The 103,024-nt window shown below is 49.6% G+C and overlaps 3 protein-coding genes and 2 long non-coding RNA genes across 9 annotated transcripts; 1 reads left to right on the forward strand and 4 right to left on the reverse strand.

Moving 5' to 3' along the window:
- The first annotated feature begins 6,943 nt into the window (after positions 1-6,943).
- LOC147099728 (charged multivesicular body protein 2a) lies at positions 6,944-17,672 on the forward strand. Its single transcript, XM_085969107.1, has 4 exons — positions 6,944-7,146; positions 8,688-8,818; positions 11,477-11,538; positions 14,718-17,672. The coding sequence occupies exons 1-4, from the start codon at positions 6,982-6,984 to the stop codon at positions 14,834-14,836; spliced, it is 477 nt and encodes a 158-aa protein (XP_085825233.1). The 5' UTR covers positions 6,944-6,981; the 3' UTR covers positions 14,837-17,672.
- A 3,324-nt stretch (positions 17,673-20,996) lies between these two features.
- On the reverse strand, positions 20,997-32,956 carry LOC147099729 (uncharacterized). The gene is made up of 3 exons (XR_015073904.1): positions 32,709-32,956; positions 24,312-24,409; positions 20,997-21,124 (listed from the first exon to the last, which is right to left on the reverse strand). It is a non-coding gene; the product is annotated as an uncharacterized LOC147099729 (long non-coding RNA).
- A 2,420-nt stretch (positions 32,957-35,376) lies between these two features.
- Positions 35,377-38,131, reverse strand: LOC147099730 (ferritin heavy chain B-like). The gene is made up of 4 exons (XM_085969355.1): positions 37,945-38,131; positions 36,900-37,046; positions 36,052-36,177; positions 35,377-35,757 (listed from the first exon to the last, which is right to left on the reverse strand). Exons 1-4 carry the CDS (start codon positions 38,044-38,046, stop codon positions 35,605-35,607), a joined length of 528 nt encoding a protein of 175 aa, XP_085825481.1. The 5' UTR covers positions 38,047-38,131; the 3' UTR covers positions 35,377-35,604.
- A 7,982-nt stretch (positions 38,132-46,113) lies between these two features.
- LOC147099731 (ferritin, higher subunit-like) lies at positions 46,114-92,650 on the reverse strand. 5 transcript variants are annotated; one of them, XM_085969112.1, is made up of 4 exons: positions 85,867-86,051; positions 48,175-48,321; positions 47,087-47,212; positions 46,114-46,760 (listed from the first exon to the last, which is right to left on the reverse strand). In XM_085969112.1, exons 1-4 carry the CDS (start codon positions 85,966-85,968, stop codon positions 46,608-46,610), a joined length of 528 nt encoding a protein of 175 aa, XP_085825238.1. In that variant the 5' UTR covers positions 85,969-86,051; the 3' UTR covers positions 46,114-46,607. The 5 variants fall into 5 exon arrangements, with proteins under 5 accessions (XP_085825238.1, XP_085825239.1, XP_085825240.1 ...); XM_085969113.1 differs by lacking the exon at positions 85,867-86,051 and adding an exon at positions 72,716-72,874; XM_085969114.1 differs by lacking the exon at positions 85,867-86,051 and adding an exon at positions 49,049-49,177.
- LOC147099732 (uncharacterized) lies at positions 75,410-79,470 on the reverse strand. The gene is made up of 3 exons (XR_015073918.1): positions 77,390-79,470; positions 76,454-76,579; positions 75,410-75,643 (listed from the first exon to the last, which is right to left on the reverse strand). It is a non-coding gene; the product is annotated as an uncharacterized LOC147099732 (long non-coding RNA).
- Positions 92,651-103,024: the final 10,374 nt, after the last annotated feature.

Raw genomic sequence — 103,024 nt, forward strand, 5'->3', positions numbered from 1 at the left:
GAAGGAGTGATTCGTTTCCCGAGGGAGGGGGGGGGAGGGAGTGACTCGTTTCCCGAGGGGGGGGAGGGAGTGACTCGCTTCCCGAGGGGGGGAGGGAGTGACTCGTTTCCCGAGGGGGGGAGGGAGTGACTCGCTTCCCGAGGGGGGGAGGGAGTGACTCGTTTCCCGAGGGAGGGGGGGGAGTGACTCGTTTCCCGAGGGGGGGAGGGAGTGACTCGTTTCCCGAGGGAGGGGGGGGAGGGAGTGACTCGTTTCCCGAGGGAGGGGGGGAGGGAGTGACTCGTTTCCCGAGGGAGGGGGGGGAGGGAGTGACTCGTTTCCCGAGGGGGGGGGGAGTGACTCGTTTCCCGAGGGAGGGAGGGAGTGACTCGTTTCCCGAGGGAGGGGGGGAGGGAGTGACTCGTTTCCCGAGGGAGGGGGGGGAGGGAGTGACTTGTTTCCCGAGGGGGGGGGGGAGGAGGAGTGACTCGTTTCCCGAGGGGGGGTGGGGGGGGAGTGACTCGTTTCCCGAGGGGGGGGGAGTGATTCGTTTCCCGAGGGAGGGAGGGAGTGACTCGTTTCCCGAGGGAGTGACTCGTTTCCCAAGGGAGGGAGGGAGCGATTTCGTTTCCCGAGGGAGGGAGGGAGTGACTCGTTTCCCGAGGGAGGGAGGGAGTGACTCGTTTCCCGAGGGAGTGACTCGTTTCCCGAGGGAGGGAGGGAGCGATTTCGTTTCCCGAGGGAGTGACTCGTTTCCCGAGGGGGGGAGGGAGTGACTCGCTTCCCGAGGGGGGGAAGGAGTGATTCGTTTCCCGAGGGAGGGGGGGGGAGGGAGTGATTCGTTTCCCGAGGGAGGGGGGGGGAGGGAGTGACTCGTTTCCCGAGGGGGGGAGGGAGTGACTCGCTTCCCGAGGGGGGAGGGAGTGACTCGCTTCCCGAGGGAGGGGGGGGGAGGGAGTGACTCGTTTCCCGAGTGGGGGGGGAGTGACTCGTTTCCCGAGGGAGGGAGGGAGTGACTCGTTTCCCGAGGGAGTGACTCGTTTCCCGAGGGAGGGAGGGAGCGATTTCGTTTCCCGAGGGAGTGACTCGTTTCCCGAGGGGGGGAGGGAGTGACTCGCTTCCCGAGGGGGGGGAAGGAGTGATTCGTTTCCCGAGGGAGGGGGGGGAGGGAGTGACTCGTTTCCCGAGGGGGGGAGGGAGTGACTCGCTTCCCGAGGGGGGAGGGAGTGTCTCGTTTCCCGAGGGGGGGAGGGAGTGACTCGCTTCCCGAGGGGGGGGAGGGAGTGACTCGTTTCCCGAGGGAGGGGGGGAGTGACTCGTTTCCCGAGGGGGGGAGGGAGTGACTCGTTTCCCGAGGGAGGGGGGGGGAGGGAGTGACTCGTTTCCCGAGGGGGGGAGGGAGTGACTCGTTTCCCGAGGGAGGGGGGGAGGGAGTGACTCGTTTCCCGAGGGAGGGGGGGAGGGAGTGACTCGTTTCCCGAGGGGGGGGGGAGTGACTCGTTTCCCGAGGGAGGGAGGGAGTGACTCGTTTCCCGAGGGAGGGGGGGAGGGAGTGACTCGTTTCCCGAGGGAGGGGGGGGAGGGAGTGACTTGTTTCCCGAGGGGGGGGGAGGAGGGAGTGACTCGTTTCCCGAGGGGGGGGTGGGGGGGGAGTGACTCGTTTCCCGAGGGGGGGGGGAGTGACTCGTTTCCCGAGGGAGGGAGGGAGTGACTCGTTTCCCGAGGGAGGGAGGGAGCGATTTCGTTTCCCGAGGGAGGGAGGGAGTGACTCGTTTCCCGAGGGAGGGAGGGAGGGAGTGACTCGTTTCCCGAGGGAGGGAGGGAGGGAGTGACTCGTTTCCCGAGGGAGGGAGGGAGGGAGTGACTCGTTTCCCGAGGGAGGGAGGGAGGGAGTGACTCGTTTCCCGAGGGAGGGAGGGAGTGACTCGTTTCCCGAGGGAGGGAGGGAGGGAGTGACTCGTTTCCCGAGGGAGGGAGGGAGGGAGTGACTCGTTTCCCGAGGGAGGGAGGGAGGGAGTGACTCGTTTCCCGAGGGAGGGAGTGACTCGTTTCCCGAGGGAGGGAGTGACTCGTTTCCCGAGGGAGGGAGGGAGTGACTCGTTTCCCGAGGGAGGGAGTGACTCGTTTCCCGAGGGAGGGAGTGACTCGTTTCCCGAGGGAGGGAGTGACTCGTTTCCCGAGGGAGGGAGGGAGGGAGTGACTCGTTTCCCGAGGGAGGGATGGAGGGAGTGACTCGTTTCCCGAGGGAGGGATGGAGGGAGTGACTCGTTTCCCGAGGGAGGGAGGGAGTGACTCGTTTCCCGAGGGAGGGAGGGAGTGACTCGTTTCCCGAGGGAGGGAGGGAGTGACTCGTTTCCCGAGGGAGGGAGGGAGTGACTCGTTTCCCGAGGGAGGGAGGGAGTGACTCGTTTCCCGAGGGAGGGAGGGAGTGACTCGTTTCCCGAGGGAGGGAGGGAGTGACTCGTTTCCCGAGGGAGGGAGGGAGTGACTCGTTTCCCGAGGGAGGGAGGGAGTGACTCGTTTCCCGAGGGAGGGAGGGAGTGACTCGTTTCCCGAGGGAGGGAGGGAGTGACTCGTTTCCCGAGGGAGGGAGGGAGTGACTCGTTTCCCGAGGGAGGGAGGGAGTGACTCGTTTCCCGAGGGAGGGAGGGAGTGACTCGTTTCCCGAGGGAGGGAGGGAGTGACTCGTTTCCCGAGGGAGGGAGGGAGTGACTCGTTTCCCGAGGGAGGGAGGGAGTGACTCGTTTCCCGAGGGAGGGAGGGAGTGACTCGTTTCCCGAGGGAGGGAGGGAGTGACTCGTTTCCCGAGGGAGGGAGGGAGTGACTCGTTTCCCGAGGGAGGGAGGGAGTGACTCGTTTCCCGAGGGAGGGAGGGAGTGACTCGTTTCCCGAGGGAGGGAGGGAGTGACTCGTTTCCCGAGGGAGGGAGGGAGTGACTCGTTTCCCGAGGGAGGGAGGGAGTGACTCGTTTCCCGAGGGAGGGAGGGAGTGACTCGTTTCCCGAGGGAGGGAGGGAGTGACTCGTTTCCCGAGGGAGGGAGGGAGTGACTCGTTTCCCGAGGGAGGGAGGGAGTGACTCGTTTCCCGAGGGAGGGAGGGAGTGACTCGTTTCCCGAGGGAGGGAGGGAGTGACTCGTTTCCCGAGGGAGGGAGGGAGTGACTCGTTTCCCGAGGGAGGGAGGGAGTGACTCGTTTCCCGAGGGAGGGAGGGAGTGACTCGTTTCCCGAGGGAGGGAGGGAGTGACTCGTTTCCCGAGGGAGGGAGGGAGTGACTCGTTTCCCGAGGGAGGGAGTGACTCGTTTCCCGAGGGAGGGGTGCGTGACTCGTTTCCCGAGGGGGGGGGGAGTGACTCGTTTCCCGAGGGAGGGAGGGAGTGACTCGTTTCCCGAGGGAGGGGGGGAGGGAGTGACTCGTTTCCCGAGGGGGGGGGGGAGGAGGAGTGACTCGTTTCCCGAGGGGGGGTGGGGGGGGGAGTGACTCGTTTCCCGAGGGGGGGGGGGAGTGACTCGTTTCCCGAGGGAGGGAGGGAGTGACTCGTTTCCCGAGGGAGTGACTCGTTTCCCGAGGGAGGGAGGGAGCGATTTCGTTTCCCGAGGGAGGGAGGGAGTGACTCGTTTCCCGAGGGAGGGAGGGAGTGACTCGTTTCCCGAGGGAGTGACTCGTTTCCCGAGGGAGGGAGGGAGCGATTTCGTTTCCCGAGGGAGTGACTCGTTTCCCGAGGGGGGGAGGGAGTGACTCGCTTCCCGAGGGGGGGGAAGGAGTGATTCGTTTCCCGAGGGAGGGGGGGGGAGGGAGTGACTCGTTTCCCGAGGGGGGGAGGGAGTGACTCGCTTCCCGAGGGGGGAGGGAGTGACTCGCTTCCCGAGGGGGGGAGGGAGTGACTCGTTTCCCGAGGGGGGGGGGAGTGACTCGTTTCCCGAGGGAGGGAGGGAGTGACTCGTTTCCCGAGGGAGTGACTCGTTTCCCGAGGGAGGGAGGGAGCGATTTCGTTTCCCGAGGGAGTGACTCGTTTCCCGAGGGGGGGAGGGAGTGACTCGCTTCCCGAGGGGGGGAAGGAGTGATTCGTTTCCCGAGGGAGGGGGGGGAGGGAGTGACTCGTTTCCCGAGGGGGGGAGGGAGTGACTCGCTTCCCGAGGGGGGAGGGAGTGACTCGTTTCCCGAGGGGGGGAGGGAGTGACTCGCTTCCCGAGGGGGGGAGGGAGTGACTCGTTTCCCGAGGGAGGGGGGGAGTGACTCGTTTCCCGAGGGGGGGAGGGAGTGACTCGTTTCCCGAGGGAGGGGGGGGGAGGGAGTGACTCGTTTCCCGAGGGGGGGAGGGAGTGACTCGTTTCCCGAGGGAGGGGGGGAGGGAGTGACTCGTTTCCCGAGGGAGGGGGGGGAGGGAGTGACTCGTTTCCTGAGGGGGGGGGGAGTGACTCGTTTCCCGAGGGAGGGAGGGAGTGACTCGTTTCCCGAGGGAGGGGGGAGGGAGTGACTCGTTTCCCGAGGGAGGGGGGGAGGGAGTGACTTGTTTCCCGAGGGGGGGGGGGGAGGAGGAGTGACTCGTTTCCCGAGGGGGGGTGGGGGGGGGGAGTGACTCGTTTCCCGAGGGGGGGGGGAGTGACTCGTTTCCCGAGGGAGGGAGGGAGTGACTCGTTTCCCGAGGGAGTGACTCGTTTCCCGAGGGAGGGAGGGAGCGATTTCGTTTCCCGAGGGAGGGAGGGAGTGACTCGTTTCCCGAGGGAGGGAGGGAGTGACTCGTTTCCCGAGGGAGGGAGGGAGGGAGTGACTCGTTTCCCGAGGGAGGGAGGGAGGGTGTGACTCGTTTCCCGAGGGAGGGAGGGAGGGAGTGACTCGTTTCCCGAGGGAGGGAGTGACTCGTTTCCCGAGGGAGGGAGTGACTCGTTTCCCGAGGGAGGGAGGGAGGGAGTGACTCGTTTCCCGAGGGAGGGAGTGACTCGTTTCCCGAGGGAGGGAGTGACTCGTTTCCCGAGGGAGGGAGTGACTCGTTTCCCGAGGGAGGGAGGGAGGGAGTGACTCGTTTCCCGAGGGAGGGATGGAGGGAGTGACTCGTTTCCCGAGGGAGGGAGGGAGTGACTCGTTTCCCGAGGGAGGGAGGGAGTGACTCGTTTCCCGAGGGAGGGAGGGAGTGACTCGTTTCCCGAGGGAGGGAGGGAGTGACTCGTTTCCCGAGGGAGGGAGGGAGTGACTCGTTTCCCGAGGGAGGGAGGGAGTGACTCGTTTCCCGAGGGAGGGAGGGAGTGACTCGTTTCCCGAGGGAGGGAGGGAGTGACTCGTTTCCCGAGGGAGGGAGGGAGTGACTCGTTTCCCGAGGGAGGGAGGGAGTGACTCGTTTCCCGAGGGAGGGAGGGAGTGACTCGTTTCCCGAGGGAGGGAGGGAGTGACTCGTTTCCCGAGGGAGGGAGGGAGTGACTCGTTTCCCGAGGGAGGGAGGGAGTGACTCGTTTCCCGAGGGAGGGAGGGAGTGACTCGTTTCCCGAGGGAGGGAGGGAGTGACTCGTTTCCCGAGGGAGGGAGGGAGTGACTCGTTTCCCGAGGGAGGGAGGGAGTGACTCGTTTCCCGAGGGAGGGAGGGAGTGACTCGTTTCCCGAGGGAGGGAGGGAGTGACTCGTTTCCCGAGGGAGGGAGGGAGTGACTCGTTTCCCGAGGGAGGGAGGGAGTGACTCGTTTCCCGAGGGAGTGACTCGTTTCCCGAGGGAGTGACTCGTTTCCCGAGGGAGTGACTCGTTTCCCGAGGGAGGGAGGGAGTGACTCGTTTCCCGAGGGAGGGAGGGAGTGACTCGTTTCCCGAGGGAGGGAGGGAGTGACTCGTTTCCCGAGGGAGGGAGGGAGTGACTCGTTTCCCGAGGGAGGGAGGGAGTGACTCGTTTCCCGAGGGAGGGAGGGAGTGACTCGTTTCCCGAGGGAGGGAGGGAGTGACTCGTTTCCCGAGGGAGGGAGGGAGTGACTCGTTTCCCGAGGGAGGGAGGGAGTGACTCGTTTCCCGAGGGAGGGAGGGAGTGACTCGTTTCCCGAGGGAGGGAGGGAGTGACTCGTTTCCCGAGGGAGGGAGGGAGTGACTCGTTTCCCGAGGGAGGGAGGGAGTGACTCGTTTCCCGAGGGAGGGAGGGAGTGACTCGTTTCCCGAGGGAGGGAGGGAGTGACTCGTTTCCCGAGGGAGGGAGGGAGTGACTCGTTTCCCGAGGGAGGGAAGGAGTGACTCGTTTCCCGAGGGAGGGAGTGACTCGTTTCCCGAGGGAGGGAGGGAGTGACTCGTTTCCCGAGGGAGGGAGGGAGTGACTCGTTTCCCGAGGGAGGGAGGGAGTGACTCGTTTCCCGAGGGAGGGAGGGAGTGACTCGTTTCCCGAGGGAGGGAGGGAGTGACTCGTTTCCCGAGGGAGGGAGGGAGTGACTCGTTTCCCGAGGGAGGGAGGGAGTGACTCGTTTCCCGAGGGAGGGAGGGAGTGACTCGTTTCCCGAGGGAGGGAGGCAGTGACTCGTTTCCCGAGGGAGGGAGGGAGTGACTCGTTTCCCGAGGGAGGGAGGGAGTGACTCGTTTCCCGAGGGAGGGAGGCAGTGACTCGTTTCCCGAGGGAGGGAGGGAGTGACTCGTTTCCCGAGGGAGGGGGGGAGTGACTCGTTTCCCGAGGGGGGGAGGGAGTGACTCGTTTCCCGAGGGAGGGAGGGAGTGACTCGTTTCCCGAGGGAGGGAGTGACTCGTTTCCCGAGGGAGGGGTGCGTGACTCGTTTCCGGAGGGAGGGAGTGACTCGTTTCCCGAGGGGGGGAGGGAGTGACTCGTTTCCCGATGGGGGGAGGGAGTGACTCGTTTCCCGATGGAGGGAGGGAGTGACTCGTTTCCCGATGGAGGGAGGGAGTGACTCGTTTCCCGATGGAGGGAGGGAGTGACTCGTTTCCCGATGGAGGGAGGGAGTGACTCGTTTCCCGATGGAGGGAGGGAGTGACTATCTCGACTCTGCTGAATGGGTCTCTTTTGCCAAACCTTAGGACGCGGTTAAAATAATGGCGAAAGACTTGGTGCGGACACGGCGCTACGTGAAGAAGTTCATCATGATGAAGGCCAACATCCAGGCCGTGTCTCTGAAGATCCAGACACTGAAGTCCAACAACACCATGGCTCAGGCCATGAAGGGAGTCACCAAAGCCATGGCCACCATGAACCAGCAGGTGAGGTGGCTACCTGTACCTGTACCTGTGCCTTGTGCTGCTGGAGTGCGCAGTGTCGGGTGTTTGTTTAGTACAGTACCGTCGTGGCAAGTCCGAGTGCAAGATCAGTGAAAGCGGACGCACCGTTTTCTCTGTTGAATGTTTTGCTATTTTGAAATTATTTGTTCCCTAGAGTTTAGAAGAATGAGAGGTGATCTTATTGATGCATATAAAATTCTTCCAGGGCTTGACAGGGTAGCTGCAGGGAGGATGTTTCCCCTGGCTGGGGAGTCTCGAACCAGGGGTCACAGTCTCAGGATAAGGGGTTGGCTGTTGAGGACTGAGATGAGGAGGAATTTCTTCACTCAGAGGGTGGTGAATCTTTGGAATTCTCTACCCCAGAGGGCTGTGGAGGCTCAGTCATTTCTTAACTTGTCCCACTACCTCTCTTTGCCTCGCACCATCATCCTCTTTTGTCGTTTAATCTCTCCTGCCTTCCATCCTGTCACAGACCTTCCCTTTGTTCTTTCCTCCCCTCCTCCCTGCCCCTGCTTAAAAAACCTTTCCTCTCTAACCTTTTCTAGTCCCGACGAAGGGTCCTCGACTCGAAACGTTGACTGTTTCTCTCTCCTCGACGCTGCATGGCCTGCTGAGTGTTTCCAGCATTTTCTGTTGCTATTTCAGATTTCCAGCATCTGCAGTATTTTGCTATTGTAAAAACGTATAGGCGGGTTGTAAGGAGCGTCTTAAAATGGAGAGAGGGAGCTAGAATGATTTAGGGAAAGAGTCCAGAGAGCGGGACCTAGGTGGCTGTAAGGTTGGCCAGCAGTGATGGGGCAAAAATAGGAGGGGCAATGCACAACGAGTTACTGTATAGCAGCGGAAAGTTCGGAGATGGAGCTGTAGGACTGGAGGAGGTTACACAGATCCGGAGAGATTTTAAATACCTGTCTGGAATGAGTCCTGGTTACAGGGATGGAGACGGACAATGCTGGAGATACTCATTCACCAGCATCTGTGATGGGGAAAGATGGGTAACTAGTTGAATGTGGACTCTACATCGGAACTGACAGATCCCACCCAAATTATTCTCTCTACAGATGCCGAAGGCCCTGATGTGAATTTGCAGCATTTTTAATTGTGTTTAGCCCAGTAACCAGGATTTATTCCGGGCGCAAGTCCTTCCATTTCAGTATCCAGCAGTTTTTCCTTTTTATATTTAATGGCTATGGGATCAGTGTCTGGAATCCTTTTTGCTAGCGGTGGCATTGTGAGATGGGGCGATATGCAGTGTGGGCAGCAATGTATCCGAGAGCGATCAGGCTACTTTGTGCTTAAGATGCGCTTGTGGTGACCTGAGCTCAAGGTCACTTTTTTGGGGGGGGGGGGGGGGGAGGGGAGGGCTTGTAGGGATAGCGTGAGGTTTCAACCACGCAGAGAAATATTGGTGAAAGTTTAGATGCGGCATGTGATCGGTACGTTGCGATACCCGGGCGTTCTGTCATACGGAGACCCTCCTGATCCCTTCCCCCAAGCCCCTGACTCTCTGTCCTGCATTGCAGCTTAAGCTGCCTCAGATTCAGAAGATCATGATGGAGTTTGAGAAGCAGTCGGAGATTATGGACATGAAGGAGGAGATGATGAACGACGCCATCGATGATGCCATGGGCGATGAAGATGACGAGGAAGAGAGGTCAGCGAAGAGCGGGGTGGCGGGGAACGGGATCCGCAACAATACAATCCCCTTTTTTGACCGTGAAGAACACAGGAGCAGGCCGTTCAGCCCCTCGAGCCTATTCCGCCATTCAATTGGATCGTGGCTGATCACCGGTGTTCCCTGTAAGGTGCGCGGCCCCAGGGAACTCCGCGCAGCTGGCTGGCCGGCACTTCAATGTAAAAAAAACCGCACATGCGCGGCATTTTGATTGGCGCCCTTAAAGGGACTGCGCAGGGCCAAAAAAAAAATTACAGGGAACATAGCTGATCACATCTTTATCCTGCGTCCTGGCACGCTCAAGTCTCGGGCCCCAGGTTGTGCCAGACTCACATTGGAGGCAGTTCAGAGACGATTCACTCGGTTAATTCCAGAGATGAGGGGGTTGACTTATGAGGAAAGGTTGAGCAGGCTGGGCCTATACTCATTGGAGTTTAGAAGAATAAGAGGTGATCTTATTGAAACATATAAGATACTGAGGGGGCTCGACAGGGTAGATGCAGAGAGGATGTTTCCCCTCGTGGGGAGATCTAGAACTCGGGGGCACAGCCTCAGAATAAAGGGTCGCCCTTTTAGAACTGAGATGAGGAAGAATTTCGTCTCTGAGGGTCATAAATCTGTGGAATTCTCTGCCCCAGAGAGCCGTGGAGGCTGGGTCATTAAGTACATTTAAGGTGGAGATAGACAGATTTTTGCAAGATAAGGGAGTGAAGGGTTATGGGGAGCGGGCAGGGAAGTGGCTTTGAGCCCAAGATCAGCCGTGATCTTATTGAATGGCGGAGCAGGCTCGAGGGGCCAAGTGGCCTATTCCTGCTCCTGTTTCTTATGCAGACTCCTGGGTCTGCTCCGACCAGCTCCCAGGTGTGAGGGTCAATGTTCCGGCTAAGGTGCGCGGCCGTGCAGTCCTCCGCAAGGTCCTGCGCAGGCCACTTGCCAGATTTTACATTGTAAATAACGTTCATTAATGTTCCCGCGCTCTCTTTTGGTGGGGGGGTGGGTGGTGGTGGGGGGTGCGCGCTCCATTCAAATTACCGCGCCTGCGCGATTTTTGCCACGAGCCCGCCATCGAGCCGACTGCCCGGGACCTGCAGTTCGCCGCGTGGCCGCACAGCTTGAAGGGAACACGGCTGCCCGTGCGCAGAAATTTAAAGCGACCGCGCATTACAAGAAGCGGGCCGCGCCGAGCACCGCGCAGCTCACCGGGAACGTCGGTGAGAGCGAGTCACTCTCCGGGTTGCCTGGGATCAGGGAGCTTACGGTGTCGCGCATTGCTGGTGCCAGGCACGCCACTCCACTCCCGCAGAGCAGCACCTTGGGCCACAGTGTGCTCTGCCACCTGCTGCTTGCTTGTAGCTTCTAAAGATTGTAGAATAGAAATTTTCCACAGCGCAAAAAACAGGCCATTCGGCCCATCACGCCTGTATTGGTGCTGTGAGAGAGTCAGCCAGTTACATTCCTTTTTCCCCATACCCTTTTAAAATGTTTCTTTTTTTCAAATATCTATCCACTTTCCTTTTAAAAGCTATTATAGATGCTTCCACCCCTTTCTGGTCGAGCATTCTATGTCCGAACAAACATCTGCATAATAATGAGAGGAAATACGGTAGCATAGTGGTTATGTTACTGGGCTCATGATCCGGAGACATGAGTTCCAAATCCCACCACGGCAGCCGGGGAATTTAAATTTAGTTAATTAAATAAATCTGGAATAAAAATCTAATGTTAGTAATGGTGAGCATGAAACTACCGGATTGACTTCCCATCTGGTTCACTGATGTCCCTTAGGGAAGGAAATCTGCCGCCCTTACCCGGTCTGGCCGATATGTGACTCCAGACCCACAGCAATGTGATTGGCTCTTAACTGCCCTCTGAAATGGCCTAGCGAGCCATTCAGTTGTACCAAACCACACCGGGCTGCAGCGGTTCAAGAAGGCGGCTCACCACCACCTTCTGAAGTCCAATTAGGGACGGGCAATAAACGCCGGCCTTGCCAGCGACGCCCACATCCCAGGAACGAATATAAAAAATAAATATATTCCCATAGTCCCTCCCTTTTGCTTTTTTGGATGTTTTCGATCTTCAACTTGTGTCCTCGAGTTACCGATTCGCCGTCCAGTGAGATGATTGTTTCCCCAATTTAAGAACTGTGGGCACTGATGGAAGATGATGCATGTGGAAGGTGGGCTCTGCTGTAGGGACTCTGGTGCATGCACCTGAAATTGGGCGAGGTACGTGAGGGGCCGTGGGTGGCCATGAGACCAAACCCCCGAGAGTCTGTGTTTCAGGAGAGATGGAGGTCGAACATCAGGAGTGGGGGGGAAGGCAGATGACTGAGCGACTGTGGCTGAACTGGAAGTTCATGAGTCTTGTGGGGAGGCGGGAGATTGTAAATTTGTTTCAGGACATTCATGGTTGCACGTGGTCTACACATCGCAGGTGAACACCCCTGGGTTAGGGCTTCTGATGGTTTTTTTTTTTCCATCCTCTGTCCTCAAGTCCCCCAGAAAGGGATATCCCGACCCCGGCCTCGTCGCCTTCAGGGCCCCTGACCCACTGGCCTCTCCGCGGTTAATATGAAGAGAATTAAGCAGCTCCTGTTGGACGCGGTGCTGACCCTTTGTCTTTTTGTCTTTGCAGCGATGCTATCGTGTCTCAGGTACTGGATGAACTTGGTCTGAACCTGACTGACGAGCTGTCCAGTAAGTATCTCGGCCGATCGGCAGCACCCCGTGTACCTGTACGACATGTAATTTTAAGTCTTTCGCAGGTCTCTAGGTAACCTGCTGGTGTAGTGTTGTCCGTGGCGGATATTCCGATTTCCTACGGGCGAGTATGCGCTGTGCACCCACCCGTAGGGACATCGAAAATGCCGGTTTCAGGTGTGCACTGCGCATGCGCTGGAAACTGGCATTTCCGATCTGTCAAGAATGGTCTTGACAGATCCTCCGGCTATCCTGGAGAAGGGCGTCTGCGGGGGGATAGTTCCGCTTTCTGGAGACCCTCCGCCCGCAGAAAACCCTTACAATTCTTGCGCCTGGTAAAAGCAGGCATAAGGCCTGCATTTACCAGGATAAGAGTTGGAAAAAGTAAAAAAAAAAAAAAAATTCCCACTGATTTATCATTTAAAAATACTTTTAAAAAAGGTAAGTTTATTTTTAGCCCTGTAAAAAAAACTTCAATTATTTTTTTCAAAAATTTAAAGTTTTGTTTGAAATAGTTAATTTATTTGTACTTTCAAGTCATTTTAAAGATGTGATTTAAAAAAAAATGTATTTAAAGTTTTACTATGTTTTTGGGGGTGATCTCCATTCATATATTTGACAGGTCTTCCTGTCAAGTGTATGAAGGGAGATTCCCTTCTTTGATTGGCTCCCCATGGCCCACGTGACCTCAGGGACGCTGCGAACTACTGGCGCCTCTGGGATACGTGGGCCCTGCGCACCGGCAGTTTGGAGAGGCCCAGCAGCGGAACTCTGCGCCTCCCGGGAGCCCTCGGGCGCAGATTTTTCCAGATCGCAGTCCCCTGCTCGCGGGAGGCCTGCGATCGGAATATCTGGGCCATTGTGTCTAACTACAGGAAACACTTTTTTTTATCCGGCACCGACGGGACCAGCGTGGTGCCGGTTTATCAAAAAGTCCGGATTACAGAGAGGTATAGTAAAAGGTACGAGAGCCCCGCACACGGCCACAGATCCAGGCGTCCCTGTTGCATAGCAACAGGTGCAGGAACCCTGGTTACACGGCCACAGATCCAGGAATGGCCACTAATTAATATGAAGTAAAACTTCCCTGAACCTACTCCTGAATTTTGCCGGTTAACAGAGATTTCCGGTTATTTAGGTGCCGGTAAATCGAGAGTTTCCTGTAGTTTCGATTCGGCACTTTACAACCTTCTGGACTCAACATTGAGTTCAACAATTTCAGACTATAGCCCCTGCCCCCATATTTCAGGCTGTTGATGATTTTGCCATCCCCATTTGCAACATTTTATCTCTCAGACCTCCTACCCTAGCAGAGAATGTCCCTTCAGATCCTCCCCGCCCCGCCTCCCCCTCCCTCTGCGCCTGCTTAATATCTGTTACATCTCTAGCCTTCTCCAGTTCTGATGAAGGGTCCCAGACCTGAAACGTTAACTCTTGTTTCTCTCTCCGCCGATGCTGCCTGGCCTGCTGAGTGTTTCCAGCATTTTCTGTTATTTCAGATTTCCAGCATCCGCAGTATTTTGCTATTGTCTAACTAGCGAGCTATTTCCGGCAGACTGGCTGTGTTTGCCTGTCTTCGTGTGTTCATGGTTCCCGCAGTAGCCTTCTTTTGAGACCCTGCTAAATACTGCCTGTTGGTGTCTTAACAGTAGCACTGAATTCGATGAAGCACTGATTCATAGTCACCAGGGGCATCTAATGCATAAGTGGGACCTCAACAGAAGGAAAGACTTTCATTGATACAGCGCCTTTCACAACCTCCGGACCTCCCAAAGCCCTTTACAGCCGATTAAGTATTATTGAACTGTAGTACTGTAGGAAACGCGGCAGCCAGTGTGCGCACAGCAAGCTCCCACAAACAGTGGAAGGATGTTCTTGCCATGGAGGGAGTGCAGCGAAAATTCACCAGACTGATACCTGGGATGGCAGGAATGATGTTTGAGGAGCGATTGGGTCGATTGGGCTTGTACTCGCTGGAGTTTAGAAGAATGAGAGGGGATCTCATTGAAACTTATAAAATTCTAACAGGACTAGACAGACTAGATGCAGGAAGGATGTTCCCGATGGCGGGGGAGTCCAGAACCAGGGGTCACAGTCTAAGGATAAAGGGTAGGCCATTTAGGACAGAAATGAGGAGGAATTTCTTCACCCAGAGAGTGGTGAACCTGTGGAATTCTCTACCACAGAAGGCAGTGGAGGCCAATTCATTAAATATATTCAAGAAGGAGTTAGATATATTTCTTAAGGCTAAAGGGATCAAGGGATATGGGGAGAAAGCAGGGACAGAGTACTGAATTTGGATGATCAGCCATGATCTCATTGAATGGTGGAGCAGGCTCGAGGGGCCGAATGGCCTACTCCTGCTCCTATCTTCTATGTTTCTAGTACTGTGATAATGACCAGATAATCTGTTTTCTTTTTCATGATGTTGGGTGAGGGATAAACATTGGGCCCGGGACACCGGGGATAACTCCCCTGCTCTTCTTCGAAATAGTGGCCGCGGGATCTTTTACGTCCACCTGAGAGAGCAGACGGGGGCCTGGGTTTAACGTCCCATCCGAAGGACGGCACCTCTGACAGCGCAGCGCTCCCTCAGCACTGCACCGCACCGGGAATATCGGCCTGGATTATGTGCTCGAGTCCCTTGGGCGTGGGGACTCGCACCCCGCGACCTCCTGACCTCTGAAGCGAGAGTGCTGCCCACTGAGCCACGGCCGGGTCCAGGCATTGCAAGGTTGCTCTGCAGTCAGTGCCGCCGGCGGTCTCGAGCAGATTCAGATACAGGAAACTTTGGTTTATCCGGAGGTTAACTGTCCAGAATGCTCGAGCCACCGGCAAAAATCAGGAGTCGTTTCGTTAGTTTTTTTTTTCTTTTCGTTGCTTTTTTTTCACCAGTCAGGCTCTGCCAGGTCTTGCTGAAGCTGTTGCTAAGCTACAGAGACGTTTGCAAGGTACGGCTGACTGTTTAGAAGCTGTTGCTAAGCAACAGGGTTTGTTGCCAGATACGGAGCTCAAAATCTCCGTATGTTTCAACATTAGCGCTGGTTTGTCCGGCAGTTTTGATGGGACGGCAACAGCTCGGTCCCGTCGGTGCCGGATAGCACAAAGTTTCCTGTAATGTGAACAGTCCCCCCTGGTCCCAGGCAGATTTCTCACCGCTCCTTCTTTATTCACAGACCTCCCAAGCACCGGGGCGTCGCTCAGCGTTGCTGCCGGGAAAAAGGCGGAGCCGGTGGTCCTGGAAGACGCAGATGCCGACTTGGAAAAACGGCTGAAAAATCTTCGTAAAGACTGAGGGAGTCGATTTTTCTTCTCTTTTTTTTGTTGAAATTTTAAATTAAGTGGGAATAATACAGACTGTACGGAGAGATAGTGATTTAGTTATTTTTTTTTTCTTCTATTGTTTCATGGAATGATTGCCGAACTATCCGGCTGGCACAGGAGCGAGACTCCGCAGGACCTGCTCTGTGCCTGACACCGCGCACCACTTTAAAAAAACAAAAAAAAAAACGGGCAAAACCGAGAGTGGCTCCTTTTGCCGGGAGCCAGGCAGCCTGCGGGCAAAGAGAGTTAGAATCTTGTTTGCGGGCAGGTTTTGTCCTCCATCGTTACTTTCCCTACCCACCCTTTACCACCAGTGTATTAATACCTACCAAAGTGAGAGAGCACAAAGTACCGGACACCAAATCCGCACAAACCCTCGCTGTAAGGAAGGTATTAAAAGCGATGCTGGATGAATCGGGAGGCAGGGATATTTTTTAAGACTGTTTAAAGCATGGTGTGTGTGCAAGTTGCGGTGAAGTTGTTCTACTGCAGGGCACCAGTTGACTGCCAGAAGGGGAAACGCGGCTCCTGTGATGCCCTTTGGAGATACTGCCCTTGCAGAAATGTTCAAGCTACTGCACCTGGGGCTGCATTAAAACCCGCCCAGACTGACGTGTGCGACTTTACATCGCGCTGACGAACCTTTGCAGTCGCTGGTATAGGATTGGGAGGTGTGTCGTGTGTGTCGCCCTGTGCAGCAGCTGTCGCCCGACACACGAGGGCGCCTCCCCTCCTGAAGGTGGCGATACCTGTCGGCATATACAGCAGAGGGTGAGCCCGGGAATTGAGCCTCTGCCAGCTAGTCAACTCGGGCGGGTATGGCAGCCCACCCTGATCCTGTGCGCACGCCCCATCGAGTCACTGAATAGCGGTCAGGAGCCGGAGCTTTGATTTCTCTCCCTCCCTCCCGCCGAGGCCGGCTGTCGTGTCCCCCCTGCCAATTTTACAGATCCATTTATTTCTCAATAGATCTGTATCTAAGGGAGGGAGCACTAAGCCCAAAATGAGGCATGATTCCAGTCTGGTGCTGGTCCTTCCATTGCTGTGCAACAAACTTGTTACTGTGGGCTGACTGAAATTGACATTCTATATATAATTAAAAATCTTACCTTGGTGCCATGTGCACTTCCTGTCAGCTTATTCCATTATAATGGAACTTCCTGTGTAAATTTGTCACGGCATAATCACACCCTCCCACCACAGCAGCACCATTGGTGGGATGGTGTAATTACAGCGTGACAAGTTTACATGGATTTCCATTATAAAAGTGGATATAGGAATTATTAATGACTATATAAGGATAGAATATATAACTTTAAATGTGGCCTGAATTAGGTCTCTGTATCCTGCTGTAATTATTCCCCCACCCTCTAACCCCACTTCACCCACTTGGTCGTGACTCCCCCGTGTGTTAAGTAGAAGAATGACTGACACGTCACACAAAAGGAAGAGGAAGAATGAATCCTGGGCTGTACGGTTAGGTCTGAGCGTCAGTGTTGCCTCTTCATGAAATGCCAAGTTGTCATTTGTGGCCAGGCATGGCCCCCCCCATTGTTTTTAAGACTTGCTTCAGACACGACACCATCTCGAGGGTGCTCGCTGTAAACCCGGGCTCCCCGATGCTCAGCAGCCCAAAGGACTCTGACCCGGGATCAGGGGCTGCAGCAGCGCCTTTAGTATTAACAGAAGGTGCGATGGCAAGGTGCGCAGGAGGAGCAGTGGGGCCCGCACCAGCTCTGCAGGCTTGAAGGCCGCTTTTGCCAGCTGCTCCTCTGATCTCCCAGACACGCCTCCTGCGAGTCACCCGGCGACACCGTGGGGGGCGTTCAATTTGTTCCCGGGGCTCCGGCTAGCTCCCTGATACCCAAAATCACCGTCAAAGCAGACGGCACGAATAGGGGGTTTTCAGAGTTGGGGCGCACGACTGTGTCGACGGACCGCTTACCCCTGGGTGTGAAATGTACGATTTATCTTTCGCTTTACTCTCACGATCATGACATTAACATGAACAGATTTGGGGACAGTTGCTTATTGTATCCCAGATGCCAGGCTCGTAAAGCAATGGAACCCAACCTGCCCGCAGAACGAATAATAATTGTGTTTTAAGAGCTTGTAAAGTATTAATGGCCGATTGAGGGGCAGCGGTACGGTGCCGCGCTCTCCTGTGAGATCTGTACAGCAGAGTGTTTCACCTCGCCAGCCTCGGCGATAACCCAGACAGGTGGCGCTGTGCCCGTCGCGAGCAGGTGGCGCCATGCCTGTCGCGAGCAGGTGGCGCCGTGCCTGTCGCGAGCAGGTGGCGCCGTGCCTGTCGCGAGCAGGTGGCGCCGTGCCTGTCGCGAGCAGGTGGTGCTGTGCCTGTCGCGAGCAGGTGGCGAGTGTGAAATCTATTGCCGGTCCCTTGCCGCGAGGTCTCGGCTACACGCGAAGAGGACGCTTGCGAACGTGCCGACGTGCATTTACAGAGCTCACCGCAATGCATGCAAACACAACAGCCCCCAGCATAACCCTGCATTTCTTTGTGTAAACTAAAAATGAAACTTTGCAAAATGCCTTCTGCGCAAGCCGCTGTCGTGCTGCACGTTTTGTGAAACTCTCCGTCTCCTATTGCAGAGAGGGCCGACAAGCCTGTGTGTTGTGTTTAATCAGCTGTCCTCAGGAGCTGGGATTTGGGGCAGCCTGCACTACATTATTTTTTTTGCAGATGCTTTTATATTGGGGAAGGCTGTTTTTTTTGTCTGTCTGTGCATGATCATACTTTTCTGTCACAATAAATTATATACCGTTTGGTTATTTTTGAAATTTTACTGGAGTCCCGAGTCTCACTTTGGATGTTACCTGTTCCTTTCGGTCTCTGTTACAGGAAGTGGAGTTTTTTAAAATTCGTTTATGGGATGTGGGCCGTGCTAGCAAGGCTGGCATTTATTGCCCATCCCTAGTTGCCCCTTGAGAAGGTGGTGGTGAGCCGCCGCCTTGAACCGCTGCAGTCCGTGTGGTGAAGGTGCTCCCACAGTGCTGTTAGGGAGGGAGTTCCAGGATTTTGACCCAGCGACGATGAAGGATTGGCCGATATATTTCCAAGTCGGGATGGTGTGTGACTTGGAGGGGAACTTGGAGGTGGTGGTGTTCCCATGTGTCTGCTGCCCCTTGTCCTTCTAGGCGGCAGAGGTCGCGGGTTTGGGAGGTGCTGCCGGAGAAGCCTTGGTGAGTTGCTGCAGTGCAGTCGGCCGAGGGAGGAAATGCTGCTATTCTCCCTCCTCCCCCCTGCTGCCCCTCTTTCTCCCCCCGCCGCCCCCTCCCTCCTCCCCCCTGCCGCCCCTCTCTCTCCCCCCTCTTCCACCCCGCCGCCTCTCTTCCCCCTTCCACTCCAAAGATAGTGATATGGTGCGAAGGTGGGTAATAGGTTTGAGTGATAGTGAAAAGGTGGGTAACGGGTTGGGGGATGTGGCGAGAAGCCTGGTCGGTGGGGGTGAGGGAGGTGGTGAGTCGGTGGAGTCAATCTGGAAAAGTGGGCAAGCTTTCTTGGCCCTTCCCTGGCCCTAATAATACTTGTTTTGTTCTATCTGAGAAATCCTTGATGTAACGGGGCCCATTCCAGAATTAAACAGTACTTGAATTGTCACAGCATTTTAATATTTTTATTATATTAAAAAATATTTATCCAAGCAACGTTGGTTCAAAACAAAACTGGAGATTGGCACCAGGTCGTTCAACCCCGGGCCAGAGCTGATACTGATTGGCTGTGACTTCATCAGAGGTTCACCGAAGACGGGCGATTGGTCAGTCCCCTCAGTAGATCTCCCCGTTGCAGATTGGCCGAACCTTCAGTGGCGATGGTCGGCCCACTTGTGCGTACTGGCAAGGAGGCGGGAGGTCAAGGAGCAGGAGGAGATCCGAAACATTGATGCGTGGCAAATGTCAGCGGGGGTCAGATGCCCGGTGGCTGGGCTGGTGGGCATGGATGGCTGCTCTCCTGATTCAGGTGTTTACTGTCCTCTGTTGTTGCTGTGATGTCTGGCCTGTTTTAGGGGGGGGAGGGAACATTGGTGGGCAAACATTTTCATATTCTGATTTCATTTTCTTAAAACCTTTTTCTCCTTTCTATATCCCCCTCCACTGCTTCCCCCATTAGGGATGCAGTGTTGGGCATAGCGATCTCGATGGAGGTCTGATACCCAAGGTGACCGTGACCTGGTGAAACTTGCTCACCCAGGGCACAGCAATGCTTCATGTTAAAGAGTCAGTTCCACCACACGGTGACATTTTATCTTCAATGGTTTATAGAATTCGTAGCCTGCTCAATACCGCACTTGGTGACCCGACGTGGAAAGGTTCTTTCAAGAGCAACAGAGAGCTGCGTGGATCAGGGCGGGGGCCTGTTACGTCCCACCTTGTGTAGAGCAACGTGCAGGCGAGCCGCAACTGCTGCTCATGAGCTCCCGACTCCTGCTTCGAAACGAAAATCGCATCGCAAGTGTGAATGTTGCGGTGTCCTATTTCTTTAAAAGTGAATCGAATTTTATCACAAGTGAGTCTTCAGTGAACAGCGACCATGACTGAAATTTTGAGTTGGGACTGGGACAAAGAAACTCTTGCCTTTACGTAGAGTTGTATTGCCTCTCGGAGCACAACACCTGAAGGAGGTATGGTAACTTGGATTTATGTAGCGCCTTTAATGTAGTAAAATTTACCAAGCTTCTTTGAGGTAAGAATGGACAACAAACGATAGAAGAGGCAGTGCAACGAAAGTTCACTAGATTGATTCCTGGGATGAGAGGGTTGTCCTATGAGGAGAGATTGAGTACATTGGGCCGATACTCTCTGGAGTTTAGAAGAATGAGAGGTGATCGCATTGAAACACACAAGATTCTGAGGGGGATTGACAGGGTAGATGCTGAGAGGTTGTTTCCCCTGGCTGGAGAGTCTAGAACTAGGGGGCATAGTCTCAGGATAAGGGGTCGGCCATTTAGGACTGAGATGAGGAATTTCTTCACTCAGAGGGTTGTGAATCTTTGGAATTCTCTGCTACAGAGGGCTGTGGAGGCTCAGTCGTTGAGTATATTCAAGGCTGAGATCGATAGATTTTTGGACTCTAGGGGAATCAAGGGATATGGAGATCGGGCGGGAAAGTGGAGTTGAGGTCGATGATCAGCCATGATCTTATTGAATGGCGGAGCAGGCTCGAGGGACCGAATGGCCGACTCCTGCTCCTAATTCGTATGTAAGAGGAGGAGGGGGTGACCAAAAGTGTGGTTGAAGAAGTAGGAGGCCTTTGGAGGGAAGATAAATGTTCCAGCGTGTGGGGTTGAGATACCTCAAGGCTCTGCCACTAAAAGTGGAGTGGGAAATACCTAGGGAGGTGGGGTCGGAAGAGTGGAGGGCAGTAAGCATTGGGTTGGAGGTGGGGATATAATGGAGGTTGATGCAGATGAGGGTGCTACAGTCACTGCACCTAAAAGTAATTCATTCTGAACATTTTAGAAATTGCCAAAAATAGGCTTCTCGCAGAACAGGAATTGGCTTCATCTCCCGCAGCGAAGAACTGTGGAGGGAAATTTCCAATAAATAGCGGTGAGAATTGTCACTGCCTGGGTGTGAGCTTGGCGGAGGCGGTAGCCCTCTCGGCTCTGACTCGAGTACACAAACTGAGCAAACATGCCACTGAGGGAGGAGACCCCAAACCAAGTTTAGGTGGATGTAAAAATCCCGTGGCACTAATGGAAGACGACCAGGTTACTCGACCAGTATTTCCAACTAACACAACCACAAACAGATTAACTGGTTGATTATTTCAGTGCTTAACTGTTTGCCTAAATAACTACTGTAAAGTAATTAATGGGAACATTTAAGAGATGTGACATGGCTCTATATAAATCTATCACTAACCGTGGTGAAAGTTTTTAAAACTCTGCTTGCGCTATTGTCAAGGGTCAACATCATGTGCCTTGTTTTGGAAGTGCATCATATAATGGAACATTGCATGCCTGGTCCTAGTGTCCCTCCGATGAAAGGCTGCTGTAAGTCACAAGTGTGAGATGGGATCGATCCTTCACGGGCGTGAGATAAGCTGGATATCCCACGGTCCTTTATACAACACGTGCCGCCACAAAAAAATCAGAACGAGACATCTCGATGCGACTATTCCGCTGCGGTTTATTCACCGGGCAGAAGGTTTGTTAGGGAGGGGGAGGTATGGAAAGGAAATGAGGAGTTCTGGAAGAAGGAGCGGTGAGGAAATGGGCATCCCAGAGATGGTTACCTGCAAAAAGAGAGAGACGTGTTACATAGCAACATAGAAACATAGAAAAATAGGAGCAGGAGTCGGCCCTTCGAACCTGCTCTGCCATTCAATATGATCATGGCTGATCCTCTATCTCAATACCATATTCCCGCTCTCTCCCCATACCCCTTGATGCCTTTTGTGTCTAGAAATCTATCTATCTCCTTTTTAAATATATTCAATGACTTGGCCTCCACAGCCTTCTGTGGTAGAGAATTCCACAGGTTCACCACCCTCTGGGCGAAGAAATTTCTCCTCATCTCAGTCCTAAATGTCCTACCCCGTATCCTGAGACTGTGACCCCTTGTTCTAGACCCCCCCCCCAGCCAGGGGAAACATCCTCCCTGCATCCAGTCTGTCTAGCCCTGTCAGGATTTTATACGTTTCAATGAGATCCCCTCTCATTCTTCTAAACTCTAGTGAATACAGACCTAGTCAACCCAATTTCTCCTCATACGACAGTCCTGCCATCCCAGGCTAATTGAACAGTGCGTATCCGACTTAGACATAAGAGGAGGGAAACTGGTTGAGGCAATGGGACAGATACTAGCCGTCCAGCTCGAGTACCCAAGTTCAAATCCAGTCAAAGGGGTGAAAGTTTTCTCTGTTGGCTCTAAGGGGCCGATGTGAACTGAGTTTGAACAGTCACGATCCATTATTTTTTTGGTGGGCATGGCCTACAGAACAAAATTGCTCTCAATGTGGCATAAACTGAGTGTGCGGTGGAAGCAGATTCAGTATTAACTTTCAAAAGGGAATTGAATATAGACCTGAAGGTGGGTGGGGGGGGGGGGGGAATTGCAGGGTTATGGGGGGCAAAGATAAATTCAATTCAATTCAATTCAATTTTTATTTGTCATATATGCAGCAGACATGTGTACTGCACAATGAAATGTTGATTTTTACGAGTCCTCCCAACATTGGAATAAATATGGCATAGCAATGATAAATACTAATAGAAATACAGTAATAATAAATAAGACAACAGTAATAAATAATAATCAATTATTCATTCATGAGTTTTATGGCCTGGGGGCAGAAGCTGTTTCAAAACCTGCTGGTACGAGACCGTATACTTCGGCATCTCTTACCGGACGGGAGCAGGGTGAAGAGGTTGTGGCTGGGGTGGCTCACATCTTTGATGATTCTCAGGGCCTTCCCCCGGCACCTCTCGGGGTAGATATCCTGCACAGCAGGTAGTTTAATTCCTATAGTATGTTGTGCAGCTTTCACCACCATCTGTAGAGCCTTGCGGTCTGTGGCGGTGCAGTTGCCATACCAGGTAGTGATGCAGCCAGACAGGATCAGGGAGAGTGGGATGAATTGGATAGCTCTTTTTCAAAAAGCCGGCACAGGCACGATGGGCCGAATGGCCTCCCTCTGTGCGGCGTCATTCTGTGATAATTGACAATGTCACTCGGACAGATCTGGGAAGGGTTGGTGTCGGAAATGGAAAAATGCCGCTCTGATACACTAGAGGGTGCACTTTTCAGGTTGGGGTGGGAAAGGGAAATGCACAGAAGCATTGGTCAGAATAGTACAGGTTATATAAGAGAGAGAGACAAAAAAATTAATGGGAAAGTGAGAGAGTTTGGAGGCTAGAGGTGGGAGAAGGAATACTTATTAGTTTTTTTTGTTCATTCCTAGAATGTGGGTGTCGCTGGCAAGGCCGGCATTTATTGCCCATCCCTAGTCGCCCCTTGAGAAGGTGGTGGTGAGCCGCCTTCTTGAACCGCTGCAGTCCGTGTGGTGAAGGTACTCCCACAGTGCTGTTAGGGAGGGAGTTCCAGGATTTTGACCCAGCGACGATGAAGGAACGGCCGATATATTTCCAAGTCAGGATGGTGTGTGTGACTTGGAGGGGAACTTGGAGGTGGTGGTGTTCCCATGCGCCTGCTGCCCCTTGTCCTTCTAGGTGGAAGAGGTGGCGGGTTTGGGAGGTGCTGCCGAAGGAGCCTGGTCAAGCTTTCTCCTGTATCCTGGCCCAGTGAGAGAGAGGGGTAGGAAGATTGGCTACAAAGCATTTCTTGCTGTGGCGACCAGGAGTCAATTGCCCCAGTGATAACGTGGAGGAGGGGAGAAGGGGCAATCAGTGACTCAAAGCACTACCGTCAGCAATAATGTGGCAGCAAAATTGGATTAAACCACAGTCAGAGTGTTCTGGGTAATCAGCGTGATGCAGACCAGCAAACTCAGCACCGATCAAGAATTCAGGTTGCTAACAATGTTCCCTTTAATTCTTTTTTTGGGTGCGCGGTCCTTTTAAGGGGCTGCATGTATAGTTTTTCCTATTTAATAGTCGGTGAGCTGGCTGCGCGGGAGGTGCCGAGCGCTGCGCAGTTGCACAGCTTAAAGGGAGCATTGGTTGCCCCGGCGTGGCCAGGAATTGAAGATTAATCTCACGGACACGGCAACCCAGGAGAAAAATCATAGAGGCATTAATTATTTTTTTCAATTCCTTTGAACACTTTCATTTATTCATTCTAAAAATATTGGAGATCGGGGGAGGGGGAAGGCTGTTCTACTGGGTGAGGCTGTTGAAGGCCGGAGGTCATGTGATAAAACCTCCAGGAATTTGTCCAATCAGAGTTGGCAACCCTGCCCCTTACTGGCCAAACCCTGCAACTGCATCCCGAAAGTTGACATAGCAAAATTGAGTGGGAAATGTTAACCCATTCCTTGACAATCCTGATAACTGGAAAGTAAGGGTTGGGGACTGGAAATGGACACCTGTTAGGAACTTAGGATGAGCAGTAGGCCATTCGGCCCCTCGAGCCTGTTCCGCCATGGGCCGCAAGATTTTTTAATTTATAGACTGGCTTGAGACTTGGCCCTAGGATTTGCCCAGTGTTGATGGCCCTGGTGAGCACAGGAGCAGGAAGGATCAAGAGTTCGATACACACAGGCGGCATCTTAATTCATGTCCATCAACCCCAGTTGGGAGACTAGACCGTGCACAAAGCAGACACGACATGTGTCATTTGCTCCCTGGGATTTACGTCACCACAATGGGGCGAATGGGAAAATCCAGCTCCCAGACTGGTGCCCTCTCCTGGCTGGCTGAGGGAGCACTGCAGCAGAAAAGCCACGAAGGCGGTTCATGTGGCCCAATGGATAAGTACCACAAAAACAGCGACACCAAACTGATCATATAACAGACGCTCACCAGTCAGCTGTTGTTAAACATTAAATCCTAAGGTTTTCATGCAGCTCTTGTAGGCTTGAGTTGCTTCTTTGCAGTTTTCTTCACCTTTATCTGCGATACTAGAAATGATTTGAAAATAAATCACCGAAGTTAAAGGCAGATCGACAATGTACGGGAAATATGTCTAAACCCCAAACACCCTCAGTCCTGCACTGGAGTGTCGGCCAGTGGCTCAGTGGGCAGCGCTTTCGCTCTGAGTCAGAAGGTTATGGGTTCAAGTCCCACTCCAGAGATTTGAGCGCAAAAATATAGGCTGGCACTCCCAGTGCAGTACTGAGGGTGCTGCACTGTCGGAGGGGCAGTTTTGAGGGAGCGCCGCACTGACGGAGGGGCAGTACTGAGGGAGCGCCGCACTGTCGGAGGGGCAGTACTGAGGGAGCGCCGGAGGGGCAGTACTGAGGGAGCGCCGCACTGTCGGAGGGGCAGTACTGAGGGAGCGCCGCACTGTCGGAGGAGCAGTACTGAGGGAGCGCCGCACTGTCGGAGGGGCAGTACTGAGGAAGCGCCGCACTGTCGGAGGGACAGTACTGAGGGAGTGCCGCACTGTCGGAGGGGCAGTACTGAGGGAGTGCTGCACTATCGGAGGTGCCATCTTTTGGATGAGACGTTAAACAGAGGCCCCGTCTGCCCTTTCAGGTGGATGTAAAAGATCCCATGGCACTATTTTGATGAAGAGCAGGGGAGTTCTCCCCGGTGTCAATATTTATCCCTCAATCAACATCACTAAAAAAACAGATTATCTGTCATTATCACATTGCTGTTTGTGGGAGCTTGCTGTGCGCAAATTGGCTGCTGCGTTTCCTACATTACAACAGTGACTACACTTCAAAAAGTACTTCATTGGCTGTAAAGCGTTTTGGGACAGCCTGAGGTTGTGAAAGACGCTATAGAAATGCAAGTCTTTCTTTCTCTGCCTCCACAGTCCCAGTGGGGACAAGATGCACAACTACAAGAGAGCTGGGTAGAAAGGTAGGAGATAAGGGGGTTGAGGGGATGAAAAAGTGAGATGGGAGTAAGGAAATATAGAGGGTCAATCATTTCCGTAATTATTAAAAGAAAATGTTATATACTCTGGGGGAAGTAGGTGACCTCTTACTTCTGGGGCCTGGGTCCTGGTGCAGCCAATCCGATGGGGTGATCGTCTACCATCTGTAAGGGTGCTACACGAAATTTAGCTCGAGCAGTTCTAGACATCGTGGCACAAAACTGACCCAAAAAGACACTTGTAATCAGGAGGGTTGGTACGGGAAATGCTACATTATTAGTGCAGCTGGGGTGGGAGTGCACTGCTGAGGTTAGGGCTGAAGGACACTGTTAGGGCGGTGTACTCCTTTATGCAAACAATAAACTGTAACTTAACAAAAACATTAAAGGAATCTTAATAAATTAAATTGAAATTTGGTTGTCGGGGGTGATGATGCACTCCAGTCCCCGCGGCGCCCACCGGTCGCGGAAGGCCTCGAGCATGCCGGCGGACACTGCATGCTCCGACTCCAGGGCCGCCCGGGTGTGAACGTGGCCGCGGAAGAGAGGCAGGCAGTCGGGCCGAACGGCCCCCCTCGACCGCCCGCTGCCTGGACCCAGTTGATGGCCACTTTGGCCAGGCCCAGGAGCAGTCCCTACGAGGAGGTCCTCCGACCTGCCCGCTCCCCTCCGCACCGGGTGACCGAAGATCAGGAGCGTGGGACTGAAGTGCAGCCAAAAATCGAGGAGCAGCCCTTTCAGATAGTGGAACAGGGGCTGCAACCTCTCACATTCTATATACACATGGAACACGGACTCCTCCAGGCCGCAAAAAAGACAGGCGGCCTGGGAGTCCGTGAACCGACTTAAAACCACATTGCACGGGACTGCCCCGTGCAACACCCTCCAGGCCAAGTCCCCAATAGTGTGGAGATGCCGGAGTTGGACTGGGGTGGACAAATGTAAGAAGTCACACAACACCAGGTTATAGTCCAACAGCTTTATTTGAAATCACAAGCTTTCGGAGCGCTGCTCCTTCGTCAGGTGAAGTGGAGAAATGCATAAAGACACAGCTTATATAGTCAGAGAATCATGTCAGATGTTTACAGGTAATCTTTCCAACTGCCATTTATCACACCTCGGCAGAGAGATAATCACAGCTGTGATTTCAAATAAAGCTGTTGGACTATAACCTGAAGTCCCCAATAGACAAAGGGAGGACTTCTGCGTAGAGAGCCCCCCATTGGGGATCTCCGCCTCCTCGGGACGGCACGATGGCACGCCAAGGCGTGTCTGGACAGCAGATGAAGATGGCAAAGTGGAAAGTGTGCAAGAGCAGCCCGTACAGGAAACCCCTCCGTGCAGAGTGCAGAGGCACGGAGGGCATTTGTTGGGGCAGTGTGGAGCAGTGTTGTCCAAGACATGAACGACTAGCCACAAGTGGCCAATTGGTAATCCAGACTAATTTCTAATTAGTAAATAAAACCTGAGCAATAGACACTGTCGTTGAACATTTCCTCTGGTGGTGGGGGGGAGTCCAGAGCAAGGGGGCACGATCTTAAAATCAGAGCCAGGCCGTTCAGGGGTGATGTCGGGAAGCACTTCTTCACACAAAGGGTGGTGGAAATCGGGAACTCTCCCCCCGCCGCAACCACCCCCCTGAAAAGGCTGTGGATGCCGGGGGTCAATTGAAATTTTCAAGACTGAGATCGACAGATTTTTGTCGGGTGAGGGTATCAAGGGGATACGGAGCAAAGGGGGGAAAATGGAGTTGAGGTCGCAGATCAGCCTTGCTCTCATTAAATGGTGGAAGAGGCTCGAGGGGCTGAATGGTCTCCTGCCGTTCCGACGTTGTGCCCTTTCTATTGGTAAAGTGATGAAAAGCAAAGTGTGCGAGTGTGCTTTGATCGCTGTGTGTTGCTTTACGTCCTTGGTTACTGAATGGCGGTAGATGTTTGTTCAGTGACTATACACAGGTGAAGTGCATTTCCCCCTATTATGTGAGTGTGCTTCTTTTGATTGCACAAATCAGCTTTTTTTTTACCTTTTTGATTAAACAAATTGACTGTAAATCAGTAAAACTTTAAATAAAGCCCAACAAATCAAATTAAAATTGTGTTGGCCGGGGTGACGATGCACTCCAGTCCCCACGGCACCCACTGGTCGCGGGAGGCCTCGAGCTTGCCGGCGGACACCGCGTGCTCCATCTCCAGGGCCACCCGGGCGCGAACATAGCCGCGGAAGAGAGGCCGGCAGTCGGGCCGGACGACCCCCCCCCTCGACCGCCCGCTGCCTGGACCTATTAATGGCCACTTTGGCCAGGCCCAGGAGCAGTCCCTACGAGGAGGTATTATGTGAGTGTGTGTGGGAGGCGTCTTCTACTAAAATTGGAGCGCGTGGTTAAAATGGGTCACAGCTGTGGCTAGTCAGCAATTTCTATTGGACAACTCTAGTGCAGAGGGAGCTATACTCTGAATCTAAACCTTGCTAGACCAGGCACCTCAAACAGAAAGCATTCGATTCCCCAGCATTAATGGTCCTCATCTTGATAGACACAGAATTTGTTCCAAAATGAGAAGCTGTGCTGTTCCCAGTCACCATTGGTGGCCGTGCCTTCTGTTGCCTGGGCCCTACGCTCTGGAATTCCCTGCCTAAACCTCTCCACCTCGCTACCTCCCTTTCCCCCTTTAAGACGCTCCTTAAAACCGACCCCTTTGACCAAGCTTTTGGTCACCTGCCCTAATTTATCCTTGGGCGGCTCAGTGTCAGATTTTTTGTCTTAAAATACTCCTGTGAAGCGCCTTGGGATGTTTTATTACGTTAAAGGTGCTATATAAATACAAGTTGTTGTTGTTGTTAAACACTTAAAAAGAAAGACTTGCATTTACATAGCGCCTTTCCCGACCACTCGACATCTCAAAGCGCTTTACAGCCAATGAAGTACTTTTTGAAGTGTAGTCTCTGTTGTAATGTGGGAAACGCAGCAGTCAATTTGCGCACAGCAAGCTCCCACAAACAGCAATGTGATAATGACCGGATCATCTGTTTTTGTTATGTTGGTTGAGGGATAAATATTGGCCCCAGGACGCCGGGGATAACTCCCCTGCTCTTCTTCGAAATAGTGACATGGGATCTTTTACGTCTGCCTGAGAGGGCAGACGGGGCCTCAGTTTAATGCCTCATCTGAAAGACGGCACCTCCGACAGTGCAGCATTCCCTCAACACTGCACTGCGAGTGTCAGCCTAGATTTTGTGCTCAAGTCGCTGGAGTGGGACTTGAACCCACAACCTTCTGACTCAGAGGTGATAAGAGTGCTACCCACTGAGACATGGCTGACACTTGCGCGCAAGAATGAAGAAGCCCTCGCGAATCTCACACACACAGGGAACGTGTCCAAAAGTGTTTTGTGGATTTATCTGGGTGGGTCGTACCCAGAAACCCAGCACTAATGATCAGTCAGACTTCATTACACGAGGACAATGGGAAACACAGTGGCACCCAGCCGTGAAATGCCCGGAAATTCTTCCCTGGTTTCATGAGCTGACAGGCGCTGAGTCAGCGAGTTTGATGCTGGTCGCCCGACAGTTTAAATTACCCATCGCCGTGACGTCGGCCCTCAAACCTTGCCCTGGGGTTGGTCTCGTCAGATAAACAGGCAAAGTCACCGTCAGCTCGAATTAGATGGAACAGAGCTTGAGGTTAAAACAATACCAGGCAGTCAGAAGACTCGCACGCCAGCAGCACCGGTGCAGGGGAGGTTGGTTTTCTTGACACTCGTTAATCCTGAGCGCAGGATCTCTGCTTAGATGCTGGAATCATTTTTTTTTCAGTATCTTCACCCCCCCACCCCCCCTCAAAATCTCCAGACTGGAGGTGCCACGCTGGTAGCCATCCACTACCTCGCCTCAAATGCCCAGTTCCACATGAGCTTAGGCAGCGAGTGTCCGTAGACTATTTGGCTGTGGAAGGCACCACCGCCAAGGAAGACCATTAAAAATAAATCCAATGCACGCAACAGTTTTGGCAGGAGCCAGTGGGGAATCCCAGCTAATTCGACCTGAAACGTTAACTCTGTTTCTCTCTCCGCGGATGTTGCCTGGCCTGCTGAGTTTTTCCAGCATTTTCTGTTGTTATTTCGGATTTCCAGCATCCGCAGTATTTTGCTATCTCCCTAAGAGCAGCTAGCTCCAGTATAGTTTGGGAATCAAACCTGGGACCTTCTGGTCTGTATGGCCTACTTGATGATTGGAAAGGTAAGGCATCTGCAACACAGTTGGTAGCACTCCTGCCTCCTAGACAGGACTAGACAGACTAGATGCAGGAAGGATGTTCCCGATGGTCGGGGAGTCCAGAACCAGGGGTCACAGTCTAAAGATAAGGGGTAAGCCATTTAGGACAGAGATGAGGAGGAATTTCTTCACATAGAGAGTGGCGAACCTGTGGAATTCTCTACCACAGAAGGCAGTTGAGGCCAATTCATTAAATATATTCAAGAAGGAGTTAGATATATTTCTTAAGGCTAAAGGAATCAAGGGATATGGGGAGAAAGCAGGGACAGGGTACTGAATTTGGATGATCAGCCATGATCTCATTAAATGGTGGAGCAGGCTCGAGGGGCCGAATGGTCTACTCCTGCTCCTATCTTCTATGTTTTCTATGTCTATGCTTCCGATTCAGGAGGTTGTGGGTTTACGCCCAGGGCTCGAGGACCTACCGAATCCGATGCGGTACCGAGGGAACGCTGCATTGTCGGAGGTGCTGTCATCCAGACGAGACGTCAAGCTGACGGTCCTGCCTGCCTTCTTAGGTGGACGTACCAGACCCCATTGTGACCCCTATTTGAAGACGAACAGGCGCGGCGTCCCGGCTAACTTTCCATCCATAACAAACACCACCAAAGACATATTTAACTGGTCGTGCATCTCACTGCTGTGTGTGTGTGTGTGTGTGTGTGTGTGTGTGTGTGTGTGTGTGTGTGTGTGTGTGTCAGCTTGCTGTGCGCAAATTGGCTGCCGCGTATCCCTACAAAACAACAGCGATTACTACACTTCAAAAGTAATTGGCTGTCGACTATTTTTGACCATCCTGAGGACGTGAAAGGGGCTATATAAATGCAAATTCCTTCTCTCTTGCTCTCTCTGCACAGGCTTCCAACAGGACCTCCACCTACTAATGAGTTTAAACTCTTCACGTCCTACCTTAATGGGAACAATTAAGCACTTGTTAAAGAACATTGTCTGCACCAAGTGGCTTCCTCACTCTGTCGGAGGGGTTAATGAAGGGAGTTTGCTGACAAAGCACCTAGCTAACGGCCAAGGGGGTTGTTAGTCCCGCCTAATCTAGCGACTCATTAAAGCAGCCGATTGGTTCATAGAAATACATCAAAGGAAATCAGTTCTTTATTACCCAAGATAAGTACAGACGAGAAAGGCCATTCAGCCCATCTAGCTCATACTTCTTTAACCCCCCCGCCCCCCCCGCCCCCCCGCCCCCCGCCCCTCGCCCCCCGCCCCCCCCGCCACCCGCCCCCCCCGCCCCCCGTGCCCCCCCGCCCACCGCCCCCCATTTAACTACCGCCTGATTGATCAATATTTTCCCTTACTTATTGAAAAATGACTCAATTTTAAGAAACTCCAGTCCAACCTCAACTGGAGTATTGTGTCCAATTCTGGGCACCGCACTTTAGGAAGGATGTGAAGGCCTTAGAGAGGGTGCAGAAAAGATTTACGAGAATGGTTCCAGGGATGAGGGACTTCAGTTACGTGGATAGACTGGAGAAGCTGGGGTTGTTCTCCTTACAGCAGAGAAGGTTGAGAGGAGATTTGATCGAGGTATTCACAATCATGAGGGGTCTAGACAGAGTAGAGAGAGAGAAACTGTTCCCATTGGCGGAAGGGTCGAGAACCAGAGGACACAGATTTAAGGTGATTGGCAGAAGAACCAAAGGCGACATGAGGAAAAACTTTTTTACGCAGCGAGTGGTGAGGATCTGGAATGCGCTGCCTGAAAGGGTGGTGGGGGCAGATTCAATCGTGGCTTTCAAAAGGGAATTGGATAAGTACCTGAAGGAAACAAATTTGCAGGGCTCCGGGGAAGGGGCGGGGGAGTGGGACTAGCTGAAGTGCTCTTGCAGAGAGCTGGCACGGGCTCGACGGGCTGAATGGCCTCCTTCTGTGCTGTAACCATTCTATGATTCTAGGTATTAATTGAGATTGTGTCTCCTGCCATCAGTCCTGCACTTCCCTTATTACTAGTTTGTCCCCTTCTCTTGCCCATTGTAATTGCCTTCTCTATATCACTTAATATCATCCATACCTCTACGAGGTCCTCGCTCGTTCATCCTTCTTTCAAGGCTGAATTTTCCAACGCTCTCCTCCTAACTCAATGCTTAGCCTCGCGAATCTTCTCTGGACTGACCTAAAATGGATGCCCTGCTTCACCTGGGTCCTGTTTAAGTGACTTGTACTTGAATTTAAAAAGTAACTTACTTTAGAGAAGTGCTCTTCAATCTATAGCTAATAAATGTATCAAAGTAAGCTGTGGGCCTAGCTGATGAGGAGTGAGTGGAGCAGAGATTGGCCATGGTGTGTCTTGGGGACTTTCCTAATTCCTCATCCAATACACCAACAACAACTTGTATTTATATAGTACCTTCAATGTAGTAAAACATCCCGCGGCACTTCACAGGAGCGTCATCAGACAAAAATTGACACCGAGCCACATAAGGAGATATTAGGACAGGTGACCAAAAGCTTGGTCAAAGAGGTAGGTTGTAAGGAGCGTCTTAAAGGAGGAGAGAGAGAGGCGGAGAGGTTTAGGGAGGGAATTCCAGAACTTGGGGCCCAGGCAGCTGAAGGCACGGCCGCCAACAAGCCCCATGATTACAAGTCCTGGTGCTTCTTTCTTGCAGATCTCGAGGCCTGTTCGCCAGGTTTCATTCCCAGGATCGAGGATAACCAGGGGCGATGTTGGTTTTGTGCTGACTCTCACTGTGGACACTGTGTGCTTCCTACCTCGGGTTCTGCAATATTTGTCAGTGTTGGAAGAGACTCCCCTCCTCCTGTGTTGGGGAGAGGTGGGAAGTGACAATAACCCTAATTGGAATAACGGGATGGCGGAGCCGGAATTCCACGCAAATGGTTAATTCGGAGTCGATTAGATACAAGCTGACAGGCCGACGACGCAGGATCGTTTCTGCTGCGAGAATTGGACAATGTATTTAACCGTGAAACAATTCTGCAATGCATAGGTTCAAAACCTCAGATCTGTGACGCATTCGGTGATTTAAAAAAAAATAACCCCATACATTTACCGTAAAGTTTCTAGAGATAGCAGCTGCCTCGTAACATTAAAATCAGACAGGAATTTGTCTTAATGCTAATCGACCAGCTCACCATTTCACCATGGCGGTTTTCAGCTCTGCGCAGGCGGCCTCAGCTGGTGCAGCCGCGGCCTTGTCTTTCTCCGCTGCGCGCACGCTCTCCTGGTCTTTACTGTCTGACATAGCGATGATCCTCTGAATGGCCGACTCTCTCTCTCTCTCCCTCTCTCTCTCCCTCTCTCTCTCCACTTCCCTTGAAGCTGAGGAGTGGAAGATAATTTTTTTGTCAAATGACGGCAGCAAGGGCGGAGGTCACCCGTCGGGCAGGAGAGATAACGTGACAGGCTCGGGCAGGGCTAACGTGAAGCTTATTTAACTTGCTGCAGATGTCCAGTGAGGGCCGGCCGTGGCATGCGTCCTCTTTAACCATCTGAGGACTGGGCTAAGCTACAAGCAGTTACCCTTTTGAAGTTTATTGCTAGGCTGGAGTTCTTGCTTTAGTGTCAGCCGTGGCTCAGTGGGCAGCACTCTCTCTTACCTCTAGAGTCAGAAGGTTGTGAGTTTCAAGTCCCCATTCCATGAGAGTTGAGCACAAAAATCCAGGCCAACACAGTGCTGAGGGAGTGCTGCACTGTTGGAGGTGCCGTCTTTCAGATGAGATGTTAAACCGAGGCCCTGACTGCCCTCTCAGGTGAACTGAACAAAGAAGAGCAGGGGAGTTCTCCCCGGTGTCCTGGCCAATATTTATTCCTCAACCAATGTCACTAAAAACAGATTATCTGGTCATTTATCTCATTGCTGTTTGTGGGAGCTTGCTGTGCGCAAATTGACTGCTGCGTTTCCTACATTACAACAGTGACTACACTTCAAAAGTACTTCATTGGCTGTAAAGCGCTTTGGGACATCCTCAGGTGGTGAAAGGCGCTATAGAAATGGAAGCCCTTTTCTATTCATGGGCAGCAAGCCAGTCAGTTTAAATGTTTCCCCCCCTTCCCCTCCAAGACACTCCCTCTTGTTGAGGTACAGTTGCAGGAGGACTAGTCAACCTCTGGGACCTCACACAAGAAATGATTCTTCACGCGTGCAGCTAGATGGAGAGTTGGAGGCAGGCTATCTGATAGCGGGGTGGGCGCGTGCACGCAGGAGGGGCAATGCAACCACACCCCGCCCTGTACCCACACAGATACTTTACAGCAGGGGGCAGTGGAGAGTAATCTGGCGCAGGAAGCCTGAGCGATTGTCCCTTCCCTGGCCCAAAGACACTACAACCAATTACATGTGTTTGAATTACATAGAATTTACAGCACAGAAACAGGCCATTCGGCCCAACTAGTCCGTGCCGGTGTTTATGCTCCACACCAGCCTCCTCCCACCCCTCCTCATCTCACCCCATCAGCATATCCTTCTATTCCTTTCTCCTCCATGCATTTATGTAGCTTCCCCTTAAATGTATCAATGCTACTCGCCGCCACCACGCCACGATAACGAGTTCCAACTCCATGTTGTTCCACGTTCTCACCACTCTGTGGGTAAAGAAGGTTCTCCTGGATTCCCCAGTGGATTTATTAGTGACTATCTTGTATTTATGGCCACTCGTTCTGGTCTCTCCCCACCAGTGGAAACATCTTCTCTACGTCTACCCTATCAAACCTTTTCATAAGCCTAAAGTCCTCTATCAGGCCACCCCCCAGCCTTCGCATGTCAAGAAAATTCTACATAAAGGAGCCCCAGCCTGTTCAGTCTTTCCTGATAGTTATAACCGCTGAATTCTGGGATCATCATACATCTAATAAAGCTTAGCCCAGGCCAGAAATCAAACCAGTGACCTTTTGGTCCATACAGTTAGCAGTGGAGCAGTTTCAGAACTGGGAGCTTCAAAACAAGTTACTGCGGTCAGGTGTCCCCCATGTCAAGGTGCCAGTGAACACAGTACATGGGCTGTTAAATGTGCAGTCACAAGCTACCATTACATTGGAAATGTTTTTAAAACTACTTGTTTAGAAAAGAGTTTCAATACTAGCTATTGAAGCAACAAGCCATGCATGATGGTACATAGGATTTTATTTATTATTTTTATTCATAGGATTTTATTAGAGAATTTCTGGTCTTACAGGAGGAGTTTTGAAATGTGTGTTTGCCGGAACAGTTGGCATGCTGACCAGTTTGCCATTGGTTTAGCAGATATGTATTTGGCACACACCATCTTGCTACGAAGTGGATTTTGTTTCGAATATTTTACTTTCTACAAAATTATAGTCAAGGTCTTGCAAACGGAGTCTTGCCCTGGCTACTAACTGGAGAAGCAATAGGTTTTAGATGAGGCACCCACTGCTGTTGCACAGAGGGAAAGGAGGAAGGAGCCAAGATTAGTTTAAGGAGATTTTAGCTAACATGGACAGAGAGACACACACACACACACATATGCAGAGATGCGCACACACAGGCAGGCAGGCACACAGGCACCAACCTCTTGTCCCATAACATGGCAATGGTTTCTAGTCAGTAAACAAATATTAATTCTACACAAGGAGAACTTTCCCAGCAGTGGTATAGTTCTAGATGTTGATTTTCCAGAGAGCCATAACTTTAACCAACAGGGTTTTCCAATACTCCACTCTACCGCCCAAATTAATACATTGGAAGAGGTCACTGGAAAGCTGGGCCTCTCATAGGCCCAAATTTTTTCCTCACTAATTGTTCCCTGTATGGAAATGTAATTCTATGGGACAAGGCTGCTGTCAGGTGAAATATAATGGCCCAATTTTAGATTTACTTGGATTGTAGTTTTTTTTAAAAAAAAAGGTAACAGCCAGAATGTCATAATCAAATAGTTATTTAATAGACCACAAATTCAGTCCATCACGTCATAGAGCATTAAACCAATATATTGCCAGTTATGTCAGACATACTAGTCTCATTAACCCAGTAGAGGTTCAACTTTGGGACAAGTCAAGTGGCAGAATTTGGCATTAGCTCCTCTCCAAGGTGTGCTTGTCGAACAGGTACTCTCCCATGCCATTCTCAGGGGCTCCCAGCCTCTTCAAGTTGGTGATGTGATCTCCAAGCTTCTTGATCATCTTCACTTGCTCATCCAAGTAGTGGGTCTTCAGGAAGTCACACAACTGGATAAAAAAAAAAGAGCCAGAGAGGTGAGGCCAGAATATCCAAGTCCTTGGGTACATCTCACTGTTTCACAGTGAACACACAGTACAACAGATTTCATAGTGATGGCTCAAAAATAATCGCAACAACCTTCTGGTTCAACCTTGCAGGCAGGATGTTCAAGTCATCACTGTGTAGCAGAGCAGAAAGCCCAATTGCACAGAGCAGGTTAGTGGAAGGACTGCACTCGTGAAAGTTGAGAGGAAAGTTTAACCAATTGCCCTCCTCCCTCCAACAGAGAATCAAAAACTTACATGAGGGTCAGTGCTCTCAGTGGCGAGTTTGTGCAGATCCAGCAGACTCTGGTTGACATCCTTCTCCATCTGCAGAGCTCTCTGCATCGCCTCCAGACCATTGCTCCACTCATCCTGCTCTGGTTTCTGGAAAGGAATTTTTGGTCTTAATGTTGTTTGATAAGCACTTCAATTTACTATTACATTTCCCTCACTGTCTTAATATGGAGGAAAGCCCAGTGCAGGTGTGCACAGAATTAAGCGAGTGCAAGTCCCAAGACTCGCAACAAGTCCCATTCGCCCATCACCACCCCCACCCCCCGTGCTCGCTGAGCTACATTAGCTCCCAATCCGGCAACACCTCGCTTTTAAAATTCTCATCCTTGCTTTCAAATCCCTCCATGGCTCGCCCCCTCCCTATCTCTGTAGCCTCCTCCTCCAGCCCTACAAGCCTTTGAGATCTCTGCACTCCTCCAATTCTGGCCTCGTGTGCATCCCCGATTTTAAAAATCGCTCCGCCATTGGCGGCCATGCCTTCAGCTGCCGAGACCCTAAGCTCTGGAATTCCCTCCCAAACCACTCTCCTCTTTTAAGACATTCCTCAATACCTACCTCTTTGCCCAAGCTTTTGGCCATCTGTCCTAAAAGTTCCTTATGTGATATCTATACCTGAACATGCCCTCTTCTACGTTGCCAGGTCAAACTCTAGTGTATAAGCGAGCACTTTCCTTCCACACCCGCTAATTATGCACAGAGTCAACTACCAGGGACTCATATCCACTGCAAGAGTGGGAACTAAGTCATTTTCTCAAATTAATCAAAAAATATCCCGGGTGAAGAGAAAATAAGCAGACACTCGATTCTCCAACCTTGATGTCCTTCAGGACAACACGAGCCCCGCGCTGATTCTGGAATTTCATCAGTCCCTCCGCGTGCTCACGTCCCTCCTGCGACCATTTCTTGAAGAAGCCGGAGAAATGATAGAGAGCAACGTCATCCCGGTCGAAATAGAAGGACTGTAGGAAGAAAAGTCACCATTGGCAACGGGAGTCACACCAGATCTAAAGCCAACTCAGTTGGTCTTGAATGGCCGTGGGCCATCAAGAACCAGATTAGTTCAATCAGTAAATGGACACAGCTCCCGGTAACCCATCTCATGTTGGGAAACAAGCTGACATCACAGGACAGATTTTGTCCTGGTTCGTTTTATGATCCTCTTTGTGGGGAGCTGGTGGAGGAGGGGCTTAGTTTGCTCAATTTGTACAAAACACGTTATCTTCAGGTATAAACTGGAGGAGAATAGACGGCTTCAGTTATTAACTCAACTTTATTTGCTCAGATGACTGGTGCACATTGAAGTGGTCACAAGTTGAATTAGGTTTAGTTTAATTAGCAAGCCAAACTTTTGTCCTCCCTCCCTACCCAGTATAACAAGAAACTATAACACAGTACTCCAGGTTCTGGATTCCCCCTGCTTCATTAGTACAGGAGGTTGGGTTTAACAGTGAACAAACACCATAATCTGAAGAACTATTTCAGGCACTTCTTACCAACCACTTCGGGCCAGTTAGTCAAATGTACTCAATTATCCCTTCACTGCAATAATCATTTCCCCCCCCCCCCCCTCCCTTTCGGGTATTTTATTAGGCACGTGACATTCGAGTACACACAGTTTTTAGTAACTTGTGCATTCAATGTACAGGGAATTAAAATAAGACTTTTGTTTGAAGTCCAGAGCCCTTTGACTGGAAGTGGCTCCTGCAAGGATTAGGAGAAAGCCCAGCATCTTGCATCATTGTTGCCTTCAACCCAAGGCAACACCAACTTAGAGAGAACTGTTTCCAAGTTATTGGCTCCATTAATAGCTTTGAACTCAGAAGTCACTGTATTGAGAAAGAAAAATCTGAAACTCACCATGGAGAGATAAACATAGGAGGAATAGAGCTCCATGTTGATCTGCTTGTTGACAGCATCCTCACAGTCCTTGTGATAGTTCTGACGCACTTGGGAGGCCATCTTGATTATTATGTTACACAGCAAAGCAATCAAACAGCAAAATCCTGAGTCAAACCCTCTGTCCCCAGCTGCTGTATTTATACTGTTGGGGAACAGTACCATCTCCCTCCACCCCCCACACCTTGCCCTTTAATACAGGAAGTAGCTGCCCAGTTGATGAGTGACAGTTCCCAGTAACCAATCAGATCTTTTCCTCACTCAGAGCGCCAATCAAAAAGAGAGGATTGGAGATGCCACCCAGAGCCAATCAAAATGTTGAAGGGTGGCCACCATTGGATGACCATTGACTGACGATGCCATTACTGCTGAATGACTTTTCTTCAACTATGTCAGTAAGGGTTAAAATATCCTGAATCACAGAAATTTGCAATTTACTGGTTGCTCATAATTCTGGAAGGTTCAATCAGTTGGTTATTTGCAGTTGGCTGTAGGTTTGATGCAACAACAACAACTTGTATTTATATAGCGCCTTTAACGTAGTAAAATGTCCCAAGGTGCTTCATACGAGTGTACTCTTTTTTTATTGGGGTGATTAAACAAAATTGACTGTAAATTAATAAAACTTTAAAGGCACCTTAACAAATTAAATTAAAATTACATTGGCCGGGGTGATGATGCACTCCAGTCCCCGTGGCGTCCACCGATCGCGGAAGGCCTCGAGCGTGCCGGCAGACACCGCGTGCTCCATCTCCAGGGCCACCCAGGCGCGAACATAGCCGTGGAAGAGAGGCAGGCAATCAGGCCGAGCGACCCCCCTCGACCGCCCGCTGCCTGGACCTGTTCATGGCCACTTTGGCCAGGCCCAGGAGCAGTCCCCGGGTGCAGGTCCTCCGACCCGCCCGCTCCCCTCCGCACCGGGTGGCCGCAGATCAGGAACGTGGGACTGAAGTGCGGCCAAAAATCGAGGCGCAGACCCTTCAAATTAGTGAAAGAGGGGCTGCAACCTCTCACATTCAACGTAAACGCGGAAAACGGACTCCTCTAGGCCGCAGAAAAGGCAGGCGGCCTGGCAGTCCGTGAACCTGCTTAAAAGCTTATTGCACAGGACTGCTGCAGCAATTTACTGGTTGCTCATAATTCTGGAAGGATCAATCAGTTGGTTATTTGCAGTTGGCTGTAGGTTTGATGCAACAACAACTTGTATGTATATAGCGCCTTTAACGTAGTAAAATGTCTCAAGGTGTTTCATACGAGCGTTATCAGACAAAATTTGACATCGAGCCACATAAGGATAAATTAAGGCAGGTGAGCAAAAGCTTGGCCAAAGAGGTAGGTTTTAAGGAACGTCTTAAAGGACGAGAGAGGCGGCGAGGCAGTGCGGTTTAGGGAGGGAATTCCAGAGCTTAGGGCCCAGGCGGCTGAAGGCACGACCGCCAATGGTGGAGCGATTGAAATCGGGGATGCTCAAGAGGCCAGAATTAGAGGAGCGCAGATATCTCGGAGGGTCGTGGGGCTGGAGGAGGTTACAGAGTTAGGGAGGGATGAGGCCATGGAGGGATTTGAAAACCAGAATGAGAATTTTAAAATCGAGGCGTTGCTTAACCGGGAGCCAATGTAGGTCAGCGAGCACAGGGGTGATGGGTGAACGGGACTTGGTGCGAGTTAGGACACGGGCAGCAGAGTTTTCGATGACCTCAAGGTTACAGAGGGTAAATGTGGGAGGCCAGCCAGGAGTGCGTTGGAATAGTCAAGTCTAGCAAAGGCTTGCATCCCAACTTATTAGAGAGTCTGTAGTGAGTCTTCAAACCAATCAACAGTGAGCCAGGTGAATGGAAAGCGAGTCTGACTATTAGGAACGAACTTGTCTGGAAGAGACTCCACAGTCCATCTAGCCGGTCCCACAAACTAATCCCCAGTGCCTCAAACATCGATCCAGCTCTCCCTTAAATTTTCCTACACAGCTTCCACTGCCTCCCTGGGCAGTCTATAGCAGATGTTGACCATCTTCAGTGGAAAGCAGTTAAATTGCCTTTGCAGATTTTCACTGCTAAGCTTGAACCAGTGCCCTGGAATGTGTGACAACATATTATTGGGGATCAATTCATCTGTTCCCTCAGGGATCTTGAATACTTTAATTTAAATACTTTAGGACAGAGGGGAGAAATTTCTTCACTTGTGAATCCTCTACCCCAGAGAGGTGTGGAGGCTGAGTCATTGAGTACATTCAAGACTGAGATCATTAGATTTTTGAGAACAAAGGGAATTGAGATATGGGGATAGTGGAGTTAAGGTAGATCAGCCATGATCTTATTGAATAACAGAGCAGGTTCAAAGGGCTGAATGACCAGCTTCTATTTCTTATATCTTGCTTACAACTCTGATTACACTTCAAAATGCTTCATTGGCTATAAAGCACTTTGGGACATCCTAAGCTCATGAAAGGCATCATATAAATGCAAGCCATTCTTGTATTTATTCCTCTTCCTTAATGTCCCACATTAAATGCCATTTTGCCACTTCAGCCCAACCTATCCCGCTCTTGCCACATTTGGTTTTTATATTCCCCCATTAGAATCCCACACACAAAAAACTTCAAAGGCTGGATAACCTTGCACGAGAGTCACAAACAGTAGTGCGAGTTGTGCAGTTATTGTCCCTGTGGGGTGAACGGACTATGTGATACATCCTATGTTTAATAACCTAGTTTCAGTGACTGATCTCTTGCTCTTTGGCTAGTCAAGAGGAAAGAAGCGAATGGAACAGGGGGGCCCAAGAAATGATTATGCAAATTAAATGTATTGGTGTTTCCCTAAATTCTGGTCAGGAAGTGTTTTGGGATGCCCTGAGGATCAACATGAAAAAGAGCAAGACAGCAACAAGGTAAGTATGGGAGGAATTAATGGAGATTTGTCCGAGCATCATCTGGCTTTAGTACATCCTCAAATTCAAGAGTCATTCTCACCAATCACATGAACACGTGTATTTCACACCAGTCTCATTGCTCAGTGGAATTCTCAGGATGTTTTGACCCAGTCTCACACTGGTCACTAGGACAGAATTTGAACAGAGGAGGCCCTCCAACCACATATCAGCATTGCTGCGATGTCATTTCTGATAAAGGAACCTGTTGAGTCTGTGTGTCCCAGTTATGCTTAGGATCAATCACTGGACACAGACAACAAGAATAACTTTTAACAGGTCTTTACTATTCGGAGGTCAGGGCTGAACTGCCCAGCAAATCCCTACACAACACTTTATACCGGTGTGGTCACCACCGGTATTACAGTATACAGCAGCCAAGAGAAAGTAGTACATCTCTTAAGGTAGTTCTCTTAAGGTGGAAGAGGTTACATACACCACAATCCTCCCTTTTTAGCTTAACAGTTATATCCCCATTTAACACACACACTATATATATATATACACACACACATACATACATACCTTCATGCAAAACAGTTCAAAGATTCAGTCTCTGAGGAGGTCTCCTGATTCGAGTTGGATAACGCCTTTCAGGGGTCTCTGATTCTCGTTGCCGGGGTGACTCATCTAGTTGGTCTCTTATGGATTGGACCTCATCAGGTACATTCACTTCTGGAGGTAGATGCTTCAGGTTCACTAACTTCTTCCACGGTTGTCTCTGCCGTAACCCTGGGTTCGACCCTTGTTCTCGATTCTACCAGTTGGTCAGCATGACGCCGTATTACATTTTCACCAATATCTACCGTGTACATCAGGGGTCCTTGTCTGGCCCGAATTGTTCCAGATTGTCATTTCTCGTTTTTATAGTCCCGGGCTAACACTGGTTGTCCTATTTCGAAACTCCGAGTGGTCTTGTTATTTATATGCTGGAACCGTTTGTTTTCAACGTCCCTCCGCACATTTGGTTTTAATAAGTCCAACCTGGACCGCAACCTCCTGTTATAGAACATCATGGCAGGACTTTGGTTTGTCACTGCATGAGTGGCGTTTCGATATGCCAGTAGGAATTTGTCCACCTTGTGTTGTAGTGGAATCTGATCTTCGCTCATGCCTTTATTGCTTTTTTGAACGTTTGTAGCCGGATGATATGGGGCAGAGGTATAATGTTTCACCCCATTCTTCATGAATTTCTGGAATTCTTCTGACACGAACTGCGGTCCGTTGTCTGAACATTTGTTCTGGCAATCCATTTCTTGCAAATATCGTTCTTAGCACCGCGATCGTCTTTTCCGAGGTAGTGGTAGTCATCTTAATCACTTCTGGCCATTTAGAATGTGCGTCCACCGCAATTAAAAACATGGAGTCCATGAATGGACCAGCAAAGTCAATATGTACACATTGCCATGGGGTTGAAGGCCATTCCCATGGATGCAGCAGTGCAATCGGAGGTGCATTTTGCACTTTTTGGCACCCTGAGCAGCTTTTCGTCAGATCCTCTATCTGTTGGTCGATACCCGGCCACCACACATAAGCCCTAGCAAGGCTTTTCATCTTGACTCCCCCCAGATGACCTTCATGCAGTTCCTTTAGAACTCTCTCTCTTAACTTAGGAGGAATAATCACCCTTGTTCCATACATCAATGTTCCTTGACAGACGGACAGCTGTTCTCGTCTTGCTGAGAATGCCGGTAACAGTGGATCACCATGTGCTGGCCATCCCTTCACTGTCACTTCGTAGACCCGGGACAGTGTCGGGTCGTTCCTGGTTTCTCTTTCAATACTTGCATTGGTGACTGGTAAACATTCGATGGTCGAGTGAAATAACTCAACAGGGTCAACTGTCGGTACCTCCTCCTCTGTAGGAGGTGGCAGGCGCGACAGCCCATCAGCATTACCATGCTGCTTCGTTCCTTTGAATTCAATCTGATATTGATGTGCCCCTAGGAAAAGGGACCATCTCTGGAGTCTCTGTGCTGTCATCACCGAAACACCCTTAAGGTTAAAAATGGATACCAACGGCTGGTGGTCTGTCAGAAGCGTAAACTTTTGGCCTTGCAGGTAATGATTAAACTTCTTTACTCCCCACACAAGGCTGAGAGCCTCCCTATCTATCTGAGCATAGTTGCGCTCAGCAGAGGTCAATGATCTGGATGCGAACGCGACTGGCCTCTCCAGGCCATTTGGCAACTTGTGGGAGTGTACTGCCCCAATACCATATGGAGAAGCATCACAAGCCAAACGAATAGGCAGCGTTGGGTTGAAGTGAGCCAACACTTCCTGAGGTGATCAATGCCTTGCTTTTGCGAAAGGCCCTCTTACAGTCCGCACTCCACTTCCATGGTACTCCCTTCTGCAAAAGAGCGTTCAGTGGGTGCAGCACCGTGGATAAATTTGGCAGAAACTTATGGTAATAGTTAATCAACCCTAGGAACGACCTCAACTGGGATACATTATCTGGAGCGGGAGCCTTCACAACAGCTTTGATCTTGTCAGGAGACTTATGAAGCCCCTCCTGGTCAATGACATGACCACAGTACGAGATCCACTTCTGAAAGAACTCACATTTCTGGCGATTAACTCGAAGTCCATATTCTTCCAATCTGGTGAGCACCAGTTCCAAATTTGCAAGGTGTTCCTCGTCATCATCTCCTGTAATCAGAATATCATCCAGGTAACATTGTGTGCCTGGAATTCCCTGCAATACCTGCTCCATGGCCCTCTGCCAAATTGCTGGAGCCGATGCCACTCCAAAAACCAGTCTATTATACCGGTACAAGCCTCTATGCGTGTTGATCGTGAGATACTGGCGTGACTCTTCCTCAACTTCCATCTGTAAATACGCCTGCGCCAGGTCTATCTTGGTGAAGTGTTTCCCGCCAGACAACGAAGCGAAGATATCCTCAATCCGCGGAAGCGGATACTGCACCGTGTGAAGCACCGGATTAACAGTGATCTTGAAATCTCCACAGATGCGAACCTTCCCCGGTTCCCCCGGCTTGTTGCTCGATGAACGCTTCATGACAGGAACAATGGGCGTAGCCCACTCACTCCAGTCTACCTTAGACAGTACTCCTGAACGTTCTAGCCCTTCCAGCTCAGCTTCCACAGCAGGTCGTATCGCATAAGGTACCGGTCTGGCTTTGAAAAATTTCGGGTTTGCATGTTCTTCAACCTTGATGTTTGCCGTAATTCCTCTCAGTGTTCCCAGTCCCTGTTGGAACACCTCTTTAGCATCGTCCAATATTCTGGACAATCGTTTAGGTTTGACATCTTTTTTACCGGAATCTACCGTTAGTGCTTTTAAGGAATGCCAGTCCATATTTATTTTCCTAATCCACTCCCGTCCCAGTAGTGGTGGACCTCCCTCAGGTAGCACATATAAGTCCATTCCTCGGCTTTCTTTGCCCTTGTGGACCACCTTTACCTTTATCTTCCCGATGGGGTATACTCTTTGCCCCGTGTATGTTTTCAATACAATCTCCGTATCCCGTAGGGGAATATGTGGGAATAACCTTTTGTAATCTTGCTTATTCATGACCGTCAATGCCGATCCAGTGTCCAATTCCATCTTCACTTGGACTCCTGCTATCTGAAGTGTGACCCAAATTGTTTGGAGGTCTGCTTCCTTACCAACATTGTGTACTCTTAGACTACCCAGTTCATTACTGCTGGAGTCTGAATCGGACTTCTGTTCGTTCGAACTGTTCACTGTCACCGTGTGTACCTTTCTGTACTTTTCCTGCGGTGACTTTTTGTTGCTGGTCTTCTTTCCTGACCGGCATACTTTAGCTATGTGACCAAGCCTGCCACATTTTCTGCATTCCCGATTTTTGAACCAGCACTGGTTCTGATCGTGCGTGGTCTTTCCACAACGATAAACATTTTACTGTACCCAAGACCATTTGATTGGTGCTGAGTTCCGGTGACCGTAGCTGCATTTCCACCGTGCCTCTCGCTGCGGCTTCTTGCGATGCTGCAATAGTGACAGCTTTATCAAGCGTAAGATCATTCTCCTCAAGCAGTCGCTTTTGTGTTCCTTCTTTTAACAATCCACACACAAATTTCTCTCTCAGCGCATCTGCTAGTCCTGTTCCAAACTGACTGAACTGCAGAAGCTATCGAAGTACTATTAAAAATTCAGTGTTGCTTTCGTCTTTCAGCTGCGTTCTTCTGTAAAATTTAAATCGTTCCGCTATCATCAGCGGTGTGGGGTTTAAATGATTTTTCATGACAGTAACAATATTTGCGAAAGTCTGATCCGCCGGTTTATTTGGTGATAGAAGGTGCTTCAGTAGCCCATATGTCTTTGCACCCATTGAGCTTAAGAAGGTTAGTGCTTTCTCATCATCTGGTACCTTATTTGCTTTACAATAAACTTCCATGCGTTCTACATACGTGGTCCAATCTTCGATATCGCTATCAAAGGTATTAATGTTCCCATGTTTAGGCATCCTTGCAAGTTTTTAAATTTTTCTTTTTCTCAAAATGGCGGCTTCCCGCGCTGGTCTTCTTCCCCCGCCTACTAAAATGGCGGCTTCCCGTGCTTGGCGGTCTTTCCCGCACTCGTCCTCTTCCCCCGCCGACTACAATGGCGGATTCCCGCGTTTGCCTTCTTCCCCCGCTGGCTGCAATGGCGATTGCTGTGCTGCTGCCGTTCTCGCCTCCCCAGCGGTTCTCAATTCCCCGACGCTGCTTTGCCTCGCAGCCCCGCTTGCAGCCCGGTCCTTTACACCGGCTGCGTTCGAGTTCTCCGCGGCTCTCGTGCCTTAAGCTGCCCCAGTCGCTGCGCCTCTCGGCCTCGATTGCAGCCCGGCCCTTTTTACCGGCCGTGGTCGAGTTCTCCGCCCTTATTCCTCCGTTTGCCCTCCCCCACAGCCAACGCGGCCGACTTTCTGCTCGTGTTGCTGATCGGCTTACCCACCACCGTGGTAGAAGGGATGATCACTGCCTGTCGCTGATGGAGGGCTTCGTGGTCAGAATTTTTCTTTTTAACCCGGGTTCTCGATGCCTCCCGTGCGATGGTGCTCAGCAGGATGATGAGGGCGGATGCCTCTTCTCGACGCCCGTTCTGAGGACAAAGCTGCCTTGGATGTAAAACTGCCGCAGGGTAAGATCGGACTCGTCACCACTGTTGAGTCGGTGTGTCCCAGTTATGCTTAGGATCAATCACTGGACACAGACAACAAGAATAACTTTTAACAGGTCTTTACTATTCGGAGGTCAGGGCTGAACTGCCCAGCAAGTCCCTACACAACACATATACCGGTGTGGTCACCACCGGTATTACAGTATGCAGCAGCCAAGAGAAAGTAGTACATCTCTTAAGGTAGTTCTCTTAAGGTGGAACAGGTTACATACACCACAGAACCTAAATAGCAATTAGTGAGGTGGTAGGTCCTTGTGTTTTAACCTGTAGATCGGAATAAAGCCAAGTTTCCCCCTTCACATCCCCCCCCCACTACAATTTATTTGGAGGCTGCTAATAGAATTGAAAGCAGGTGGAAGAAATATGACCAGTAACTAAGTAAAGTAGACAAACTAGGTCAGTGCTAAACATTATTTCAAACTGCAAACCATTACAAGTTATTAGACTTGAAATAATCAGGTCCGTGTCTAACTTGCCAAATCACACTACTGGAAACTACTCATTGACATCAGTGATCACAACACAATATTCTATAGTCCTGCAGTAAATTCAGTCACTCTTCCCCCAGGCTGCGCTTGTCAAACAGGTACTCTCCCATGCCATTCTCAGGGGCTCCCAGTCTCTTCAAGTTGGTGATGTGATCTCCAAGCTTCTTGATCATCTTCACTTGTTCATCCAAGTAGTGGGTCTCCAGGAAGTCACACAACTGAAAGAATAAGCACATTAGCTTAGAGAAGGCAACAGTCTTGAGTGTCACCTCCCATGGGGATTATTATTGATCCTCTACTGGGTTGATACAAATTTAAATGGGGAGTTTTCAGATAGACTTACTCCTGGAGTAAGTTTAGAATTGGAAGGCAGAACTTTAGTTTTTAAAGCATTAAGACCAGAGTGCCCTAATCCTTTATACACCACCCAATCAAGATGATCCTGATGTTGAAAGTCTCTTGAAATACATTGGTATGGAGACAGTCTAAATATCACTAAACAGATTAATCTTCCATCATACCCAATGAGACATTAGAACCTTACATGAGGGTCCATAGTCCCAGTGGAGAGTTTGTGCAGATCCAGCAGACTCTGGTTGACATTCTTCTCCATCTGCAGAGCTCTCTGCATCGCCTCCAGACTATTGCTCCACTCATCCTGCTCTGGTTTCTGAGGATTGTGGAAGAAAAAAAAAAAAAAATCTTGGTCAGCAAATCTAGTTAGTGGATGAAATTTAAAATGAGTTGTCCTTGAGCACAACAGCAGTTAGTAGGATCACAAGTCAATGTGTGTCCAAGCATCTCTAGATGAGGAATCATTATACAATCACCGTGATGGAATTGGGGCTATTGTGGCACCAAGACAGATACTACTGGAGAATGTAGGACCAGAAGGCAGTGCCTCTTCATCTACCTTGCTTCACAAATAATTTTAAAGAGTTTACTTTTGGTCTTCTGGGGTCCAGATGTATTTAAAATTTGAGGATGGAATGGTTTGTTACCTTGTCTTAATTTCTTAACATCTGATTTCCAACACCAATTAAATTACCTTGATAAACAAATCCACCAAGTCTATCCATACCAGGAAATATCCCGGTTGTGAGTTGTTGGAACTTATGCTTTAAAAAAGAGAATATGCCAAATAATGGCTAATTAATTGCAGTAACACTTCCTTGCCTCTATATGCAATGTCTTCAGGTGAAACCTTCCTACCAATTAGTCTTTTTCTGGAGCAGTAAGCTAGCATCTAATGAGTGTAATTAGGATACCCCAATCCCTTTGCTCATATACATCCTTGCATCTCTACCATCAGATTAACCCATTTACCCCCACCCAACCTGTTCTCTTCGAAGCTCACTATGGACCCTAACCGAGCATTCAATGCCATTTGCAAATCTAGATCTTCTGCACTGGTTATTACAATCTATTTTACCCCTTTGCCACCCAGTTTTATTGGTGTCACAATGTGGCTTAGAAGATCATGCAACTTCAATTTTAACTAGCAATCCCTTCATACATTATTAATCCTCCTCTGTGCAACTTCCATGGCTCAACAGAAAATCTTAGTTCAGGCCTAACTAGCCTACTTCTCACAAAACCCAAGACAATTCTTCAAAGTTTGCTGAATCTAACCTTGATGTCCTCCAGGACAATACGCCCTCCACGCCGATTCTGGAATTTCATCAGTTTCTCCGCGTGCTCCCGTTCCTCGTGTGACTGCTCCTTGAAGAACTCGGCAAAGTGACGCAGGGCAACATCATCCCAGTCAAAGTAGAAGGACTGCAGGTAGAGACAAAATGGAAAAGGAGACAGGTCAGACCTAGATCTCATCCATGGCCAACTCAAAATGGTAGCAAAAAACTCAGTTCCCCAATCCTTTGTGAATATGTTGAAAGTCCCTCACTGAAGTAGCTCAACAGAATAAGAGGTCATGTTAGAAGAAACCATTAGTGAGTATTGATGCTTTTTGGATTAAAGCACTCAAACTACACAAGTTACCTTTGGAATCTTTGTTCCCAGATGAAATGCTAAAATCACTGAAGGAAAAAAAAAGAGCAAATTCTTAAAAATTCAGTAGTTTTAACACCAGCCTCAAGAGAGAAAAACTACAAAACAGGATTAGAGGTTGGGGGGGGGAAAGAGAAACTGGCCAGAACCAGCCAATGTTCCACTAACTAGTCACCCAATTAAATCTAATTGTTTCTATCCATGTTGCAAAAGTTGATTCATCAAGATGAATCCTCTATTACAAACTTCATGGAACCCTGGAGTTAGTTTCAGATATAAACACTTCAGAATAGGACAGCTATTACAAAGCAGGGAACAGTGTTAATGAGGCCTTTTGCAAGATCACTGTATTAAGATTATTCACTGGATTATGATTGGGGAGGACTATAGAGAGACCCTCTAAAGCCCATTCACTGACCTGGAGAAATTCTACCTGCTTAGAATACAATGATGTCACAGCCTTAATTTTGAAATAGGACCCCAAAAATACAAAACTCACCATGGAAAGATAAACATAGGAGAAATAGAGCTCCATGTTGATCTGCTTGTTAACAGCATCCTCACAGTTCTTATGGTAGTTCTGACACACTTGGGAGGCCATCTTAACTTCTGTTGATAAGCACTGAGCTCAAACTCCACTGTAGCAACAACCGAACTTCTTCCCTCGCAAGCTCTTGTATTTATACTAGTGGAACAGCCTGCATTTCAAATCTTTTATTTAAATCTGGTAATACTTATTACAATACATCAACTTCATAATAAATCCATTACATTCATTAACCACAATAAAGCTAACCTTAACAAAAATCAGCTTTAAAATTAATACAAGATAGAATAATACATTTTTTTCCAGACAAATACAATGTCAACAATACAAGTACCCATAGTAAAAAACAATACATATCAGTCCTACTAGCAATCTAGTAACACCTCATTTTTACTTGGTAAAACCTGTTATCCTCTTTTTTTAAATTTTAACATTAAAATACAACAACATTTATACAACTCAACAATTACACAGTAAATCCATTACATTCATTGACCAGTTATGCTCAACAATATAATACAACAATAAATTTTACAGGTAAATCAATAATATTTACAGTACAAACTGCAAACATTCAATAAACCAAGAATCCGTACACGCCAGTCCAACTGGCATTTGTTTAATCATTCATTCCTCCATTCGTCCATTCGTTCGCTCAAGCGTAAATTCCAAGTGCATGACTGCATACATTGTGTGCCGTTTCTATCTGCGTGCATGCCTGTGCGTTCGTTCATCTGTCCGGCAGACTTCACGCTCACCAGGTGGCAGTCGATAACGAGTCAACACCTGGGAGCGAGGGTCCTTCATTCGGTCGAACATAAGTTCCAATGTATATACGTGCGTATCATTTGTCTACCTGTATGCATGTGTGGGTTCGTTCATCCATCCGGCAGGCCTCACGCTCACCAAGTTTCCACCATCCCGGGGAGCGGGCCCTTCATTCGGTCGAACGTAAGTTCCATTATGTATGTGTGCGTGCGTGCATATATTTGTATCCGCATGAGTGCGTTCACTAGAGCGTTCGTTCGTTCGATTAAGGAAGGTTATAACATTAGATACCACCACAACATATACAATCCCACACCCATATCAAAAATCACTTCAAATAAACTATTTTTAACCAAAACCCCAAAAACTTCTTCAACAAAGTAATACCAGTCCAACGCCAGTCCTATTGGCTCTCTCATAACTCCTCGTCTTCACTTGATGTTATCCAACCATATAATGTCATAATCCTTATCCACAGTCTTCAACCTTTCCACAGAAAAAGAAGCTGTCCACTTTCTCAAATCCCGTAAAAGAGGAAAACAAATACAAAAAATTTCCTTCTTCTTGCTTGTTATCACTCACAGGACCCAACCATCAAGACATTCGTTATCCCTTGCCAATACTTATTTTGCCTTTTATCTTCCTTTTATTCTCCTTGTTCACTTTTAATCCATTCTCTTTTCCCATCATTGGCTGTTCAAACACGATACTATAGATGGAAACAGTCTGTCTTTCCTCCACCAAAATGGCGGCACAAACCCGATCCCACCACCGAAACAAAGCCTCACAGCTGCCACCAGATGGAGCACAGGCGGGGCAGCTGGAACTCATTCGGGCCAGAGACCGTTCTTCGACCTTAGTAACCGTACAACATGCTCACCCACAGCATCATCCGACTCCGCTCCTGGCGGCCAGCCGCTCCACCCTAAGCCCCCCGCCGCCTTCCGCACTGGCGTTGCCCCCGGGCAGCCGAGGTGTGGAGCAGTCCGTCCATCCAGCACCGAGCCGAGCTGAGCTGAGCTCGCACATACGCACCAATAATTTGGGTTGAAAGAGGCTCCAATGGAGAGATAAACATAGGAGGAATAGAGCTCCATGTTGATCTGCTTGTTGACAGCATCCTCACAGTCCTTGTGATAGTTCTGACGCACTTGGGAGGCCATCTTAACTCTTCCTGTTGCAAAGCACTGAGCTCAAACTCCACTGTAGCAACAACCTAACTTCTTCCCTCGCAAGCTCTTGTATTTATACTAGTGGAACAGCCTGCATTTCAACAGGGTCTGGGATGACCAATGATGATTGACAATCCCTGATAACCAGTCAGGAATCTTCCTGAATCCAGACACCAATTGGCAAAGGAGAGAGCAATCGTTGACTCATTCCCTGCCTTGCTTTGTGAGCTGCTGGTTGTCTCTGCCTTGCTCTGTGAGCTGCAGGAGGAAAGTGGAGCGTGGTGGCCTCCTGACCAGGCAGGCAGGGAGGAGAAGGAGAAGGAGAGACACCAGACCACCACCAACCAGACCAGCCAGAACCTACACAACTGAGGTGCCTGGAGGGAGAGGAGGAGAGGAAAGGCCTCCATCTCAGGAGAGGGAGAGAGGGGAGAGGAACACCATCCAACTTCTACTTGGAAGGAGGGAAGGAGCTGCATCGTCACTTTGAACATCTGCAGGTGGGTGTCTTTTTTGTGCATTCCCCAAAAGACTGTGTATTCTAGGCGGGGGGAGGAAAGAAGACGGGCCGGAAAGCCTGGCCTGGGTCGGCTGGAGCTGCCCAGGTGAAGCCTCTTACTTACTTATCTACATCGAGAAGACCTGGTGTGGGGCTGAGCCTGGGCTTTCTCCAGCCTACCCAGGCGAAGACATCTTCTCCCCCTGCCCGAAGATCATCTTCATAGACTTTTGTTTCCATCGGGGAGTGCACCCCTGCTGACACCCACCCACCAAATACCACCTAGAGTGGTGACCCTGCCTTTGCGGCCCCCCTCCTTCCCACCCACCCCCTCTCTCTCTCTCTTTATCCCTCTCTTTTGTCTCTCTCAAAGGCACCTCCCTTTTAAAAACGATTATTTGCCACTTTGAGCAGAGAGGAGGAGGCCCCTCTCCCAATCATTCCATCAAGGGGAGAGGCGGGCCATTGGCTTTAAACTCCCTCTGCTCAGTGGCAGACCTTAAACTTTTACCGAGGCCACTTAACACCACAGGGCCTGTGACTTGGGGTGTGTGTGGCTCCCAAAAAATCACCCCAGTATGGCTTCAACATCTTCGGCGGTGACGGGGCCAGCGAGAACATATGCGGCGGTGACGGCCAAAGCCGCGGCTGCTCCCACTCCTTCTGCTGCCCTGTCACCGTTCCAACTTATCACGAAGAAGCTTGGGGTGAAGAGCTACACCCACCCCAACATGACCATCGAGGCGTGCGTTAAGGCTATGGCTGGGGTTGTCGGCCCTCCGGCCATAGTCGCCGCCTCGAAAATGTATGGGAAGGCTGTGTTCTTCCTGGAGTCCGAGCGGGCGGTGGCCCTGGCCATCGCCCAGGGGCTCACCGTGGGCGGGACCTTCCTGCCGGTGGACCCTCTTGAGGCCACCGCGCAGAGGGTTGTACTATCAAACGTCCCGCCCTTTATCTCCGGTGAGCTCCTCCTCCCCCACTTGCTCCAACTTGGGGAGGTGAGGTCGGGGATTTCGCCGATCCCGCTCGGATTCCGGGAGGCCAGCCTTCGCCATGTCTTCTCCTTCTGGCGCCAGGCTTTTGTCCAGCTGGCGCGGGAGGGGGAGACGGACGGGGCCTTTACAGTCCTCCACGAGGGGACCCCATACCGCGTCTTCTGGATGACGGACGGCGTGCGGTGCCACGCCTGTAAGGAGGTGGGGCACGTACGGAAAAACTGCCCCGCCTCCAAGGCCACCAGGGCGACTGGCGTGGCCGAGGCTGGCGCCGCCGCCGCTCCTCCCCCCGGGTCTAGCCGTGCCCCCCCCCAAACAAATGCTACCGGGGTACGGTCGTCGTCAGAGGTCAACGCCATCCAGGCCTCCAGCGGGGGGGAGGAGGGGCGTCCGGTCGGGAAGAAGGCGCGGTTGAAAACCAAAAACCGTAGGGCAGGTCCCCCCGTGGAGGGCGTGCCCCATAATATGGAGCCCCTGACGCCCGAGAGCGTCACCGCGTTAATCGCGGAGTGCGGCGGCGGGGGGGGACCTCGTGCCCGAGCCTGTGGCCGCGACCGCTGAGGCGGTAGCGCCAGAACCTGCGGCCGGGGTTGGGCCCGAGGGACCCGAAGAACCCGCTCCACCGGAGGGAGCGGGGGAGGCCTCTGCAGAAATGGAGGTCTCCCTCTACCCCTCCGCACTCAAAAGAAGGCGCGACTCCCTGGATGAGGAGGAGGACCGGGAGGAGGAAGGTCCCTCCAGTCGGGGGGAGTCGTTGCCCGCCGCGGATACTGCGCCCCACCCCACCGCTAACACCATCGCGGGCGAACGGCAGGGGTCGCCTGTCCCTGGGGAGGCTGAGGCAGAGGCGTCTGCCCAGTTTGTGCCTCCCGGGGATGGGGACGAGACCCTGCCCGTGGGGGGGGTCGCAGGACAACCCGCGGCGGGGATTGACCCCTTAACGGTGGCTTTGCCCCTTGACGAGTCGGGCGGCTTGGGGTCTGGGTCGGGCGGGCTCGCGGAAGATGAGCTCGCCCAGAGCGGCCCGGACTTTTCCCAGGTGCTGCTCGACTTCGTCGAGGTTTGTAAAAAATTTACCCCATCTGCTGGGTCGGAGGCCGGTGGCGTAGCAGAGGAGGGCCCTCTGTCTGTGTCTCCGGCGCCGGGCGACTTGGAGGAGATCGGGTCTACGTACTCTCCCGTCTCTCCGGTTTCTCCGGTCGTTCCGGCGCCTGGGGTGGAGGGGGTCTCCGAACCGCCGCCGTCTTCTGGCCCGGCCCCCCTAGAGGAGCCCAGGGAGGAATCCTCCGCTACCGATCCTGGGGGTGGGATCCGGGCGGAGGCGCGGCTGGCTGTCGCGGCCGAGCCGCCCGATGCGCACTGCGTGGCGGACGGTTCGGCCGCCAGTGGTGACCCCCCGGAGGAGGACGGGGACTCGGTGGTGGGGGCGGAGGAAGACTTAGAATCCATCGCCGACGAGGCGATGGATGACCTCGCGCCCCTCGCCGGGACCCCCCTCGTTCTTATTCCCATCAGGGAGCTCCGGGAATTTGTGGCCACGTGCCAGGGTCGCCACAGCACCCGGCGGGCCCTCGACAGATGGTCGGAACTGGCGCTGCTCATCGGGTCGGCCCGCGTCGCCTACAAGACCATGGGCGAGGACGCGGGCGTGAACCCGCTCGAGCTGCGTCAGTTCCGGTTGTTTCTCACTGGGCTGCTAAGGAAGTGGCGGTCGACTAGCGGCCGCCCTTCCTTCCCCCGTTAGTGATAAGTAGGGGTTGGCTTATGCTTCTGAAATGAAGATAACCATAGCCAGCCTCAACATCAACGGCAGCAGGGAAGCTAGCCGCAGATTTAATAACTTTTCGGTCCTTCGGGACGGGAAGTATGCGGTGTGCTTCCTGCAAGAAACCCATACTGTTCCGGGAGACGAGGCCACGTGGCTCCTGGAGTGGCAAGGAGGGGTCAACATGAGTCACCTCTCCAGTGTTTCCAGTGGGGTGACTATCTTGTTGGCCCCGCATTTTCAGCCGGAGATCTTGGGGGTCAAGGAGCTCGTGCCGGGCCGCTTGCTCCAGGTCACTGTTCGCCTGGGGGGCGTGCCGCTCCATCTAGTGAACGTGTATGCCCCTCAGGCCGGTGCGCAGCAGGCGCGCTTCTTTGAAGAAGTGTCCACTCTTTTGGGCTCCATCGACGCGGGCGAGTGCGTTATCCTCGGGGGGGATTTTAATTGTACCCTCGAGGCGAGGGACCGCACGGGCGCCCTGCCTTGCCCGGCGGCGACGGAGAAGTTGAGGGACCTGGTCGGGTCCCTCGACTTGGTGGATGTCTGGCGAAATCTCCATCCCGACTCCAGCGCCTTCACTTGCGTGAGGTCTGGGAGAGGAGCGTCCAGGATCGACTGCCTCTACATTTCTCGGGCATACGTCTCCTGCGTTCCGGCGGCTTCCATGCGGCCGGTGCCGTGCATGGACCACCACCTGGTGTGGGCGGAGCTCGTTCCGCTGCGCGCACGGGGGGGTGGTCTGTGTATTGGCACTTTAACAACCTGCTGCTGGAGGACGCGCGGTTCCGGGATTCGTTCGGTCGGTTCTGGGCCGGCTGGAGAAGGAAGCAGGGGGGCTTCCCCTCCTTGAGGCTATGGTGGGATGTGGGCAAGGCTCACATCCGTCTCTTCTGCCAGGAGTACGCGAAGGGGTCGACCAAGAGGCGGGAGGCCCGGGTCGGGCAGTTGGAGAAGGAGGTGCTCGACCTGGAGTCCCGTCTCGGTCAAGTCGTCGAGGACCCGGCCCTGTGGCTGGTGTACGAAGAGAAGAAGGGCGCGCTGAAGGACCTGCAGCTCGTCGGGTCCCGAGGCGCGTACGTGAGGTCGCGGATCCAGTTCCTGCGGGACCAGGACCGCGGCTCCCCCTTCTTCTACTCGCTGGAAAAAAGACGGGGGGTCCGTAAGCAGCTCTTGGAGCTGCTAGCCGACGACGGATCTCTGGTCTCGGATCCGGAGGGAATTCGCGCGGAGACCCGCGCCTATTACGGGGCTCTGTTCTCTCCGGATCCGTCCAGCGAGGACGCGCGCAGAGTTTTGTGGGAGGACCTGCCGAAGGTCGGCCTGGAGGGCACCGAAAAATTGGACGCTCCTCTGAGCTTGGAGGAGCTGTCCGGCGCCCTCCGCCAGCTCAACAGGGGGAAGTCCCCGGGGCTGGACGGGCTGACCGTGGAGTTCCACAGGGCGTTCTGGGGCGTCCTGGGGGGTGACTACGCGCGGGTCCTGGGGGAATGTTTGGCGACCGGGGAGATGCCCCTCTCTTGGCGCAGGGCGGTGATTGTCCTGCTGCCTAAGAGGGGTGATCTCCGCCTCCTTAAGAACTGGCGCCCGGTCTCCCTCCTCAGCACGGATTACAAAATCTTTGCCAGGGCCATGTCTGTTCGCCTTGGCGCCGTGCTGGCCCACATGATCCACCCCGACCAGTCCTACACGGTCCCGGGCCGGACCATCCATGATAACATCCATCTGGTCCGGGACCTGGTCCACCATTCCCAGAGGGCTGGTCTGTCGGTCGCCTTCCTTTCCTTGGATCAGGAGAAGGCGTTCGACAGGGTGGATCACGAGTATCTTTTCGGGACTCTGCGCGCATTCGGGTTCGGGACGCATTTTGTCGCCCGGATCCGACTTCTGTACGCTGCCGCGGAGTGTCTGATTAAAGTTAACGGGTCCTTGACGGCGCCCCTTCGCTTCGGGAGGGAGGTGCGTCAGGGATGCCCCATGTCCGGCCAGTTATATACCATTTGCGTAGAGCCTTTCCTGCGCCTCTTGCGGAAGAGGTTGGCGGGACTGGCTCTGCAAGGGCCGAGCGTGGAGGTGGTCCTCTCGGCTTACGCCGATGACGTGCTCCTCGTGGTCACGGACCCCGTTGACTTGCGGAGGATGCGGGAATGCCAGCAGATTTACTCGGACGCATCCTCCGCCAGGATCAACTGGGGGAAATGTTCTGGACTCCTGGTGGGTCAGTGGCGGGTGGACTCCCTGCCGGAGGAGTTCAGGCCCTTTGCCTGGAGCACTATGCACCTCCTCTACCTGGGAGTCTACCTCAGCCCGGCCGAGGACGCCTAGCCGGCGAACTGGCACGAGTTGGAGGCCAAAGTCACCGCTCGCTTAGGACGCTGGACAGGATTGCTCCGAGTGTTGTCCTACAGGGGTCGGGCATTGGTCATAAACCAGCTGGTGGCCGCCATGTTGTGGTACCGGTTGGTTACTCTGATCCCCCCCCCCTGCGTTTGTTGCCAAGATACAGAAGAAGCTCGTCGACTTCTTCTGGAACAACAGGATGCACTGGGTCCCCGCCGCGGTTCTGAGTCTCCCGCTTAGGGAGGGCGGTCAGGCGCTGGTGTGCCTTCGCACCCAGGCTGCGACTTTCCGTCTTCAGACGCTGCAGAGATACCTGTACGTTGAGAATCCTCCGAGATGGTGTGCGCTGGCGACGTATTTCTTCCGCCAGCTGCACGGCCTCAATTACGACATGCAGCTCGTGTTTTTGGAAGTGGGCAGCAGGCGTGCCAGCCTGCAGGAGCTGCCTGTCTTCTACCAGGAACTGCTATGGGTTTGGAACTCCGTCGCCTCCAGGCGGAGCTCTCCCCCGTCAGGAATGGCGGCTGTCCTTCGAGAGCCGCTGTTCAGGAATCCGCACCTCCGCGTCCGCGAGTTCGGGTGGCTGGCGGAACGGAGGGCTGTGCCTGGCAGGGTGACTAGAGTCGGGGACCTACTCGATGGCGGAGGAGCGGGCTGGATGGCGCCGGAGGAGTTGGCGCGGCGCATGTCTTGGGACAACGTCCGGCTCGCGGTCGATGCCATCGGGGTGGTGAAAGCGAGGTTGCACCCCGGCGCCACAAGGTGTATCGAGGCGGCTCAGGCGCGTGGGGCGATCCCGTCCGAGCTTTCCCCCGTTCGGACGGAATTCCTTGTCGGCGCCCTGCCCCAAAGCTCCCCTCGGTGATTGGTGCCTCACAACTTGAGCCGTCTCGAGGAAATGCCCTCCGTGCCTTTTCATTCTGCACGGAGAGGTTTCCTGTACGGGCTGCTCCTGCACACCTTCCACTTTGTCATCTTCGCCTGCCATCCGGACACGCCGTGGCGTGCCGTTTTACCTTCCGGCGGAGGCGGAGGTCCCCAATGGGGGGCTCTCTATGCGGGAGTCCTCCCTTGTTCTATTGGGGACTTGGCCTGGAGGGTGTTGCACAGAGCAGTCCCGTGCAATAGGCTTTTAAGTAGGTTCACGGACTCCCAGACCGCCTGTTTGTTCTGCGGTCTGGAGGAGTCCGTGTTCCATGTTTCTGTTGGGTGTGGGAGGTTGCAGCCCCTCTTCCATTATTTGAAGGGGCTGCTCCTCAAATTTTGGTTGCACTTCAGTCCCACGCTCTTGATCTACGGTCACCCGGTGCGGAGGGGAGCGGGCAGGTTGGAGGACCTCCTCGTGGGCCTGCTCCTGGGCCTGGCCAAGAAAGCCATTAATTGGTCCAGGCAGCGGGCGGTCGAGGGGGTCGTCCGGCCGGATTGCCTCCCTCTCTTCCGCGGCCATGTTCGCGGCCGGGTGGCCCTGGAGATGGAGCACGCGGTGTCCGCCGGCGAGCTCGAGCTCTTTCTTGACCGGTGGGCGCCGCGGGGACTGGAGTGCATAATTGATTTAAGTGACCAAATTTTAATTTGATTTGTCAAGTTTTATTTAAAGGGTTATTAGACTTTTAGTTACGGTTTATTTGTTTAATGTTTATTGGTTTACACACAAAGAGGGAGTGCTGCAGGTTGTCTCTGCCTTGCTCTGTGAGCTGCAGGAGGAAAGTGGAGCGTGGTGGCCTCCTGACCAGGCAGGGAGGAGAAGGAGAAGGAGAAGGAAAGACACCAGACTACCACCAACCAGACCAGCCATAACCGAGGTGCCTGGAGGGAGAGGAGGAGAGGAAAGGCCTCCATCTCAGGAGAGGGAGAGAGGGGAGAGGAACACCATCCAACTTCTACTTGGAAGGAGGGGAGGAGCTGCATCATCACTTTGAACATCTGCAGGTGGGTGTCTTTTTTGTGCATTCCCCAAAAGACTGTGTATTCTAGGCGGGGGGAGGAAAGAAGACGGGCCGGAAAGCCTGGCCTGGGTCGGCTGGAGCTGCCCAGGTGAAGCCTCTTACTTATCTACATCGAGAAGACCTGGTGTGGGGCTGAGCCTGGGCTTTCTCCAGCCTACCCAGGCGAAGACATCTTCTTCCCCTGCCCGAAGATCATCTTCATAGACTTTTGTTTCCATCGGGGAGTGCACCCCTGCTGACACCCACCCACCAAATACCACCTAGAGTGGTGACCCTGCCTTTGCGGCCCCCCTCCTTCCCACCCACCCCCTCTCTCTCTCTCTTTATCCCTCTCTTTTGTCTCTCTCAAAGGCACCTCCCTTTTAAAAACGATTATTTGCCACTTTGAGCAGAGAGGAGGAGGCCCCTCTCCCAATCATTCCATCAAGGGGAGAGGCGGGCCATTGGCTTTAAACTCCCTCTGCTCGGTGGCAGACCTTAAACTTTTACCGAGGCCACTTAACACCACAGGGCCTGTGACTTGGGGTGTGTGTGGCTCCCAAAAAATCACCCCAGTATGGCTTCAACATCTTCGGCGCTGACGGGGCCAGCGAGAACATATGCGGCGGTGACGGCCAAAGCCGTGGCTGCTCCCGCTCCTTCTGCTGCCCTCTCACCGTTCCGACTTATCACGAAGAAGCTTGGGGTGAAGAGCTACACCCACCCCAACATGACCATCGAGGCGTGCGTTAAGGCTATGGCTGGGGTTGTCGGCCCTCCGGCCATAGTCGCCGCCTCGAAAATGTATGGGAAGGCTGTGTTCTTCCTGGAGTCCGAGCGGGCGGTGGCCCTGGCCATCGCCCAGGGGCTCACCGTGGGCGGGACCTTCCTGCCGGTGGACCCTCTTGAGGCCACCGCGCAGAGGGTTGTACTATCAAACGTCCTGCCCTTTATCTCCGGTGAGCTCCTCCTCCCCCACTTGCTCCAACTTGGGGAGGTGAGGTCGGGGATTTCGCCGATCCCGCTCGGATTCCGGAAGGCCAGCCTTCGCCATGTCTTCTCCTTCTGGTGCCAGGCTTTTGTCCAGCTGGCGCGGGAGGGGGAGATGGACGGGGCCTTTACAGTCCTCCACGAGGGGACCCCATACCGCGTCTTCTGGATGACGGACGGCGTGCGGTGCCACGCCTGTAAGGAGGTGGGGCACGTACGGAAAAACTGCCCCGCCTCCAAGGCCGCCAGGGCGACTGGCGTGGCCGAGGCTGGCGCCGCCGCCGCTCCTCCCCCCGGGTCTAGCCGTGCCCCCCCCCCAAACAAATGCTACCGGGGTACGGTCGTCGTCGGAGGTCAACGCCATCCAGGCCTCCGGCGGGGGGGAGGAGGGGCGTCCGGTCGGGAAGAAGGCGCGGTTGAAAACCAAAAACCGTAGGGCAGGTCCCCCCGTGGAGGGCGTGCCCCATAATATGGAGCCCCTGACGCCCGAGAGCGTCGCCGCGTTAATCGCGGAGTGCGGCGGCGGGGGGGACCTCGTGCCCGAGCCTGTGGCCATGACCGCTGAGGCGGTAGCGCCAGAACCTGCGGCCGGGGTTGGGCCCGAGGGACCCGAAGAACCCGCTCCACCGGAGGGAGCGGGGGAGGCCTCTGCAGAAATGGAGGTCTCCCTCTACCCCTCCGCAATTAAAAGAAGGCGCGACCCCCTGGATCAGGAGGAGGACCGGGAGGAGGAATGTCCCTCCGGTCGGGGGGAGTCGTCGCCCGCCGCGGGTACTGCGCCCCACCCCACCGCTAATACCATCACGGGCGAACGGCAGGGGTCGCCTGTCCCTAGGGGGGCTGAGGCAGAGGTGTCTGCCCAGCTCGTGCCTCCCGGGGATGGGGACGAGACCCTGCCCGTGGGGGGGTTCGCGGAACAACCCGTGGCCGAAATTGATCCGTTTTCAGTACCGTTGCCCCTCGATGGGTTGGGCGGCCTGGGGTCCGGGTCGGGCGAGCCTTCGGAAGATGAGCTCGCCCAAAGCGACCCGGTCGTTTCCCAAGTGCTGCTCGACCTCGTCGAGGGTTTAACTGAAATTACCCCATCTGCTGGGTCGGAGGCCAGTGGTGCGGAAGAGGAAGGCCCTCTGTCTGTCTCTCCGGCGCCGGGCGACTTGGAGAAGTTCGTTTTTACGTACCCTCCGATCTCTCCGGTCGTTCCGGCGCCCGGGGCAGGGGGGGACTCCGAACCGCCGCCGTCTTCTGGCCCGGCGCCCCTAGAGGAGCCCAGGGAGGAATCCTCCGCTACCGATCCTGGGGGTGGGATCTGGGCGGAGGCGGGGCCGGCCGTCGCGGCCGAACCGCTCGCTGCGCACCGCGTGGCGGACGGGTCGGCCGCTGGTGGCGACCCCCCGGAGGAGGACGGGGACTCGGTGGTGGGGGCGGAGGAGGAATGCGACTCCATCGCTGATGAGGAGATGGAGGACCTCACGCCCCTCGCCGGGACCCCCCTCATTCCCATTAAGGATCTCCGGGACTTTGTGGCCACGTGCCAGGGTCGTCAAAAGACCCGGCTGGCCCTCGATAGATGGTCGGGGCTGGCGCTGCTCGTCGGGTCGGCCCGCGTCGCCTTCAAGACCATGGACGCGGACGCGGGCGTGAACCCGCTCGAGCTGCGTCAGTTCCGGTCCTTCCTCACTGGGCTGCTAAGGGAGTGGCGGTCAACTAGCGGCCGCCCTCCCTTCCCCCGTTAGTCATAAGTAGGGGTTGGTTTATGCTTCTGAAATGAAGATAACCATAGCCAGCCTCAACATCAACGGCAGCAGGGAAGCTAGCCGCAGATTTAGTAACTTTTTGGTCCTTTGGGACGGGAAGTATGCGGTGTGCTTCCTGCAAGAAACCCACACTGTTCCGGGAGACGAGGCCACGTGGCTCCCGGAGTGGCAAGGAGGGGTCAGCATGAGTCACCTCTCCAGTGTTTCCAGTGGGGTGGCTATCTTGCTGGCCCCGCATTTTCAGCCGGAGATCTTGGGGGTCAAGGAGCTCGTGCCGGGCCGCTTGCTCCAGGTCACTGTTCGCCTGGGGGGCGTGCCGCTCCATCTAGTGAACGTGTACGCCCCTGGGGCCGGTGCGCAGCAAGCGCGCTTCTTTGAAGAAGTGTCCACTCTTCTGGGCTCCATCGACGCGGGCGAGTGCGTCATCCTCGGGGGGGATTTTAACTGCACCCTCGAGGCAAGGGACCGCACCGGCCGCCTGCGAAGCCCGGCGGCGATGGAGAAGTTGAGGGACCTGGTCGGGTCCCTCGACTTGGTGGACGTCTGGCGAAATCTCCATCCCGACTCCAGCGCTTTCACTTGCGTGAGGCCTGGGAGAGGAGCGTCCAGGATCGACCGCCTCTACATTTCCCGGGCATACGTTTCCTGCGTTCCGGCGGCTTCCATGCGGCCGGTGCCGTGCGCGGACCACCACCTGGTGTGGGCGGAGCTCGTTCCGCTGCGCGCGCGGGGCAGGGGTCCGCGTACTGGCACTTTAACAACCTGCTGCTGGAGGACGCGCGGTTCCGGGATTCGTTTCGTCGGTTCTGGGCCGGCTGGAGAAGGAAGCAGGGGGGCTTCCCCTCCTTGAGTCTATGGTGGGACGTGGGCAAGGCTCACGTCCGTCTCTTCTGTCAGGAGTATCCGAGGGGGTCGACCAAGAGGCGGGAAGCCAGGGTCGGGCGGTTGGAGAAGGAGGTGCTCGGCCTGGAGTCCCGTCTCGGTCAAGTCGTCGAGGACCCGGCCCTGCGGTTGGTGTACGAAGAGAAGAAGGGCGCGCTGAAGGACCTGCAGCTCGTTGGGTCCCGAGGCGCGTTCGTGAGGTCGCGGATCCAGTTCCTGCGGGACCTGGACCGCGGCTCCCCCTTCTTCTACTCGCTGGAAAAAAGACGGGGGCTCCGTAAGCAGCTCTTGGAGCTGCTGGCCGATGACGGATCTCTGGTCTCGGATCCGGAGGGAATCCGCGTGGAGACCCGCGCCTATTACAGGGCTCTGTTCTCTCCGGATCCGTCCAGCGAGGATGCACGCAGAGTTTTGTGGGAGGACCTGCCGAAGGTCGGCCTGGAGGGCGCCGAAAAATTGGACGCTCCTCTGTGTCTGGAGGAGCTGACCGGCGTCCTCCGCCAGCTCTCTAGGGGGAAGTCCCCAGGGCTGGACGGGCTGACCGTGGAGTTCCACAGGGCGTTCTGGGACGTCCTGGGGGGCGACTACGCGCAGGTCCTGGGGGAAAGTTTGGCGACCGGGGAGATGCCCCTCTCTTGGTGCAGGGCGGTGATTGTCCTGCTGCCTAAGAGGGGCGATCTCCGCCTTCTTAAGAACTGGCGCCCGGTCTCCCTCCTCAGCACGGATTATAAAATTTTTGCCAGGGCCATGTCTGCTCGCCTTGGCGCCGTGCTGGCCCACATGATCCACCCCGACCAGTCCTACACGGTCCCGGGCCGGTCTATCCATGATAACATCCATCTGGTCCGGGACCTGGTCCACCATTCCCAGAGGGCTGGTCTGTCGGTCGCCTTCCTTTCCCTGGATCAGGAGAAGGCGTTCGACAGGGTGGATCACGAGTATCTTTTCGGGACTCTGCGCGCATTCGGGTTCGGGACGCATTTTGTCGCCCGGATCTGACTTCTGTACGCTGCCGCGGAGTGTCTGATTAAAGTTAACGGGTCCTTGACGGCGCCCCTTCGCTTCGGGAGGGGGGTGCGTCAGGGATGCCCCATGTCCGGCCAGTTATATGCCATTTGCGTGGAGCCTTTCCTGCGCCTCTTGCGGAAGAAGTGGACGGGACTGGCTCTGCAAGGGCCGGGCGTGGAGGTGGTCCTCTCGGCTTACGCCGATGACGTGCTCCTCATGGTCACGGACCCCGTTGACTTGCGGAGGATGCGGGAATGCCAGCAGATTTACTCGGACGTATCCTCCGCCAGGATCAGCTGGGAGAAATGTTCCGGACTCCTGGTGGGTCAGTGGCGGGTGGACTCCCTGCCGGAGGAGTTCAGGCCCTTCGCCTGGAGCACCACGCACCTCCTCTACTTGGGAGTCTACCTCAGCCCTGCCGAGGACACCTGGCCGGCGAACTGGCACGAGTTGGAGGCCAAAGTCACCGCTCGCTTAGGACGCTGGACAGGATTGCTCCGAGTGTTGTCCTACAGGGGTCGGGCGTTGGTCATAAACCAACTGGTGGCCGCCATGTTGTGGTACCGGTTGGCTACTCTGATCCCTCCCCCTGCGTTTGTCGCCAAGATACAGAAGAAGCTTGTCGACTTCTTCTGGGACAACAGGATGCACTGGGTCGCTGCCGCGGTTCTGAGTCTCCCGCTTAGGGAGGGCGGTCAGGCGCTGGTGTGCCTTCGCACCCAGGCTGCGACTTTCCGCCTTCAGACGCTGCAGAGATACCTGTACATTGAGAATCCTCCAAGATGGTGTGCGCTGGCGACGTATTTTTTCCGCCAGCTGCGCGGCCTCAATTACGACACGCAGCTCCTGTTTGTGAAAGTGGGTGGCACGTGTGCCAGCCTGCGGGGGCTGCCTGTCTTCTACCAGGAACTGCTATGGGTTTGGAACCAAGTCGCTTCCAGGCGGAGCTCTCCCCTGACAGGAATGGTGGCTGTCCTTCGGGAGCCACTGTTCAGGAATCCGCACCGCCACGTCCGCAGGTTCGGGTGGCTGGCGGAGCGCAGAGCTGTGTCTGGCAAGGTGACTCGAGTCGGGGACCTGCTCGATGGCGGAGGAGCGGGCTGGATGGCGCCGGAGGAGTTGGCGAGGCGCATGTCTTGGGCCAACGTCCAGTTCGCGGCTGATGCCATCGAGTCGATAAAGGCGAAAGTGCGCCCCGGCACTGCAAGGTGTATCGAGGCGGCTCAAGCATGTGGGGCGATCCCGTCCGAGCTTTCCCCCGTTCGGACGGAATTCCTTGTCGGCGCCCAGCCCCGAACCCCCCCTTGGGAACCGGTGCCTCACAACTTGAGCCGTCTCGAGGAAATGCCCTCCGTGCCTTTTCATTCCGCACGGAGGGGCTTCCTGTACAGGCTGCTCCTGCACACCTTCCATTTTGTCATCTTCGCCTGCCGTCCGGACACGCCGTGGGGTGCCGTTTTGCCTTCCGACGGAGGCGGAGGTCCCCAATGGGGGGCTCTCTATGCGGGAGTCCTCCCTTGTTATATTGGGGACTTGGCCTGGAGGGTGTTGCACAGGGCAGTCCCGTGCAATAGGTTCTTAAATTGGTTCACAGACTCCCAGACCGCCTGTTTGTTCTGCGGTCTGGAGGAGTCCGTGTTCCATGTATATGTCAATTGTGAGAGGTTGCAGCCCCTCTTCCATTATTTGAAGGGGCTGCTCCTCAAGTTTTGGTTGCACTTCAGTCCCACGCTCTTGATCTACGGTCACCCGGTGCGGAGGGGAGCAGGCAGGTTGGAGGACCTCCTTGTGGGTCTGCTCCTGGGCCTGGCCAAGAAAGTCATTAATCAGTCCAGGCAGCGGGCGATCGAGGGGGTCGTCCGGCCGGATTGCCTCCCTCTCTTCCGCGGCTATGTTCGCGCCCGGGTGGCCCTGGAGATGGAGCACGCGGTGTCCGCCGGCGCGCTCGATCACTTCCGTGACCGGTGGGCGCCGCGGGGACTGGAGTGCATAATTGGGCTGGAAAACCAAATTTTAATTTGATTCTTAAGGTTTATTTGAAGTTTTAATGGTTTATTTGCAGTTTTTTTATTTGTCTAACTTATTTGTTTTCCCAAAAAGAGGATGAATCCAGGCACCAATTAACAAAGAGGGGGTGGAGTTTGAGATACCCAGAGCCAATCAGAGCTGTGGAATACAGAGGTTTGGATGATTATTCTGTGATGTCATTGCTGTTGGATTCTTTGACTGTCCTCAAACTGAATCTGAAAGCTTCTCTGTTCTCAGAATCAGAGCTTCACAATATATCTGAAAGAGTTCGATGAAATTCCATCCTGTAGATGGTGTCGAGTACAACCGGCTCTAAGTTAACCCATCTCTTGGAGAATTGATGGGCATCTCGGTGGGTCCAGAACGAGTCCGTGATACCAAGGTTCACAAGGTTGACCGCAATAGATTGAAAGAGACTGACCTGCACCAGACAGTTCGCAGTGAATCTGCAAACCAGCCCACAATGAGTTGGGGAAATGGAAAGCGGATCAGTGGGGAGCTTCAGACAGAATCTGTTGTTCCGTCACTGTAAAGTGCGATGTGGAGTTTTATCCCCATGAAATTTAAGAGTTGTAAAGTCCTGTGTTTAGTTTGCACTGTTTCCTCATCTCATGCAAACCCCGGGTCCGTTGTGAGGAACGGTTTTATACCTGAAAGGTCAAGTGTCTCGTGTATTCTCGACCTGCTGAGTGTCTCCAGCATTTTCTGTTTGAGATTTCCAGTATCTGCAGTATTTCGGTTTGTGTTCCTATCCTGTTGTAACTCTGGTCCAACTACCAGGCATTTAATAGGACCACAAAACCTCCAGAACAGAGAAGAGTGAATTATATAAACCGTCCAACACAGAAATAGGATGTTTTGCCCAACTTTCTTCAGCAAACTGCAGTTGATGCTCGGTCAATTGTTCATTTTAAATCTGAGATTGATTGGTTAATAAAAATCTAAGGTATTAAGGAATATGGAACAAAGGCAGGTACATGGAGTTAGGTCACAGATCAGCCATGATCTCATTGAATGGAGGAAGGGGCTCGAGGGGCTAAATGACCTCCTCCTGTTCCTATCCAGCTCATGTTGTTTATTCTCTGCACAAGCAGTAGTCCTAATCCCATGTGGCTGCCCGGTTCCTATTCCATGGCATCTAATCTCGATTAGGTACATCATTGGAAAGAGGTGCGGTTGTAACTACAGTGGTGTTTGAATTAGCTTCAACCAGCAGTAAAACTGAAGCTGGTCTCCGAAGTGTGTCAGAACTATCAAGGATGTGCAAGAAGCGTGATGCATCAATCGGCTGAGCCATTACAAAATATCCAAAGAGTTTTCATTTTCCTTGTGGTGTGGAGAACCAATGTATTTTCCAGTTGAGCTCCCACCAACATTCAAGTCAACATTTTATTTGTAGTAAGTCTCACCATGTCTGCTAGCTCAGTCCTGGAGAGAATATTTAATGGGCTCTGGTGTCTCAGTATTTTCAAATGGAGTTCATTCATTCCCTTTAGGTAAATGATTTTTGAACAATATTAATTGATACTTAATTTGTGGCATTTTCCAGAACACTTGGAAATCACCACACACTTTTTGGTTAAGGGCAATCTTTTTGAACAAGTTGAGGCCATTTGCAATATACCAAGTGAGTTATGGAAAATAATGTACAGCAACTATCTGAATACAATTAACTGGTGGATCCTGACAACAGTGAGGCTGCAATAGAAAGGAAGGGAGTTTAAGATTTTGGGAGAAGGACTATTTGCTTTAATAGGATTTATGTGATTACTGATTGATCTCCACTTTACCCAGCACCAACAAAACCCAATAGGACATACTGCAGCTTGATGTATAGGTTTATACAGGCTGGTGGTTTATTCAATCCTGGACATCAAGTAGTGCCCTGGGGGTAAAAAAAGAAAGTAATGTGGGTGATCTGAATCAGTCATTCATGAAAGAAAAACTTAGGAAATAATACTGAGCAGCCTACAGGTGGCACTGTCCAGGGAGAGTATAAATACTCAAGCACGTGCCCAGAATGCACAGGAACTAGTGAAGGACACAACTAGACCTCCATGTTGTAAAACAGTTGATTAAAGCTTTGTTTAACATTTAGACCAAGTGCCTAGTAGTTTTCATACATCAGTGGGGAAGAAAGGGAATGTTAAACAGAGACATCCTACCAAAATGGAAGTTTCTAAGATGTACGGTGTATAAATGTCAAAGCTTTGGCAAGCCAGTGAGTGACTTGTGGCATTAGTCAAATGTTAAGACAGCTCAGTAGCAGGTCATTCCCCCACACTTGCCCTGACCGGGAAGAGTCTGACGCAGGACACCAGGCACGTACTCTCCCTTCTCCTGACTGAAGGCACTAATTCAGCTCCTCCTCCCTTCCCCATTTATTTGTTTAAACCTCCACAGCTTCTTGACATTTTGCCAACAGGTGTTATAAAAATCATTCAGCAGGAATGGTTAATGAGATTTCAGAAACCATTAGAAGCCTCTCAAGTGATGATTTGAAGATGTGGGCACAGCCATCCTGGACACTGGGAGGAACTTCTATATTTTAAACTTAGCTCATTACACAGGTGTGCATCATGCAGTGGGATCAGTGATCAACTAGATCAGCTATTTAATTATACAATTAAGACAAACCAGTTCAAGGAATAAATTTTATTTCCATGTACTGTGACAGTTAGATGATAAAACTGGGAATTAACCACAACCACTAGAAGTTGGTCACACTTCATTTCCACAATGTATAGAACTAATAGTTCTAGAATCCCCATCAACTCAGGCTGTGCTTGTCAAACAGGTACTCTCCCATGCCATTCTCAGGGGCTCCCAGTCTCTTCAAGTTGGTGATGTGATCTCCAAGCTTCTTGATCATCTTCACTTGTTCATCCAAGTAGTGGGTCTCCAGGAAGTCACACAACTGAAAGAGAAAAGTACAATTAGCTCAGGAGACATCAAGGATTTTGAGCTTCACCTCCCATGGGGATTGTTGTTTATCCTCTAATGGTTGGTGTAACTGCTACAAGTGCTGCAGAAAGATTGGTGGATTTTCTCAGATCAGGTTTACTCCAGGAGTAATGCATTTTACCAATTTAGAATTAGAAAGCAGAACCCCCTTTAGTTAAATCTTAATCCTTTGGTGCCCCAATTTCAATCTGTTTTATGCACGGCCCCATCCCATTGAGATGCTGATGTTAATGTCTCATGAAAGATCAGCACAAACCTACTGGGCAGAGAGATATTTCTAAAGATCATTAAACAGGTTAACTTCCCACCATAACCTTCAACTCACCCAAAAACCATCACATGTCAGCTGTGGCTCACTGGTACCACTGCCAGAGTCAGAAAGCCCTCAGTTGTCCCATTTCAGAGAATGGAGTGAAGGTCGTCAACACTTCACTGCAGTACTGAGGGAGAGCTGCAATGTCAGAGGTATTGTCTTGGGATAACACATTACATGAGGTCTTCTGCCCATATGGTACACCGCCTTCAGTGTGCTAGTGCAGCCTTCGGTCACCTGAGGAAGAGTGTTTGAAGACCAGGACCTCAAACTCAGCACTAAGCTCATGGTCTACAGGGCAGCAGTGATACCTGCCCTGCTGTATGCCTCAGAGACATGGACCATGTACAGCAGGCACCTCAAAGCACTGGAGAGGTACCACCAACGCTGCCTCCGCAAGATCCTGCCAATCCATTGGCAGGATAGGCGCACCGTCAGTGTTCTTGCTCAGGCCAACATCCCCAGCATCAAAGATTTGACCACGCTCAATCAGCTCCGATGGTCGGGTTACATTGTCCGCATGCCCGATACAAGATTCCCAAAACAAGCGCTCTATTCGGAGCTCCGGCACGGCAAGAGAGCCCCAGGTGGGCAGGGGAAACGCTTCAAGGACACCCTCAAAGCCTCCTTGAAAAAGTGTAACATTCTCACCGACACCTGGGAATCCCTGGCCCAAGACTGCACAAAGTGGAGGAGAAGCATCCGGGAAGGCGCCGAACACCTCGAGTCTCTTTGCCGGGAGCAAGCGGAAGCCAAGCGCAGGCAACGTAAGGAGTGCACGTCAACCTAAGCACCCTACCCACACGCCCCTTTAACCACCATCTGCCCCACCTGTGACAGAGATTGTAGGTCTTGCATTGGACTCAGTCACCTACGAACTCATTTTTAATGTGGAAGCAAGTCATCCTCGGTTCCGAGGGACTGCCTAAGAAGAAGATGATGACGACATGGTACTCAGTAGCAAAGAATCATTTGCTGATTAAAATTGCCTGTCATTATGCTTGACCGAAGGCCATGCTGCTGGGCAAATTCCATAATCAATTGAACTTTTGCAGCTAGAAGCTATTTACAGATAAGGAAGTAGACAATGAGGTGTTACAAAGCTACAATCAAGGCATGCTGAAAGGAGGCTTGCAAGACAGAACACAAATAAACAACCTTTGCACAATGCATATTGTGTTGCTGATCACCTCTGCAAACCCTCAGACATTGTTCAAGTGGCCTAGAATCTGATGAGATAAAGACATTAATAACTGACAATAGCCAATGGACTCTGGACAATGGAAAAATGCCAACTCTACTCACACCAGGGAAAGAAGGGAATGCCCCTTTGCAGCACCCAGACTGATTTATGGAGAAGAATAAAAGACAACGACCAAAAAATATATCTTCAGTGCAGTCAGAAGGAGGTGGTGTGACCAGTCGTCATCTCACCTACCAGGATAGGGCTGCTGTCGGAAGAGGGGTGGGACTTGGTCGGTTGGCCCAAAGAACCTACAATCAACATGAACTGACCATCTGTGGGTGATCATAGGTATATCCCATCCACAGTATAGGTTAGTGGTGACAGGCAATGTATTGCAACAAGTTTAGTTTGGACATTGTATTGTAACTTTTTGATCTCAATAAAGTGGAGTGAAGTCAGAATCCACATTTGTCTCAATCACTCACTTAGAATTCTCGGGGCAGAATCTTAAAACTGACATCCCGAAACATCTTACAACTATTTCAAAGAACTGGGGAATTTCACCCAGTGTCCTGGCTAATATTTATCATAAAACAAACTTAATAAAAACAGATTCTGGAGATTTCTCATTTCTGCATGCGGGATCTTGGTGTGCAGATTAACAGCCATGTTTCCTACATTACAATAATGACACTTCAAGAAATACTGAATTGGCTGTAAAGTGTTTTGGGACACCAAGGACACGGAAGCCTTGCACATCTGTAGATCCTTCCTTTAAATGAGACGTTAGGAACTTACATGAGGGTCAGTGTTCCCAGTGGAGAGTTTGTGCAGATCCAGCAGGCTCTGGTTGACATCCTTCTCCAGCTGCAGAGCTCTCCGCATCGCCTCCAGACCATTGCTCCACTCATCCTGCTCTGGTTTCTGAGAGTTTGGGGGGTTGGTTGGGGGAGGGGGGCAGAATTGAGGGGAAAAAAATACCTAGTGAACTAATTGAGTTAGTGGATGAAATTAGTTAACACAGACTTGGGTATTTCAGGAGTTAGTCAGATCACAGCTCAATGTAATTCTTGATACTCTAATCCAGGAGACTCCTCCTCTCTAGATTTTAACCAGACAGTTCATCCCAAGAATTATCTTGGTAATGAGTTACTGGGACTTTAGTCACAGCACTAAATGCTTTAAGGTGGGGTATCCTAATAAGGAACACAATATTCCAAATGAGGTCTATCTAGCATTAATTGCAGCAACTCTTCCTTGCCTGAGCAGAACACCCACCATTCAGTTTACCCATTGTACCTGCAAGCTAGCTTCTAGTGACATCTGTACTGGGACACACCCCAAATCCCCTCACTCATACTCCTATTTTTACATCTGAAGTGGACTACCGCAACCACATCCTTCCAGTCGAACCCCTACCCACTAATTTTTGCTCTGGAGCTCACTATAGACCCTAGCTTAGCATACAACACCATTTGCAAATCTAGATCATAATACACTAGTTTTCACCATCCAGTGGTCAATTTTATCCCGACTGCCTCCTGCTCCACCTAGTTTTACTGGGGTCACAAGGTTGCTTCTAATTCCATGCATTCCAATTTTAGCCAGCAATCTCCCACCTTCTGAAAATTCATTATTAATCCTCCTCTAGGCACAACTTCCATGACTCTACAGTAAATCTGTGAGGTCAGGCATAATCTAATATTAGGTAACTAGCCTACTTTTCACAAACTCAGGGAAATTCTTCAAAGTTTGCTGAATCTAACCTTGATGTCCTCCAGGACCACACGCCCCCCCACGCTGATTCTGGAATTTCAGCAGTTTCTCAGCGTGCTCACGTTCCTCATGTGACTGCTCCTTGAAGAACTCGGCAAAGTGACGCAGGGCAACATCATCCCGGTCAAAATAATAGGACTGCGGGTGGAGACAAAATGGAAAGGGAGACAGGTCAGACATGGATCTCATCCATGGTAGCAACACACTCCAATACTTCCCCAATCCTTTGTGAATAGGTTTAAAGTCCCTCAACAGAATAAAAGATCATGTTAGTAGAAAATGTTAGTGAGCATTAATGCTTCTTGAAATAAAGCACTCAAACTACACTCAAATTATCTGTGGTATCTCCTTTTGTACCCAGTTGGAAGTCTAAAATTAGTAAAGGAAAAAAAAACAAAATCTAAAATTCAGTAGTTTAACACCAGCCTCAGGAGAGTGCACCTGGTGGTCTAGTGGTTCAGATTCGGCGCTTTCACCACCGCGGCCCGGGTTCGATTCCCGGTCAGGGAACAGTGCGTTTGGGCAGCACGGTGGCATAGTGGTTAGCACTGTTGCCTCACAGCACCAGGGACCCGGGTTCGAATCCGGCCTCGGGTGACTGTCTGTGTGGAGTTTGCACATTCTCCCCGTGTTTGCGTGGGTTTCCTCCGGGTGCTCCGGTTTCCTCCCACAGTCCAAAGATGTGCGGGTTAGGATGATTGGCTATGATAAATTGACCCTTAGTGTTAGGGGGATTAAATACGTGGGGATAGGGTGGGATATGTGTTAGTGTAGGGGTTACGGGGATCGGGTGGGATATGTGTCGGTGCAGGCTCGATGGGCCGAAATGGCCTCTATCTGCACTGTGGGGTTTCTGTGATTCTGTGAACAGGATTCACTCAGAGGGAACAAACTGGCCAGAACCAGCCAATGTTTCACTAACTAGTCACCCACTTAAATCTAATTGTTTCCATCCAAGTTGGAAAAGCTGACCAATTTTATGAATCTTCAAGCTGAATCCTCTATTACAAACTTGATGAAACCCTGCAGTTAGTTTCAGATATAAACATCAGAATAGAACAGAGGTATTACAGAGCAGGGAATGAGGCCTTTTGAAAGATCACTGGATTAAGACTGGGAAGGGCTAGAGAGAGACACTCTAAAGCCCACTCATTGACCGAAAGCCCATTCATTGACCTAGAGAAATTCTACCTGCTTAGAATACAATGATGCCACAGCCTTAATTTTGAAATAGGAGCCCAAAAATACAAAACTCACCATGGAAAGATAAACATAGGAGGAATAGAGCTCCATGTTGATCTGCTTGTTGACAGCATCCTCACAATCCTTGTGGTAGTTCTGACGCACTTGGGAGGCCATCTTAACTCTTCCTGTTGAAAAGAGCAAAGTTCAAACTCCACTGTTGTATCAACCGAACCTTTGCTCTCACAAGCTCTTGTATTTATACTAGTGGGACAGCCTGCATTTCAACAGGGTCGGGCATGACCAGTGATGGTTGACAATCCCTGAGAGCCAGTCAGGATCTTCCATGCATTCAGGCACCAATTAACAAAGGAGAGGGGGTGGGGTTTGAGATACCCAGAGCCAATCAGAGCTTTGGAATACAGAGGTTTGGATGATTATTCTGTGATGTCATTGCTGTTGGTTTCTTTGACTTTCCTCAAACTGAATCTGAAAGCGTCTCTGTTCTCAGAATCAGAGCTACACAACATAACTCAAAGCGTTCGATGAGTTTGCAAATAGAAATTCCACCATGCAGATGGTGTCGAGCACAACTGGCTCTAAGTTAACCCGTCTCTTGGAGAATTAATGGGCATCTTGGTGGGTCCAGAATGAGTCCGTGATACCAAGGTTCACAATGTTGACCACAATAGATTGAAAGAGACTGACCTACACCAGTCAGTCTGCAGTGAATCTGCAAACCAGCCCACAACGAGTTGGGGAAATGGAAAGTGGATCAGTGGGGAGCTTCAGACAGAATCTGTTGCTCCGTCACTGTAAAGTGCGATGTGGAGTTTTATCCCTCCAAAATTTAAGAGCTGTAAAGTCCTGTGTTTAGTTTGCACTGTTTCCTCATCTCCTGCAAACCCTGGGTCTGATGTGAGGAGTGATTTTTTACCTGAAAGGTCAAGTGTCTCGTGTTTTCTCGACCGATGCTGTCTAACGTGCTGAGTGTCTCCAGCATTTTCTGTTTGAGATTTCCAGTATCTGCAGTATTTCGGTTTGTGTTCCTATCCTGTTGTAACTCTGGTCCAACTACCAGGCATTTAACAGAAGGACCACAAAAACCTCCAGAACAGAGATGAGTGAATTACATAAACCGTACAACACAGAAATAGGATGTTTGGCCCAACTCTCTTCAGCAAACAGTTGTTTCTCGGTCAATTGTTAATTTTAAATCTGTGATTGATAGATTTTTGTTACCCAAAGCTGTTAAGGGATGTGGAGCAAAGGCGGGTATATGGAGTTAGGTCACAGATCAGGCATGATCCCATTGAATGGAGGAACAGGCTCGAGAGGCTAAATGACCTCTTCCTGTTCCTAACCAGCTCATGTTTATTCTCTACACAAGCAGTAGACTTAATCCTATGAGGCTGCGCTGTTCCTACACCGTAGCATCTAATCTCATTTAGGTACATCTCTGGAGAGGTTCGGTTATAAATAGTGGTGTTTGAACTTAGCTCCCACCAACAGTAAAACTGAAGATGGTCTCCCAAGTGTCAGAACGACCATACGTGTGCAAGACACATGGTGCATCAGTCAGCTGTGCCATTACAGAATGTCCAAAGAGCTTTCATTTCCATTGTGGTGTGGAGAACCAATGTATTTTTCAATTTACTTCCCACCAACAGTCAAGTCAATATTTTATTAGTAATCAGGCTAATGATTTATAGCAGCTCAGCACGTCTGCTCGCTCAGTCCTTGAGAGAATATTTAATGGGCTCTTGTGCCTCGGTATTTTCAAATGAAGTTCATTCCTTCATTTTAGTGAACTATTTTTAGATAATAGATGTTTAATTTGTGGCATCTCCAGGAAGTCAGAAATCACCACACTCTGGGTTAAGGGTAGTTTTTTGAACAAGTTTCAGCCATTAGCAGTATACCAAGTGAATTATTGGAAATAATTACAGCAATTATTTGATTACAATTAACCAGTGGAGCCCTAAAACAGTGATGCTGCAATAGAAGAGGAAGTGAGTTTAGGTTTTTGGGAGAAGAATCATTTCCTTTAATAGGGTTTCAATGGGTACTGATTGATTGCCATTTTACCCAACACCAAGAAACTCCAAAAGGACATCCTGCTGCTTGATGTACAGGTTTATACAGACTGGTGGTTTACTCAGTCCCAGACATCAATAGCCCTGGTTTTTTTTGGGGCAGGTTAGAAAATGTTAAACAGAAGACATCCTACCCAAAAAGGAAGTTTCTAAGATGGCCAACACTGTACTGTGTACACATGTCACAAAGCTATGACAATCCAGTGAGTGACTTGTGGCATCAGTCTAATGTAAAGGCAACACAATAAGCAGGTCATCCCCCACCCTCGCCCTGAGGTAAGAGTTTGAAGCAGGAGACCAGGCAGGTACTCTGTCTCCTGGCTGAAGAGTCACTACGGTCAGCATTAATTCAATCCCCTCCTCATTTCTTTGTTTTAAACCTTTGACATTTTGCCAGCAGATATTACAAAAAACCCTTTTCAGCAGGAACTGTTACCAAGAGTTCAGAAAACCATTAGAAGCCTCTCTGGTGATGTGCAGATGTGGCCACAGCCATCCTGGGCACTGGGTGGGGGCCTTCTATATTTAACTTGGCTCATATTACACAGCGTGTATTGGGCAGTGGCATCTTAGTTGTCTCAATAATCAGATCAGCTACTTAATTATACAACAAAGACAAACCAGTTCAATGATGAATAACTTTTATTCCCATGTACAGTGACAGTTCGATGAGAAAAGTGGGACTTAAGCACAAAGCATTCACCAGAAGTTGGTCACACTTCATTTCCAACATGTATAGAACTAATGGTTCTAGAATCCCATTCAACTCAGGCTGTGCTTGTCAAACAGGTACTCTCCCATGCCATTCTCAGGGGCTCCCAGTCTCTTCAAGTTGGTGATGTGATCTCCAAGTTTCTTGATCATCTTCACTTGCTCATCCAAGTAGTGGGTCTCCAGGAAGTCACAACTGAAAGTGAAAAACAAAGCACAATTAGCTCAGAGGAGACAACAGCCAGGATCTTCTGAGCTTCACTGCGCATGGGGATTGTCCTTTATCCTCTACTGGATGGGGTAACTGGTACAAGTGCTGCAGAGAGATTGGTGGATTGGACATTAGATTTACTCCAGGAGTAATGCATTTACCAATTTAGAATTGGAAAGCAGAACCCCCTTCAGTTACATCTTAATCCTTTGGTACCCCAATTTCAAGCTGCTTTACGCACTGCCTCATCTCAGCGAGATGATGTTAAAGTCTGTTGTGAAAGATCAGCAGAAACCTATTGGGCATGGAGATATTTCTAAAAAGATTGTTTCCCCCATAGACTTCAACTCACACAAAACAAGTGTCAGCCGTGGCTCACCAGTACCACTGCCAGAGTCAGAAGGCCCTGGGTTGTCCGATTTCAGAAATTGAGTGAAGGCCAACACTTTACAGCAGTACTGAGGGAGAGCTGCAATGTCAGAGGTATTGTCTTTGGGATAAAACAGTACACAAGGTCTTGTCTGCACACATGGTACTATTTCAAAGAAAAAACTGGAATGTCAAGTGTCCTGGCCAATATTTATCCTTAGCCAACTTAGTAAAACAGATTATCTGGCAATTTCTCTCATGTGCATGTGGGATCTTGGTGTGCAGATTGACTGCCATGTTGCCTACATTACAATAATGACACTTAAAGAAGCACTGAATTGGCTGTAAAGTGTGTTTGGACACCAAGGACAAGGAAGGCTCTATGGTTATGCAAGTCTTTCTTTAAAGAAGTCATTAGAACCTTACATGAGGGTCAGTGTTCCCAGTGGAGAGTTTGTGCAGATCTAGCAGAATCTGGTTGACATTCTTCTCCATCTGCAGCACTCTCTGCATCACCTCCAGACCATTGCTCCACTCATCCTGCTCTGGTTTCTGGAGTCGAGAAAGGAAGAGGTAGCTCATCAGCAAATGGAGTAACAGTGGATGAAATTATTTAACAAGGCTCAATTAGTTATCGTTGACTGTCAGGAGAGAGTAGGGTCACAAGTCAATGCTACTTCTTCATATCCTCATCCAGGAGACTCTGTCCCCAGATTTTACCAGACTGTTCATTCCAAGAAATACCTTGGTAAGGACTTATTGGACTTCATTCACAGCACTATATTCTTTAAGGTGGGGTATCCCAAAGGAACAATATTCCAAATGAGGACTAATCTAGCACTAATCGCTGTAACACTTCTTGCTCTTATATTTTGCCTTAGGATGAAGCCCACCATCCAATTAGCTTTTTTGTATCTGCAAGCTAGCTTCTAATGATATCTGTACTTGACACCCAATCCCTTCGCTCATACTCAGATTCTTACATCTGCTGTGGACCACCTCATGGAGCTACATCTGCCACCAGACTCACCCACTTCACTCCATTCAACCCCCTACCCTGCCCCCAATTCATGCCGAGCTCACTATGGCCCCTAGCTCAGCATAGCACTATTTGCAAAACTAGATCATATGCACTAGTGGTCACCATCCAGTGGTCTATTTGATCCCAACGGCCTCCTACTCCACCCAGTTTTACTGGAGTCACAAGGTTGCTTCTAATTCCACACATTCCAAATTTAGCCATCAATCTCCCACCTTCTGAAAATCCATACATACAACTGCAGGAACGGAAGTTCCTATCCGAATAATGAAGTTCGACACAGTGAAACAAAATAACAAAGTTTAATAAACAAACAGCTTAACTGGTAAAACTACAGGAGCAGATGTGAACAGGTCTGTGCCGAGTCACAGCCTCTCTAAGACTGCTACTAAGTACTGGAAGCTGACGTCATCACATTCTCCGCGCCAACGGGGGTCACGTGATCGGCGTCATGACATCACGCGGAAATGAAAGAAACTACATACAGTTTAAAGGTGCAGTCCACAGCTGCACTACACGGTAGTTAAAGGGATGATTACTAATTGCCCAGTGTGTCTTAATCTTTTATTTAAATCTGGTAATACTTATTACAATACATCAACTTCATAATAAATCCATTACATTCATTAACCACAATAAGGCTAACCTTAACAAAAATCAGCTTTAAGATTAACAGTACAAATAAAATAATACATTTTTTCAGACAAATACAATGTCAACAATACAATTACCCATAATAAAAAACAATACATACCGGTCCTACTGACAATCTAGTAACTCCTCATTTTTGCTTAGTATAACCTGTTGTCTTTTTAAATTTTAACATTCAAGTACAACAGCACTTATACAACTCAACAGTTACATAATAAATCCATTACATTCATTCACCAATTATAGTCAACAATATAAATACAACAATAAATTTTACAGGTTTATCAATAATATTTACAGTACAAACTGCAAACATTCAATAAACCAAGAATCCGTACACGCCAGTCCAACTGGCATTGTTCAATCATTCATTCCTCCATTCGTCCATTCGTTCGCTCAAGCGTAAGTTCCATGTGCATGTGTGCCGTTTCTATCTGCGTGCATGCCTATGTGTTCGTTCATCTGTCCGGCAGACCTCACGCTCACCAGGCGGCACTCGATTCACCTTGGGAGCGAGGGTCCTTCATTCAGTCGAACGTAAGTTCCAATGTATATACGTGCGTATCATTTGTCTACCTGTATGCATGTGTGCGTTCGTTCATCCATCCGGCAGGCCTCACGCTCACCAAGTTTCCCCCATCCCGGGGAGCGGGCCCTTCATTCGGTCGAACGTAAGTTCCATTATGTATGTGTGCGTGCGTGCATATATTTGTATCCGCATGGGTGCGTTCACTCGAGCGTTCGTTCGATTAAGGAAGGTTATAACATTAAATACCACCACAACATATACAGTCCCACAACCATATCAAAAATCACTTCAAATAAACTATTTTTAACCAAAACCCCAAAAACTTCTTCAACAAACAAGTAATACCAGTCCAACGCCAGTCCTATTGGCTCTCTTATAACTCCTCGTCTTCACTTGATGTTATCCAACCATATAATGTCATAATCCTTATCCACAGTCTTCAACCTTTCCACAGAAAAAGAAGCCGTCCACTTTCTCAAATCCCGTAAAAGAGGAAAACAAATACAAAAAATTTCCTTCTTCTTGCTTGTTATCACTCACAGGACCCAACCATCAAGACATTCGTTATCCCTTGCCAATACTTATTTTGCCTTTTATCTTCCTTTTATTTTCCTTTTTTTTTTTCACTTTTAATCCATTCTCTTCTCCCATCATTGGCTGTTCAAACACCATACTATAGATGAAACAGTCTGTCTTTCCTCCAGCAAAATGGCGGCACAAACCCGATTCCACCACCGAAACAAAGCCTCACAGCTGCCACCAGATGGAGCACAGGCGGGGCAGCTGCAACTCATTCGGGCCAGAGACCGTTCTTCGACCTTAGTAACCGTACAACATGCTCACCCACAGCATCATCCGACTCCGCTCCTGGCGGCCAGCCGCTCCACCCTAAGCCCCCCGCCGCCTTCCGCACTGGCGTTCCCCCCGGGCAGCCGAGGTGTGGAGCAGTCCGTCCATCCAGCACCGAGCCGAGCTGAGCTGAGCTCGCACATACGCACCAATAACTTGGGTTGAAAGAGGCTCCAATGGAGAGATAAACATAGGAGGAATAGAGCTCCATGTTGATCTGCTTGTTGACAGCATCCTCACAGTCCTTGTGATAGTTCTGACGCACTTGGGAGGCCATCTTAACTCTTCCTGTTGCAAAGCACTGAGCTCAAACTCCACTGTAGTAACAACCTAACCTCTACCCTCACAAGCTCCTGCATTTCAACAGGGTCTGGCATGATCAATGATGATTGACAATCCCTGTGAGCCAGTCAGGATCTTCCATCAATCCAGGCACCAATCAACAAAGGAGTCACTTTCGTGACCGGTGGGCGCCGCGGGGACTGGAGTGCATGATTGGGCTGGAGAACCAAATTTTAATTTGATTATTAAGGTTTATTTGAAGTTTTATTGGTTTATTACAGTTTGATTGGTTTATTTACAGTTTTAATGGTTTATTTACAGTTTTTATCTGTCTAAATTTATGGTTTTACCAAAAGAGGATCAACAAAGGAGTCACTTTCGTGACCGGTGGGCGCCGCGGGGACTGGAGTGCTTAATTGGGCTGGAGAACCAAATTTTAATTTGATTATTAAGGTTTATTTGAAGTTTTATTGGTTTATTACAGTTTGATTGGTTTATTTACAGTTTTAATGGTTTATTTACAGTTTTTATCTGTCTAAATTTATGGTTTTACCAAAAGAGGATCAACAAAGGAGTCACTTTCGTGACCGGTGGGCGCCGCGGGGACTGGAGTGCTTAATTGGGCTGGAGAACCAAATTTTAATTTGATTATTAAGGTTTATTTGAAGTTTTATTGGTTTATTACAGTTTGATTGGTTTATTGACAGTTTTAATGGTTTATTTACAGTTTTTATCTGTCTAAATTTATGGTTTTACCAAAAGAGGATCAACAAAGGAGTCACTTTCGTGACCGGTGGGCGCCGCGGGGACTGGAGTGCTTAATTGGGCTGGAGAACCAAATTTTAATTTGATTATTAAGGTTTATTTGAAGTTTTATTGGTTTATTACAGTTTGATTGGTTTATTTACAGTTTTAATGGTTTATTTACAGTTTTTATGTGTCTAAATTTATGGTTTTACCAAAAGAGGATCAACAAAGGAGAGGGGGCGGTGTGTGATACCCAGAGCCAATCAGAGCTTTGGAATACAGAGGTTTGGATGATTATTCTGTGATGTCATTGCTGTTGGTTTCTTTGACTTTCCTCAAACTGAATTTGAAAGCGTCTCTGTTCTCAGAATCAGAGCTTCACAACATATCTCAAAGAGTTCGATGAAATTCAACCGTGTAAATGGTGTCGAGCACAATCGGCTCTAAGTTAACCCGTCCCTTGGAGAATTGATGGGCACCTTGGTGGGTCCAGAACGAGTCCGTGATACCAAGATTCACAATGTTGACCACAATAGATTGAAAGAGACTGACCTGCACCAGACAGCCCGCAGTGAATCTGCAAACCAGCCCACAACGAGTTGGGGAAATGGAAAGTGGATCAGTGGGGAGCTTCAGACAGAATCTGTTGCTCCGTCACTGTAAAGTGCGATGTGGAGTTTTATCCCCATGAAATTTAAGAGCTATAAAATCCTGTGTTTAGTTTGCAATGTTTCCTCATCTCCTGCAAACCCCAGGTCTGTTGTGAGGAGCGGTTTTATATCTGAAAGGTCAAGTGTCTCGTGTTTTCTCGACCGATGCTCCCTGACCTGCTGAGTGTCTCCAGAGTTTTCTGTTTTTGTTTGAGATTTCCAGTATCTGCAGTATTTCGGTTTGTGTTCCAATCCTGTTGTAACTCTGGTCCAACTATCAGGCATTTAACAGAAGGACTAAAAAACCTCCAGAACAGAGAAAAGTGAATTACATAAACCATCCAACACAGAAATAGGATGTTTCGCCCAACTCTCTTCTGCAAACAGCAGTTGATTCTCGGTCAATTGTTAATTTTAAATCCGAGATTGATAGATTTTTGTTAACCAAAGGTATTAAGGGATATGGGACAAAGGTGGGTATATGGAGTTAGGTCGCAGATCAGCCATGATCTCATTGAATGAAGGAACAGGCTTGAGGGGCTAAATGACCTCCTGTTCCTATATTCCTAACAAGCTCATGTTTATTTTCTACTCAAGCAACAGTCCTAAATCCATGTACCTGCTCTGTTCCTACACCATGGCATCTAATCTCATTTAGGTACATCCCTGGAGAGGTTAGGTTGTAACTATGGTGGTGTTTGAAATTAGCTCCCACCAACAGTAAAACTGAAGATAGCCTCCCAAGTGTGGCAGAAATACCATGTGTGTACAAAACACACAGTGCCTCAATAAACTGAACCATTACAAAATATCCAACAAGCTTTCATTTCCCTTGTGTGGAGAACCACTATGTTCCAGTTTAGTTCCCACCAACAGTCCAACCAATATTTTATTTGTAGCCTGTCTAACCGTGTATAGCAGCTCACCATGTCTGCTCGGTCAGGCCTGGAGAGAATATTTAATGGGCTCTTGTGCCTCAGTATTTTCAAATAGAGCTAATTAATGCCCTTTAGGTGAACTATTTTTGAACATTAATCAAGTTAATTTGTGGCATCTCCAGGAACACTCAGAAATCACCAAACATCTGCAGATTAAGGGCAGTCTTTGAACAAGTTGTAGCCATTAGCAATATATCAAGAGAATTATGGAAAATATACAGCTACTATTTGACCAGAATTAGCCAGTGGATCTCTAGCACAATGACACTGCAATAGAAAGGAAGTGAGTTTAAGTTTGAGAGATAAACCATTTGCTTTAATAGCATGTAGATCAGGTTGGATTTATCTCCACTTTACCCAACACCAACAAACTCCAAATAGGAGATACAGCAGCTTGATGTATAGGTTTACACAAACTGGTGGTTTATTCAAACCCAGACATCAAGTATTGCCCTTGGTGGGGGGTAGTAAACAAAGTAATGTGGGCAAGAAAGAGAATGTTACACCAAAGAGCAGCCTGCCCAAAAAGGAAGTTTAAGGTGGTCAATGCAGTACCATGTATACAGCTCACAGCACTTTAGCAATACAGTGAGTGACTTGTGCTAATGTAAAGACATCTCAGTAGCAGGTCATACCCACCTCCATGACAAGTAAGAGTCTGAGGCAGGACACCAGGCAGGCACTCTCCCTTCTCCTGCCTGAAGTGTCAATACCAAAGACATTAATTCAAACCCCCTCCTCCCATCCCCATTTCTTTGTTTTAAAACCTCCACGGCAGCATGACATTTAGTTGGCAGATTATAAAAATTCTTCAGCAGGAATGGTTACCAAAATTTCAGAAAACCATTAGAAGCCTCATGATGATTTGAAGATGTGGGCACAGGAAGACATTTCTGTATTTTTAACTTGGATCATATTACACAGCTGTGTATTGTGCAGTGGGATCTTAACCAGATCAGCTATTTAATTAAACAAAGACAAACCAGTTCAATGATGAATAACCTTTATTTCCATGTACTGTGACAGTTAGATGAGAAAACTGGGAAATAATGACAACCAAAGTATTCACCACCAGAAGTTGGTCACACTTCATTTCCAACCTGTATAGAACTAATGGTTCAAGAATCCCATTCAACTCAGGCTGTGCTTGTCAAACAGGTACTCTCCCATGCCATTCTCAGGGGCTCCCAGTCTCTTCAAGTTGGTGATGTGATCTCCAAGCTTCTTGATCATCTTCACTTGCTCATCCAAGTAGTGAGTCTTCAGGAAGTCACACAACTGGAAGAGAAAAAACTACAATTAGTTCAGGAGCCTTCTGAACTTCACCTGTAGGGATTGTCCTTCATCTTCTACTGGATGGGGTAACTGGTACAAGTGCTGCAGAGATAGTTGGATTGGACGTCAGCTTAGATTTACTCCAGGAGTAATGCATTTACCAATTTAGAATTGGAAAGCAGAACCCCCTTCAGTTACATCTTAATCCTTTGGTGCCCCAACTTCAATCTGCTTTACGCAGTGGCCTCATCTCAGTGAGATCCTGTTGAGGTCTTGTGAAAGATCAGCAGAAACCTATTGGGCATGGAGATATTTCTAAAGATAAAGCTTCCCCTAACCTTCAGCTCACACAAAACAAGTGTCAGCCATGGCTCACTGGCCCCACTGCCAGTCAGAAGGCCCTGGGTTGTCCCATTTCAGAGAATTGCATGAAGGCCAACACTTCACTGCAGTACTGAGGGAGAGCTGCAAGGTTAGATGTATTGTCTTTTGGATAAAACAGTACACAAGGTCTTGTCTGCCCACATGGTACTATTACAAAGAAAAAAAACTGGAATGTCAGTGTCCTGGCCAATATTTATCATTAACCAGCTTAATAAAACAGTATCTGGTGATTTCTCATCTGCATTTGGGATCTTGGTGTGCAGATTTACTGCCATGTTGCCTACATTACAATAATGACACTTCAAGAAGTACTGAATTGGCTGTAAAGTGTTTTTGGACTCCAAGGACAAGGAAAGCTCTATAGAAATGAAAGTCTTTCTTTAAAATGTGTCGTCATTAGAACCTTACATGAGGGTCAGTGCTCCCAGTGGAGAGTTTGTGCAGATCCAACAGACTCTGGTTGACATTCTTCTCCATCTGCAGAGCTCTCAGCATTGCCTCCAGACCATTGCTCCACTCATCCTGCTCTGGTTTCTGTGTGTGTTTGTAGGGGCGGTGGCAGGGGGGTGGTCAGGAGAGAGGGGAAAAAAAAAAGTTAGTTATCTAGTCAGCAAATAGAGTAACATTGGAAGAAATTAGTTAACAGGCTTGAGCATTTCAGGAGTTAGTCAGATCACAACTCAATGTAATTCTTGATATTCTAAGCCAGGAGACTCCCTCTCCAGATTTTAACCAGGCAGTTCATCCAAGAATTATCTTGGTAATGAGTTTTTGGACTTGAATCACAGCACTATAGGCTCTAATATAGGAGAACCTAAAATGGCACACAATATGCCAAATGAGGTCTATCTAGCAGTAATACTTCCTTGCTTTTAGATTCTATGCCTTAATATGAAGCCCACCTTACAAACAGCCTTTTTTACCTGCAAGCTAGCTTCTAATGACATCTGTACTGGGACACACCCCAAATCCCTTCACTCAGACTCCAGTTTTTACTTCTGATGTGGACATCAACCACTTCCTTCCATTCAACCCCCTACCCATTCTCCAATTTTTGCTCTGGAGCTCACTATAGACCCTAGCTCAGCAGATCATTGCACATTTAGATCATATGCACTAGTCACCATCCAGTGGTCTATTTTATACAAACTGCCTCCTGCTCCACCCAGTTTTATTGGTGTCACAAGGTTACTTCTAATGCACTTCCAATTTCTGCCAGCAATCTCCTGGCTTCTGAAATCCACACATACAACAATCATTAATCCTCCTCCAGGAACAACTTTCATGACTATTCGGTAACTAGCCTACTTTTCACAAATCCAAGGCAATTCTTCAAAGTTCACTGATCCTAACCTTGATGTCCTCCAGGACAATGCGCCCCCCACGCCGATTCTGGAATTTCATCAGTTTCTCCGCATGCTCACGTTCCTCATGCGACTGCTCCTTGAAGAACTCTGCAAAGTGACGCAGGGCAACATCATCCCGGTCAAAGTAATAGGACTGCAGAGAGACAAACAAAAATGGGAGACATGTCAGATCTAGATCATATCCATGGCCAACTCAGAAATGGTAGCATCATAGTCAGTCAATAAGTTACCTGTAAACATCGGACATGATTCTCTGACTATATAAGCTGTGTCTTTATGCATTTCTCCACTTCACCTGAAGAAAGAGCAGCGCTCCGAAAGCTTGTGATTTCAAATAAAGCTGTTGGACTATAACCTGGTGTTGTGTGACTTCTTACATTAGTCAATAAGTTATCCAGTCTCTACATCAACATCTTACTTTCAAGTCAGGGGCTCACAGTTTCTAAGGCAAACAATTCAAACTCAATTTACTTAGTTGATTTTTTCCCCCCTGAATATATGTTGAAAGTCCCTCCCTGTGAAATAGCTGATTAATGCACAAGGTTGTATTAGTAGAAAACATTGAGCAGTCATGTTATTTGGATTAAGAGTTTCATTTTAGCACTCAACTTGCACTGGTCAATTTCTGTGGCACTTCCTTTTATACCCAGATGAAAGTCTAATATCAGAAGTAAAAGAGCAAAATCTTCAAACTCAGCAGTTTAACGTAGTTTGTTAAGTGGAAGGATTCAGACCCGGAGGAAGACTTCAAAACATGATTCTCAGTACTTCAATTAGAAAAGGGGAGGAAACTGGCTAGAGCCAGCCAATGCTTCACTAGTCACCCAATTAAATTTAATTGTCTCCATCCAAGGCTCATAAGTTGACCAGGTTTATGCATCTTCAAGATGAATCCTTTATTACAAATCATGGAACTTGGAGTTAATTTCAGATATAAACACAGCTATTACAGAGCAGTCTGTTTGAGGCCTTCTGCAAGAACACTGTTAAGAATATTCACTGGATTAATACTGAGGAGGGCTATAGAGAGACACCCCTTTCACTGACTTGGAGAAATTCTACCTGCTTAGAATACAATGATGCCTCAGCCTTAATTTTGAAATAGGACCCTAAAAATACAAAACTCACCATGGAGAGATAAACATAGGAGGAATAGAGCTCCATGTTGATCTGCTTGTTGACAGCATCCTCACAGTCCTTGTGGTAGTTCTGACACACTTGAGAAGCCATCCTAACTCGTACTGATGATAAGCACTAAGTTCAAACAACATCTTAACTTTGTCCCTCACAAGCTCCTGTATTTATACTAGTGGGACATCCTGCATTTACACAGGGTAGGGCATCATCAATTATGATTGACAATCACTGAGAGCCAGTCAGGAACCTTCCATGAATCCAGGCACCAATTAAGGAGAGGGGGTGGGGTTTCAGATACCCAGAGCCAATTAGAGCTTTGGAATACAGGCCAGTTTGGATAATTATTCTGTGCTCGGACCAGAGGAACAGGAGGAGGCAATTCAGCCCCTTGAATGTGTTCTATCATTGAATTAGATCACGGCTGGTCTGTATCTTAACTCCATCCACCCGCCTCGGTTCCGTAACCCTTCAAACACTTCCCAACAAAAATCTAACAGTCTTAGTTTTGAAATGTTCAATATACCGTCGCCATTTTGGGGGAGAGAGTTCCAGATTTCCACTGCCCTTTGTGTGAAGAAGTGCTTCCTGACGTCACCCCTTAACGGCCTGGCTCTAATTTTAAGGTTATGCCCCCTTGTTCTGGACTCCCCCCACCAGAGGAAATACTTTCTCTCTCTCTACTCTATCAAATCCTTCAATCATCTTAAACTCCTCAATAATAATCACCCCTTAATCTTCTATACTCGAGTTAATAGAAGCCTAGTCTACGTAAACTCTCCTCATAATTTAACCCTTTTAACCCCGGTATCATTCTGGTGAATCTGCCCTGCACCTCCTCCAAGGCCAATATATCCTCCCTGAGGTGAGGAGCCCAGAGCTGAACGCAGTGCTCCAGATGTGGTCTAACCAGAGCTGTATACAACTGTAGCATAACCTCCACCCCTTGTATTCCAGCCCCCTGGAGATGAAGACTAACAGTCTATTAGACTTTGCAATTATTTTCATACCTATCCACTAGTTTTTACTCATTTCTGTACACGGTCCCCTAAATCTCTCTGCTCCTCCACAGTTCCAAGCTCCTCACCATTTAGAAAATACTCTGATTTTTCTTTCTTGGTTCAAAGTGGTTGACCTCCCACTTCCTCATATTGAATTCCATCTGCCAGTTTTGCCCACTTCACTTAGTCTATCAATGTCCCTTTGCAACCTCCTGCTCCCATCTACATGACTTACTGAGCCACCTAACTTAGTGTCAGCAGCAAACTTGGATATACGGCTCTCCGTTTCTTAATCTATGTCATTTATAAATAGAGTGAAAAGCTGAGGCCTCAGTACACCACTAGTCACATCCTGCCAATTGGAGGACATACCCAGTATCCCTACTCTGTCTCCTACCTCCTAACCAATTCCCTTCCCACGCCAAAAGGTTGCCTCCAATGCCATGTGCTTCCATTTTTCCTAATATGTGTGGACCCATATCAATGATGTCATTGCTGTTGGTTTCTTTGACTTTCCTCAAACTGAATTTGAAATTGTCTCTGTTCTCAGAATCAGAGCTTCACAACATATCTCAAAGCGTTCGATGAGTTTCCAAATGGAAATTCCACCCAGTAGATGGTGTCGAGCACAACTGGCTCCAAGTTAACCCGTCTCTTGGAGAATTGATTGGCATCTCGGTGGGTCCAGAATGAGTCCGTGATACCAAGGTTCACAATGTTGACCACAATAGATTGAAAGAGACTGACCTACACCAGACAGTCTGCAGTGAATCTGCAAACCAGCCCACAACGAGTTGGGGAAATGGAAAGTGGATCAGTGGGGAGCTTCGGACAGAATCTGTTGCTCCGTCACTGTAAAGTGCGATGTGGACTTTTATCCCCATGAAATTTAAGAGCTGTAATGTCCTGTGTTTAGTTTGCACTGTTTCCTCATTTCCTGCAAACCCCAGGTCTGTTGTGAGGAGCGATTTTATACCTGAAAGGTCAAGTGTCTCCTCGACCGATGCTCCCTGACCTGCTGAGTGTCTCCAGCATTTTCTGTTTTTGTTTGAGATTTCCAGTATCTGCAGTATTTCGGTTTGTGTCCCTATCCTCTTGTAACTCTGGTCCAATTACCAGGCATTTAACATAAGGACCGCAAAACCTCCAAAACAGAGAAGAGTGAATTACATAAACCGTACAACACAGAAATAGTGTTTTTGGCCCAACTTCAGCAAACAGCAGTTGTTTCTCGGTCAATTGCTAATTTTAAATCTGAGACTGATAAATTTTTGTTACGCAAAGCTGTTAAGGGATGTGGGGCAAAGGCGGGTATATGGAGTTAGGTCACAGACCAGCCATGATCTCATTGAATGGAGGAACAGGCTCGAGGGGCTAAATGGCCTCCTCCTGTTTCTATGTAGCTCATGTTTATTCTCTACACAAGCAGTAGTCCTAATCCCGTGAGGCTGCGCTGTTCCTATACCATGGCATCTAATCTCGTTTAGGTACATCTCTGGAGAGGTTCGGTTATAGTGGTGTTTGAACTTAGCTCCCAACAGTAAAACTGAAGATGGTCTCCCAAGTGTCAGAACGACCATACATGTGCAAGACACATGGTGCATCAATCAGCTGTACCATTACAGAATGGCCAACGAGCTTTCATTTGCCTTGTGTGGAGAACCAATGTATTTTTCAATTTACTTCCCACCAACAGTCAAGTCAATATTTTATTAGTAATCAGGCTAATGATTTATAGCAGCTCACCACATCGGCTCGCTCAGTCCTTGAGAATATTTAATGGGCTCTTGTACCTCGGTATTTTCAAATGGAGTTCATTCATTCCTTTTAGTGAACTATTTTTAGATAATAGATGTTTAATTTGTGGCATCTCCAGGAAGTCAGAAACCACCACACTGAGTTAAGGCAGTTTTTTGAACAAGTTTCAGCCATTAGCAAGATACCAAGTGAATTATTGGAAATAATTACAATTATTTCATTACAACTAACCAGTGGATCCCTAGAACAATGATGCTGCAATAGAAGAGGAAGCGAGTTTAGGTTTTTGGGAGAAGAATCATTTCCTTTAATAGGGTTTAAATGGCTACTGATTGATTGTCATTTTACCCAACACCAAGAAACTCCAAAAGGACATCCTGCTGCTTGATGTACAGGTTTATACAGACTGGTGGTTTATTCAGTCCCAGCCATCAATAGGCCTGGTTTTTTTTTTTGGGCAGGGTAGGAAAAAAAAAATGTTAAACAGAAGACATCCTACCCAAAAAGGAAGTTTCTAAGATGGCCAACACTGTACTGTGTACACATGTCACAAAGCTATGACAATCCAGTGAGTGACTTGTGGCATCAGTCTAATGTAAAGGCAACACAATAAGCAGGTCATCCCCCACCCTTGCCCTGGGAGGTAAGAGTTTGAAGCAGGAGACCAGGCAGGTACTCCTGTCTCCTTGCTGAAGAGTCATTACAGTCAGCATTAATTCAATCCCCTCCTTCCTTCCTCATTTCTTTGTTTTAGACCTTCGACATTTTGCCAGCAGATATTACAAAAAACCCTTTTCAGCAGGAACTGTTACCAAGAGTTCAGAAAACCATTAGAAGCCTCTCCAGTGATGTGCAGATGTGGCCACAGCCATCCTGGGCACTGGGAGGGACTTCTATATTTAACTTGGCTCATATTACACAGCGTGTATTGGGCAGTGCCATCTTAGTGGTCTCAGTAATCAGATCAGCTACTTAATTATACAACAAAGACAAACCAGTTCAATGATGAATAACCTTTATTTCCATGTACTGTGACAGTTAGATGAGAAAACTGGGAAATAATGACAACCAAAGTATTCACCACCAGAAGTTGGTCACACTTCATTTGCAACCTGTATAGAACTAATGGTTCAAGAATCCCATTCAACTCAGGCTGTGCTTGTCAAACAGGTACTCTCCCATGCCATTCTCAGGGGCTCCCAGTCTCTTCAAGTTGGTGATGTGATCTCCAAGCTTCTTGATCATCTTCACTTGCTCATCCAAGTAGTGGGTCTCCAGGAAGTCACACAACTGAAAGTGAAAAACAAAGCACAATTAGCTCAGAGGAGACATCATCAAAGGCCTTCTGAGCTTCACCGCCCATGGAGATGGTCCTTTATCTTCTACTGGATGGGGTAACTGGTACAAGTGCTGCAGAGAAATAGGTGGATTGGACGTCAGATTAGATTTACTCCAGGAGTAATGCATTTACCAATTTAAAATTGGAAAGCAGAACCCCCTTCAGTTACAACTTATCCTTTGGTGTCCCAATTTCAATCTGCTTTATGCACTGGCCTCATCTCAGTGAGATCCTGATGTTGAAGTCTTTTGTGAAAGATCATCAGAAAGCTATTGGGCATGGAGATATTGCTAAAGATCAGTGATCAGATTAAGCTCCCCAGATAGCCTTCAACTCACCCAAAACATGGCAAGTGTCAGCCATGGCTTACTGGTACCACTGCCAGTCAGAAGGCCCTGGGTTGTCCCATTTCAGAGAATTGAGTGAAAACCAACACTTCACTGCAGTACTGAGGGAGAGCTGCAATGTCAGAGGTATTGTCTTTTGGATAAAACAGTACACAAGGTCTTGTCTGCCCACATGGTACTATTTCAAAGAAAACAAACTGGAATGTCAGTGTCCTGGCCAATATTGATCACTAACCAACTTAATAAAACAGACTATCTGGTGATTTCTCTCATTTCTGCAGCAGGATCTTGGTGTGCAGATTGACTGCCATGTTGCAAACATTACAATAATGACACTTCAAGAAGTACTGAATTGGCTGTAGTGTTTTTGGACACCGACGACAAGGAAGGCACTGTAGATATGCAAATCTTTCTTTAAATGAGACATTAGGAACTTACATGAGGGTCAGTGTTCCCAGTGGAGAGTTGGTGTAGATTCAACAGACTCTGGTTGACATCCTTCTCCAGCTGCAGAGCTCTCTGCATCACCACTAGGCCATTGCTCCACTCATCCTGCTCTGGTTTCTGAGAGTTTGTAGGGGTGGGGTATAGAGTAACATTGGAAGAAATTAGTTAACAGACTTGAACATTTCAGGAGTTAGTCAGATCACAACTCAATGTCATTCTTGATATTCTAAGCCAGGATTTTAACCAGACAGTTCATCAAGAATTCTCTTTGGAATGAGTTATTTGACTTGAAATCACAGCACTATAGGCTCTAAAGTGAGATCACCTAAAATGGAGCACAATATTCCAAATGAGGTCTATCTAGCAGTAATTGCAGTAACACTTCCTTGCTTTCTATTCTATGCCAGAACATGAAGCCCACCTTTCAATCAGCCTTTTGTCTCTGCAAGCTAGCTTCTAAATGACATCTGTACTGGGACACACCCCAAATCCCTACACTCTTACATCTGATGTGAACATCAACCACTTCCTTCCAGTCAACCCCCTAGCCAGTCTCCAATTTTGCCCTGGAGCTCACTATAGACCCTAGCTCAGCAGATCACTATTTGCACATTTAGATCATATGCACTAGTCACCATCCAGTGGTCTATTTTATACCAACTGCCTCCTACTCCACCCAGTTTTATTGGGGTCACAAGGTTGCTTCTAATGCACTTCCAATTTCTGCCAGCAATCTCCTGCCTTCTGAAAATCCATGCATACAACAACTTCCATGACTCAGATAATCTAGTATGAGGTAACTAGCCTACTTTTCACAAAACCATGGCAATTCTTCAAAGTTTGCTGAATCTAACCTTGACATCCTCCAGGACAACACGCCCCCCACGCATATTCTGGAATTTCAGCAGTTTCTCAGCATGCTCACGTTCCTCATGTGACTGCTCCTTGAAGAACTCGGCAAAGTGACGCAGGGCAACATCATCCCGGTCAAAGTAATACGACTGCAGGTAGAGAGAAAAATGGAAAAGAGACAATTGAAATCTAGATCTGATCCATGGCCAACTCAAATGGTAGCAACACCAATACTTTCCAAATCCTTTTTGAATATGTTGGAAGCTCCTCATTGAAGTAGCTCAACAGAATAGGAGGTTATGTTACTAGAAAATATTAGCGAGCTTTAATGCTTTTTGGAATAAAGCTCTCAACTACACTTGGTCGAAATATCTGTGGTATCTTCTTTTGTTCCCAGATGAAAGTCTAAAAGCAGAGAAGGAAAAGAGCCAAATCTTTAAAATTAAATAGTTTAACACCATCCTCAGGTGAGAAAGACTAACAGGATTCACTCAATTAGAGGGGGATAAAAACTGGCCAGAACCAGCCAATGTTTCACTAACTAGTCACCCAATTCAATCTAATTGTTGCCATCCAAGTTGGAAGTTGACTAGTTTTAGTGAATCTTCAAGATGAACCCTCCATTACAAACTTGATGAAACCCTGGAGTTAGTTTCAAATATAAACACATCAGAATAGGACAGAGCTATTACAGAGCAGGAAAGAGTCCTTCTGCAAGATCACTGTCTTAAGAGCATTCACTGGATTAAGACTGGGGAGGGCTATAGAGAGACCCTCTAAAGCCCATTCATTGACCTAGAGAAATTCTACCTGCTTAGAATAAAATAACAGCCTTAATTTTGAAATAGGACCCCAAAAATACAAAACTCACCATGGAGAGATAAACATAGGAGGAATAGAGCTCCATGTTGATCTGCTTGTTGACAGCATCCTCACAGTCCTTGTGATAGTTCTGACGCACTTGGGAGGCCATCTTAACTCTTCCTGTTGCAAAGCACTGAGCTCAAACTCCACTGTAGTAACAACCTAACCTCTACCCTCACAAGCTCCTGCATTTCAACAGGGTCTGGCATGATCAATGATGATTGACAATCCCTGTGAGCCAGTCAGGATCTTCCATCAATCCAGGCACCAATTAACAAAGGAGAGGGGGCGGTGTGTGATACCCAGAGCCAATCAGAGCTTTGGAATACAGAGGTTTGGATGATTATTCTGTGATGTCATTGCTGTTGGTTTCTTTGACTTTCCTCAAACTGAATTTGAAAGCGTCTCTGTTCTCAGAATCAGAGTTTCACAACATATCTCAAAGAGCTCGATGAAATTCCACCCTACAGATGGTGTCGAGCACAGCCGGCTCTAAGTTAACCCGTCTCTCGGAGAATTGATGGGCATCTCGGTGGCTCCAGAATGAGTCCGTGATACCAAGGTTCACAATGTTGACCACAATAGATTGAAAGAGACTGACCTACACCAGTCAGTCTGCAGTGGATCTGCAAAGCAGCCCACAACGAGTTGGGGAAATGGAAAGTGGATCAGTGGGGAGCTTCAGACAGAATCTGTTGCTCCGTCACTGTAAAGTGCGATGTGGACTTTTATCCCCATGAAATTTAAGAGCTGTAAAGTCCTGTGGTTAGTTTGCACTGTTTCCTCATCTCCTGCAAACCCCGGGTCTGTTTTGAGGAATGGTTTGATACCAGAAAGGTCAAGTGTCTCGTGTTTTCTCGACCGATGCTGCCTGACCTGCTGAGTGTCTCCAGCGTTTTCTGTTTTTCTTTGAGATTTCCAGTATCATAGAGTCATAGAGTAATACAGCACGGATAGAGGCCCTCGGCCCATCGTGTCCGCGCCGGCCATCAAGCCCTGTCTAATCTAATCCCATATTCCAGCATTTGTTCCGTAGCCTTGTATGCTATGGCATTTCAAGTGCTCATCCAAATGCTTCTTAAATGTTGTGAGGGTTTCTGCCTCCACAACCCTTTCAGGCAGTGAGTTCCAGACTCCAACCACCCTCTGGGTGAAAAAGTTCTTTCTCAAATCCCCTCTAAACCTCCCGCCCTTTACCTTGAATCTATGCCCCCTAGTTATTGACCCCTCTACTAAGGGAAAAAGCTCCTCAGCATCCATCCTATCTATGCCCCTCATCATTTTGTACACCTCAATCATGTCCCCCCTCAGCCTCCTCTGCTCCAAGGAAAACAAACCCAATCTGCCCAGTCTCTCTTCATAGCTGAAGCGCTCCAGCCCTGGTAACATCCTGGTGAACCTCCTCTGCACCCTCTCTAACGCGATCACATCCTTCCTGTAGTGTGGCGACCAGAACTGCACACAGTATTCCAGCTGTGGCCTAACCAGTGTTTTATACAGCTCCATCATAACCTCCTTGCTCTTATATTCAATGCCTCGGCTAATGAAGGCAAGTATCCCATATGCCTTTTTTACCACCTTATCCACCTGTTCCGCCGCCTTCAGGGATCTGTGTACTTGCACACCCAGATCCCTCTGACCCTCCGTCTTGCCTAGGGTCTTTCCATTCATTGTGTATTCCCTTGCCTTGTTAGTCCCCCCAAAGTGCATCACCTCGCACTTTTCCGGGTTAAATTCCATTTGCCACTGTTCCGCCCATCTGACCAACCCATCTATATCGTCCTGCAGACTGAGGCTACCCTCCTCGCTTTTTACCACCCTACCAATTTTTGTATCATCCGCGAACTTACTGATCATACCCTTTACATTCATATCCAAGTCATTAATGTAGACCACAAACAGCAAGGGACCCAGCACCGATCCCTGTGGTACCTCACTGGCCACAGGCTTCCAGTCACAAAAACAACCTTCGACCATCACCCTCTGCCTTCTGCCACTAAGCCAGTTTTGTATCCAATGTGCCAAGGCACCCTGGATTCCATGGGCTCTTACCTTCTTGACCAGTCTCCTGTGCGGGACTTTATCGAAGGCCTTACTGAAATCCATCTATACCACATCCACTGCGTTACCCTCATCCACACACCTAGTCACCCCCTCAAAAAATTCAATCAAATTAGTCAGACATGATCTTCCCTTGACAAAGCCATGTTGACTATCCCTGATTAATCCTTGCCTCTCCAAGTGGAGACAAATTTTGTCCCTCAGAATTTTTTCCAATAATTTTCCTACCACTGATGTTAGGCTCACTGGCCTGTAGTTCCCCGGTTTTTCCCTACTACCCTTCTTGAATAATGGTACTACATTAGCGGTTCTCCAGTCCTCTGGCACATCCCCTGTGGCCAGAGAGGTCCTGAATATATGTGTTAGAGCCCCCGCAATCTCTTCCTTTGCCTCACCCAGCAGCCTGGGATACATTTCATTCGGGCCTGGGGATTTATCCATTTTTAGGCCAGCTAAAGCCGCCAATACCTCCTCCCTCTCGATGTTAATATGTTCGAGCATATCACAGTCCCCCCGCCCTATTTCTATGTCTACGTCGTCCTTCTCCATCGTGAAAACAGATGCAAAATATTCATTTAGAACCCCTCCTACATCTTCCGGCTCCACACACAGATTGCCACTTTTGTCCCTAATGGGCCCTATTTTTTCCCTAGTTATCCTCTTACCCTTAATATACTTATAAAACATCTTAGGATTTTCCTTTATTTTGCTCGCCAGTGTTATTTCATGGCCCCTCCTTGATCTCCTAATTTCTTTTTTAAGTATCCCCCTGCACTTTTTGCACTCCTCTAGGGCTTCCTCCGTCTTTAGCCTTTTGTATCTACCAAAAGCCCTCCTTTTTTTCCTAATCCATTCTCGTATATCCCCTGACATCCAAGGTTCCCTGTGGTTTTTGGAACCACTCTTGACCTTTACGGGAACATGTTGCCATTGTATGATCTCAATCTCCCTTCTGAAAGCCTCCCATTGCTCCGATGCGGATTTTCCTACAAGTAGCTGATCCCAGTCCATTTTGGCCAGATCCTGCCTTATCCTACTAAAATCGGCCTTCCCCCAATTTAGAACCTTTATTTCCGGCCCATCCCTGTCCTTTTCCATGACCACCTTAAATCTTACCATATTATGGTCACTATCACCAAAGTGCTCACCTACTAGCACTTTTTCCACTTGGCCGGCCACATTCCCTAGAATTAGGTCCAGTACCGCCCCCTCTCTTGTAGGACTTTCTACATGCTGGCTCAAAAAGCTCTCCTGGATGCACTTTAAGAATTCTACACCCTCTGAGCCTTTCACACTCTGACTATCCCAGTTAATATTGGGGAAGTTGAAATCCCCCATTATTATTACCCTATTATTTGCACATTTCTCTGAGATTTGCCTACATATCTGTTCCTCTATCTCCCCCTGACTGTTTGGAGGCCTATAGTACACTCCCAGCAAAGTGCTTGCCCCCTTTTTGTTTTTAAGCTCCACCCATATGGCCTCATTAGAGGAACCTGCTAATATATCATCCCTCCTTACTGCAGTAATTGACTCCTTAATTAATATTGCGACACCCCCTCCTCTTATACCTCCCCCTCTGTCTCGCCTGAAGATTCTGTACCCCGGAATATTGAGCTGCCAGTCTTGCCCCTCCCTCAACCATGTCTCCGTGATAGCAACAATATCATACTCCCATGTGTTTATCAACACCTTCAGTTCATCCACCTTATTTGCAAGACTCCTTGCATTAAAATAGATGCCATCCAGCCTTGCCCTCATATATTTGCCCTGTCTACCAAGCTGACTTGTTTTTTTCTCTATAATTGGCAGCACATCACCCCCTATTTCAGCTCCCCTCTGTATCCCATCCCCCTGCCAAGTTAGTTTAAACCCCCCCCAACAGTGCTAGCAAACCTCCCCGCAAGGATATTTGTCCCGCTCTGGTTCAGGTGCAACCCGTCCGACTTGTACAAGTCCCACCTTTCCCAGAAGCAGGCCCAGTGATCCAGGAAAGTAAAACCCTCCCCCCTACACCAACTCTTTAGCCACGCATTCATCTGCTCTATCCTCCCATTCCTATACTTACTAGCACGTGGCACTGGGAGTAATCCAGAGATTACAACCTTCGAGGTCCTGCTCTTTAATCTGTTACCTAGCTCCCTAAATTCTTGATGCAGGACCTCCTCCCCCTTCCTTCCTATGTCATTGGTCCCAATGTGGACCACGACCTCTGCCTGCTCACCCTCCCCCTTAAGAATGCCCTGTAGCTGCTCAGTGACATCCCAGACCCTGGCCCCAGGGAGGCAACAAACCATCCTGGAGTCACGTTTGCGGCCACAGAAATGCCTATCTGTTCCCCTTACGATAGAATCCCCTACCACTATTGCTCTCCCACTCTTTTTCCTCCCTTTCTGAGCAGCAGAAGCGTCCCTGGTGCCAGGAAGCTGGCTGCTGCTGCCTTCCCCTGGTGAGTCATCCCCCTCAACAGTGTCCAACTTGGTATACTTGTTTGAAAGGGGGATGTCCGCAGGGGTTCCCTGCACTTCCTGCCTGCCTCTGTTGCTCCGCCTGATGGTCACCCGCTGTGCAGCCCTACCCTGAGGCATGAACAACTCGCTAAATGTGCTATCCACGACCCTCTCAGCATCGCGCATGCTCCAAAATTCATCCACCCGCAGCTCGAGCGCCGCAATGCGGTCTACAAGTAGCTGCAGCTGGATGCATTTCCCGCACACATGGTCGTCAGGGACACTGGCAGCGTCCCTGATTTCCCACATGGAGCAAGAGGAGCAGAACACGGGTCTGAACTCTCCTGCCATGACTTACTCCTTTAATTAATCTAAAAAATTATTCAATACCCCAGTTACAGGTATACTCTAGGGCGCTTTATTTACCAACTGTCCCCACTACACCAGAGACCCTAGAAATTTAACACCACAGAAGTCAAGCTTGTATTGAAAAGAAATACTCACCAACCAATCACTTACCTGCTCCCTGGTGACGTCACACTCTGATTACTTTTTACCTCTCTCCTCTGCTGTTGCTTTGGTATGCCTCAGTATCTGCAGTATTTCGGTTTGTGTTCCTATCCTGTTGTAACTCTGGTCCAACTACCAGGCATTTAATAGGACCACAAAACTGTTATGTTCATTAATAACTAGTCGTTTGTATTAAGAACAGCTAGCTTTTGCTAGACACTTTATTGAGCACATGTGGACTAGGTACAGTATCTGTAGAGGCCTCCATCTTGACTGCTGCCTTGTGGGTGGCCTAGTGCATTGTGGGTAGCCCACTCTTATATACATACAGCACCACCTAGTGTATCATTCCAGAATGACAGGTTACTGATCATTACATCCCCCTTTCTTTGAGGTTAAACAAAATCAGTATCAATCAATATCAATCAATAACAACATAAACATCTTCAACAGTCAATACATTTTCAATGTCGTTTTCTTTGTACTCAAAGATTAAGTCTATCAGGCTTTTTCACTTCACGTGTGGATCTTCTCAGCACAGGTAAGTCTGATGTTTTTTCATGAGAGCCTGTATGTGTATTTGTGTTAGATTGTTCTGGTGGTGAGTGACAAGATTCAGTTGCGGCATTGTCATCGATTTGCTCTTCGATAGTCTCTTGTGTTTTTAGGAGGGAACGGCGGTTCCTCCTGAGAATATGTCCATCCTCAGTTCTAACAGTGTATGACCTTGGTCCTACTTCCTCAAGAACTGTAGCTTTCCTGTTCCATGCATCTGGATCCTCAATCCTGACAACATCATCCCTTGTCAATGGTTTCAGAGTTTTGGATGACTTGTCATAGTATGATTTCTGTTTCAGCTTTAACAGTTGAAGTCTCTGTCTCAGTTCCTTACTCTGCTTTTCTTTTGCACAGCAGGGTAGCGTGGTACGCAACTTGCGACCCATTAGGAGTTCAGCAGGCGAAGAACCAGAGTCTAAAGGCGAGGCTCGGTAGCTCAGCAGGGCGAGATAAGGATCAGACTTGCTTTCTGTCGCTTTCTTCAGTAGCTGCTCGAGAACTTGAACACCTTTCTCTGCCTTACCATTCGACTGAGCGTACAAAGGACTGGATGTGATGTGTTGAAAGTCATAATGTGCTGCAAACTGTTGCCACTCCTTACAGTTGAAGCACGGACCATTGTCGCTAACGGCAATCCTGGGAATTCCATGTCCGGCGAAGATGGATTTCACATGCATTATGACACTGCTTGCTGTGGTGCTTGAGAGCAGCGCCATCTCAGGATAGTTAGAATAGTAGTCAATCACTATTAGATAGTCTTTACCATTTAAATGAAAAAGGTCCATACCAAACTTTTGCCATGGTGCTGTTGGTATGTCAGCTACTATCATTGGTTCCTTTGCTTGTTTGTTTTGGTGTTTCTGACATGTCTCACATTTGCCTATCATGTTCTCAATGTCCTTATTTATACCAGGCCAATAAACAGTGTCTCTTGCTCTCCTTTTGCATTTTTCAATTCCGAGGTGTCCCTCATGAATCCTTTTGAGCACGTCTTGACGTAGAGCCTGTGGAATGACTATTCTGTTCTGTTTTAGTAACAGTCCACTTGCGACACTCAATTCTGACCTTATGAGAAAATATTTTGGACAGGAACCTTTTGGCCAACCATGATGAATGTTCTCTATTACTGTTTGTAATACTGTATCTTTTACTGTTTCTTCTGCTATTTGCTTTGATTTTGTGTCTGACACGGGCAGCGCAGCAGTGACCATACTCACATGAACATCTACGTCTTCTTCAGTAGAGCTCACATGACTCATTGTGGGTGCTCGGGATAGTGCATCTGCTAACACTATGTATTTGCCTGGTGTGCAGATCAGTTCAAAGTCATATCTTTGCAGCTTCATCATGAGTCGTTGAATCCTTGGAGACATCTCATTCAGGTTCTTTTTCATGACGGCAACCAGTGGGCTGTGGTCTGTCTCAACTGTGAAGGTGGGAAGTCCATATATGTAGCCATGAAACATTTCTAGTCCAACTACGAAGCCTAGACATTCCTTTTCAATCTGGGCGTATCGACACTCAGTATCAGTCATAGACCTGGAGGCATAGGCAACAGGCTTCCAATCTTCACCCTCTGCTTGTAGCAAGACCGCACCTAGGCCATCTTTTGATGCATCTGTTGACACTTTGATTCTTTTTGTTGGGTCAAAGAAGGTGAGTACAGGTGTGGTTGTCAGCACTGTTCTGAGGTTGATCCACTCTTGTTCATGTCTTTCTGTCCATGCGAACTCATTTGTTTTACATAGCAGGTCTCGCAGACAGACTGTCTTGGCTGACAAGTTAGGAATGAACTTTCCAATGAAGTTTATCATCCCCATGATGCGTAGCACTCCTTTTTTGTCAGTGGGTCAGTGCATTTTGAGTACGGCGTTTACTTTTTCCATATCTGGCTCTATTCCTTTACCAGATAGATTATCTCCTAGGAAAGTGACTTCCTGGACGCCAAACTGACACTTGGCTTTGTTGAGCTTCAGTCCATTCCGGCATATGCTCTGTAGCACTTTAGTCAGTCTCTCATTGTGTTCTTTCAGTGTGGAGCCCCAGATGATGATGTCATCAACAGAGACCCGAACTCCTTCCAGACCTTCAATTCTGTGTTCCATCGCTCTATGAAAGATTTCAGATGCAGATATTATCCCGAAAGGCATTCTGAGGAAACAATACCTGCCAAATGGTGCGTTGAAGGTACAGTATTTGGTGCTCTCTTCATCCAGTTTTAGTTGCCAAAATCCTTGTGAGGCATCGAGCTTTGTAAAGTATCTGGCACCTGACATTTCACTGGTGATTTCTTCTCACTTGGGAATCTGGTAGTGTTCACGTTTTATGTTTGCATTTAAGTCCTTTGGATCCATGCATATTCTTAGATCATTGTTCTTTTTCTTGACACATACCATGGAGTTAACCCAAGTGGATTGAACTCTTGCGGGGAAGCTAGGATGTTCCTTGAAATCTGCTGCTGGACATAACTAGTTTCCCTCTTTTTCCAGTTGTGTGACTTCCTGGAGACCCACTACTTGGATGAGCAAGTGAAGATGCTCAAGAAGCTTGGAGATCACATCACCAACTTGAAGAGACTGGGAGCCCCTGAGAATGGCATGGGGGAGTACCTGTTTGACAAGCACACCCTGGGGGAAGAGTGACTAAACTGACTGCAGGGGTGAAGCCTATTGTGTTTAGTACTTGTATTTGTAATTGTGTGCGAGACGCCTGTCCTGTAGGGAATGATGGTTTGTGACTTTGTGCAAGAGCTGAGAGACCTGGGCTCTTAATGTGAAATGTCACTAACTGTAAATAAACTGTTCTATATTTGACTGGATTTTGTCTCCTTCTAAATTTTAGTGGTTTTTGTTCCAGTTAGCATAACTTGGTTACATTTCCAGTATTACACTGGGCTGTGCAGCAGTGTTGTCATGGGATTTGGTCATAGAATGGTTACAGCACAAGAGGCCTGTCGAGCCCATGCTGGCTCTCTGCAGGAGCACTTCGGCTAGTACTACACCCTGCCCTTTCTCTGGAGCCCTGCCATTTTATCCTTCAGGTACTTGTCTAGTTCCCTTTTTGGAAACAGAGATTGAGTCTGCCACCATCACCCTCTCAGGCAGTGCATTCCAGGTCCTAACCACTCGCTGCGTTCAGTTTTTCCTCAGTCGTCTTTGGGCCCCCTTCCAATCATCTTAAATCTGTGTCCTCTGGTTCTCGACCCTTCCACCAAGGGGAACAGTTATATTTTTTGCCGGGGTAATTTTAATCTATTTAACTTTGATATTCTATGTATTTCTTGGAAATTTGTCAATCTTGTGTTGCAAACAAACTGCAATGCTGTAATACAACAGCTTAATGTACAAAGGTGTGTTCAGCCAAATGAGCTAATGGGACCAGGGACCCCTGAAGCTTGGTAAGAAGTAGGTTTTAGAGTCTTAAAGGAGGCAGAGAGGTTTAGGGAGGGCATTCCAAAGCTTGGGCTCTAGGCAGTTAAATAGAAGTACTTGTTGGCATGGTGATGAATATTCCCCCTGCCCTTGAGAGCTTGGAGAGTTATAATTTAGCCACTACAATGAAATACAAGTTATAATAAACACAAGGATGATTTGCTGTGACTGTGTTCTGTCATTTCAGTCCAATGAAGAGAAAGCTCTGGTTTCGCATTCTCTAAGAATTATATTTTCCCTGGGGAAGAGCAGTTTGTATTCAGTAAACTGCTACAGATCCCCATCAGTCATTAGCGGGGGTAACTCCGTTAACAAACTCACCACTGCTGCTATAGCCTTTCGCAGAGAAACAAATAACTGCTGCACAGACCAGCAATGTTGGAGCTCACTGAACTCATGATAAGGGGATTACAATTGATGTGGTGGTGGTGGAGGAGAATCAACAATTGCCATATCCGCTTGCTATCCACATAACATAATTAGAAGCAGGAGTAGGCCATGCGGCCCTTGAGCCTGCTCCACCATTCAATAAAATCATGGCTGATCTTCAATCTCACCTCTACTTTCCAGCCCGATCTCCATATCCCTTGATCCCACTACAATCTAAAAATCTATCTGAGCCTTGAATATAGTTAATGGTTCAGCATCCACAGCCCTTTGGGGTAGAGAATTTGAAAATATCTTACTGGGAAACTGTGAGTACCCTACTGGGCTTTGTTCTGGGACCACTCTCCTTCCCCCTCCCCCACCATGTTTGACTAACCTGCCAACACTCATGGTCTTGGGTAAGGTATTGAAGGACGAGGAATACGTGCGGAACTGTATTCCCACAAAATATAATCCTTCTGGAAGGAGTAAATGTATTTCATTAAATGCACAAAGTAAAACCCCCAAGTTAAATGGATACTTCTCCTGAAACTCTTTCCCCCTCCCTGCCTGTTCCATCAATGTATAAACCCAATACCGGCAGCTCCTCCATAAATGTATTGATTGGTATTCAGGCCCATTGTGCAGTTCATACCAAATAGCAATCATCCTTTCCAAATCCGACTGCATCTCCATTTGTGTCCTTCACCCCCAGGAATGGATTCATCCGTTGATGATGCTGCAGCTGCAACACGCCAGTGTTTACACGCTAATTTAGGAACTTCACTGAGAACTGCAGCAGGTGCAATGAAATTGCCGTCTTGAGCCATTCCACGTTCATGTCTTTGCATCTCTCAGAGGCATTTCTGGGGTATCTGAGTCCCCACATTTCACACGATGATGAGCCGCAATTTTACGAGTCGGGATGGGTTTGCGTGCTGACGGGTTTCATGGCTTCATGTTTCAGACAAAACAAAGTCTTCAGCTCACTCGATGTGAAAAACTTTACAGGCGCCCGTGTTTTAAGAATTACATCGAATTTACAGCACAGAAACTGGCCATTCGGCCCGACTGCTCCGTGCCGGTGTTTATGCTCCACACGAGCCTCCTCCCGCCATTCTTCATCTAATCCGATCAGCATATCCTTCTATTCCCTTCTTTCCAAACT

The sequence above is a fragment of the Somniosus microcephalus genome, chromosome 28 (genome assembly GCF_052327205.1).
Source record: "Somniosus microcephalus isolate GS21.2 chromosome 28, FLI_Smic_1.0, whole genome shotgun sequence".
Lineage (NCBI taxonomy): Eukaryota > Metazoa > Chordata > Chondrichthyes > Squaliformes > Somniosidae > Somniosus > Somniosus microcephalus.

Excerpts from the sequence above, each read along its gene's own strand:
- LOC147099728 (XM_085969107.1), top strand. The coding sequence starts at position 6,982 with ATGGCGAAAGACTTGGTGCGGACACGGCGCTACGTGAAGAAGTTCATC. Across the intron at positions 8,819-11,476 it reads GAAGATGACGAGGAAGAGAG|CGATGCTATCGTGTCTCAGG; the intron begins GTCAGCGAAGAG and ends TTGTCTTTGCAG. Across the intron at positions 11,539-14,717 it reads CCTGACTGACGAGCTGTCCA|ACCTCCCAAGCACCGGGGCG; the intron begins GTAAGTATCTCG and ends CTTTATTCACAG.
- LOC147099730 (XM_085969355.1), bottom strand. The coding sequence starts at position 38,046 with ATGGCCTCCCAAGTGCGTCAGAACTATCACAAGGACTGTGAGGATGCT. Across the intron at positions 36,178-36,899 it reads TTGTCCTGAAGGACATCAAG|AAACCAGAGCAGGATGAGTG; the intron begins GTTGGAGAATCG and ends ATTCCTTTCCAG. Across the intron at positions 35,758-36,051 it reads CTGAGAGCACTGACCCTCAT|TTGTGTGACTTCCTGAAGAC; the intron begins GTAAGTTTTTGA and ends TTTTTTATCCAG.
- LOC147099731 (XM_085969112.1), bottom strand. The coding sequence starts at position 85,968 with ATGGCTTCTCAAGTGTGTCAGAACTACCACAAGGACTGTGAGGATGCT. Across the intron at positions 48,322-85,866 it reads CCTATGTTTATCTCTCCATG|TCCTTCTACTTTGACTGGGA; the intron begins GTGAGTTTTGTA and ends CTCTACCTGCAG. Across the intron at positions 46,761-47,086 it reads CTGGGACTATGGACCCTCAT|TTGTGTGACTTCCTGGAGAC; the intron begins GTAAGGTTCTAA and ends TTATTCTTTCAG.